This window comes from Prionailurus viverrinus, chromosome A2 (assembly GCF_022837055.1).
Source record: "Prionailurus viverrinus isolate Anna chromosome A2, UM_Priviv_1.0, whole genome shotgun sequence".
In the NCBI taxonomy this organism is placed as follows: Eukaryota; Metazoa; Chordata; class Mammalia; order Carnivora; family Felidae; genus Prionailurus; species Prionailurus viverrinus.
Window position 1 is genome coordinate 5,683,900 of NC_062562.1, and position 115,899 is coordinate 5,799,798.

Here is a 115,899-nt window from a genome sequence, read left to right on the forward strand (position 1 = left end):
GTATCAAATCAGCACATGTGCACCTTAAACTCACACAATGTTATAGGTCCATTGTAGCTCCGTAAAGCCGTAAAGCCCAGGAAAGGGAAGAACCACAAACCCGAAGGCTTCCAGGGTGTGGGGAGAAAGGGGAGGCTCACGGTGACTGAGACGGAGCAAAATGAGAGTCACCAACAGCCGCAGCGCCCAGGCCTTTCTCCCCCGGGTAGCGGGCCCCAGGCTGGGGCGCGGGTGTCATAGAGAACCCCCTTCCAGTTACTTGGGGAACTCGGCGGGGCTGTCCCTTCTGTGGGGGGAGGGGTGCATCTGCCTTTTCCCTCCCGGCCGCTTCCGAGGATTAGGTTTGGGCTTTAAAATCAGTCCAATTGGGGCTGAAACCCTGACCTCGCCTCTTGCCTAAATTCTGCAATCTTTGCCACTACAGAAGGCTCCCCCTTCCCTGATCTCCAAACACTTAAGGGCCACAGGCTCACTATATATATATATATATATATATATATATATATATATATATATATATTTTTTTTTTTTTTTAAGGTTATTTTTGAAGAGAGAAAGAATGTGAGTGGGGGAGGGGCAGAGAGAGGAGACAAAGGATCTGAAGTGGGCTCTTTGCTGACAGCAGAGAGCCCTATGTGGGGGGTTGAACTCACGAAGCTGTGAGATCATGACCTGAGCTGAAGTTGGACGCTTAACCGACTGAGCCACCAGGCACCCCGCAATATATTTCTATCGGACAGTATCATACTATAATTACTCTCATTTTACACAGAAGCAAATCAAGGCACAGAGAGGTTAAGTAACATGTCTGTTGTAACACAGCTAGTGAGTAGCTGAGTCAGATTTGAATCCGGAGCATGTGGCTGCAAAGTCAGGGCACTTAGCTACTGTCCTGGCCCCGACGTCCCTCATATATCAGTGGTGAAGTCTGTGGGAAAGGGAGTACCTGAGGGGCAGAGACCAGCCCCCACCCTCCGCCTCAAGGAAGGAACCCTTGCACCAAGATACCAAGACTGTCTGCCCTGGACAGAGAAAGGCTGAAGTCGAACAACACGTTTGGGCTTGTCTGTCTTTTACCCTACAGATTTCCATCCAGGGCGGATCTCGATCGTCCTCGTGTTGAGCCCCATAACACACCAAGAGGGAAACATTTGTGAGCACCCGGTGGAAGAAACAGTGAGGTATGGAACAAAACACAATTGCATTTGCGGATGATTGGGTTTAAAGCAAACAAAGCTCTCTCTCTCTTTCTCTCTCTGTGTGTGTCTCTCTCTGAGTGTGGCTGGCCCTGGGGATAGAGCCAAGGTCAGCACCCAGCTTCCCGGGACACCTGTCCCAAGCAGAAGGGTCCTCAGCTGGCCAGAGTCACTGAGACTCAGGACCTTTCCTGGGACCTCAACTACTAGCCTCCCCGGAAAAAAACTGGAAGAGAAATGTCAACTGTCTTTGCCTCTAGATACCTTCTGTTTAAAGCCACACTCACCTGTCACTAAAGCAAACTGACCTGCGGTTAGAGACAATCCACACCCAGACTCACCCACTCCAAACTGGCAGTACACACCCAGGCTCGGCCACTCTCGGGTCCTCACCCCTCACTGGCACGCTCCCTCAGGGACATGGGAGCTCATTCACATACCTCAACAGGATCTTCACGCAAACCCGCTGACCACCCTGCCCCACCCACCTAGAAACATACTGCCACTGTTATCTGCCTCTACAGCTGCATCCTCTCCCAGGAAACACACAATCAGAAACAGACCCGCAGGACTCTTCGTAAGTATTCAGGCTACCTCACAGACCACAGTCACCCCAGGTCTGTAACACAGTAAAGACCCAGGAAAAACGCCCACCGGATGTGTGGACCTTGTGTTCCTCTATTCAAAGAAACCAACTGTAAAGTCACAGGGCACAAAATCAATGTGCAGAAACCTGTTGCATTTCTACACACTATTAATGAAGCAACAGGAAGAGAAATTAAGAAAATGATCTCATTTACAGTTGCACCCAAAATAATAAGATACCTAGGAATGAACCTAACCAAGGAGGTGAAACTACCTGTATTCTGAAAACTATAAAACCCTGATGAAAGAAATGCAAGACAACATGAAGAAATGGAAAAAAAAAAAAAAACATTCCATGCTCATGGATTGGAAAAGCAAATATCGTTAAAATGTCTATACTACCCAAAGCAATCAACACATTTAATGCGATCCCTATCAAAATAACACCAGCATTCTTCACAGAGCTAGAACAAACAACCCCGAAACGTATATGGAACCACAAAAGGCCCCGTGTAGCCAAAGCAATCTTGAAAAACAAAGGCAAAACAGGAGGCATCACAATTCCGGACTTTAAGCTGTAATCATCAAGACAGTGTGGTATTGGCACAAAAACAAACACATAGATCAGTGGAACAGAATAGAGAACCCAGAAATGGACGCACAACTATATAGTCAATTAATCTTCAACAAAGCAGGAAAGAATATCCAGTGGAAAAAAGACAATCTCTTCAACAAATGGTGCTGGGAAAACCGGACAGCAACGTGCGGAAGAATGAAACTAGACAACTTTCTTTTTTTTTTTTTTTAATTTTTTTTCAACGTTTATTTATTTTTGGGACAGAGAGAGACAGAGCATGAACAGGGGAGGGGCAGAGAGAGAGGGAGACACAGAATCGGAAACAGGCTCCAGGCTCTGAGCCATCAGCCCAGAGCCTGACGCGGCGCTCGAACTCACGGACCGCGAGATCGTGACCTGGCTGAAGTCGGACGCTTAACCGACTGCGCCACCCAGGCGCCCCGAAACTAGACAACTTTCTTACACCATACACAAAAATAAACTCAAAATGGATGAAAGACCTAAATGTAAGACAAGAAACCATTAAAATCCTACAAGAGAGCATAGGCAGTAATGTCTCTGACATTGGCCATAACGACATTTTTCTAGATATATCTCTGGAGGCAAGGGAAACAAAAGCAAACACGAACTATTGGGACCTCATCAAAATAAAAACTTCTGCACAGCAAAGGAAACAATCAACAAAACTAAAAGGCAGCCTATGGAATGGAAGAAGACATTTGCAAATGGCATATCTGATAAAGAGCTAGTATCCAAAATATATAAAGAACTTATAAATCTCAACACCCCAAAAGCAAATAACTCAATTAAAAAAATGGTCAGGAAACATAAAGAGACACTTTTCCAAAAACGACATCCAGATGGCCAACTGATACATGAAAAAATGCTCAACTCACTCATCATCAGGGAAATGCAAATCAAAACTGTAATGAGATGTCACCTCACACCTGTCAGAGTGGCTAAAATGAACAAATCAGGACACTATAGATGCTGGAGAGGATGTGGAGAAATGGGAACCCTCTTGCACTGTTGGTGGGAATGCAAACTGGTGCAGCTGCTCTGGAAAGCAGTGTGGAGGTTCCTCAGAAAATTAAAAATAGACCTACCCTATGACCCAGCAATAGCACTGCTAGGAACTTACCCAACAAGTACAAAAACATTAATTCAAGGGGATACATGCACACGTATGTTTATAGCATCATTACTTACAATAGCAACCCAAGTGTCTATAGACTGATGAATGGATAAAGAAGATGTGGGGTGTGTGTGTGTGTGTGTGTGTGTGTGTTCTTCCATCCCACTGTTGCAGATGGCAAGGTTTTTTTTCTTTACTCAGCCATAAAAAAGAAAGAAATCTTACCATTTGCAACAACATGGCTGGACCTACAGAGTAGTGTGCTAAGTGAAACAGGTCAGAGAAGGACAAATAGCGTATGATTTCACTCATACGTAGAATTTAAGAACCAAACAAATGATCATGGTGTGGAAAAAAGAGGCAAACCAAGAAACTGACTCTTTTTTTTTTCTAATTTTTTTTTCAACGTTTATTTATTTTTGGGACAGAGAGAGACAGAGCATGAACGGGCGAGGGGCAGAGAGAGAGGGAGACACAGAAACGGAAACAGGCTCCAGGCTCCGAGCCATCAGCCCAGAGCCTGACGCGGGGCTCAAACTCATGGGCCGCGAGATCGTGACCTGGCTGAAGTCGGACGCTTAACCGACTACGCCACCCAGGCGCCCCAAGAAGCCGACTCTTAACTACAGAGTAACTGATGGTTACCAGAGGGCAGGTGGGTGGGGGATGGGTTAAATAGAGAATGAAGATTGGGGCACCTGGGTGGCTCAGTCAGTTAAGTGTCCAACTCTTCATTTCAGCTCAGGTCATGTCTTCGCAGTTTGTGAGTTCGAGCCCTGCATCAGGCTCTGCATTCACAGCATGGAGCCTGCTTGTGATTCTCTGTCTCCCTCTCTCTCTGCACCTCTTCTCTCTCTCTCTCTCTCTCTCTTTCAAAAAAAAAAGATAGGGGATGAGGATTAAGGAGTGCACTCGTGATGAGCACCGGGTGATGAATGGAAGTGTTGAATCACTAAATTGTGCACCTGAAACTAATATTTAAACTAGTATGTTAACTACAGGAGTCAAAATTTTAAAAAGAAACTGGTGTGGGGGGGGAACCTATCAGAGATGACCAGGACATTTGGGCGTGGACTGGGTGTAAGAGGACCTCAAGGAAGCATCGTCACTTTCATGAAGTGTGGTCACGCAAGAACCGCTGTGGGTGGGGCGGCCGCAAATCTCTCCTTCCATTAACAGGTGGAGGTTATTTTGCCACCCTTTGAATCTGGGCGTGGTCCTGCGACTTTTTTTTTTTTCAAAGTTTATTTATTTGTGTTTGAGAGTGAGAGAGAGAGCAAGTGGGGAGCTGGGCAGAGGAAGAGAGAAAGAGAATCCCAAGCAGGCTCCATGCTCGGTGGCCCAGAACCTGACGTGGGGCTCGATCCCACGATCCGCCGTGCTGGGGAAAGCCACACCAAGGGGACAGCACCGCTCTCACCCAGAAGAGAGAACCATCCTGAAGGTATGGCCCAGTCCAGCCTTTACACGACCGCAGATTCAGTCAACACAACGTGGACACATGGACTTCTCACTTCAGCCAAAGATGGTTGTCGTTTTAAGCTGCCACATTTTTAAAAAAAACATAGCAATAGATAGCAGTAATAATGCCAACAAGCAAAAGTAAACAGGTTCTCCTTGTGCACTGTTGCTGGGAATGCAAACTGGTGTAGCCACGATGCAAAACAGTGTGGGGGTCCCTCAAAAAAAATCGGACTACCCTATGAGCCAACAACTCCATTTCTGGGTATTTATCCAAAGGACACAAAAACACTAACTGGAAAAGATATCTGCACCCCCATGTTTATTGCAGCCTTATTTACAACAGCCAAGAGACAGAAGCAATCTAAGTGTCCACTGGTGGGTAAATGGATAAGGAAGACGTGGTATATATATATGCAATGGAATATTACTCAGCCATAAAAAAGAATGGCATCTTGCCATTTGCAACAACATGGATGGATCTAGAGGGTATAATGTGAAGTGAAATAAGTCAGACAAAGAAAGAGAAATACTGTATGATCTCATTTATACGTGGAATCCAAAAACAAGAGAAAACAAGCTCATAAGTACAGAAAACAGCCTGCTGGTTGCCAGAGGTAGGGGCTTGGGGGAGGGCAAAATGGGTAAAGCAGGTCAAAAGGTACAAACTTCCCCTTAACTAAATAAGTCCTGGGGACATAATTTCCAGCATGGTGGCTACAGTTAACAGTACTGTATTGTATATTTGAAAGGTGCTGAGACTAGATCTTAAAAGTTCTCATCACAGAAAAACGTGTGACTATGTTTCATTATGGATGTTACCTAGACTTCTTGGTGATCATTTTGCAATATATACAAATATTGAGTCATTATGTTGTACATGTGAAACTAAAATCATGGTGTATGTCAATTATATCTCAGTTTTAAAAATAAACAAGTTTTTGGGGCACCCGGGTGGCTCCGTCAGTTAAGCATCCGACTTCAGCTCAGGTCATGATCTCACGTTTTGTGAGTTCGAGCCCCATGTTGGGCTCTGTGCTGACAGCTCAGAGCCTGGAGCCTGCTTAGGATTCCATGTCTCCCTCTCTCTGCTCCTCCCCCGCTCACGTTCTGTCTCACTCTTTCAAAAATAAATACACATTAAAAAATTTTTTAATAAAACATAAATTCCGGGGCGCCTGGGTGGCTCAGTCGGTTGAGCTTCCGACTTCGGCTCAGGTCATGATCTCACGGTCTGTGAATTTGAGCCCCGCGTTGGGCTCTGTGCTGACAGCTCAGAGCCTGGAGCCTGCTTCAGATTCTGTGTCCCCTCTCTCTCTGACCCTCCCTCGTTCATGCTCTGTCTGTCTCTGTCTCAAAAATAAATAAACATTAAAAAAAATAAAAAATAAAACAAATTCTGAGAAAAAAATAAGAAAAAATAAACAAGTCTTCACTCTCAAATGTATGTGCAGACATTCAGTCCCCTTAATCAAAACATTTTTCCAACAGATCCTATATACAAGCACCCAAAGCTCCCTGAACATATACCCACAAACATGCAGCACCAGGAACTGATCCCCAAATTGAAAGACAGTAGCACCACTTACCAACTGACCTGCCCACAGATTTAACCACAAAGACATACAGAAGTGTACATATCGACACATACCAATTCATAGATACACCCCCACACACCCTTAGCTACCCATTGATACATCTAGACCTTAGTGAAGAAACAAATATACATAAATATACACCAAGAGTGTAGACAAGCAGGGGGTGTCCTGATGCCTCTCAAGCCCTAGCCAGGGACCATTCATTCATTCATTCATTCTTTCAACCAACACACATTGAATAGCCACACACTGTGTACCAGGCCCTGTTTTAAACATTTAAACATCACTGAAGGGTGCCTGGGTGGCTCAGTCTGTTAAGCATCTAATTTTGGCTCAGGTCATGATCTCATGATTCGTGAGTTCGAGTCTCACATTGGGTGAGCACAAGCCCCGCTTTGGGTGAGCATGAACCCTGCCTCAGGTGAGCCCCACTTCTCTCTCTCTCTCTGTCTCCCTCTGCCCCTCATGGAATTCTCTCTCTCTCCAGCCTCACTCACTTGCACCCTCTCTTTTTTTTTTTAATATATTTTTTTCAACGTTTATTTATTTTTGGGACAGAGAGAGACAGAGCATGAACGGGGGAGGGGCAGAGAGAGAGGGAGACACAGAATCAGAAGCAGGCTCCAGGCTCTGAGCCATCAGCCCAGAGCCTGACGCGGGGCTCGAACTCACGGACCGCGAGATCGTGACCTGGCTGAAGTCGGACACTTAACCGACTGCGCCACCCAGGCGCCCCACTTGCACCCTCTCTTTAAAGAAAATCAAATTAAATTGAAAAATAAACATCACTGAAGAAAACAAAGATTTCTCTCTTGGAAAATATATAAAAAGCCTGGAATATCTTGTACCAGAAAATAAGGAAGATGCTCAGAGATAAATAGGGTACCACAATAGGACAAAAAAAGCTCCCCCCACTGGCCAAGCCTGGGATAATTTGGGCATCTACATAAACAAATAACTCAATGAGGGAGGAGAAAGCTGCCCTTATAGCAGCATGTCAGTGAGTAAATGTAGAAGTAATGACAGAGCTAGAAAATCAACATTTTGCAACCATCACGGGAATAACTGATTCAGCAGGAATCACCAATGGATGCTGTGATGGTTAAGTGCACATGTCAATTTGACTGGGCTGCAGGGAGCACAAGCCTTTGGTCAAACATTATCCTGTAAGGGTGTTTTGGATGAGATTAACACTTGAAATGGTGGACTGAGTAAAGCAGATTGCTCTCCCTAATGTGGGTGTGCTGCATCCAATCAGTCAAAGGCCTGAATAGAACAAAAAGGCTGACACTCCCCCAACTAAGACAAAATTCCTCCTGCCTGACTACCTTTGGACTGGGACATTCCTGCCTTCAGCCTCAAGCTGAAACACTGGTTCTTCCTGGGTCTCAAGCCTGCTGGCTTTCGTACTGGAACTATACCCCAGAGTCTCCTGGTTCTTATGGTTCTCATGCTTTCAGGCTCAGACTGCAATCTACACCACTGATTCTTCTAGGTCTCCAGCTTGCCTACTCACCCTGCAGATCTTGGGGCTGGTCAGCTTCAATAATCACATAAGCGAATTACTTAAAATTAATTTCTCCCCCTGTCTCGATATATATGGATATGTTGATTCTGTTTTTCTGGAGAACTTTGATTAATACAGGTGCTAAAACCAGTGGGTAAAGGTTTAATGAGGTACATGACATGGTTTCGGAGAGTCTCCCCATAAATTACTCATGATTACAAAGAGGAAAATAGTAAATTGACAGTGGAGAAACTAGGCTGATATCACCTTAACCAGGAAGTCCAAATTAATATCACCAGGAATGGAATAAACCAACATCCCGTGCCTCCTGATATGATGCACTGAGGAGGACACAGCATTGCTTGTATGGTACCCACCAAAATGCATACCCTGAATCTCATCATGAAGAAACATTAGACCAACCTACATTGAGGAGCATTCTACAAAGCAAGTGTCCTGATCTCTCAAAAATGTCAATATCATGAAAGTCAAAGGCTGAACGCTATTCTAGATTAAAGGAGAATAAATTGGCATGACAATTGAATGAAATGCATGATCTTTCACTAGATCCTGAGCCAGAAAAAAAAAAAGCCATTATGGACATTATATCGCATTTCTGTGATAAACAGAAAGGTGACACTGTGGCTCGAGCAAGCCAGGATGACAGATGAAGGGAGATGGGGCTCAGGAGAGGGTGCACACGTCTGGTGGGCCAGGGAGGGGCTTTAGCCCTAAGCTCTGCTACTGAGTCTCCACTGAGCTCCATTCTCCTGTACCAAACTATACGCTTGACTTCTCCATTTGGAAGTCGTGAAAGAATTTCGATTTGAAATGGAACCTGAGGATAGAAAATAGAAAATTTCATGCAAACCTAAGGACTGAGAGACTGATTTCCGTAAATGCCAACTCTATGTGTAAAGTTTTCAGAGTTGAGCCCAATCTCTCTCCCCAACTGGAAAATTCCACTACGATGGTCCCTATACTACCTTGATAGTCCCCCAACCCTTTGAATAATGTCTTCCTTTCCATACTCTCAGGTCATTAAATGTTCATTCGTTCGTTTGTTTGTTTGTTTTTAACACTGGCAGAATGAATGAATAAATGAGCAATGCTTCAAAACTCAGTGTGCCAGCCATTAACTTTAGCTAGGGATGCTGAGCAGACCGGAGAGGTAGACTGATGGATGGAAGGAAGAAACACAAGCTCATAGTCAGCAATGAAAGGAGGTCCAGGAGGTGTAGGAAAATCACCCGGGGGTAGGAGGGGAGGATTCTGTGCCAAATCCCAGAGCAGCGCTGCTCGCTAGGAATATAATGCGAGCCACAAATGCAAGCCGTGTAGATGATTTTTCAATTCTCTATGGTTAAAGGACAAAATATTCTGACATTTGTTGAAATGGTGAGGAAGACTTAAGTCAAGACCATTGCAGTAGAGGAATCACAGCAAGGGAGGGAGACTGACATCAACTCAGCATAGAACAGAGCAAGTGGGGATTTACAGCCAAGGGGCAGGGTGAGGGGTCTGTGCATGGAACGTGACTAAAAACAGACATCAGAGCTGGGGATTCTCACTAAATTGACCCACTCTGCCACTAAAGGCAGGTCAAGGATTTGTACATCGAAGGATGAGGAAGCTGATAAGACGTGAAGGATGGGGGGATTCTCCATAAGCTGACTTAGCAGTGTTCTTGCTCAGACTGGGGTAGGCAGGCTTGATCAAGGACAGAGTGGACGCAGAAGGCCAAGGTCAAGGCCTTGATGAGAAGAGTCTGACAACAATTTGGTCAAGGAGAGAGTCTTTGTCACTGTTAGCTACGTTTTTTAAAAAGAAAAAGAAACAGAAGATGTTAATTCTTTTTTAAAAATTTTTTTGATGTTTTTTTTTATTTTTGAGAGAGAAAGAGAGAGAGAGAAAGAGAGAGAGAATGGGGGAGGGTCAGAGAGAGAGGGAGACACAGAATTTGAAGCAGCTCCAGGCTCCGAGCTGTCAGCACAGAGCCCAACAGGGGGCTCAAACCCACGAACCGTGAGATCATGACCTCAGCTGAACTCTGACCCTTAGCCGACTGAGCCACCCAGGCGCCCCTAGAAGATGTTAATTCTAATGCTGTATTGTATCAGATGCAATGCTCCCCAAACATTATCATTTTGCCTTATAAACAACATTAAAAAATATATCAGTGAGAAGTTTTACATTCCTTCATTCTATTTTTTTTTTTTTTTTTTTAACTAAGCCTTTGCTTTACGCTTCTGGTGCCTCTCAGTTTGGACCAGCAAGTGCGGAGTGGCCACTGGAAGCTGGAGGCTGCCGGGGCGGACCCTGCGGCTCTCGCCAGTGGACCCAAACCTCAGGGGCAGCCCAGAAAGAACACGAGGGCCATCGGGGGCGGGGGGGGGCGGGGGGAGCGAGGGGTACCAGGTGAGCTGGCAAGAGTGGGACCGGACCCCAGCAAGCCGAGAGCACTGGGTCACTGCCAGAAAGACAGGATCTTTCCACTCTGTTCTCTACTGGGTGTGAAGCAGCACCCACCCTAAGGACCAGATCTGTCCTTACCTCCTGCCAGGAGCTAGCACCTGCCGGCCGCAGACCTTCAGGCAGGAGGCGTCAGAAATCCCGTGACTCTGTGGTTCCTCTGCTTTCATTCCAGGTCTGTTCCATCACTCACCACCCGCTTCTCTTTCCTTCCAAATCCCTGACTTGCACCGGACGTTATCTATTTGCATCTTTGTTTACTCTCTGTTCCCCTGCCCCCCACCTCCATCGCTCCAGATTCATATCTGTTTTGTTGAGCCAGAAAGAGGCCGTTAACTTGGGTGCACTTCCTACGTGCCCTGACTCAGTTTACTCATCTGGAAGATGGAAATGAGTGTGGGTCCCATACTGCTCGGGGGTAGCATTAAATGAGCTAATGTCTTCCTGACATCCTTCCATGAATGGCCCAACCCTAATTAGCGCTTGATGAAGGGCAGCTGGGGTTGTGGTTCTTAACCCGACCCCTCCCCGACCCCACACACCCTAGACGGTCCAGAATGCCCCAGCTCTTCACCCACCACACTGACCTGGCCCCAGAGCGTTCCCTCTCTCTGTCCAAAAGGCTGTCAGACCATGTGACCCAGACTTAGGCCATTTCCCATCTCCCCAGAGCAAAGCCTTTTCCCTACTTCTGTGAAAGTGATACCGAGCATGAGCTGTTCCTTTTCTGTACTGTGGGTTTTCACCCGACACCTTTCTATAAATACTAATTCGAGGCACTGTTGATTTCCATTCTCAACCACCTGAATCCCCTGCATTGTGACACATTTGCCCCCTCTCCCAAAAGCCAGTCTGTTAGCACACCCTTCAAGGTCTTTAACATCCACCCACAAGTGGATGGCTTCTCACCACACACCTAGTCTCCTGCAATCACCTTTCTCCCGGATGAGGCAGTAGCCTCCGACCGGCCTCCCTGCCTTCCTCCCCTTCATCTTGCTGGTCTGTTTGTCACGCAGCAGCAGCCAGAAGGATGTTGCTAAAAATAAGAACAGAGCACGATCAGCCAAAGCACTATGGCCCTGCATTTATGTCAGAGAAAAAGCCAAAGTCCTGATGAGGACCTGTTGATATGTTCCCCCCACCCCGCCTCATGTCCCTCCCCTAATCCCTTCTCTCCACTTCAGTCAGCCACTCTGATCTCTGTGCTGTTTCAAACTCACACCTGCCTCAGGGCCCTTGCACTGTCTGTCCCACTGCCTGGAACATCCTTTCATTAAATATCTATATGGTCCCACTGTCCCCTCAGTCATTCATCTGCTCAGATGTCACTTCTTCAAGGACCACCCCTACCCCCATGCCACCCCCGTCACCCACTCCCTCTCTTCTCTTCTTTCCATAGCACTTAGTACCCTCAGACATGATACATATCCTCACTTGTTTCTTGGCCCCTTCTCCTCTGGAACATCAACTCCAAGAAGGCAAGGGTGATGTCCATTTTGCTCAACACTGCATCCCCATTGCAGTGCCTAGCACACAGTAAGTGCTCAATAAATGTTTATAGAATGAAAAAGGGCTTCTGTTCCAATCTTTGTCTCCTGTCCGGTCTCTCCCTTCACCTTGGATCGTCCGCCTCCCCTTAGCCATGCCCAAATGCTCTCCCCTACTCCTCTCTCCTTCCTTGAAAACACTTCCGCCTACCAAAGAGTGGTATGGACCCCCCGGACTTAAACCCCTAAGCTCCCCTCTATCACCTACTGGCTGCATTTCCATGGGCAAGTTGTCAAATCCTTCTGAGCCTTGTTTTCAACTACAAAACTACACAAATAGAAATTCTGGGCTGAGTTGCGGCAAGATGGCGGCTTAGGAGGACGCTGGGCTCACCGCACGTCCTGCTGATCACTTAGATTCCATCTACATCTGCCTAAATAACCCAGAAAACCGCCAGAGGATTAGCAGAACGGAGTCGCCGGAGCCAAACGCAGACGAGAAGCCCACGGAAGAGGGTAGGAAGGGCGGCGAGGCGGTGCGCGCTCCACGGACTGGCGGGAGGGAGCCGGGGCGGAGGGGCGGCTCGCCGGCCAAGCAGAACCCTCGAGTCTGGCTTGCAAAAGCGGAGGGGCCGGGCGGACTGTGTTCCGACAGCAAGCGCGACTTAGCGTCTGGGAGGTCATAAGTGAACAGCTCTGCTCGGAAAGCAGGAAGGCTGGAGGACAAAGGGAGGGAGAGCTGCTGAGCCCCCTGACGACAGAGCTCAGTTTGGTGGGGAACAAAGGCGCTCACCAGCGCCATCTCCCCCGCCCATCCCCCAGCCGAAATCCCAAAGGGAACCGGTTCCTGCCAGGGAACTTGCTCGCTCCGCGCAAACACCCAACTCTGCGCTTCTGCGGAGCCAAACCTCCGGCAGCGCATCTGACTCCCTCCCGCTGCCACAGGGCCCCTCCTGAAGTGGATCACCTAAGGAGAAGTGATCTAAGCCTGCCCCTCCTGCCCCCGAGCACCTTGCCTACCCACCCCAGCTAATACGCCAGATCCCCAGCATCACAAGCCTGGCAGGGTGCAAGTAGCCCAGACGAGCCACACCACCTCACAGTGAATCCCGCCCCTAGGAGAGGGGAAGAGAAGGCACACACCAGTCTGACTGTGGCCCCAGCGGTGGGCTGGGGGCAGACATCAGGTCTGACTGCGGCCCCGCCCACCAACTCCAGTTATACACCACAGCACAGGGGAAGTGCCCTGCAGGTCCTCACCACGCCAGGGACTATCCAAAATGACCAAGCGGAAGAACTCCCCTCAGAAGAATCTCCAGGAAATAACAACAGCTAATGAGCTGATCAAAAAGGATTTAAACAATATAACAGAAAGTGAATTTAGAATAATAGTCATAAAATTAATCGCTGGGCTTGAAAACAGTATACAGGACAGCAGAGAATCTCTTGCTACAGAGATCAAGGGACTAAGGAACAGTCACGAGGAGCTGAAAAACGCTTTAAACGAAATGCATAACAAAATGGAAACCACCACAGCTCGGCTTGAAGAGGCAGAGGAGAGAATAGGTGAACTAGAAGATAAAGTTATGGAAAAAGAGGAAGCTGAGAAAAAGAGAGATAAAAAAATCCAGGAGTATGAGGGGAAAATTAGAGAATTAAGTGATACACTAAAAAGAAATAATATACGCATAATTGGTATCCCAGAGGAGGAAGAGAGAGGGAAAGGTACTGAAGGGGTACTTGAAGAAATAATAGCTGAGAACTTCCCTGAACTGGGGAAGGAAAAAGTCATTGAAATCCAAGAGGCACAGAGAACTCCCTTCAGACGTAACTTGAATCGATCTTCTGCACGACATATCATAGTGAAACTGGCAAAATACAAGGATAAAGAGAAAATTCTGAAAGCAGCAAGGGGTAAACGTGCCCTCACATATAAAGGGAGACCTATAAGACTCGTGACTGATCTCTCTTTTGAAACTTGGCAGGCCAGAAAGAATTGGCACGAGATTTTCAGGGTGCTAGACAGAAAAAATATGCAGCCGAGAATCCTTTATCCAGCAAGTCTGTCATTTAGAATAGAAGGAGAGATAAAGGTCTTCCCAAACAAACAAAAACTGAAGGAATTTGTCACCACTAAACCAGCCCTACAAGAGATCCTAAGGGGGACCCTGTGAGACAAAGTCCCAGAGACATCACTATAAGCATAAAACATACAGACATCACAATGACTCTAAACCCGTATCTTTCTATAATAACACTGAATGTAAATGGATTAAATGCGCCAACTAAAAGACATAGGGTATCAGAATGGATAAAAAAACAAGACCCATCTATTTGCTGTCTACAAGAGACTCATTTTAGACCTGAGGACACCTTTAGATTGAGAGTGAGGGGATGGAGAACTATTTATCATGCGACTGGAAGCCAAAAGAAAGCTGGAGTAGCCATACTTATATCAGACAAACTAGACTTTAAATTAAAGGCTGTAACAAGAGATGAAGAAGGACATTATATAATAGTTACAGGGTCTATCCATCAGGAAGAGCTAACAATTATAAATGTCTATGCGCCGAATACCGGAGCCCCCAAATATATAAAACAATTACTCATAAACATAAGCAACCTTATTGATAAGAATGTGGTAATTGCAGGGGACTTTAATACACCACTTACAGAAATGGATAGATCATCTAGACACACGGTCAATAAAGAAACAAGGGCCCTGAATGAGACATTGGATCAGATGGACTTGACAGATATATTTAGAACTCTGCATCCCAAAGCAACAGAATATACTTTCTTCTCGAGTGCACATGGAACATTCTCCAAGATAGATCATATACTGGGTCACAAAACAGCCCTTCATAAGTTTACAAGAATTGAAATTATACCATGCTTACTTTCAGACCACAATGTTATGAAGCTTGAAATCAACCACAGAAAAAAGTCTGGAAAACCTCCAAAAGCATGGAGGTTAAAGAACACCCTACTAACGAATGAGTGGGTCAACCAGACAATTAGAGAAGAAATTAAAAAAATATATGGAAACAAACGAAAATGAAAATACAACAATCCAAACGCTTTGGGACGCAGCAAAGGCAGTCCTGAGAGGAAAATACATTGCAATCCAGGCCTATCTCAAGAAACAAGAAAAATCCCAAATACAAAATCTAACAGCACACCTAAAGGAACTAGAAGCAGAACAGCAAAGGCAGCCTAAGCCCAGCAGAAGAAGAGAAATAATAAAGATCAGAGCAGAAATAAACAATATAGAAACTAAAAAAACTGTAGAGCAGATCAACGAAACCAAGAGTTGGTTTTTTGAAAAAATAAACAAAATTGACAAACCTCTAGCCAGGCTTCTCAAAAAGAAAAGGGAGATGACCCAAATAGATAAAATCATGAATGAAAATGGAATTATTACAACCAGTCCCTCAGAGATACAAACAATTATCAGGGAATACTATGAAAACTTATATGCCAACAAATTGGACAACCTGGAAGAAATGGACAAATTCCTGAACACCCACACTCTTCCAAAACTCAATCAGGAGGAAATAGAAAGCTTGAATAGACCCATAACCAGCGAAGAAATTGAATCGGTTATCAAAAATCTCCCAACAAATAAGAGTCCAGGACCAGATGGCTTCCCAGGGGAGTTCTACCAGACGTTTAAAGCAGAGATAATACCTATCCTTCTCAAGCTATTCCAAGAAATAGAAAGGGAAGGAAAACTTCCAGACTCATTCTATGAAGCCAGTATTACTTTGATTCCTAAACCAGACAGAAACCCAGTAAAAAAAGAGAACTACAGGCCAATATCCCTGATGAATATGGATGCAAAAATTCTCAATAAGATACTAGCAAATCGAATTCAACGGCATATAAAAAGAATTATTCACCATGATCAAGTGGGATTCATTCCTGGGATGCAGGGCTGGTTCAACATTCGCAAATCAATCAACGTGATACATCACATTAACAAAAAAAGAGAGAAAAACCATATGATCCTGTCAATCGATGCAGAAAAGGCCTTCGACAAAATCCAGCACCCTTTCTTAATAAAAACCCTTGAGAAAGTCGGGATAGAAGGAACATACTTAAAGATCATAAAAGCCATTTATGAAAAGCCCACAGCTAACATCATCCTCAACGGGGAAAAACTGAAAGCTTTTTCCCTGAGATCAGGAACACGACAAGGATGCCCACTCTCACCGCTGCTGTTTAACATAGTGCTGGAAGTTCTAGCATCAGCAATCAGACAACAAAAGGAAATCAAAGGCATCAAAATTGGCAAAGATGAAGTCAAGCTTTCGCTTTTTGCAGATGACATGATATTATACATGGAAAATCCGATAGACTCCACCAAAAGTCTGCTAGAACTGATACAGGAATTCAGCAAAGTTGCAGGATACAAAATCAATGTACAGAAATCAGTTGCATTCTTATACACTAACAATGAAGCAACAGAAAGACAAATAAAGAAACTGATCCCATTCACAATTGCACCAAGAAGCATAAAATACCTAGGAATAAATCTAACCAAAGATGTAAAGGATCTGTATGCTGAAAACTATAGAAAGCTTATGAAGGAAATTGAAGAAGATTTAAAGAAATGGAAAGACATTCCCTGCTCATGGATTGGAAAAATAAATATTGTCAAAATGTCAATACTACCCAAAGCTATCTACACATTCAATGCAATCGCAATCAAAATTGCACCAGCATTCTTCTCGAAACTAGAACAAGCAATCCTCAAATTCATATGGAACCACAAAAGGCCCCGAATAGCCAAAGGAATTTTGAAGAAGAAGACCAAAGCAGGAGGCATCACAATCCCAGACTTTAGCCTCTACTACAAAGCTGTCATCATCAAGACAGCATGGTATTGGCACCAAAACAGACACATAGACCAATGGAATAGAATAGAAACCCCAGAACTAGACCCACAAACGTATGGCCAACTCATCTTTGACAAAGCAGGAAAGAACATCCAATGGAAAAAAGACAGCCTCTTTAACAAATGGTGCTGGGAGAACTGGACAGCAACATGCAGAAGGTTGAAACTAGACCACTTTCTCACACCATTCACAAAAATAAACTCAAAATGGATAAAGGACCTAAATGTGAGACAGGAAACCATCAAAACCTTAGAGGAGAAAGCAGGAAAAGACCTCTCTGACCTCAGCCGTAGCAATCTCTTACTCAACACATCCCCAAAGGCAAGGGAATTAAAAGCAAAAGTGAATTACTGGGACCTTATGAAGATCAAAAGCTTCTGCACAGCAAAGGAAACAACCAACAAAACTAAAAGGCAACCAACGGAATGGGAAAAGATATTCGCAAATGACATATCGGACAAAGGGCTAGTATCCAAAATCTATAAAGAGCTCACCAAACTCCACACCCAAAAAACAAATAACCCAGTGAAGAAATGGGCAGAAAACATGAATAGACACTTCTCTAAAGAAGACATCCGGATGGCCAACAGGCACATGAAAAGATGTTCAGCGTCGCTCCTTATCAGGGAAATACAAATCAAAACCACACTCAGGTATCACCTCACGCCAGTCAGAGTGGCCAAAATGAACAAATCAGGAGACTATAGATGCTGGAGAGGATGTGGAGAAACGGGAACCCTCTTGCACTGTTGGTGGGAATGCAAATTGGTGCAGCCGCTCTGGAAAGCAGTGTGGAGGTACCTCAGAAAATTAAAAATAGACCTACCCTATGACCCAGCAATAGCACTGCTAGGAATTTACCCAAGGGATACAGGAGCACTGATGCATAGGGCCACTTGTACCCCAATGTTCATAGCAGCACTCTCAACAATAGCCAAATTATGGAAAGAGCCTAAATGTCCATCAACTGATGAATGGATAAAGAAATTGTGGTTTATATACACAATGGAATATTACGTGGCAATGAGAAAGAATGAAATATGGCCTTTTGTAGCAACGTGGATGGAACTGGAGAGTGTGATGCTAAGTGAAATAAGCCATACAGAGAAAGACAGATACCATATGGTTTCACTCTTATGTGGATCCTGAGAAACTTAACAGGAACCCATGGGGGAGGGGAAGGAAAAAAAAAAAAAGAGGTTAGAGTGCGAGAGAGCCAAAGCATAAGAGACTGTTAAAAACTGAGAACAAACTGAGGGTTGATGGGGGGTGGGAGGGAGGAGAGGGTGGGTGATGGGTATTGAGGAGGGCACCTTTTGGGATGAGCACTGGGTGTTGTATGGAAACCAATTTGTCAATAAATTTCAGAAAAAAAGAAAAAAAAGAAAAGAAATTCTGATCCCAGGGGCGCCTGGGTGGCTCAGTCAGTTTAACATCCAACTTTGGCTCAGGTCATGATCTCGCGGTTTGTGAGTTCCAGCCCCGCGTTGGGCTCTGTGCTGACAGCTCAGAGCCTGGAGCCTGGTTCAGATTCTATGTCTCCTTCACTCTCTGCCCCTCCCCCACTCATGCTCGCGCGCTCTCTCTCTCTCTCTCTCTCTCTGTCAAAAATAAATAAACATTAAAAAAATTAAAATAAATAAAATATTGATGATAAATACAAATATTTTTAAGACACTGTGTAGCAATACAAACACCTCCTTAGGCCTGAGTCAAGCCCTAGGTCATCATTTGGAAACCTCTGATGTATATCAATGGTCTTGACCCCTCTGTGAGTTAAAAATCTGCTGAAGCTTTTTTTTTTTTTAAAGAAAAATACCAGCGTGGGGCGGCGTGCTGACACAGGATTGTGTTTTAAAGCTTCCAGAGCATTCAGATATGCAGTCGGTCTTGAGAGCCACTGATCTAAATATCTTGGTCCATTTGCTGCCTGTCTCTGTGCCACATTTTGTGACTAAGTGGGCACTTGATGAATGGGACAGAAATGCAGGGAAACAGGTAGCTCGCTTCTCTCTCTCTCTCTCTCTCTCTCTCTCTCTCTCTCTCTCTCTCTCAGTATCTTTCTGTGTCTCTGTCTCTATCTCTCCCCTTTTATACTTGTCACGCCTCCTATCTATCACCCGAAGGGAAAGACCACAAGCCCCTATTTGTGGTCGTCCCTTCTTCATTCTCGCTGACTCGTGAGCCCCGACACACCTAGAGGCCTGAAGGAGATAAATGACTTCTTGGCACGTCTTCCAAAGGCTTGAGCCGAGCAGTCCTGACACTCTTTAATCCTAACCAAACAGGATCGGTCACGAGGCTTGCAGAGCTGCAGGCAACCTCCTGCATAATTTCCTGCTGCCAGACCACAAAAGCAGCCCTGGGAAAAAACGATAGAACTGACACAAGTGGGGGGCCCCCCTCCCCCCTCCAACCCTTTGCACTGCAGGGAGCCTTCTCTTCCTTCCAAAATCTATGGGGAATAAAAAGGGCTAGAACAAATAGAAGCTTTACGATGGTAATTTTCTGGCTGTGAGCCAAGGGCTGTGTTCTCTCTCTCTCTCTCTCTCTCTCTCTCTCTCTCTCTCTCTCAGGCAGCAGAGAGCTGAGTCAGCGGGGGCTCCTTGAAGAGCAAACTTGGTTTTCAAGATTTCACCTCCTCAAAGACACACGAGATTTCCCTTCCTGACAGTGTTTCTCTCCATTTGTTTGATCTGACCTTTGAACTCTGAAATGGGGAGGTTGGGAGCTAGGGGTATGAGAAGCCCAGCCCAGTGCTGCCCCCCCCCCCCATCCCCTCTCCACCCAAGGCTCCCTGATAGAAACCACGTCAGGAGTGTGGAAAGGGCTTAGTACCGTCCTTTGCTCAGAAACCTGCCCACCGCCTGCCCACCCATCCAATAAAAGTGCCCCAAGTGTCTAATGTGCTCTAAATTCTATGCTAGAAGTTAAAGATGACAGGAGTCCCCCCTTATCCGGTGGGGGGGGGACGAAGGGGGGTGTGTGGGGGGTGGGAAAGACATGTCCCCAAACCCCCAGTGGATGCCTGACATCAAAATCACAGATAGAACCGAACCCTATATGTGTTGTGTGCTTTCCCGGATGCACGTACCGATGATAAAGTTTGATTTATCAATGAGGCCCGGGAAGAGATTAACAACATTAATAAAACAGAGCAATTCTAATATACTGTAATGAAAGTTATGGGAATGTGGTCTCTTTCTCAAACTATCTTATTGTGCTATATTCACCCTTCTTCCTGTGATGATGGGAGATGATAAAATGCATACTGATGAGATGCAGAGGTGGGGGGCGGGCGGGGGCAGGGGGCAGGCCACAACAGACACTGGCTTCCCGACCATTCCTCAGAAGGGGGATCATCTGCTTCCCCACCACGGTTGCCCACCAGGAACTCGGGAAGCAGAACCGCGGATAAGGGGGAAGCTCCTGTAGACGATTATTATTACTGTCATAACAACAAAAACAGCAAACCCCTTTGTGGTCCCTATTCTGTGTCACCTACATGTCCTAGCAGTTGTTTATTTAATCCTTCTTGAAGCTGTTTGGTTTTCCCCACTGGTGGAGGCTCAGGGAGGCCTCAAGTCATGCAGCAGAGCTAGGATCTGAACCTCAGCTGTGTGGCCTCAGACCAGCACTCTTTACCACCCTGCAGCTCACCACTGTCACTGAAGGTAGAGTCTAGTGCAGGAAACAGAATCATTAAGCAAACAAGGTAATTTCAGATATTTAAATGCTCTGAAGACTCTAAAACAGGGTATTTTCCTGTATTATTTTTCTGATAAGCTACACCAGCCTTGGGGAGAATGACAGAGAGCACTCAGGCAGAATGGGCAGCAAGTGCAAAGGCCCCGTGGCCCAAACTTCTCCAGATGTAGCTGCAGGAAGGAGCTGAGGGGCAGAAGAGCAGAATGGACCTGATTATAGGACACACATGGTGAGAAGTTAGCATTTTATCTGGAGGACAGGAGCCTGGGGGCATAACCTTGAGAGTGGGACGTGGTCTACAAGAATCCCAGGTGCCTTTCAGGCTCCAGTTGCCCTCACCCCAGGCCCTTTTCACTCTTGTTCCTGTAAGACCTAATTCCTGTGAATTCTTTTGCCATCCCCTGGATGACAAAAACAAGGCAAAGCGCCCCTCTCTCTGCTTCTGTGTTACATTCCTTTGACATTATATCCTGGATTTGTCTGTGTCAGGGCAAATACAAATTAAAAATAAGAGGCTTGGAGCAGTTAGGTGGTTCAGTCTGTTAAGCATCCAACTTTGGCTCAGGTCATGATCTCACGGTCCATGAGTTTGAGCCCTGCATTGGACACTGTGCTGACAGCTCAGAGCCTGGAGCCTGCTTCTAGTTCTGTGTCTCCTTCTCTCTCTGCCCCTCCCCTGCTCACTCTCTGTTTCTCTCTCAAAAATAAACAAAGCATTAAAAAAAAAAAAAAGCGGCTTAAGGGGCACCTGGGTGGCTCAGTCAGTTAAGTGTCTCACTTCAGTTCAGGTCATGATCTCACGGTCCATGAGTTTGAGCCCTGCGTCAGGCTCTGTGCTGACAGCTCAGAGCCTGGAGCCTGTTTCAGATTCTGTGTCTCCCTCCCTCTCTCTCTCTGACCCTCCCATACTCTCGCTCTGTCTCTTTCTCTCAAAAATAAACAAACATTAGGGGCACCTGGGTGGCTCAGTCGGTTGGGTGTCTGACTTCAGCTCAGGTCATGATCTCGCAGTTCACAGGTTCAAGCCCTGCACCGGGCTCTGTGCTGACAGCTTGGAGCCTGAAGCCTGCTTCGGATTCTTTGTCTCCCTCTCTCTCTACCCCTTCCCCGCTTATGCTCTCTTTCTCTCTCTCTCTCTCTCTCAAAAATAAATAAAAACATTTAAAAATTTTAAAAATAATAAACATTAAGAAGTTAAAAAAAAAAAATAAGTGGCTTAAATCTCCCTGTCTCCCAGTCTTTGTGGGAGGGTAGGGGACTAACTTCAGTGGGTACCCTGCTCCAAATTTCAAAATCATGTCCTGTCATTAAGATAGAAGTTTGGCCTTCTTGTGGATAGAGTCAGGGAGTGTAGATGGTCACCCCAATTACCAGAGTGAATCTCAGATGACCTAAGTGTAATAAATGGTGTTCCAAATCTTCTGGCTTGAGGACTAATTATCGTTTTTCTTGAAACCATCTGGGTATAGTTGCATGTTTTGGCTCTGTAGAAAGGTAGAGTTCCTTTCTGCCATGCGTTCAATCTCTGAGCTGATTGCCTGTTAAGTGCACCACATTCTGGTTTAATGCTTATGATTTAATGGGGTTTTTAAAATTATATTTCCCCAAAATCTGCATGTCACTTCCTACTTTTTTCTAAGCTATACAGCTGGCCAGGATGGCCCAATTTGTTATAATTTCATAGCAACGTAGTGGGCTCTGACATCAATGCTGTGTTCAAATCCTGTGCGGGTCTGGACGAGGCATTCAACTGCTCTGTGTCCATGTTTCCCCTTTGGTAAATCAGAGTATGATAACACCTGTTTCTGAAGGTCATTGGCAAGACTAACGGGCCAAAAGGCTTAGTTAGCACAAATCCCAGCACAAAGCAAACAGTTTTAGTTAATCATAATACCACCATGCTTTTAGGATTGCTTGTGCTTACTGGGTTAGCACCATTTCAAACTCCAGTATTAATAACAATGGAATGATGTGCACATTCTCAACAAAAGCTAACATTTAGTTTTGGCCAATATGGCAGACACCGGACTAATTCCTTTTTTTAAAAGCAATTCTGGTAGAATACACATGACATCAAATTTGTTACCTTAACCACGTTGGAGTGTCCAGTCCAATGGTGTTAAACACATTCATATAGTTGTACAAACACCACTACCACCCACATCCCTAGAACTTTTTTGTCATTCCAAACTGAAACTCTGCCCCCATTAAGTATTGACTCCCCATCCCCCCGGCCCAGCCCCTAGCTCCCAGCATCTACTTTCTGTCTCTATGAATGTTGCCCTTGTAGGGTCTTCATGTAAGTACATTCCTTTTTAAAATATTTTTAAGGGGCGCCTGAGTGGCTCGGTCGGTTAAGCGTCCAACTTCGGCTCAGGTCATGATCTCACAGTTGAGTTCGAGCCCCGTGTCGGGCTCTGGGCTGATGGCTCAGAGCCTGGAGCCTGTTTCAGATTCTGTGTCTCCCTCTCTCTCTGAGCCTCCCCCGTTCATGCTCTGTCTCTCTCTGTCTCAAAAATAAGTAAACGTTAAAAAAAATTAAAAAAAAATATTTTTAAAAATGTTTGTTTATTTTTGAGAGACAGAGACAGCAAGCAGGGAGGGGCAAAGAGAGAGGGAGACACAGAATCTGAAGCAGGCTCCAGGCTCCGAGCTGTCAACACAGAGCCCAACACGGGGCTTGAACCCACGAACCGTGAAATCACGACCTCAGCCATACGCTCAACCAACTGAGCCACCCAGGTGCCCCAGTACATTCCTATAGTACCTATAGTACAACCTGTCCTGTTGTCTGTCTTATCTCCCTGAGCACAGTGTCTTCAAGGTCCATCCATGTTGCAGCACATGTTAGAATTTCCCTCCTTTTTAAAAAAAAAAAAATTCAAGTGCAATTAACATACAGTGTTACATTAGTTTCAGGTGTACAATATAGTGATTCAACACTTCTATACATTCCCCAGCGATCATCACAGTAAGTTAAGTGCACTCTGAATCCCCATCACCTATTTCACTCATCCCCCCACCACACCTCTCCTCTGGCAACCACCTGTTTTGTCTCTGTATTTAAGGGTCTGGTTTTTTTTTTTTTTATTTTTTTAACATTTATTCATTTTTGAGACTGAGAGAGACAGAGCATGAGCGGGGGAGGGGCACAGAGAGACATACACACAGAATCCGAAGCAGGCTCCAGGCTCTGAGCTGTCAGCACAGGACCCAACGCAGGGCTCAAACTCATGGACTGTGAGATCATGGCCTGAGCGGAAGTTGGATGCCCAACCCACTGAGCCACCCAGGCGCCCCAGGTCTGTTTTGTTGTTGTTGTTGTTGTTGTTGTTGTTTGTCTCTTGCTTTCTTTGTTCATTTGTGTTGTTTCTTAAATTCTACATATGAGTGAAATCATATGGTATTTGTCTTTTCCTGACTGACTTATTTCACTTAGCATAATGCCCTCTAGCTCTGTCCATATCATCACACACAGCAAAGTTTCATTATTTGCATATCGTTGTCCAGTTTTCCCAGCACCATTGGCTGAAGAGATTGTCTTTTTCCCTTTATACATTCTTGCCTCCTTTTTCGTAGATTAATTGGCCATAAAAGCATAGGCTTATTTCTGGACTCTCTGTTCTGTTCCATTGATCTCTGTGTCTATTTTTATGCCAGGACCATACGGTCTTGATTACTACAGCTTTGTAACATTATAGCTTTGTAGTATTGTAGATTTAGTTCCTAAAGGGACCAGAAAAAGAAAAACAAACAAAACCCAGAGCCAATAGAAGGAAGGAAATATAAAGATTGGAAAAATAAATAAATGAAATAGAGACTAAAAAAACAATAGGACGGATCCGTGAAACCAGGAGCTGGTTCTTTCAAAAGATCAACAAAGTTGATAAATCTTTAGCCAGTCTCATTAAAAAAAATTTTGTAAATTAAAAAAAGAGAAAGAGAACTCAAAATCAAAAAGGAAAAAGGAAAAAATAACAACTGACACCACAGAAATATAAAAGATTGTAAGAGATTTTTTTTTTAATGTTTATTCTTTGAGAGAGAGACAGAGACAGGGCATGAGCAGGGGAGGGGCAGGGAGAGAGGGAGACACAGAATCTGAAGCAGGTTTCAGGCTCCCAGCTGTCGGCACAGAGCCCGACGTGGGGCTTGAACTCACAGGCCGCGAGATCATGACCTGAGCTGAAGTCAGACGCTTAACCAACTGAGCCACCCAGGTGCCCTGAGAATATATATACCTTTTTAATGTTTATTTATTCTTTGAGAGAGAGACAGAGTATGATAGGGGGAGGGGCAGAGAGGCACACACACACAGAAACTGAGGCAGGATCCAGGCTCTGAGCTGTCAGCACAGAGTCCAACAGGGGGCTCAACCTCACTAACCACTCACTAACCACTAACCACAACCTAAGCAGAAGTCAGATGCTTAACTGACTGAGCCATCCAGGTGCCCCAAGAATATTATGAAATATTATATGCCAACAAATTGGACAGCCTGGAAGAAATGGATACATTTCTAGAAACATATAACCTTCCAAAATGGAATCAGGAAGAAATAGAAAATTTTCACCGACCAATTACTAACAATGAAATTGAATCAGTAATCAAAAAACTCACAACAAACAAAAGTCCAGGACCCAATGCCTTCACAGATGAATTATACCAAACATTTAAAGAAGAGTTAATACCTATTTTCTCAAACTATTCCAAAAAAATAAAACAGGAAAGCAAGCTTCCAAATTCATTCTACAAGGCCAGCATTACCCTGATACCCAAACCAGAAAAAGACATTACAAAAAAAGAGACAACTATAGGCCAATCTCTCTGATGAACATAGATGCAAACATCCTCAACAAAATATTAGCAACTTGAATCCAATGATACATGAAAAAAATTATTCACCACGATCAAGTGGGATTTATTCCAGGGATGCAAGTGTGGTTCGATATTTGCAAATCAATCAACATGACACATCACATTAACAAGAGAAAAGATAAAAGCCATATGATCATCTCAATAGATGCAGAAAAAGCATTTGACAAAGTATATCCACTTGTGACAAAACGTTCAACAAATTAGGTTTAGGGGGCACATATCTCAACACAATAAAGTCCATATATGAAAAACCTACAGCTAACATACTCAACAGTAAAAAATTGGAAGAGATCATCCAGTCTCATGACTTTTATTTAACACAGTGCTGGAAGTCCAAGCCACAGCAATCAGGCAAGAAAAAGAAATAAAAGGTATCCAAATTGGTAAGGAAGAAGTAAAACTTTCACTGTCTGCAGAATCAGAACTGCAGGATCAGGGGTGTCTGGGTGGCTCAGTCCGTTACGCATCAGTCTTGATTTCGGCTTAGGTCATGATCTCACAGTTTCATGAGTTTGAGCCCCACGTTGGGCTCTGTGCTGATGTGTGGAACCTGCTTGGGATTCTCTCTCTCTCTCTCTCTCTCTCTCTCTCTCTCTCTCTTCTCTCTCTCTCTCCCCCCCGCCCCTTCTCTGATTATGCTGTCTCTGTCTCTGCCTCTCTCAAAATAAATAAATAAACTTAAAAAAGAAAGAACTGCAGGATCATATGGTAATTCTAGTTTTAATATTTTGAGGAACCACCATACCATTTTCCATAGTGGCCACCTTATTTTATATTCTCATCAGCACAAGGACTCCAGATTCTCCTTAGGAACACTTTTTTCTTTTATAATGTATATATTTATTTTTAGAGAAGTCATCTGAATGGATGTGAAGTAGAGGGCTAATTCTTTGTAAACCATGCCACCCCTCTCTGGACCTACTGTCCCAGAAACCGTGTTTTCATAAGCCCTCTAGGGTGGGGCGCCTGGGTGGCTCAGTAGGTTTGAGTGTCTGACTTTGGCTCAGGTCACGATCACACGGTTCATGAGTTTGAGCCCTGCATCGGGCTCTGTTTTGACAGCTCAGAGCCTGAAGCCTGCTTCGGATTCTATGTCTCCCTCTCTCTGTGACCCTCCCCCATTCACACTCTGTCTTTCTCTCTCTCTCAAAAATAAAATAAACATTAAAAAATAAAAAGCCCTCTGGTGGCTCTCATGCCCTCCAGTCTGAGAACCCCTGGAGTAAAGAGGGTCCTTCTCTCCCTCACTTCATCTCTCTCTCTGCAAATGTGGGTCCTGGGGGTGGTGGGTGGGCAGACTCCTTTGACTTAAATCTCACCCCCCAGGACTGGGACCCCTAGCACCTGCCTCTGGCTGGGCCAGTGAAAGAGGCTGTCTCCCAGCCAAGCCTTCTTCTAGGGCTCACCAGAAACCCCTCCTCCTTGGGGAAGGCTCCCCACCCACCCCACACTCAGCATACCTCTGCTCCTCCCCTGTTCACACTCTGTCTCTCTGTCTCCATCTCTGTCTCTGTCTCTCTCCCAAAAATAAATAAACATTAAAAAAAATTTAAAAAGTAAAAAGCTGAAGGCAGAGGTTGGAGGGAGACTTCCAGAAACCAGAGAATGCCGAAGATTGCCTGCCAACGACCCAAAGCTAGAAGCCCTAGAACAGCTTCTCCCTCTGAGGCCCTTAAGAAGGAACCAGCTTTGCCAACACCTTGATCTCAGGCTTCTGGCCTCCAGAACTATGAGACAGTAAGTTTCTGTGGTTTCAACTGCCTAAACTGTGGCACTTTGCTATGACGGCCCCAGAAAACTCTGACAACTTCCAAAACGCTTATCTTTCCGACTGCCCTTGTTGTGAGGGTCATGGGCTGGCTGTGTCCTCAGAGCCTGCAAAGGTGCACAGCAGGGACTCAGCAGGCAAATGTCCATCGAGTAACTGGGTGACCTGGCCCCGCCTCTCCTGCTGTGTGGTTCTGGGCAAATTCTGACCTCCTTAAACCTCAGTTTTCTCCTCATTAGAATGGGGTCATCAGATAAACCGAATCTCTAAGCTCCATGTGTGATCATAAATCCTACGGGCTGTTTCTCCTCAAGCCTCAAGCCCCAAGCCCCCTCTCCACCCATGCATGCCCTTTCCCCTTCACAATAGTACTGCTTCTACTCACTGACCTTTCACCATGCCAGATATTGTCTCCATGACCCCATTGAGTCCTCCTAACATGCCCTACTGTGCTGTTCTCACCATCATGTCTGTTTTACAGATGGAAAAACTGAGTCCCAGACGGGCTAAGTCAAGTGGCTTCAGGAATCACAGCCAGTGAATGGTGAAGGTGGGTTCAATGCCCAACCCAAGCCTTCGGTCACCATGCTTCCTACCTCCAGCCAGACTAAACTAGGTTACGAGATGAATATTTATGAAGGGCCTACTATGTGCAGGCAACATTCCAGGCACTGGGGGCAAATCAGGGAACACAACAGTGTCAAGGCCCTCATGGGGCTCACAGGCTAGAGGGGGAGATAGACAAACAAGTAAATAAGTAATGGTGGAATACAATGACAGGTACAGAGCAGGAGAGTAAGGGGAGAAAGGGAGGGAGAGTGGTCTCTTGGTGAGGTGTTTGGAAACATGAGAGAGGAAGAGGTTGGGCAGAGACCAGACAGCAAAGGGAGACCAGAGCCGCTGACACTCAGGGCCGCCTGAGAATGAGCCCCAGGCCCTTCTGCACCCATGTCCCCTCTTTCCCAGAGGATCAGGATCAGGAGAGGCCCTTACCTGTGGGCAGCAGGGATCTGAGTGCCAGCAGTACCAGGAGCCAATGCTGGCCTCCAGGGGGGCCCTGCCATGGGCCAGCCATTCAAGGCATCAGGAAAGCGTGGGGGCCACTCCTTGTCCTTGGTGCAGCCTCCAAGCCAAGCCCACTGACATGACCAGTACCCCTACTCTGGGGCCCAGCGGCCAGGTGGCTGAGCTCCTGCAGGTATCATATGCCCAGCTGGCCTAATCCCTCTGAGTCTGGGTGGGGCTGGGAAGGGCCCCTTCGTCTGTTCCCAGGCCCCGATTGGCTCCCTGGGCCCTTGGTTCAGCCTGTGTGGTTCCCAGGAAGACAGGGACCCATGGGCAAGGGAGGCAGGGGGAGGTCACAGGCTCGCGTCGGGGGTCAGAAAAGGCTGCCCCAGGCAGTGACTCCCTGGTGCAGTCCCCATACCCAACATCATGACTTTCAGGGGCCACAGGAACTTCTGCCTTTCAGCCTCCTCCTCCAATAACAAAATATTTTTTTTTAATTATATCTTTCAACTACTTTGGTATAAAGGTAAATGTCATTTGCAGTATCTTTTTCTCCCTTCTGATTTTTTTATGTTTATTTATTTTTGACACAGAGAGAGAGAGAGAGAGAGAGAGACAGAGCATGAGCGGGGGAGGGGCAGAGAGAGAAGGAGACACAGAATCTGAAGCAGGCTCCAGGCTCTGCGCTGTCGGCACAGAGCCCGACGCGGGGCTTGAACTCACCGACTGCGAGATCATGACCTGAGCCGAAGTCAGATGCTCAACTGACTGAGCCACCCAGGCACCCCTCCCTTCTGATTTTACAAGATGAAAACATTTTTGTGAGCCATTGAAGGTATTGTGGGTCCCAGGCACTGTGGGTTCCAGCCCTAAAGAATGAGTCAGCTCTCATGAGCGATCCTATTAAATCTAGCATTTTCCAAACCTGTGTAACTGAAGACCCCGTTTTAAGAACAGAGAGGTTGAGTTACTTGCCAAAGTCACACAGCTGCTTTGAACGCAGGCTGGTGGGTGCCAGAGAACGTGCACTTCATCGCAGTCCTGTGTCCTCCTTTCCTGCCAGAACAGAATAGAAGGTGTAGAGGGCCTGGGTTATCTCAGGCAGCTCGATCTTTTGTAAACCTCAGCCTCCCCACCAATAAAATGGGGGTACTAGCAGGTACCCACCTCCTAGGGCTGCCGTGAAGCTCTGTCTGAAACGTGCAGACTAACTCGTGCTGCTAAGCCAGCCAGCGAGGGTCAGGGCTAGAATGGGCACAGGGATCAGAGAGTCTCCTGACAGCTGGGCTCTGCAGAATTCTCACCTGGAGCCTGATCAGGAAGGGCCAGTACACCGGGCAGAAGACTTGTATTTTGTTCCAAAGGCTCTGGACAGGTGCTGAGGACTTTTGAACAGAGCAGTAGCAGGGTGAGGTTAGAAAAAGCCCCTTATGGTCTTATGAAGGAAGGTTTGGAAAAGGAAATCCAGTGAGGGGCTGCTGGAGTTAAGTCCGGGAAGTGTCATTTGAATCACAGTGGGGGGGACAGAGGGCAGGGAACAGAGCTAGGTGGGTGAGACAGAGAGGGCCTGGCGGGGGGGTGGAGGGGGTGGGGGGGTGATGGATGAGGTGGTCAGAGGGGAGGAGGAGGAGTTCAGGATGGGGGTTCTGTTGGGCCAATGGCTGGTGGTATCCCCCTCCTGGGGGAGGAGACAGTGATTCATCGAAGCAGGAGGGCTGCAGAGGGGAACTTTAGACAGGGTGATCTGGGATGGCAGCTGAGGATATGATATATACAGAGAAAGATGCAAACGCATAAAACCTGGGGGAGAGCATTGCTGGGAGCAGGAAGTGCAAAGGCCCTGTGGTGGAAATATGCCTGAGGCCAGTGTGGCTGCAGAACATGGAGTCAGAGGGAGATACACACAACCTGGTGGCATGGGAGCAAGATCTAAGGGGGACGGGGCTCTGCCACATTGTTCATCTCAGCACCTAGCAATACACAATGTGGTTGCTGAGTGAATAAATACATGGAGGGATGGACGGAAATATTCAGTGAAAATGGAGTTGACATGGGGGGTGAGGGGGTTGGTCAGGGAGGACCACCCAGAGGAGGCACTTGATTCCTTTGGATTACAAATTGCCTACCAGGTTCCTTTTTTCAAATGCAGCCCCCTGGGGTTCGCGGCAACCAGTATCCCTCAACATGGGTAAGTTTTGCAGCCAAACCAGACCCAGACCCAGAGCCCAGAAGATCTTGGCTCCTGGGTCCTCCAGTTCCCTCTCCCCACCTGGGGAATGCAGGAACCCTGCCCAGAAGTGGCTTTAGTAACTGAGCTGCCCCATTGTCCTTAAGCTCCTTTGTCTCCTCCCATGTGACCAGGGAAATGCCGAGGAGGGCAGGGGAGGGGGTCTGACCCTGCTCAGCTCCTCAAGATATAAATGGATCCGGGTCTGGGTCCAGCAGAACCGGGACCCCAGGGTCAGGCTAAGAGAGAACGGATTCTCCAGGTTTGGGTCTGTGTCCCCAGATGCTGATATGTTTGCCACACACACACACCGGCCCCCAGGTAAGCCCAGTGGTTAAGAGTGAAGGTTCTGGAGGTAATGCCAGAGTTCAAATCCTGACTTGGCTCCTTGATACCTGTGTGACCTTGGGTGAGTTACTCAACTTCTCTGAGCCTACCAATAAGGATGAGAAAGATAGCGCCTCATAGGGAAGCTATGTAAAACAGTTAGGACTGGCCTGTACATAGCAGGCCTGTTCTGTGAGTGTGTTTCAGTAAATATAAGCAGGAGTAAGTGAGAAACCTTGAACTCTGCCCTTCCTGCCCTTATTCCTAGGAATATAATTTGATTCTTATCGCACCAAGGGAAGGCAGGGCTTAGTGCGAGCTCATTTTGCACATAAGGAAACTGATGCTCAGAGCTCATAGGCACATGGCCAGTGAATGCTGGTGCCTCAGAGGGCCAGGCCGGGTGCCCAGAGAATTTGGTATATGACGCTCACTCTGGAGAGCTGCTCTAGTGACAGCAAAGTGGGGTGCAGTGTCCAGGGCCATGCTCAGGGCTGTGGACTGGGGCAGGAAGGCCTGGGTTCCAATCCTGCTGTGTGACTTTGGGCAAGTCACTTAACCCCTCTGAGCCCCAATTTCCTATCTGCAAAGTAAAGATCATTCCTACCACAGAAGTCAAGAGTTTGATGAACTAAGGTGCCCTATTTCGCCTAGAGCAATGGATCTCAATTGTGTGAGTTTGTGTGTGTGAGTTTGTGTGTGTGTGCACATGCATGTGCAATTTTGGGTAATTTCTGGAAACATCTGGCAATGTCTGGAGGGGATACCTGGCAGTGCCTGGAGACACTTCTGGTTGTCACAACTGGAGGAGAAGGTGTTACTGGCATCTCATGGGTACGGTAGCCATACCTTGAAAAATAAAAAGAAACAGATAAAATTAATTTTAAGTCCTTGAGTTTTATTGGCAACTCATGGGTATGGTAGCCATACCTTGAAAAATAAAAAGAAGCAGATAAAATTAATTTTATCTTTAAGTCCTTGAGTTTTATTGAACTCAATGAAAAATATTACTGTTTCAACTATAATCAACATAAATTATTGAGATATTTTACTTTTTTTTCACACTCAGTTCTTCAAAATCCAGTGGTATTTTACATGTATAGGACACCTCAATTCCCATATAAGTTTTCATCAAAATTACTTGATCTGTATTTAAGCTTCATGAAATTTACAGCTAAAAAAGCAGATGCCGATACCCGACTTGTTTCCAAATGTACTTCGAGGTTTTCCAATCACTGAATTGAGAGTCTCGGTTTTCAAATTTAAGTTAAAATTAAACAAAATTATAAGTTCAGTTCTGCAGCCTAGTAGTCGCATTTCAAGGGTGCAGAGGCCGCACGCAGCTAGTCAGCTGAGCTCTGATCCACCCGGTGGAAGATTCTGGAAGCAGCAAATATGAAGACAGGTAGATCGTGGTGGGCTAACCAGAATAATTTCCAGGGTGCATTGTTAAAGAAACAACAAATGCTTAAAAATAAAAAAAATAATAATAAAAATAGAATTAAAAGAGGGAGAGGAAACCCACATGTTTGATAAGAATCTACTGGAATAAGGGGCACCTGGGTGGCTCAGTTGGTTAAGCGTCCGACTTCGGTTCAGGTCATGATCTCATGGTCCGTGGGTTCGAGCCCCACATTGGGCTCTGGGCTGACAGCTCAGAGCCTGGAGCCTGTTTCAGATTCTGTGTCTCCCTCTCTCTGACCCTCCCCCGTTCATGCTCTGTCTCTCTCTGTCTCAAAAATAAATAAATGTTAAAAAAATTAAAATTAAAAAAAAAAAGAATCCACTGGAATAAAACAAAGTGAACATCATCCACTGACCTTTATGTATATGTCTGTGAATAGAAAACATCCAGGAAGATCCACAACAAAGTGTTGTGGCCACCCCAGTACATGATGAAGGGAAGGCTTTCACTTCTTCCTAAACATGCCTCAGTATTGTCTGGATGTTTCTCAGCAAGCATGCACTACTTTGGTAAATTAATTCATCCTTTCAACCAATATTTATCAAACATCTGCTATAAGCTGGTGTTCTGGAGACAGCTTGTCCCAGCTCACAAGAGCTATTATCGAATTGTCAGTTTTGTGAGTGAAGATTTTAATTAATTTTGTATTATTATATTATTTTATTTTTGAGAGAGAGAGGCGCAAGTGAGCAAGCTGCAGAGAGAGAGAGAGAGAGAGAGAGAGAGAGAGAGAGAGAGGGAGAGTCCCATGAGCGGCAGAGAGAGAAAGAGAGAAAAACCGTGCTCACCTAAAGCAGGGCTTGAACTCACAAACCGTGAGATCATGACCTGAGCCAAAGTCAGATGCTTAACCAACTGAGCCACCCAGGCGTCTTATTTTTTGATTTTTTGAGAGGGGGTGGAGAGGCAGAATGAGAGAGAGAGAGGGAGAGAATCCTACGCAGGCTCCATGCCCACTGCAGAGCCCAACGCTGGGCATGATCCCACCATGGTGAGATCATGACCTGAGCTGAAAGCAAGAGTCAGATGCTTCACCAACGGAGCCACACAGGTGTCCCTGTGAGTGAAGTTTTTAAATATAGACATCATTAAAAAATAAATTATAGGGGCGCCTGGGTGGCGCAGTCGGTTAAGCGTCCGACTTCAGCCAGGTCACGATCTCGCGGTCCGTGAGTTCGAGCCCCGCGTCAGGCTCTGGGCTGATGGCTTGGAGCCTGGAGCCTGTTTCCGATTCTGTGTCTCCCTCTCTCTCTGCCCCTCGCCCGTTCATGCTCTGTCTCTCTCTGTCCCAAAAATAAATAAACATTGAAAAAAAAATTAAAAATAAATAAATAAATAAATTATATAGGGGCGCCTGGGTGGCTCAGTCGGTTAAGCGTCCGACTTCAGCTCAGGTCACGATCTCACACTCCGTGAGTTCGAGCCCCGCGTCGGGCTCCGGGCTGATGGCTCAGAGCCTGGAGCCTGCTTCCAGTTCTGTGTCTCCCTCTCTCTCTGCCCCTCCCCCGTTCATGCTCTGTCTCTCTCTGTCCCAAAAATAAATAAATGTTAAAAAAAATAAATTAAAAAAAACCCACAAAAGTAATAAATACTCAAAACTCATCACTTCCCACATTTTGCCACTGTATGTTGTTATTACATGTTGCTGTTACATGACCCGATGTTAAGTCTATATTGGACCTTTATGGTGCGAATTCCATGCTCCTGTATAGCCGTTTCCACCCCCACATTCAGTGGTGTCACAATGGTCATGCGAAATCAGCCAGGGACGGTAATATTTAAACCACGGGAACTAGAAATCAGGATCCCTCCCCAATGCCCCAAGAACTAGCTGTTAAGCCTTTACCAGCACCCCTGGCCTGGGTCCAGCTCTCCCTGCTGGTGTTACAGGAGGAAGCAAGACAGCGTTCCTGTCCTCCTGAGGCTTACACTTCGCAGAGAGCAAAACCAACAAGCACCTATGCACCTATGTTCTAAAGCTAAATTAACATATTTAGAAATTTCTAAGTCACCTGTCTTGTAGACTCTATTGGCATTTTTACCTGCTTCCCAGACAAAGCCAGTGCCATTTCTGGCCTCCACGTGCACCATCGCCCGAAATGCCCTTTCCGTGTGCCCGCCCCTCCCTGTTTCAGCTGGCTAACCCAGCTCAGGGGACAATCTTTCCAGAAAGCCTTCTCTGCCTCCTCTCCCCCGTGACCCCCCATCGCATTCAGGCTGGGCTGAGGGACCCCTACTGCACAGGCCATGGGCACCGCTCCCAACAGGGCCCTGTTTATCCCTAGCACGTTCTCCAGGACCTCATGGGTGCTCTATAAAGGAAAGAATGAGGCCTGTCTCACACACCACACTTTTCATTTGCTCAGGCCCAGACAGACATTACCAATTAGTCTTGCTGGATTTTATTCCCACAAGAGGAGAAAATTCATTAACCACATGGTGTTTGCTGGAGACTTTAGGCTCCCAAGGCTTTTCAGGAAGGGGGTCCGCTCTAGAATCTTCGCCCTCATCCCCAAAGCCCACAAACCACAACTTCCTGCTGCCCTTAAGGTGTCCCCTAACTTCCTGCTTCCAGGCATCTGTTAGATTCACCACTGGTCTCGGTGGAAATCAGCCTGAGGCCAAATAAGGGAATAACCACAGATTTTCTGAATCGCCCTCCCCAAACCTGTGCATCTTTAAGGACATAAGCAGCAACATGTACCCCTAGAAAACTGACAGAGGGGGTTCATCAGTAATAATAATGATAATTGAGTACTTTTGGTCGCCATATGCTGCCCTAAACCCTCCACATCCCTTGTCGTGTTTAATCATCTAATACTCTAGCGAGGCAGAACAGATTATCACCATTTCCCCATTTTATAGAGGGAAAACCAAAGCATACAGACGTAAGGACTTTGGCCAAGGTGACCCAGCTAGCAAGGAGCAGTTCTGAGATTTGAGTTCAGGCAGCTGAAGCCCAGAGTCTGCCCTGAACCACTGAAATGTCACAAGTTCTACGGACGTGCATTTCTCCAGGGAGGAAGCTCCTGGCTGCTGCTGTCTGATTCTCAGTAGGGTCTGGGACACTCTCCGCAACACCCCCCCCCCCACACTGTCCCACTGTCCTTCCCTCCCAAAGCCTGGGGAGGGGGCTGCACACCTTACTGCTGATCAGCTAAGCAGCACCATGCACGTTGTGTCCTAGGGAACCCCACTCTGTTCTAAAGGAAAAGCTTCTTCCCTTTCCTGCACCTTTTGTCCCTGGAGGACATTCCTTAGGTTTGCCAAAACCTTTTTTTTTTCTTTTTAATTAATTTATTTAAGGGGTGGGTGTCTGGGGGGCTGTCAGGTAAGCGTCCGACTTCAGCTCAGGTCATGATCTCACGGTTCGTGCGTTTAAGCCTCGCATCAGGCTCTGTGCTGACAGCTCAGAGCCTAGAGCCTACTTCGGATTCTGTGTCTCCCTCTCTCTCTGCCCCTCCCCTGCTCATGCTCTGTCTCTCAAAAATAAATAAACGTTAAAAATTTGTTTAAAATTTATTTAAATTCAAGTTAGTTAACATACAGTGATTCATCGCTTACATAGGACACCCAGGGCTCATCCCAACAAGCGCCCTCCTAATGCCCATCATCCATTTAGCCCATCCCCCCACCCACCTCCCCTCCAGCAACGCTCAGTTTGTTCTCTAACCCTCTCCTGATAGTTGAAACCTATTCATGGACTTTGAGGAAGCCTCAGCCCCTTCCCTGACCCCAAGGTAGCAAGTGAAAGCCTGTCAACGGTGAATACTGACTGTTCTTTAGGTGTGTGGGGCACTGGGGACAGAAACCAGCAGGACAGACTGTGGGATCCCTCCCTCAATGATGTCAGGCTTACCAGGGAAATCTGATCTCATTCAACTTGTTCAACAAATCCGGTGTTAATGACACCTGAGACCTGCATTCTGCTGGGGAGGGGGTTTCCATAGGGAAGGAGGCCTTTACAGCTCAGGCTTTGAAGAGGGTGGGGGCGGGGGAGTGGTGAGCTGTTTCCAACTCCCTGCGGGGAGCTCGGGTCAGGGAGGGGGCACGGTACCAGATTCACTTTCTAAAGCATAGGTCTTCCAGCTTTCACTCCACCCCCACCCAGCTGGCTCTGACCCCAGGGTGGAACCTCCACTGACCCATTATTTAACTGTGTTAACATGGTCCAATCTCTATACGCAGTGATTCCTAGAATGGGCCAGCCTGCTGTCACCTCAGGGCCTTTGAGCTGGCTGTCCCTGTGCCCATCCAAATGGGCCCACCCTTCACCTTTGCAATGAGTAATTGAATGCCACCTTCTCAGTGAGGCCTTCCCTAACTACTTAGTTTAAACTAGAGTCCTGTGGGGGCACCTGGGTGGTTCAGTCGGTTTAGCTTCTGTCAGACTTCAGCTCAGGTCGTGACCTCATGCTTTGGTTCATGAGTTTGAGTCCTGCAGCAGGTTCTGTGCTCACAGCTCAGAACCTGGAGCCTGCTCCTGATTCTGTGTCTCCCTCTCTGTGTCCCTCCCCCACTCACACTCCCTTTCTCTTCCCAAAATAAATAAACATTAAAAAAAGTTTTTTGGGGGGCACCTGGGTGGCTCAGTGTTTGAGCATCCGACTTTGGCTCAGGTCACAATCTCATGGTCCGTGAGTTCGAGCCCCACATTGGGCCCTGTGCTGACAGCTCAGAGCCTGGAGCCTGCTTCGGATTCTGTGTCTCCCTCTCTCTCTGCCCCTCCCCTGCTTAGTCTCTGTCTCTGTCTCTCTCTCTCAAAAATAAATGAACATTAAAAATTTTTTTTAAAGAAAAAAATGTTTTGTAACTCTGTGAGCTGACAGATGTTAACTAGACTGATCGTAGGGATCATTTTGCAATATCTACAAACATTGTAACATGTGGTACACCTAAACTGATATAATGTTGTAAGTCAATTATATCTCAATAGAAAAAATAATGAAAAACCCTCCAATCCTGTCTGTGTGAAACTCGTACACAAAAGCTGGTAGCAGCATTATTCATAACAGCCAAAAAGTGGAAACAACTGATGAATGCATAAACAAAATGTAGTATCTCTACCCATACATCCAATATGAGGGAATATTACTTGGCCACCTAAAGGAATAAAGTATTGATCTATGCTCCGACACTGATGAGCCTTGAAAACTACGCTCGGTGACAGGAGTCAGTCACATAGACCACACACTCTACATTCCGGTATGCAAAATGTCCAGAATCAGCAAAGCTGTTGAGACGAAAAATAGATTAGTGGTTGTTTAGGGCTGGGGGTTAAGGAGTAGGGGTGAAATGGGGTATGAGGACTGCGATTAAGTACGATGGTTCTTTTGGGGTGATGAAAATGTTTAAAAAAATGTTTAATGTTTATATATCTTTGAGAGAGAGAGCGGGGGAGGGGCGGTGGGGGGGACAGAAGATGGAAAGTGAGCTGAGCTGTCAGCACAGAGCCTGACGCGGAGCTGGAAATCATGAACCGCGAGATCATGACCTGAGCTGGAGTCAGACGTTTAACCGACCAAGCCACCCAGGCACCCCCCACCCACCTTTAAAAAAAAGTTTTTTTTTTAATGTTTTAAAATTGATTGTGAACCTTGAAAACCACTGAATTACATACTTTGTTTTTTTCATTTTCACCATTGAAATGGGTAAATGTATGATATATGAATTATATCTTAATAAAGCTGTTAAAAAGAAAACTATAATATACCCCTCCACCCTTACCCATATTCTGCTCTTCAAATAAATGTGATCTCCCATCTTCCTTGATGTGCTTATTAATTCTATTCATGGACTCTGACACTAGAATGCTAGCTCCTGAAGGGCAGAGATTGGCAGGCCACCAATTAATCCCTTGTATCCCCAGGCCTGAGACTTGCTAGGGACGTCACAGGCACCCAAGGGATATCTGCGAAGGGAATGTTGAGCGTCCTAAACTTCCAACTGTTCTGTCAATATTGTCTCTCTGCCTACCCCTTGGCCTTCTTCTCTAATCCCGCCTTGATTCTGCCCCTCAGGTAAAGTAGACCTACATCCCACCTGTCCCAAGTCTGCCTTTGAACTTGGGGCTCCATACACACATGCTGTGTTTCTTGTCTTATTTTTTATCACCGTTGCGGTACCTTTCTCTCTCTCTCCCCCCACCACCTCTGTCTTTCTCTCCCTGCCTCAGAAAGAACAAAGGCCTGTGGACCTTCCCCCTCCCTTTTGGGCCCCAGACAGCCTCACTCCTGGGTGGGGTGGGAAAAGAGAGCAAAGATTCAGTGAGTCCTGGGGGTGGGATGGATGGGGAATTTGAAACAACTAAGGCCACTCTCCTAATGCGCCCTGACTTGGGATGCCTTCAGGAAGCCGCGGGTTTGTGGCTTCCCTGTGGTGACGGGGCTGAGGTGGGGTCAGGAACCAGGATTAGCAGGAGGTCTGTGCCTGGTACAGAGAGGCTCCCTGTAAAATTCAGTTCTTGCCCAGGTGGGAGGATGAGGCATCCCAGCTGGGTGTCTCTGCTGCCCCCGTGTGTCTTACATTGGAACTGCATGATTTCAGTGTCCAGATGGGGGCAACACCCACCTTTGAGAAGTTCATCAACATCCCATGAACTGGACTGTGGGCAGATCGCCTGGAAAGGCAGCAGCTGGGAGGACGTTGGTGGGTCAGGCAGCCTCTAAGATGGCTAGGGTCCCAAAGACTCCTGCCCCATGGCATTCACGCCTGTGTAATACCCTCTCCTCAAACGTGGGCTGGACGCACAACTTACTTCCAACACATGCAATACAGCAAAAATGAGAAGAAGTCATTCTACATTAGGTTATAGAGACCGTGACTTCCATCTTGTTTGTATTGTACTCCTTCTTACTCATCCTCCCTCATCCTTGCTCCCTCCACCCCTCCCTCTCTCCTTCCCTATTGCTTCTCCCTGCTGCTCCCTCCTTCTCTCTTCCACTCTTTCTCTGTCTCTCCCTCCTTCCCTCTCCCCTTCCCTCGGTTTCCTCTCTCCTTCTCTGTCTCTCTGCCTGTCTCTCTCTCCCTCTCAGTCTCTTTCTGTCTCCCTTTCAGTCTCTCCCTCTCTGTTTCTCTCTCTCTCTCTCACTCCACTATGGAGAGATCCAAATGTCCAGGAACTGCTGTCTTTGATCAGTGAGGAATGGAGATCCGCTCAGAGTGACGGTGGAACCAGATCCCCTGATCCAGTCAAGACAGGACAGGACCACAGTCCCCACTGACATTGTGGCTACTACCCTATCAGAGACCCTGAGCCAAGTCACTGAGCTAAGCCACTCCCAATTTCCTGACCCACAGAAATCACAGGATAATAACTGTTGGTTGTTTGAAGCCAAGTTATATGATGCTTGTAGGATTTTGTTCCTGAAAATCTAATTTGTTTAGACAAATCTAGATACATTTTTAAAACATAAACATCTCCTTAAAACTAAATACCAACTTGTTCCTGACTTTGTGTGTCCAGTTCCCCTCTTCTGACACACTATTCCCACCTTCTTCATAGGAATACATTCTTCTTGGCCTGATTCAGGTCTAAGCTCAGAAGTCATCTTCACAGAGACAGAATGCCCTCAGAAATGCCCATATTAAAATACCCCCCTCATCTGTCTCTGTCACATACCCTCCATTATACCTCTGAAGTCCTTCTCGCCATTGGTAATTATCTGGCACATTGATTATTTCTTTATTATTTTCTCTGCTTAAATGGGAATGGTTGCTTTGTTTTCTAGTGTTTAATTTTATTTAAAAAATCATTTCAGTAAAATTAACTTTTGTTCTGGTGCACGGTTCTTGGAATTTCATCCCATGTATAGATTTGTGGGGTCTGGGGAAATAGAACACTATTTAAAGTTTTTCATACCCTCAAAGCCATTGCTCTGATATCAGGATACAGAACAGTTCCACTCCTTAAAAATCTCCTTTGTACTAAACCTTGCAGTCATAGGAAATGGCTTTTTTTTTTTTTTTCTGTCTTGCTTACTGCTCTATTGCCTGTGCTTAGAATAACAGCTGGTACAAAGGCCACTTGGTAAATATTTGTTGAATGAATTAATTAAACACATGTTGGTGCCAGGAAATGTTGGAAGTTGATATTGTCAGGACTACCAGGATAAATCTCTCCTGGAGGTGAGGCCTTAACTTTTTAACATAAAACAAGACAGAGGTAGTTTGGCTGACAGTACCTTAAGACGTTTTTATTGGCACCAGGCATTCCCCTTTGCATCCGTTCTCCCAACCATCACTGTAACCACTTGCATGAATATGGCAGGAGGAGGGAGGGGATCTACAAGGAGACAGAGCTGTGGTTCAGCCATCACCTAGTTTTTGGTTATTCCAGAAAATCCCTGACCAGAATGATGGGTTGCCCAATGCAAACTCCAATATCCTTAAGTTCTGAGTTTTCTTCACCACAGTATTCCCTTTCAGAAAGCATCATCTTTCCAGCCTACAACAGGGCCAGGTCTGGTGGTCTGTTTGTTCAACAGAGAAAGTCTAATGTAATTCTCTTGGAAGGAAAGTAACATAAGCAAACTAGATGTGTGATTATTCAAAGTCATTCCACTTAAGATAACGTCAGCTCTTTAGCACCACTTGAAAAATGTTGGCCCCGTTCACTGCTCAGTCAGCCCAGAAATAGAGCCCAAAGTCACTGCTCGTTCCATTTTTGTTGTAATCTCCGTATAAAGACTAGAACTACTTCACAATAGACGTAAATGAGACATATTGCTTTCATAGGGGCTATAGAATGGGGAAATGAGATAGCGCAAAGGAACATGATAACGAGATACAAGGAAAACTTGAAACCTAGCTCTCACTTCTGTTGTAAGCAGTGTTACCACTCATATGCATTCCGCAGGCATATATATGGTGATGGAGATATGCCTTAGCTTCCTTCTGGCTTAGACATTCATGATTCAATTGATTGGCATTTTTCTCTTTGAAAGACTTATACCATTCCTCATCTCCTTAATGCATGGTCTGAATTTTTTCCCTTGTGACTTGTACAACTTTTATCTAGCTCATGCCATCTTTTTCCTCCAGAAGACAGAATAGGAGTGAAGGGCAGGGGGGGCATGATTCATTCACATGCTTCCTGACTTTGGTCCCTGGAAGTCAATTAACTGCCTGGTTCTCTGGAAAAAGCAAAACTCTTGAGTTGGTCCCAAAGTCCTCGATCTGGCATGACCCAAGTCATTCACCGTAACTGGTTTTTCAGTTCAAAAACGTATCTTTCTCTCTTTCTCTTGCTCTCTGATCTTTTCACATACTTGGGTTTTTTTTTCTTTTTCTGATACTCTTTCTCCTCATATTTGCCTGAAAAACATCATCTTATCCTTTGAGGTGCAGAATCATCTCTCCTAGGAAACCTTCCCTGATTCCCCCTTCCAGACTCTGTTGGGTGTTCCTACTCTGTCCTATCCTTGCCCTCATGTGCATATTTCATTCTATTATAGTTAGTGCCCAGTATCTTCTCCCACATGCAACTATAAACTCCACCACTCCATGGCTAGTCCAGAATACATACTTAAATATCTGTGGAGAGCTAACTTGATTTTGAATCAGGACAAATCCAATTTGGTAGGGCTAGACTGATCTTCCTGGGAAGGCAACATCAGACATATCCAAAAGGACTCTTACTGGTCCCAGTAATTGAGAACATTGTAATAGGGCCATCTTGAGATTTCCTTTTAAAGTTCTGCAATTCAAAATCCAAAGTGGCTGTTCTCCCAAACTGTGCAATTCCATACTTGTGCCCAAGACCCTAGATGTTGAGATCCTACTTCCTGGAAGTTTCCAGGTGTCCTTGTGGTCAGGAAGATGAGGTGATCTTTCTGTTGACAAGCTTCCTCAGGGCTCCCTTCAGATCTCTGTTCCTCAAGCTATAGATAAAGGGGTTCAGCATGGGGGTGACTGTAGTGTACATCACAGCAGAGGCTTTCTCCTTCACAGCTGTGCGGACAGAGGAGGGACACAGATAGACCCCGATGGTGGTCCCATAGAAGAGAGCAACCACAGAGAGGTGGGAGCTGCAGGTGGAAAAGGCTTTCTTCCTGCCCCCTGCAGAAGGGACTTTCATGATGGCCACAATGATGCGAGCATAGGAGGCCAGGATGCAGATAAAAGGTGTAGCTATCACCAGCCCAGCCACAATGAGCACAAAGATCTTGTTCACAGACGTGTCAGTGCAAGAAAGCCTGAGAAGGGGAGTGAGGTCACAGAAGAAGTGAGGTAGCTCATTGTTCCCACAGAAAACCAGACGAGCCATCAGGAGAATATGAGTGAGGGAGATGAAGCAGGAAAACACCCATGGGCCACCTGCCAGCAGGCCACAGAGGCGTGGGCTCATGATGGCGGTATAGTGTAAGGGGTGACATATAGCCACAAACCTGTCATAAGCCATCACAGCAATCAGGACACTGTCCATGATGCCAAAGAAATGGAAAAAGTACATCTGGGTCAGGCAGCAGGCATAGGAGATTGACTTGCTCCTGATTTGGATGTTCACCAGCATCTTGGGGACTGTGTTGGTGGCCAGGCAGAAATCAACCAAAGACAGGTTAGCTAAGAAGAAGTACATGGGGGTGTGGATGTGGGAGTCTGAGCTGATGGCCAGGATGATGAGCAGGTTCCCCAGTACTGTGACCACATACATGCAGAGGAACAAAGCAAAGAGGAGTGTCTCCTGCTCTGGAGTTTCTGAAAGCCCCAGGAGGATGAATTCTAATGCGCTGGTTCGGTTCCTTGGTTCCATGGGTATCATTTCTCTGGAGGTGTTGAAAGGAGAAGTTACATGCATACTACAGAAATGATTCTGGAAGATCACGTGAGATTACAACCAATTTCCCATCCAGACTATGTATAACATGTTACATCTTGAACTGTTGATGAAGAGTTTACGGCAACTCATATGTCAAGGTTTGGTAGTAGGACCCTCCCAAGGATATTCCCATTTCAGAGAAAGATTAAGAGTATACCATACATGAAAACTTACTGAAAAAACTACTAAGGGATTTACTTCAGGATAAAACAAATTGAATTAAAAATAAGCAATATCCAGGAAGCAATGAACAGCCAAGCAATTTGTTTATATGCAGAAAAAATAAAATGTTGAATTTTAAGATAATAATAAGGGATGCCTGGGTGGCTCAGTCAGTTAAGCGTCCAACCTCAGCTCAGGTCATGATCTCGTGGTTTGTGGGTTCGAGCCCCGTGTCAGGCTCTGTGCTGACAGCTCAGAACCTGGAGCCTGTTTCAGATTGTGTGTGTGTGTGTGTGTGTGTGTGTGTGTGTCTCTCTCTGCCCCTCTCCTGCTTGTGCTCTGTCTCTCTCTCTCAAAAATAAATAAATAAACTAAAAAATATTTAAAATCATAATAAGAGGAAGGAGGAGGAGGAGGAGGAGGAGGAAGAGAAGAAAAAAGGAAGAAGAAAATGTATGAAAAAGATGGAGTAAGATATTAGGTAACGATTATACATACTCAAGAGGAAGAATTAAAATAACAGTTGAAAGGTCCTTGTATTGAGTTGCAGGAAAAGAGAAATATTGAGTATTTTGGACTTTCTACATGATTTAAGTTTCGGTGTAACCACTAAAATAATGGATACAGAATTTATAATTTGTAAGTTATAGTAGGGAAACAACAGAATTGAAGAGATTTTGATCAAACTACTTTAAGTCAGGAAAGGAAATATAAAGAAGTAAAAAAAATCACAAAATATATAAGTAATTACAAGTGTTAAATGACTGTGTGTGTGTGTGTGTGTGTGTGTGTGTGTGTGTATAAAATCCTGAGTGCTTTTTAAAAAAAAATTCAAGGGGCACCTGGGTGGCGCAGTCGGTTAAGCGTCCGACCTCAGCCAGGTCACGATCTCGCGGTCTGTGAGTTCGAGCCCCGCGTCAGGCCCTGGGCTGATGGCTCAGAGCCTGGAGCCTGTTTCCGATTCTGTGTCTCCCTCTCTCTCTGCCCCTCCCCCGTTCATGCTCTGTCTCTCTCTGTCCCAAAAATAAATAAACGTTAAAAAAATTTTTTTTTTAAAATTCAAGTCAGTTAACGTACAGTATAGTGTTGGTTTCAGGAGTAGAACCTAGTGACTGATCACTTATGTATAACAGCCAGTGCTCATCCCAACAGGTACCCTCCTTAATGCCCATCACCCACTTAGCCCATCCCCCTCAAACTCCCCTTCAGCAACACTCAGTTCATTCTCTATATTCAAGAAGCTCCTATGGTTTGCCTCCCTCTGTTTTTATCTTTGTTTATTTTTCATTCCCTTCCCCTATGTTCATCTGTTTTGTGTTTTAAACTCACATACATCATATGATATTTGTCTTTCTCTGACTGACTTATTTCACTTAGCATAATACATTCAAGTTCCAGCCACATTGTGGCAAATGGCAAGATTTCATTCTTTTTGATCACCGAGTAATATTTCATTGTATATGTATGCCACTGTGTATACATATCTTCTTTATCCATTCATCAGTCAACGCATAAATGTTTAAATGGCTTTAACTAATCTTTAAAAACAGAAAATCTCAAGTTGGACAAAGGAACAAAATTCTATTATCTCATGTGTACAAGAGATATACCTAAACTGTAATGACACAGAAAGTTTGGCTATAAAGGAATAATACAAGTATATGAAGAAATACTAACCCAAATGAAGATGAGTAGTTTACTGATAAGATGTACTTAAGGCAAAGACATTAAAAGAGATAAAGTCATTATATAATAATAAAAGGAACAATTCACCAGAAAAGGAAAAAAAAACCCCAAATAACTCCTAATATACACTTAATAGCATAGACTTACAATATATAAAGAAAAAAGCTAACAGAAATGTAAGGAAAAAATAATAAATCATATCATATTAAGATATTTTGTCATATCTTTTTTAGTAATTGATAGACTAGGGGGTAAAATTTTGGTAAAGGTATAGAAAATTTGAACAATGCAATTAACCAGCTTGATTTGAGCACTATATTAAATTATTAGAGAATCCACATTTTCAAGGACATATATCTGTAAAAACTAGGCCATAAAGCAAATCTTAATAGCAGAGAATACATATGAAACAGAGCCTGTTCAATTATCATAATGTAATAAAGTTAGAAATCACTAATAAAAGATAATCAACTTCTTCCTACATGTTTGGAAATATTAAAAGCACATTTTAAAATAATGTATGCATCAAAGAAGACATCACCATTGAAACCAGTAATATTTATAGTTTTTTTAAAAAACCTAACTATTGGGGCGCCTGGGTGGCGCAGTCGGTTAAGCGTCCGACTTCAGCCAGGTCACGATCTCGCGGTCCGTGAGTTCGAGCCCCGCGTCAGGCTCTGGGCTGATGGCTCAGAGCCTGGAGCCTGTTTCGGATTCTGTGTCTCCCTCTCTCTCGGCCCCTCCCCCATTCATGCTCTGTCTCTCTCTGTCGCAAAAATAAATAAACGTTGAAAAAAAATTAAAAAAAAAACAACTAACTATCTACATCCATATAAATATAGATACACACAATGGAATATTACACAGCCTTTTAAAAGGATGAGATCTTGCCATTTGCAACAATATGGGTGGACCTAGGGTGTATCATGCTAAGTGAAATAAGTCAAACAAAGACAAATGCCATATGATTTCAGTCATGTGTGAAATCTTAAAAAAGACAAATGAACAGGGGCGCCTGGGTGGTTCAGTCAGTTGAGTGTCCGACTTTGGCTCAGGTCATGATCTCACAGTTCGTGGGTTCAAACCCCACATCGGGCTCTGTGCTGACAGCTCAGACCCTTGGAGCCTGCTTTGGATTCTGTGTCTCCTTCTAGCTCTCTCTGCCCCTCTCACTCTCTCTCTCTCTCTCTCTCTCTCAAAAATAAATAAATGTAATTTTTAAAAATTAAAAAAAGACATATGAACAAACAAAAAGCAAAATCAGAACTCTAAACACAGAGAACAAACTGATGGTTGCCAGAGGGAAGGGTGGGGGGAATCAGCAAAATGGGTGAATGGGAGCAGGAGATATTAGCTTCCAGTTATGGAATGAATTGAATCACAGGAATAAAAGGCACAGCATAGGGAATACAGTCAATGATGTAACAGCATCGTATGGTGACAGATGGTGGCTACACCAGTGGTGAGAATAACATAATGTCTAGAGAAGTTGAATCCCTATGTTGTGTACCTGACACTAACATAACACTGCGTATCAACTATACTAAAAAAACCTACCTCATCAAAGGAGATGCAGCTAAACCAGTACGTAGAGGTAAATTCATGTTCTTAAAAGCATAATGTAGAAAAGAAAGCTTGAAACTTTAAAACTATTGAAAGTCATAAGAAAAGACTTACACACCTGGACAGATTACATGATCATATGTGCTCAGTTCATAATCCTGTATCCCTTTAATGACCATTTTCTGGGTGATGTCAGAATGGTTTTCTATCCCCCACAAAGAACACCAAGTCTGACGATTACCCATCAACGAGAGTATGTGTGTATGAGTTCGGGGTCCAGTGAGGAAGTTCCAGCACACAACTGGAGCAAAATCAACCTGAGGTTTGGCACTTTGAAGGGGGTAAGAAGGACAGCTTCACTTCAGCAACATCACACATCCCTCAAGGCAGCACAGCTCAGTGCCAAGGAAATACCCTCAGCCCTTGATTTTTCCCATGGGGGAAAGTGAGAGTGTGTGAGTGAATGTCTGAGCACCCCCAGGTGTACAGGATGCTGACAAAGGGACCCACCTTTTTCCCACCCCATACAGAAAACTGAGGTGAGCTTCATGACTGATGGAAGGGAGAGGCTGGGAGCAGAGCAGGGAGGGCTTGGAATGCATTGAAGGGACACAGATCCTGCTAATGATTCCACAGATTCCATCAGGAAGCCAGCCCACACACCGCTGGGAATGCCTCTCACCTGTTGACCCTCCCAAGTCTCCAGCAGGTACTCCCAGTGCTATGTGTGCCTCACCCAGGAACACCAACCAAGCCATAGCTCCTCCCTGTGCATGTATGCCTCCAAGGGCAGCAAGTGTGGGCACCTGCAGAGGGCTAGTGGGCAAGTGTAGAAAACCAGTCCAACTCTGAGGAACTGAGAGAGAGCACACAAACTTGGGCATTTCAGGGCACCGCTCTAAGGAAAATAAAATGAAGGCTGTCAGCCCCTGGCCTGGCTTTTCAGAATCAAGAGAAGGCAAACAATCTTAAGAATGTCCCCTCCACCCAGTGTAGGAAACAAGAAGTGTGAAGCAGGTGTATTTATTGAAAAGGTCTAAGAATCCGTTGAAGAGCCTAAGAATCCCTGGGAGGGTTAAAAGAGAGATTTTTCTCCCAAAGCCAGTCTTTAAAGAATGGAGGAGGTAACTGCTTCTTCAGATGTGAAAAGCATCAATGCATGATTTCAGGGAACATTAAAAATCAACAAAACATGACACAACCAAAGGTACACAATAATTTTCTAGTAAGTGACCCCAAAGAAATGTAGATCTATGATCTACCTGATAAAGAATTAAAAATAGATGTCTTAAGGAAGCTCAATGAGCTATAGAAAGATAATTCAATAAAATCAGGAAAAAAAATCATGCATATGATCTTATATATAGAAATTCCTAAAAAACCACACACACACATACACACACACACACACACACACACACACACACACACACTGTTGGAACTAATAAATGAGTCAGTAAAGTTGCAGGATATGAAATAAATACACAAAAATTAGTTGCATTTCTATCTGCAACTATCTGAACTATCTGAAAAAGAAATAATTAAAACAATCCCATTTACAATAGCATCCAAAACAAGTAAAACACTTAGGAATAAATTTAACCAAAAAGGTGGAAGATCTATATACCAAAAACTATAAAGCACTGATGAAGGAAATTGGAGAAGACACAAATACATGGAAAGATATCCTGTGTTCACCAATTGTAATAATTAATATTGTGAAATTGTTCATTCTACTCAAAGTGAGCTACAGATTCAATACAATCACTATCAAAATTCCAGTGGCATTTTTCACAGAAATAAAGGACACAATCCTAAAGTTTGTATGCAACCACAAAAGAACCCCCGCCTGCAAAAAAAAACAAAGCAATCCTGAGAAAGAACAAAGCTGGAGGCATCACATTTCCTGACTTCAACTATATTACAAAGCTCTAGTAATCGAAACAGTATGGTACCAGCATAAAAACAGACATAGAGATCAGTGGAATAGAATAAAGAGCCAGAAATGAATCCATGCACAGACAGTGAACTGATCTTTTACGAGGGTGCCTAGAACACACAATGGAGAAACGATGGTCTCTTCAATAAATGGTGTTGTGGGAACTGAATATTCACATGCAAAAGAATGAAAGCAGACTCCTATCTTACACCACTCACAAAAAATAACTCAAAATGCACTAAAAATATAAATATAAGATCTGAATCCATAAAACTCCTAGAAGAGAACCACAGGAGAAAGCTCCTTGATATTGGTTTTAGCAATGTTTTTTTTTTTTTAATAAATGACACCAAAAGCACAGAAAACAAAAGCAAAAATCAACAGGCAAGACTATAGCAAAAAGAAACAATCAACCAAAGGAAAAGCCAACCTATGGAATGGGGGAAAATATCTGCAAACCATATATTTGATGGAGGATATATCCAAAATATGTAAGGAACTTACACCACTCAATAGCAAAAATACAAATAATCTGATTAAAATAGGCAAAGAAACTGAATAGACATTTCCCTAAAGAAGAGATACAAATGTCCGACAGGTACATGAAAAGGTGTTCAATTTCAGGGAAACACAAATAAAAATCACAATTAGATATCACCTCACACCTTTTAGATGGCTTTTACCAAAAAGACAATATATAATAACTGTTGGTGATGATATGGAGTAAAGGGATTCCTTGTACACTTTTTGTAGAAGGATACATTGGTGTGGCCACTTTGGAAAAGAGTGTGGAGGTTCCTCAAAACATTAAGATAGAGGGGCACCTGGGTGGCTTAGTTGGTTGACTTTGGCTCAGATTATGATCTCATGGTTCATGAGTTTGAGCCCCGCTTTGGGCTTGCTGCTGTCAGCGCAGAGCCCGCTTTGGATCCTCTGTCCCCCTCTGTCTTTCTCCTCCCCCACTTGCACTCTGTCTCTCAAAAATAAATAAAACATCAAAAAAATTAAGACAGAACTATCATATGATCCAGCAATCCCTCTTCTGGGTATGTATCTGAAGGAAACCAAATCAGTATCTCAAATGGATATCTGCTCTCCCAAGTTCATCGTAGCATTATTCACAATAGCCAAGATGTGGAAACAACCTAAGTGTCCATCAATGGGGACTGAATAGAGAAGCTGTAGGATATATATAAAATTCAGCCACAAGAACAAAGGAAATCTTGTCATTTGTGACAACATGGATGAACCCAGAGGACTTTATGCTAGGTGGAAATGTTCCGGCCAGAGACAGACAAATATTGTACGATCTCACTTATATGGGGAATTTTTTAAAAAGTCAAACTCATAGAAACAGCCAGTAGAGTGGTGGTTAGTTCCCAGGGGCTTGGGGAACTGGGGAGCTACTGGTCAAATGATATAAGCTTACAGGCAGAAGATGAGTAAGATTTGGGGATCTAATGTGCACCAATACCATATTATATACTTGAAATTTGCTGAGGGGGTAGATCTTAAGTGTTCTCACTTTGGCTCTCTTTTCCTTAACAGTTTTGGTCCCACCATCCTTTGGAGATTCTGCTAAACTATAGCCCTTCCCCCACCCCCCACCCCTGAAAATATATACCTTGACACATACTATTTCAGGGTTTTCATAAAACGTCCTCAGCTCCAAGTTAGGATCCAAGTTTTCAAAACTTTCTTTGTAGAGGGTCTGCTAGTTTTCAGATGTGATTCTCAGACTTACAACTCCAGGCTTCCAACACCCAGACCTGAGTTGCTGCCTGCCAACTCATCTGGAAAATTTGCATGAATGTAGAGTGGAATGATGGGAAGCATGCAGATAATTGGATCCAGATGGACTAGAATTAAAACCCTGGCTTCTAAACCAAGTGACTAGTAACTTCTCTAAACTTCTTTTTCTGTATCTTTATACACTTTGGAGAAATAATACCCACCTCTGAGTTTTCTTAGAAGCTGAAGCGAGGTAGCCCATGAAAAGTGACCAAAGCAGCGCTCAGCATCACAGTATGGTCTCAGTCAACATCAGGCAGCGTCACCTGATATGTAAAGGAAGGACTTTGAAAAGAGAAACACCTAGATGGTTCCTGGGCTCACCACCTGGTAGCTAAGTGACCTTGAGTGAATTGCCTAACCACTAAAACCTCACTGTCTTTGTCAAAAGGGAATGATGGTAATGGTCAAGGATTAAATGAGACATGCACATAAAATTATCTACAGTGTCTGACACAGAATAGAATAGTTATAATAAGCAGTGATATCCCTTTCTTTTTCATCCTGCATGGCAAGTTCATTAGATAAAAAATAAAGTCTATTTTCTGCTAGAGCCTCTCTTTCTGTGAATGAAATCACCGTCCTTCTAGACAACTGTGACCGAAACTGACTCTTCCTCCCTCATTGCTTCCACTGCCAAAGCCAATTCATCAATGAGCCACCACATCTTCCAGAAGTTGAACGTTCCATTCTTCTAGTCGTTTTCCATCTACCTCCTCCTCCTGCCATTACTTGAGAGTAAATCAGGGCTTCCATTAGTTCTGGGTTGCCTTAATCCAAGTTCTGGTTCTTAGTTAGTCCTTATGCATCCATTCTCCATCTTCCAAGCCATCCTGAAGTCACTGCCAGATAAATTCTCATGAAGTATACCTCTGACCATATCACTTTTATTCACTTTCCCATTCATTCACTCATTTATTCTACCAATTCCATCAACAATTATTGATTGGGCTGAGTGGTGGGACAAAGACGTGAAAAGACACAGACCTTGCCCTCCTAAGACATGAGAGCAGAGACTGTATGTCTGTTTATTTTTGCACCCAGCATCTTATCCGAGATATAGGAGGCATAAACACAATTGCTCAATATGTGCATGATTAAATAATAATTTTCTTTTATTTTGAGTGCCTCCAATAATGCCAGACCCTGCTCTTAAGTTCTTTGCCAATTTGCTACTCACAACAACCCACTGAGGCGTGTTCTGTTTCACATATAAGGAAATGGAGATACAAGGAGATTAAGAAAATCAAATGTGTCTCAAAGACAGCAGGTCGCAGAGCTAAACCAGCAGTCTGAATCTAGAGCCTATACTCTTGATCTCTGTATTTCAAGAATCTGAAGTGAATGGATAAATTCACAGTTTAATAAAGGAAACAGACTCGAGAGGCACTTACCAAATTATGCGGAAATGGACATAATAGAAAATTGCCCTGAGAATTATAAAAGTACTCAGGAAATGCAGGTCAATCAGGCAGTGATCCCTGGAAATTCTGGCATCTACACAAAAGACTACGAACCACTGTCGTCCACGGAACAAAATCCAAATGTTTACCTTCACATGAAAGAAATCTGATTCTCTGGCAAACCTGTATGTTCTGCTGTATTTACTACTGCCCTCCTAAAATTATGTTTTATACCAGATTGGAGGAGGGAGGGTAACCAATATGCAAATCCCCCTCACCACCCCTCCTTCCCCGTCATTTCCTGTCTCTATGTTTCCTCAGATTTCATATTACCTAATGAATCCCTAGTATGTGCCAAGCACTATAGTAGACATACTACATATATGACATGTTGTCCTAACAACAAACTGTGAGAAAGGGATTATGCTCCCCTTTTTACAAATGAGATGATTGAGGCCCAGCATGGAGAATTCTGTGAGGCTCCCACAGTTATTAAATGAGCTTGGTTCCAGTGCGTGTCCACCTGAGTCCAAAACTCACAGCCCTTCTGAGCCATGCTGCCCTTCAGCATTCTCTCTTTCTGGCTTTCCCTGGCCCCTGTACCATCCTCCACCAAATTCTCACTCACTTATTCTGCCACTTGCTGTTTTTCCACAACTCTTGGGAAAAGTTTAAGTCTCTGGAACTGGAAGTCTCACATGTTCCCTAATCATCTTAATGAAGTTCCACTCAAGAAAGCACACAACTCGTATCCCACATGGAGCCCCAGAGCTTGGTGTCCAGGGTTTCTCAGTTGGGAAAGATTAGGGATTTCCAATGATTTCAGAAGCTCAGTGATGGAAATAACTCAAACTTACGCCAACAGAGCCTGGTGGAAACACTTTCTTCTTTGAGATACTCAACTGGGCTCGGGAAAGCAGGTCCACATACTAAGATTATGCTTCATGCTTGTTGCAGGAGAAGGGAGACTCCTTATACTTAAAGTCTCCAGTTCAAAGAATTGTCTGCCTAAAGAAACAGTTATCATTGAGCTATTGAATTTGAAAACCTCAAGAGTTTCAATGACTATTTTTTTTTAATTAACCCAAAGAACATGAATTAAAGTTTCAATTTAGTTTTCAATAGGGGTTTAATGCCTTTTTGAATTACTGGTTTAACCTAAATTTTGAAAAAAATGTGATGTATTAATATGCATACTATAAAAAAGTTTGAAATATTATATTTCTTAAATATGGGGAGAACATTAATCACATTTAGCAAACATTTTTTCATTCAAACCTGTATATTAAAATAAGTGAAATGATTAATTTGAATCACGGTCAAGTTCATGATTCACATTTTGGGATAGATTCTTTTCTTAACGCAGTACCTAACTTTTGATAACCTTTCAAAATTAATATTTGATCATATAAGTTATGTCAAATACAGATGATCCTTTAAAGGTCGCACTGTCCATCTATGTAGCAAGAGTTCCAAAGTATTTTTGGGAAGTTTGATAACTTTTATATCTGAAGTGTGCTTAACCAGAAAAGTGAAAATGTTAATGGACAAAAAGGTATTTTTAAAACTTCAAAGTGATAAATGATTTTTAATAAAATTAACCTCAAACTAATAAACTTAAAATCTATAAGCAAATCAAAATAAAGTATTAGTTTAACAGCAAAAACTAGATATTTATTTGTTAGAAGCTGCCTCTCTTCATTGGGGATTTTTAACTATAAAATTTCCAGCAGATGTGAGCTTTAAAGGCCCTTAATACTTGAAATTGTTAGATGCTTGATGAGTAAATTACACTTGCCTCTAGAATTATAAAAATCTGAGCTTTATAAAATGCATCTATTCCTGAAGGTAATTTCTCTGATGATCAAACTGTAAAATTTCATACAGTACTAATATCTCACTGGAGTGTATATAAGTTTCTGAGTAATATTTTTAAATAAAATTTATAGATTCATTAAAAAAAGATAATGCTACAAATCATGGGCTTTGGAAAGGGCTTGCTTAGCATCACAGCCAGACTACACTGAGCAGATGCATGGGTAGCCACTGGATTCAGGCTTCTAACCTAGGTGCTATCTAGAGCCCGGTAGAATCACTCACTCTCTGAGGACACAGTGTCTGTCCTCTCTTTCTACTGTGTACATTCTCTCCAAGGGCTCTCAAGCTCTTGCTCGCTCTTGCGTGCGCTCTCTCTCTCTCTCTCTCTCTTTCTCTCTCTCTCTTGCTCTCTGTCACTCTCTCCTCTTACCCTCCAAGACCACTTACTGGACTATCTTTTCTCTTCTTGACATGATCACTGAGGCATGAGTCAAACTTGGCTCAGTTTCCTCCCTGGTGACAGTCAATAGAGATCCTGGTTCTGTTGCCCAAAGAGGACCAGATCCCGGAGACAGAGGATGTCTCACAGAGGCACAGGTAGGTATCCACCTGGCCCAAAGAAGACAAGCTAGGGTGGGGATGAATTGTAAGAACAGAGGGAATATTTACAATTTCTGGGCCAATGAGAAGTCAATTCCCAAGGCTCCTTGTTAGACAAATTGTCCAATTTCACATCTGTTCCCTGAATACCTCAGTTTCCTGTGGGGGCTGGGATATGGAAGTAGGACGCCTGTATTGACTATTTCAGGTCTTTAGGAGGCAAATGGGTGCAAGTTGTAGGTTTCCCAATGGCTCTTCACCCTCTCCTTGGGGATCTCTCCAAGGTCAAGGGCTTCCCCTAGAGGAGGTGTCCACTCTTCTTTGAAGCCAGTGTTCCTCATCAGCTCAAGAACCAAGAAACACCTCCACACATTCACCCAGTGATGTCACACCAAGAAACAAAGACTACCTCCAGCCCCACTTACTCCCAAGAGGGCACCTGTCTGTAAAGACACCGTGGCTGCCTTCCAGTTCTGCTAAGGGGGCAAGTGGAATCTCACCTAATGGACACATGCCAAGAGAGAGGCTGGCTGCATGGGTCTGCAGCCAGACCCTTGCTCTGAATATTGGTCCCAGGGTGGCATCTGTGGGAGTCTCTACCTTTGCGTTTTTAGGAATTCAGTTTTAGGAGGTCACTGCCAGAAATCTCAGGTCATATGTCCGCTCAATAAACACCCACTGAACCGATTGATACATTAAGTGCCAGTTTTTAAAAACCTTTAGTTATGGAAATCAGCCAACCATAGGCAAAAGTAGAGAACATAATACTAGGCTGAGTCATATGAATTGCCGACATTCCACTATTTTTGACCAAGAAGATGGGCAATTTTTCTCATGGATCAGCTTAATGTGATGAAACCACGTGTATTTGTCACTCAGTTTTAATGATTATTGATTCAGAGTCTTGTTCACCTGTATTCTACTTTGAGCTCTTAACCAGAATTATATCAGAGCAAATTCTATATATCATATGATTTCAGTATGTCTCTTTAAAAAAACCCTTCTTTTATTTATTTAAAATTTTTTTAATATTTATTTTTGAGAGAGAGAGAGAGCACGCGCCTGCAGGGGAGTGGCAAAGAGAAAGGGAGACACAGAATCTGAAGCAGGCTCCAGGCTCTGAGCTGTCAGCACAGAGCCCGATGCGGGGCTCGAACTCACAGACCATGAGATCACGACCTGAGCTGAAGTCAGAAGCTTAACCAACTGAGTCACACAGGCACCCCCAAAAAACCTTCTTTTTAAAATCTTTTCTTTTTAACCTTTTTTAATGTTTATTTATTTTTGAGAGAGAGAGAGAGAGAGAGAGAGAGAGAGAGAGAGAGACAGTGCGAGCGTAGGAAGGCAGAGAGAGAGGGAGACACAGAATCTGAAGCAGGCTGCAGCCTCTGAGCTGTCAGCACGGATCCCGACGACGTGGGGCTCGAACCCACAAACCATGAGATCATGACCTGAGCTGAAGTCGGATGCCCAACCAACTGAGCCACCCAGGTGCTCCAAAAAAACCTTCTTTTTAAAAGAATAAACACAATACCATTATTTTACTTTAAAATATTAATAATATATATCCTCAAATATTCAAATTACCCAAATTGCCTCATAGCTTTTTATGATGTTTTTCACATTAGAATGCCAAAATACCTATATGTTCCAATTAATTGATTGCTGTCGAGGGGCGCCTGATGGCTCAGTCGGTTAAGCGTTTGACTCAGGGCTCAGGTCATGATCTCACCTTTCATGAGTTTGAGCCCTGCATCAGGCTCTGTGCTGACAGCTCGGAGCCTGGAGCCTGCTTCAGATTCTGTGTCTCCCTCTCTCTCTGCCCCTCCCTTGCCCACATTCTGTCTCCCTCTGTGTCTCAGAAATAAATAAAACATTTAAAAAATTTTTTTAATTGATTGCTGCTTAAAGTCCCTTTTAAGTTCTAGGATTTCTTTCCCTCTTGTTTATGCCCTCTTGGAATTTATCTGTTGAAGTGGTCTAGATTTTACTGGTTGATTTGTATGGTATGGTCTCAAATATGCCTCGCAATGGTTGTAATTATAAATTTATGTTTAGATGTATACACTTGAATCAAAATCAGGCTCGATATTGGGGAAGAAGGATACTCCACAGGTGGTTGCTACACTTTCCTCAGAAGGCATATATTTTTTTCCAACTTTATTAAGATATAATTGACAAATAAAATTGTTTTGTGATATATTTCAAGCATACAAAGTCATGGTTTTACATACACATACATTGTGAAAGGATCCCCACAATCAAGTTAATTAATGTATCCATCACCTCACAGGTTTACTTTTTTTTTTTAGTGAGAACAATTCTACTACCTTAGCAAATTTCAATGGTGTGGTACAGTATTATTAACTACAGTCACCATGGTATACATTATATCTCCAGATGTTATTCATCTTATAACTGAAAATTTTTTATCTTTTTACCAACCTGATCCCAATTTCCCCCCACCCCCTGGCCACTGGAGACTACTATTCTACCCTGTGTTTCTATGAATTCAAATTTTAGAAAATTTCACATACAAACGATACCATGCAATGTTTGTCTTTCTCTGACTGGCTCATTTCACTTAGCATAATTCCTTCCATTCATTCGTATTTTTGCAAACAATACGAGTTGTTGCAGGATTTCCTTCATTTTTTTTTTTTGCTGTTTTTTTAAAAAAGTAATTTATTGTCAAGTTAGCTAACATACACTGTATACGGTATAGTTTTGGCTTCAGGAATAGATTCGCATGATTCATCACTTACATGTAACACGCAATGCTCATCCTAACAAGTGCCCTCTTTAATACCAATCACCCATTTTCCCTGCCCCCCAGCCACCCACCAGTCTGTTCTCTGTGTTTAAGAGTCTCTTATGGGTTTGCCTCCCTCTCTGTTTGTAACTCACTTTTCCTTCCCTTCCCCCACGGTCTTCTGTGAAGTTTCTCAAATTCCACATATGAGTGAAAACATATGATATCTGTCTTTTTCTGACTTAGTTCACTTAGTATAAGGATTTCCTTCATTTTTAAGGCTGAATAATATTCCATTGTACATATACACACCATATTTTCCTCATTCATTCGTCAATGGGCAACTTAGGTTGTTTCCTTATCTTGACTAGTGTGAATAATGCTGCAGTGAACATGGGCATAGAGGTATTTCCTCAAGTTGATTTCATTTCCTTTGGACATATACCCAGAAGTGAGATGGCTGGATCATACCGTAGTTCCATTTTTTTATTTCTTGAAGCTTTGCACTGTTTTTCATAGTGGCCGCACCAGTTTATATCCCTACAAACAGTGTAATGCTGGACGAGGCACATATTTTCCATTGTCTCTCTTTTTGTGAAATCTGCAGTCATTGAGATTCATTGTCTAAACACAATATTTGATGAAAGATTGCAAATAAATGTCTACCAGACATTCATTTATGAGCTGGAATACTACAAAAATAAACTTCCCCCTCCTTAAGTCTCTGGTCAGTCTGAGGTACTATTTGTAGAGGAGTGTTGGTAAAAAAAAAAAAAAAATGCTTGAATCTTAATATTATTTCCATCTATTTATTGATTTTCAAAACAATTTCTTGGCTCTCTAACATTTTCCACAGGTGACAATGAGTGTGGGTTTTTTTTTTCAATCATTATTTGAATCCCTGTATTTTTAACATTTTTTTTAAATTTTTTTTCAACGTTTTTTATTTATTTTTGGGACAGAGAGAGACAGAGCATGAACGGGGGAGGGGCAGAGAGAGAGGGAGACATGGAATCGGAAACAGGCTCCAGGCTCCAAGCCATCAGCCCAGAGCCCAACGCGCGGCTTGAACTCACGGACCGGGAGATCGTGACCTGAGCTGAAGTCGGACGCTTAACAGACTGCGCCACCCAGGCGCCCCTTTAACATTTTTTTTTAACACCAAAATTTATTCTCTCATAGTTTCGGAGGCCAGAAGTCCAAAATCAAGGTTTGGGCAGGCTTAGCTCCCTCTGGAAACCGAGAAAGAATCCATTTTCTGCTTCTATCCTAGCTTCTTCTGGCAGCTGGAGACCCTTGGCATTCCTTGGCGTGGGACTGTATAAACCCAAGATGTGCATTCGTCCTCACATGACCTTCTGCTCTGTGTGCCTCAAAGCTATCCCTTCCTTATATAAGGATGCCAGTTTTTGGATTTAGTGCCAATCCTAAAATGGTTTCACCTTAAAATCCTTACCTTTACTTCACCTGAAAAAAAGTCTTAATCTTCATAAGGTCACAGTCTGAGGTTCTGGGTGGACATGAATTTCGGGGAAGGGAGGTGGACAGTATTCCACTCACTAAAGTCACCTTATAAATTGCCTCTAAAATATGATTTCGCTTCCCCTGTTCTTTTTTTCCCTGATGCTATTGCCATTAGACGTGGTTGATAAGAGTCAACTTTCAAAATAGCCTTTATTTCTCTTGAACATCCTTTAAAATGTATTTTTTAAATGCATCCATGCTTCTTTCTTTTACCAAAGCAAGAATGTTAATTGCAGGAAACTTGGAAAACACGGGAAGGCACGAAAGAGAAAGTAAAATCACTCATATTCTCACTGCTTAAAGGAAAAGATTTTATCTCTCTCTCTTTACTACTTTAACCATTTTTAACCTTTTTAGTGTTTATTTTTCTAATTTTTTTAACATTTATTTATTTTTGAGACAGAGAGAGACAGAGCATGAACGGGGGGAGGGCCAGAGAGAGAGGGAGACACAGAATCTGAAGCAGGCTCCAGGCTCTGAGCTGTCAGCACAGAGCCTGATGTGGGGCTCGAACTCATGAACTGTGAGATCAGAACCTGAGCCGAAGTTGGATACTTAACTGACTGAGCCACCCAGGTGCCCGTCCACTTTAACCATTTTTAACTGTACAGTTCAGTGGCATTAAGCACATTCACATTTGTGAATCCCTACCATCCATCTCCAGAACTTTTCATCTTCCCAAACTAAAACCCTGTCTCCTTAAAGGCTAACTCCCCATCCCCTCTCCCTCCAGCCACTGGGAGTACCATTTCGCTGTCTCTATGAATCTGACTCCTCTTTGCACCTCATATAAGTGGAATCACACAGTATTTGGATTTTTGTGTATGGCTTATTTCACTTGGCATAATGTCTTCAAGATTCATCCATGTTGTAGCAGCAACGGACACTTGGGTTGCTTCCACACATGTAGTTATGGTGAATAATGCTGCTATGAACATAGATGTATTTGAGTCTTTGCTTTCAATTTCTGGGGGCATATACCCAAAAGTGGAATGTTGGATCATATGATAATTCTAGGTTTCATTTTTTGAGGAAATGCCTTACTATCTTCCATAACATCTACACCATTTTATATTTCTAACCAGCAAAGGTTCCAGTTTATCCATATACTTGCCAAAACTTTTTTTTCTGTTTGTTTTGTTTGTTTTTATAATAGTCATCCGAATAAGTGTGAAGTGGTATCTCATTGGGGTTGATTTGCACTTTCCTAATGAATAATGATACTGAATAGTTTTTCATGTGCTTATTGGCCATTTGTATATCGTCTTTAGAAAAATGTCTATTTAAACCCTTTCCCATTTTTTTAAACATTTATTTATTATTGAGAGACAGAGAAACACAGAGAGTGAGCAGGGAAGGGGCAGAGAGAGGGGGAGACACAGAATCCGAAGCAGGCTCCCGGCTCTGAGCTGTCAGCACAGAACCCAATGTGGGGCTCTAACTCACACACTGTGAGATCATGACTGGAGCTGAAGTCGGATGCTTAACTGACTGGGCCACCCAGACGCCCAACCCTTTCCCATTTTTAATTGCATTGTTTGGTTCTGTTGTTGATGATGTGGAGTTCTTTATATATCTTAGATACTAATCCCTTATCAGATACATGGTTTGCAAACATTTTTGTCATTCCATGAGTGGCCTTTTCATTCTGTTGATAGTGTCATTTGATGTGCAGAAGTTTTTTAAAAATTTTTTCTATATACAAATTTTATATTTATTGCATGTTACCAAACCCATAATTTAACCACTGGCAACCACATTTACATATGGGAACACACATGTACATGATTTCAGTAAAAGAGTAAAACAGAACAATGCTTCATGGGGTGATTTCACACTGTGTCTAAAGTGTCTAACCCCGAATCAGGTCTCCCACAATCCCTTTCTGAGTTAGAGTTGATCTAAGAGACATTACCATAAGGTTTGGAAGTTTCAGGTGGAGCAGGAGACCACAGTGACCCCAGATCTACCAGTGGGAACAAGGCAGCAGCTCCCACTAGCTTTCCCTTGTGGTACCTTTGGGGCATACAGACCACTCGGAAAGCTCCAAAAGTTTTTAAATTTTGATGAAGGACAATTTATCTGGATTTTCTCTTGTTGTCTGTGACGTTGATGCCATAAGTAAGAAATCATTGCAAAATCCAACGTCCTAAGGTTTCCCTTCTATGTTTTCTTCCAAAATATTCTATAGCTATAGCTCTTAGGTTTGAGTCTTTGATCCATTTTAAGTTAATTTTTGTATATGGTGGAAGGTAGGGGCCCAACATTTGGGGTCAGTTTTTTTGCATGTGGATTCTGGTTTCCCAACACCATTTGTTGAAAAGATAGTCCCTTACCCCACTGAACTGTCTTGCCACCTTCATCAAAAATCATTTGACCATATATGCAAGGGTTTATTTCTGGGCCCTCTCTTCTATTCCATTAATTTCTATGTCTGTATTTATGCTAGCACCATACTATTTTGATTACTGTGCTTTGTAGTAATTTTTAGGACCATGAAGTGTGAGGCCTCTGAGTGTGTTCCTGTTTCAAGAGTAATTTGGCTATTTAGAGTCTTTGAAATCTGTATGAACTTTATGGTAGATTTTTCTATTTCTGCATAAAATGTTGCTGAAATTTGCATAGGGATTTTATGGCATAGTGAATCTGTCACTTGCTTTAGGTAGTACTGACATCTTAACAATATTAAGTCTTCCAATCTGTGAACACAGAAGCTTTTCTTATTTATCTGTGTCTTCTTCAGTTTCTTTCAACAATGTTTTGTAGTTTTCAGTATACAAATTGTTTGCCCCTTGGTTAAGTTTATTCCTAAGCATTACGTTGTATCCTTTTTTGATGCTATTGTAAATGGGATTATTTTCTTGATTTCCTTTGCAGATGGTTGATTGTTGGTGTGTGGATACACACTGATTTATGTGTGCTGATTCTATATCCTTTGTACAACTTTGTATAGCTTTGATGAATTTATTAGCTCTAGTGTGTTTAGCTTTACTGAATTCATTAGTGTGTGTGTGTGTGTGTGTGTGTGTGTGTGTGTGTGTGACATCTTTGGGGTTTTCTACATATAAGATCATACCATCTGTGAACAGAAATCATTTTATTTTTTCCTTTCCATTTTGGATGTCTTTTATTTATTTTTCCTGCCTAATTGCTCTGGCTAAGACTTCTCATATTATGTTGAAAAGAAGTGATAAGATCAGGCATTCTTGTTTTATTCCTGATCTTAGAAGAAAAGCTTTTAGTCTTTCACCGTTGAGTATGGTGTCAGCTATATTTGTTGGTTTTTTTCTTTTATTTTTTTTTAATGTCTGACCTTTATTGTATTGAGGTAGTTTCCTTCCATTCTTAGTTTCTTGGGTATTTATAGCACAAAAGGCTGTTAAATTTCATCAAGTGATTTCTCTTCAACAATTGAAATAATCATGTGTTTCTCCCCCTTCACTCTATTGATGTGCTATATACATTGACTGATTTTTCTTGTGTTGGACTATTCTTGCATTCCAGGAATCAATCTCACTTGGTCATGATGTACAATTCTGTCACTATGTTGGGGTTTGTTAGTATTTTGTTGAGGATTCTTGCATTAATATTCATAAAGGATGTTGGTCTGTAATTTTATTTTCTTACAGTGTCTTTGCCTGGCTTCGATACCAGGGCAATGCTGGCCTCACAGAACGAGGTTGGAAGTGTTCCTCCTCTTTCTGGAAGAGTTTGAATAGTACTGGTGCAAATTCTTCTTTAAAAGTTTGGACCACTGAAGCCATCTGGTCCCAAGCTTTTCTTTCTAGGGAGATTTTGGATTACCAATTCAATCTTCTTATTAAGTTTTTTTTCTTCCAAGATTTTATTAAAACTCAAGTTAATTAATGTATAGTGTAGTATTTGTTTCAGGAGCAGAACTGAGTGATTTATCACTTACATATAACACCCAGTGCTCATCACAAGTGTCCTCCTTAATGCCATCACCCATTTAGCCCACCTCCCAACACCCCTCCAGCATCCCTCAGTTTGTTCTTTATATTTAAGAATCTCTTATGGGCTGCCTCCCTCTCTGTTTTCATCTTATTTTATTTTTCCTCCCCTTACCCTATGTTCAACAGTTTTCTTTCTTAAATTCCACATATAAGTGAAATCTGACTTTCTCTGACTGACTTATTTCCCTTAGCATAATACATTCTAGTTCCATCCATGTCTTTGCAAATGCCAAGATTTCTTTCTTTTGATAGCTGAGTAGTGTTCCATCTTATATATATCCCCTCCATACCTTCTTTATCTATTCACCAGTCAATGGACATTTTGGCTCTTTCCATAATTTGGCTATTATTGATAGTGCTACTATAAACATTGGGGTACATGTGCCCCTTCAAATCAGTATTTTAGAAGAACAAATATTGTCAAAATGTCTACGCTACCCAAAGCAATCTACACATTCAATGCAATCCCTATCAAAGTAACAGCAACATTTTTCACAGAGCTAGAACAAATAATTCTAAAATTTGTATGAAACAAGAAGAAACCCTGAATAGCCAAAGTAATGTTGAAAAAGAAAAACAAAGTGGAATGTATCATAATTCTGGACTTCAAGCTGTATTGCAAAGCTGTAATCATCAAGACAGTATGGTACTGGCACAAAAAAAAAAAAAACCACATAGATCAATAGAACAGAATAGAGAACCCAGAAACGGGGTCCAGAAATGGACCCACAACTATATGGTCAACTAATCTTCAACAAAGCATGAAAGAAAATCCAATGGAAAAGAGACAGCTTCTTCAACAAATGGTGCTGGGGAAACTGGACAGCGACATGCAGAAGAATGAAACTATACCACCTTCTTACACCATATACAAAAATTCAAAATGGATGAAAGACCTAATGTAAGAAAAGAAACCATCAAAACCCTAGAGGAAAAAACAGGCAGCAGCCTCTTTGACCTCAGCTGAAGCAACTTCTTACTAGACATGTCTCTGGAAGCAAGGGAAACAAAAGGAAAAATGAACTACTGGGACTTCATCAAGATAGAAAACTTCTGCACAGCAAAGGAAACAATCAACAAAACTAAAAGGCAACCAATGGAATGGTAGAAGATATTTGCAAATGACATATCAGATGAAGGGCTAATATCCAAAATCTATAAAGAACTTATCAAACTCAACACTCAAAATAAGTAATCCAGTGAAGGAATGGGCAGAAGACATGAACAGACATTTCTCCAAAGACACATAAACCGCTAACAGACACATGAAAAGTGTTTAACATCACTTATCATTAGGGAAATACAAATCAAAACCACAATGAGATATCACTTCACACCTGTCAGAATGACTAAAATTAGCAACACAGGAAACAAAAGATGTTGGTGAGGGTGCAGAGAAAAGGGAACCCTCTTACACTGTTGACAGGAATGCAAACTGGTGCAGCCACTCTGGAAAACAGTGTGGAGGCTCCTCAGAAACTTAGAGATAGAGCTACCCTATGACCGGGCAATTGCACTACTAGATATTTGCCCAGAGGATGCAATCTCCTTTTAAAAAAAAATTTGGGGGGTGCCTGGGTGGCTCAGTCAGTTGATGTCCAACTCCTGATTTCAGCTCAGGTCATGATCTCACAGTTTGTGAGTTCAAACCCCACATTGGGCTCTGTGCTGACAGCATGAAGCCTGCTTGGGATCTTTTCTCCCTCTATCTCTCTGCCCCTCCCCCTGCTCTTTCTCAAAAATAAATAATAAAAATAAAATAAAAAATAAAAAATAAATTTTTAATGTTTATTTTTGAGAGAGAGAGAGAGAGAGAGAGAAGAACACAAGTGGGGGAGGGGCAGAGAGAAAGATGGAAACAAGAATCTGAAGCAGCCTCCTGGCTCCGAGCTGTCAGCACAGAGCTTGAAATGGGGCTTAAACCCATGAACCGCAGAATCATGATCTGAGCTGAGGTCAGACGCTTAAGGGACTGAGTCACCCAGAAGACCCTAAAATTTTTTTTTAAATTTATTTAAATCCAAGTTAGTTAACATATAGTGTAGTATTGGTTTCAGGAGTAAAATTTAGTGATTCATCACTTACATATAAACATCCACTGCTCATCCCAAAAATGTCCTCCTTCATGCTCCCGCCCATTAGCCCATCCCCCCAACAATTCTCCTCCAGCAACCCTCAGTTTGTTCTCTGTATTTAAGACTCTCTTATGGCTTGGTGCCCTCTCTCTTTTTGTCTTATTTTTCCTTCCCTCCTCCTAATTTCTTAAATTCCACATATGAGTGAAATCATATGATATTTGTCATTCTCTGACTGACCTATGTCACTTAGCATAATACCCTCTAGTTCCATCCACGTTGTTGCAATGACAAGATTTCATTCTTTTTGATCACTGAGTAATATTCCATCATGTATATGTATATACACATACACACTCATACGCACATACATACATACATACATGCACACATACCACATCTTTATCCATTTATCAGCTGATGGACATTTGGGCTCTTTCCATAATTTGACTATTGTTGATAGTGCTGCTATAAACATTGGGGTATATGTGCCCCTTTGAATCAGCATTTTTTTATGTCTTAACGTAAAACAATTGAAGACAGTTTAGCTAACAAAACCTTAAGAGATTTTTATTGGCCAATGAATCTTTCACTCCATAGAAGGGGAGGGGGTCAAATCCGTGCTTTAGCTCAAGCCATATCTTTCTGTATCAGAGAGAAATATTCACAAATATTCTGAGTCCCAGGTTGTAATAGTCTTCCAAGTTTGCAAATTCCAGCTCTCTCCCAGCCAACACTGTGATTACTTCCATGCATGTGGCAAGAGAATGGAAGGAAACTTAGGAAGGGAGAGGCTGTGGATCAACTTTCACCTGTGTTTTTAGTTATCCAAAACATTCCATGACCAGATGCATGGGTACTCCATTGCAAACTCCAAAATTTTTAAATTCTGTATTTTATCCATTAGGACATTCCCCCACTAAATGGATTTTTCTACCTGTGCTCTCACTAATAGTTGCCATAAAAGTACCAGGTCTGGTATCTGTTTGTTCAACTGAGAAACTCTAATTTAATTTTCATGGAAGGAAGTGCCAAAGGCAAATTGGATGTGTGATCTTTCAAAGCCATTCGGCTTAAGATGATGTCAGCTCCTTAGCACCATTTGAAAATTTCTGGCCCCTGAAAAGGCACCACTCATTTCACTTCAGTTGTAAATCTCCATATGAGTATTAGCACTACTACCCAATAATTAAAAAAAATGAAATGTATTACCTTCATAGGGGCTTTGGAATGACTAAATGAAACAAAGAAAAGAAACATAGTACGGTGTATGGCACAAGATAAACTCATAGTGAATAGCTCTCACTTCTGTTGTAAGCAGTGTTACTACTCCTAAGCATTCCACAGGCATATATGATGATGGAGATATGCCTTAGCTTCCTTTTGGCTTAGACATTCATGATTCAATTGATTGGCATTTTTCTCTTTGAAAGACTTATACTATTCCTCATCCCCTTAATGCGTGGCCTGAATTTTTTCCCTTGTGACTTGTGCGACTTTTATCTAGGTCATGCCATCTTGTTTCTCCAGAAGATAGAATAGGAGTGAAGTTGGGGGGGGGGGGGCATGATTCATTCACATGCTCCCTGACTTTGGTCCCTGGAAGTCAATTAACTGCCTGGTTCTCTGGAAAAAGCAAAACTCTTGAGTTGGTCCCAAAGTCCTCGATCTGGCATGACCCAAGTCATTCACCATAACTGGATATTTCACTTTCACTTTCTCTTGCTCTCTCGTCTTTTCACATACTGTTTTTTTTTTTTTTCCTGATACTCTTTCTCCTCATATTTGCCTGAAAAAACATCATCTTATCCTTTGAGGTGAAGGATCATTTCTTTTAGGAAACCTTCCCTGATCCCCCTTCCAGACTCTGTTGGGTGTTCCTACTCTGTCCTATCCTTGCCCTCATGTGCATATTTCGTTCTATTATAGTTAGTGTCCAGTGTCATCTCCCACATGCAGCTATAAACTCCACACTATAGGAATCTTGTGTCTCCTCACCACTCCCTGGATAGCACCTATATCAAGTTGAGAATATGAACTCAATAAATATTTGTGGAAAGCTAACTGGATTTTGAATCAGAACAAATCCAATCTGGTAGGGCTAGACTGATCTTGACACATCCTTACTTGTCCCAGTAATTGAGAACATAGAGTAATAGGGCCATCTTGAGATTTCCTTCGAAACTTCTACAACTCAAACTCCAAAGTGGCTGTTTTCCCAAACCGTGCAATTCTATACTTGTGCCCAAGACCCCAGATGTTGAGATCCTACTTCCTGGAAGTTTCCAGGTGTCCTTGTGGTCAGGAAGATGAAATGATCTTTCTGTTGGCAAGCTTCCTCAGGGCCCCCTTCAGATCTCTGTTCCTCAAGCTATAGATAAAGGGGTTCAGCATGGGGGTGACTGTAGTGTACATCACAGCAGAGGCTTTCTCCTTCACAGCTGTGCGGACAGAGGAGGGACACAGATAGACCCCGATGGTGGTCCCATAAAGGAGAGCAACCACAGAGAGGTGGGAGCTGCAGGTGGAAAAGGCTTTCTTCCTGCCCCCTGCAGAAGGGACTTTCATGATGGCCACAATGATGCGAGCATAGGAGGCCAGGATGCAGATAAAAGGTGTGGCTATCACCAGCCCAGCCACAATGAGCACAAAGATCTTGTTCACAGACGTGTCAGTGCAAGAAAGCCTGAGAAGGGGAGTGAGGTCACAGAAGTAGTGAGGTAGCTCATTGTTCCCACAGAAAACCAGACGAGCCATCAGGAGAATATGAGTGAGGGATATAAAGTAGGAAAACACCCATGGGCTACCGGCCAGCAGGCCACAGAGGCGTGGGCTCATAATGGTGGTATAGTGTAAGGGGTGACATATAGCCACAAACCTGTCATAAGCCATCACAGCAATCAGGACACTGTCAACGATGCCAAAGAAATGGAAAAAGTACATCTGGGTCAGGCAGCAGGCATAGGAGATTGACTTGCTCCTGATTTGGATGTTCACCAGCATCTTGGGGACTGTGTTGGTGGCCAGACCAAAATCAACCAAAGACAGGTTAGCTAAGAAGAAGTACATGGGGGTGTGGAGGTGGGAGTCTGAGCTGATTGCCAGGATGATTGAAAGGTTTCCCATGGCCATGACCACATACATGCAGAGGAACAGAGAGAAGAGGAGGGTCTCCTGCTCTGGAGTTTCTGAAAGCCCCAGGAGGATGAATTCTAATGCGCTGGTTCGGTTCCTTGGTTCCATGGGTATCATTCCTCTGAAAGTATTGAAAGGGGGCAGTTACATGAATGCCATGGAGATGAGTCCAGAAGTTTAGATGAGCTTATAACCAATTGCTTATCTGTGTTATTTACAATACTAGCTTATATATATTTTGCACCTTGAACAATTGATACATTGCAACAACACAGGTTTGAAGACTCCGTTCAAAGGACCTTGACTGGGGTATTGCCACTTCAGATACAGACTGGGAGAGGACAGCATGCATGGGTTTTTGCTGAAAGAATTACTCAAGAATATGCATCAGGCTAAAATAAATGGAATCCACAGAGTAAGTGATGTCCAAGAAGCAATGGTTTACTAAGAAATTGGTATATGCGTAGGAAAAGTTTAAACAAAACACTGAGTCTGTAAAGTAATAATTGTAAAATGTTTGTAATCAAGGTGAATTAAAATATTAAGCAACAATAACAGAGCATATAATAGAGGTAATTAGAATGAAAAATTACAATGTTCTTGTATTGCTTTGCAGGAGAATAGAAATATCGAGTATTTTGGACCTTCTTTGTCAAACACATATGATAAAAGATTTTATGAAACCACTAAAATAAAGAACATAGAGTATGTAACTTCTAACTTGGTATGATGGATACATTGGAAATAAAGAGATTTTCATCATACCACCTGGAACAGGAAGGGTGTTTTGAAGTTTATTTATATTGTCTCACAAGAGTAGATACTTAAACTTTAATAAATTTTGTTAAAATGTCAGTAGTCTAAAATTGATCATTGTGATCTTACTTACACTATGGAAATCACCAAATGCTATCAGAGTGTGACAGTTGGCCCATTATAAAGTCAGAAGGAACTCATTCCACAAGACTGCCCTCATTCTGACACTAACTGCATGTTTAGGGGCTCCCTAACAACCCACAATTTCATAATTTACTAGAAAGACACACATGGCACAAAAACAGACACATAGACCAATGGAATAGAATAGAAACTCCAGAACTAGACCCACAAACGTATGGCCAACTCATCTTTGACAAAGCAGGAAAGAACATACAATGAAAAAAGACAGTCTCTTTAACAAATGGTGCTGGGAGAACTGGACAGCAACATGCAGAAGGTTGAAACTAGACCACTTTCTCACACCATTCACAAAAATAAACTCAAAATGGATAAAGGACCTAAATGTGAGACAGGAAACCATCAAAACCTTAGAGGAGAAAGCAGGAAAAGACCTCTCTGACCTCAGCCGTAGCAATCTCTTACTCGACACATCCCCAAAGGCAAGGGAATTAAAAGCAAAAGTGAATTACTGGGACCTTATGAAGATAAAAAGCTTCTGCACAGCAGAGGAAACAACCAACAAAACTAAAAGGCAACCAACGGAATGGGAGAAGATATTCGCAAATGACATGTCGGACAAAGGGCTAGTATCCAAAATCTATAAAGAGCTCACCAAACTCCACACCCGAAAAACAAATAACCCAGTGAAGAAATGGGCAGAAAACATGAATAGACACTTCTCTAAAGAAGACATCCGGATGGCCAACAGGCACATGAAAAGATGTTCAGCGTCGCTCCTTATCAGGGAAATACAAATCAAAACCACACTCAGGTATCACCTCACGCCAGTCAGAGTGGCCAAAATGAACAAATCAGGAGACTATAGATGCTGGAGAGGATGTGGAGAAATGGGAACCCTCTTGCACTGTTGGTGGGAATGCAAATTGGTGCAGCCGCTCTGGAAAGCAGTATGGAGGTTCCTCAGAAAATTAAAAATAGACCTACCCTATGACCCAGCAATAGCACTGCTAGGAATTTATCCAAGGGATACAGGAGCACTGATGCATAGGGCCACTTGTACCCAATGTTCATAGCAGCACTCTCAACAATAGCCAAATTATGGAAAGAGCCTAAATGTCCATCAACTGATGAATGGATAAAGAAATTGTGGTTTATATACACAATGGAGTACTACGTGGCAATGAGAAAAAATGAAATATGGCCTTTTGTAGCAACGTGGATGGAACTGGAGAGTGTGATGCTAAGTGAAATAAGCCATACAGAGAAAGACAGATACCATATGGTTTCACTCTTATGTGGATCCTGAGAAACTTAACAGGAACCCATGGGGGAGGGGAAGGAAAAAAAAAAAAAGAGGTTAGAGTGGAAGAGAGCCAAAGCATAAGAGACTCTTAAAAACTGAGAACAAACTGAGGGTTGATGGGGGGTGGGAGGGAGGAGAGGGTGGGTGATGGGTATTGAGGAGGGCACCTTTTGGGATGAGCACTGGGTGTTGTATGGAAACCAATTTGTCAATAAATTTCATATAAAAAAATAAAAAATAATAAAAAAAAAGACACACAGCTGTTATATTCATGGTTACAATTATTATCCTCCCAGTTAGAGTTTATTACAGCTGCCAATCGTATTCTAATAACTTTGTATGGTGACAGATGGTAACTGCATTATTGTGGTAAGCACTGAATAATGTATAGAATTGTTGAATCACTATGTTGTACACTTGAAATCAATGTACCATGGCATGTCAACTATCCTTCAATTAAAAAGTAGTTTGTTACAGCTAAGGGGTGCAGATTAAAATCAACCAATAAAAGCAGCACACAGGGAAGAGCCCAGTAAAATACCAAATATTGAGACTCCGTTGTCAACTATCACCAGAGTCAAGATGGCATCGCTTTTAATACACACAGAATATTGCCAACCAGGGAAGCTCTCCTTAACTTTAGTGTTCGGAATTTTTATGGAGACTCCATCACGTGGGAACAAATGACTGTCCTCGTCCCTCATATCAGTCTCTAAGCTCCAGTCCTCTGAAGATTGGCTGATACCATGTGACCCAAATCCCCTCCTGAAATCGTGTTATTACTACCTATTGTGGCCATTTCCTCCCTCAGACTATCTGGTAGGGCCAATCCCCACCTCAAATCACAACAAATGCGACTCAAGATCTCCAGACAAACCAAGACTCTCTTACAAGGCATGACATTCAAAGGGCTTAGAGAATACATCCCAGAAATTTTTTGAGCAGGGATAAATTCTTTATCACACAGGCAAACACTGCTGTCCTTGGCTAAGGCTGTCTTATAGCAAAATGATGATATGCCTAACATTTCTTGCTATCAGTATGGATAGGGATAAATTTGAAGAAATAACTAATCCACCCTATAAAGCCATTACATCCATTGTTGTATTTTTGTCGCTTGATCTACCTCTATTTATACATTATGATAAGCTTGTGAATTATTTAGCATAGAAAGTAATTGATGATTACTAAAATCGGCTCTTCCTCAGACCATTTTCCATTAGTATTCATAATGAGGGGGATTTTAACTCAATTTCCCAATACGTGAAGCCATCAATATCAGTATTATATTCTTACTAACGGTGTTAATGTTATAATATATTGCAGGATATTAGAAGATACAAACTGAAAAATACAAGTCAAAGACACTGGGAACATTACCAGAGTTGCACTCAGTCACTAACAATGAGTCCAGTCCATTCTCATATCGTATAACCAAAATGTCACCCAGAGCAATGCCATTCAGACTGGCAGCCTTCCATCTGACTTGGTCAGGTTCCAAAAGGAGGGGTGACCTCAGCATCTTCTATAACTGAGCTAAGAAACAATATCATCCTTTGCTCAGAGCCTGCGTCAAGGCACCAGTAGAATATTGGGTTTCCCTAACTGCCTAGTCTATGTATCCCTCTACCCTCAATAACTGTTCCTCCTTTTTCCCATTTATCACTTCCTTTCACCCAACCTTGCACACCTTTGTTCTGTCAGTCTGCTGGTCCACATGGTGGGCAGAAATATTCGACCTGGTGCTTCCCCCTCAGTCTGCCCCTACTTGTATGGAATGAAGTTATACAGGTATAGAGCTAGTGGCTGTCTCGACTACCCCAATTTTCCTAGATGGGGTGAAGGCAAAAATCTAAGTTGTCAGGCTCTTGGGAATTCTGACATAAAGATTTAAAAGTAGAGTTAGAGTTCCTTGATGAGGGATTCTCCTCATACCCAGCATGCACAGAGTAGCACCAGTCCTGGAACCATTGCATCAAGCAGGAAAAATAAAGTTGATGTAAGGAAGATGCATAGCCACAACACCATCCTGCCCCGAACTTACTGACCCAGATCCCCTAGATAAGTGCAGGGGTTTATCTGGTGAAGGTATTCCTGGGCACCCTCAGGTTCAGTGTGGCATCACGCTTGTAAAGGTATGTAAGCCAATGCATCATGCCTTTATATCTCTCCTGTTTTAGACAACACTGTTTCAAATGTTCATTGCAATGCTCCCCCAAACTACTACTCTGAGGATGAAAGTGTGCTCCTTGATCGGATGTGACTAAGTGGTCCACAGTGATACAGTGTCTTCTGATTCAGCCCTTTCATAGTATCTTGAGCATTTTTATCTGCCACTGGGTATGAAAAGCCCAGTGCAGAGTAAGTGTCCTATCAACAGCCATCTGGAGCCTCAGTCACCAAATCCGTCTGATTCGCCAGCTGTGTATGCAGACTTTCCTTTGTCCTATATTCAAACTTGGACCAGAGTCAGGATCTGCCCCAATATTGTCCTTCAACTACATTTTAGCTATTACAGATAATAGTAACTAAGTGATTGCCTGGAAACTGGCTAATTTCTTGTTAGCTTATATTTCCTAATGCATTCAGTGAGCCAATCCTCAGGATTTAGATCCATCATTTTTAAATGCTATTGATAACTTTTACCTCTAATAACTGATTATAGCACAGCTTCTGTTCCACACACAGGGTGACCCTGAGGCCATCCAAGAGTCAAAGTGGAAGGATGAATGTTTTTCAGTGAGTTTGGGTCATTCTAGTGAATTCCGCTCTGACACTGACTGTGGGGAGTTGGCACACTACAAAATTAAAGAGAACACAGTCCACAAGATCATTCCCATGTCTGACACCAACTGCAAGTTTCAAGGGGGTCCCCAAGCCCCCTGTGGTTCAATAATTTGCTAGAAAGACTCATAGATCTCACTGAAAGCTTTTATAGTCGTGGTCACAGTCATTACAGCTAAAGGATATTTATTTTTGTCTTTGCATGAGAGAGAGACAGAGCATGAGCGGGGAAGGGGCAGAGAGAGAGAGAGAGAGAGAGAGAGAGAAGGAGAGAGAGAGAGGGAGGGAGGGAGGGAGGGAGAGAGAGACGCAGAATCCAAAGCAGGCTCCAGGCTCTGAGCTGTCAGCACAGAGCCTGATGCCAGACCCACAACTGTGAGATCATGACTTGAGTCGAAGTTGGATACTTAACCGACTGAGCCACCCAAACGCCCCACAGCTAAAGGATATTTTTAAATCATCCCAGGTTGACTAAAATCAGCCAAGAAGCACAAGGGACCAAAATGGCAACACAGAAGACCCAGCCTTTCTGCCCCTCTGCAAAGATCAACAATTAGCCAGCTGTTGAATAAAAACAAGCTCTGGGAGAACTCTAGAATCCACTCAAGGAGTTTTCGCAACACAGTGGAACACAAAACCGGAGATCAATCACAGGAGAGAAGAAGAAAGACAGCATCTTTTTGCCTGCACTATCTTATCCCCCAAGTTAGCAGTGGTAAGCATCAAGAGGGACATTCCCAGCTGGAGAGAGATCCCCTTACCAGTAAAGAAGGAGTCGGGCGAGCAGCCAGCTTCTCCAGCCTTCTGGAGCACCGCGTAAAGGACTTGCTTCGTTTTTACCCTCCCCAAACCCTACAAAGCTGAAATGTATAGAGACAGCTGAAAACAAGGAAGAAAAGCAGCCCCACAGTATAAGTGACTACAATTCCCAGTGATCTGCTCTGCAGATTTAACTCAGCAGATTTTACCCCCGAAGAAGGAATCAATGGTAAATAAGCACAGCAGCCAGGACTACCCGAAGATTTCACCAGCTTTCACCCCACAGGGATTTCCATTCATGGAAGCCAGCTGCCTGGGTCCCTCCTTGCCCGGGCAAGAGCCCAGAAACCTCACCTGCAGTCAGCTCAGGCCTCTGCAGCTGCACAAGTGCAAGATGCCAGACTAGACTCTCCTGCTGACCCTCACAACCATGTGCGTGCTTGGGACTAGCCACCCCAGCTGTGTACCTACAAGCTCTTGGCCTGCTACCCCTTATTGGCCTCCGTGTATGCAGCCATGGGAAAGCATGCCAATAGCCAGGGCCTCCACAAGCTGCCAGCGAGTCCATAGCTGGCCTCAGCCCTTGCTGCTACTCTGCCCCCCCCCCACTACATGTGTGTCTGCAACCAGCCCCTGCCATATATAGGCACCTGCCCCTGGTCCCCACAGCCAAGTGTGTGCACCTCACTGGCTCCAGCCACCCCTGCTGCCTGCTGAGTTCCCTAGCCGAAGGATCTGAAGGCACTGCTGAGGACCCCAAGAGCCCTTGCAGCCACTGTGGACCTCCCTGCAGCACTCACCAAGGACCAGCCACCACACAGATGTCAATGCTGTGGGTCCCAGCAGTCCGGGCTGAAAAGACAACACCACCTCCCTGTCCAAGCCACCACAAGCCCCTGCACTTAGCGCCCCACACGGCTAGACCCCGGGTCACCGCATGCTCCAGCATACCCCCGCCCACAAGTGAAACTGTTCTCTTACTGAAGTCAGTCCATGAAGTCTGGAAGAAGTGTTTATTTCTTCAAAGGTTCAGACACCCATGCAAATCTATACTTCTCACTTTATTTACTACTGCCCTCCTAAAATTATGTTTTACAGCAGATTTGGGGGACAGTAGGTCAATCCCTTTATTAAAATCCCATCCTTCCCTGCTATTTCTGTCTCCATGCTTCTTCACATTTCAAATCATTTAATAAGTTCCTAATATGTGCCAAGCACTAGGATAGATACTTACATATATGACATATCATCCTAGTGACAAACAATGGGGAAGGGGTTATGATCCCTTTTTACAGGTGTGATCATTGAGGCCCAAAGAGGAGAAAGGAGGTGTAGCTCCTACAGCTCCTAAAGGTGAGCTTTGCTCTGCTGTATGTCTTCCTGAGTCCAAAGCTCACAGCCTTTCCACTGAGGCACATTGTCCTTTTATATTCTCTCTTCCTGGAGTTCCCTGGCCCCCTGACCATCCTCCACCAGATTTCACTGCTACAGAGCCCACATGTCAAAGGTAGTTTCTTACTCTGTGTTTTGACATCAGATCAGAGGCTATGCCACTCTGTGGCACTGACAACATCCTACCTCATGGTATCATAATTTGGCTAAAAGACTCAGGTATTTTTTTAACACCAAAAGGAGCTAGTGAGTACCCTATAGATTAAGTTACTAACTGAATCAGTGTGCTCATCTCACATTCTTCTGTCCTGCACACCTAGGCTATCACCCACTTACTCTGTCCCTCCTTGTCTGTCCAAAGCTCTTGGGAAAACTTTAAGTCTCAGGAACTGGGAGACTCATGTGCTCCCTTCATCTTCTTGGTTAGGCTCTACTCAAGTAGGCCTAAATCCTACCCTAGATGAATCCCCGGACTTGTTTCTAGGGCCTCTCAGCCTGAAAACATCAAGAAATCCAAGGGCCTCAAGGACTCAGTGGTGGGAATAATACAAATGTCTTAGAGGGAATGCCTCTGTTCTTCAAGGTGCTCAAGTGGGCTTGGAAAATCAGGTTCAGATACTAGGAACTGTGTTATAAATCACTGGTTTTGGAAAGAGATTGGTGGCATCATAGCTGCATGAGGTTGAGCTAGGTAGATAGGTGTGGTTATGAATTCTGGGCTGGGAAATGAGTGAACTCAGCCACGTAAAATCTCCCAGTGTTTCTGGAAACACAAAGGCTGCCACCTACTCACTTTGCCAGCATTCATCAAGGTTCTCTCTCTTGCTCTCTCTCTCCTTGTCCTCCAAGCCCACTTACTGGGATATCTTTCCTCTTCTTGACATTATCACTGAGGCAAACTTGGCTCAGTTTCCTCCCTGGTGACGGTCAATAGAGATCCTGGTTCTGTTGCCCAAAGAGGACCAGATCCCGGAGACAAAGAGGATGCCTCACAGAGGCACAGGTAGGTATCCACCTGGCCCAAAGAAGACAAGCTAGGGTGGGGATGAATTGTAAGAACAGAGGGAATATTTACAATTTCTGAGCCAATGAGAAGTCAATTCCCAAGGCTCCTTGTTAGACAAATAGTCCAATTTCACGTCTGTTTCCTGTGGGGGTTGGGATATGGAAGTAGGACGCCTGTATTGACGATTTCAGGTCTTTAGGAGGCAAATGGGTGCAAGTTGTAGGTTTCCCAATGGCTCTTCACCCTCTCCTTGGGGATCTCTCCAAGGTCAAGGGCTTCCCCTGGAGGAGGTGTCCACTCTTCTTTGAAGCCAGTGTTCCTCATCAGCTCAAGAACCAAGAAACACCTCCACACATTCACCCAGTGATGTCACACCAAGAAACAAAGACTACCTCCAGCCCCACTTACCCCCAAGAGGGCAGCTGTCTGTAAAGACACCGTGGCTGCCTTCCAGTTCTGCTAAGGGGGCAAGTGGAATCTCACCTAATGGACACACGCCAAGAGAGAGGCTGGCTGCATGGGTCTGCAGCCAGATCCTTGCTCTGAATATTGGTCCCAGGGTGGCATCTGTGGGAGTCTCTATCTTTGTGTATTTAGGAATTCAGTTTTAGGAGGTCACTGCCAGAAATCTCAGGTCATATGCCCACTCAATAAACACCCACGGAACCGATTGATACATTAAGTGCCAGTTTTTAAAAACCTTTAATTATGGAAATCAGCCAACCATAGACAAAAGTAGAGAACATAATACTAGGCTGAGTCATATGAAATTGCCAACATTCCACTATTTTTGACCAGCAAAACTGGCTTTTTTTTTTTCAACGTTTATTTATTTTTGGGACAGAGGGAGACAGAGCATGAATGGGGGAGGGGCAGAGAGAGAGAGGGAGACACAGAATCGGAAACAGGCTCCAGGCTCTGAGCCATCAGCCCAGAGCCTGATGCGGGGCTCGAACTCATGGAGCCCGAGATCGTGACCTGGCTGAAGTCGGACGCTTAACCAACTGCGCCACCCAGGCGCCCCAAAACTGGCTTTTTTTACATGCTTGCTACTGGAGTTCTCAAGCAGGCAGTCTTACCTGGGTTGCCAGATGGACAGGGGTCCAGTGCTTGGATACATGGGGACCAACCTGGATTCACAGACTTGGGCTTAGGACCTGAGTCCATATGACTGGGCTTGGATCCTGGGTTCATGGAGACCAAACAGGCATCAGAGACTACTGAAGTGGCTTTGGTGTTTGGGTTTGTGGTACCTGGTCTGGGAGTCCAGGGGCCAACCTGGCACCAGGGAAGACCAGAGTTTGAGTCCATGGGAGCCAATCTGGAGCCTAAGGCCACAAGGATCAGCCAGGTGCTAGGGCCAGTTGGGAGTCTGGGGCTGATCTGGTCCTGGGGCAAGGTTGGAAGCTGAGTCTGTGGGTACCTACCTGGAGTCTGGGGCCACAGAGGCCAGTCCACTGCCATAGTGTGTCAGGAGCCTGGGTCCATGGGAGCTGGTCTGGATTCTAGGTCCACAGGGGCAGGCCTGGTGTTGGGGCAAGCCAGGGACCTGGGGTCACACGATTCAGCTTGGCCATAGAGTGAGCCAGGAATCTGGGTCTATAATAGCTGACCTGGCACTAGTCTGGCCAGGAGCTTCAGTGCCTGGGAACCTGCCTAGAGCCTTGGTCTGCCAGAGTGCTGGGGTGCTCCAGGAATCTCAGCTTATGGAAACTGGTTCAGATTCTAGGTCCACAGGGGCTGACCTGGCACTGAGGTGGGCCAGGAGCCTGGATCCGTGAGAGTTACCCTGGTGCTGGTGTACATGGTGAAAGAGGGTGCTCACTTCTCTCTCCCTGCACCCCAGGAAGCTGTCTCTATCCATCTGTGTTGCCTGGTCTTGGGAGAGGGTTGCTGAGGCAATGTGAAACTGGTTTTCCCCATCTGCTTCAATGCATCTTCTCTTATTTCTGTGCTGTAATCCCTCACCTGAATCTTAGATCTCCTGAAGGTATTTTCCTGTGTGCTCCATTGTTTTGAAGGATGTTTCTGGGAACAGATGATCACCAGTGACCCTTATGCTGAATCTTGCTGACATCATTCTTCCCCCATGTGGACTTTTAAAGTGCGATGTAACCATGAATCTTGAAGCTGTTGTCAACTGTTGACTCTTCAAAACACCACCTGAAAATGCTGTAAAACAAGCTGCTGAGCTTATTAGATCTACCATAGCAAAGGAAAACACCACCTTGAGAGGATCTCAATACTGTCCGAGAGGGGTAAATCAAGGAAGGATCTTTGTAGGGTCTTAGGCTGGGTGGGTGATTTCAAGTTGGGGTCTTGTAAGGCAAGGGACTGGTTAGGATTGGGCAGTTTATAACACAGTAGTTTTGCATGACGGTCACAACACAGAGTGGAAGTGAATCTTAACGAGCCTAGTATTAGTCTTGATAAGGAAGTTATTTCAGTTGGTTTGTAGTCTTAACTTCAAGGGACTAAGTCATTTTTTGCATGCCTGCAGTATGCTGTTTCCAGTCCTATGTATTCTAACTGGATGTTACAGAAATCTGCTCTCAGATTTACCATCTGGTAATCACATTTGTAAACGAGGAGGTTCAACTCCCTTGCTGGGCATTTCTGTTTGACTTTCTTCCTTTGGGTCTGATTATAATATGACCACTCCTAAAGACTAGACCACTAGAGAATTTTTTTAAATGTCTTCTGATATTTTTTAAATGATGTGATGTCAAATTTTTCTCCTTGACATGAGCTCACAAGTGGCCTCTGGTTGTGGTCTTTCTCTGTCCTCTTTCTTTCTTGGCCAGCTGTTCATGATGATCTTGGAGGGCCGTAGAGGACAGGTCCCTTCAGCTCTCAGCCACACAAATTAAAATGAGCCTTGATGTGAAACTCAGTGGGGAGGCTGTCTCCCACTACAGCTTATGGTTAGCCTGTGATCCTGTCGATTTGAGTCTTATTGCAAAATCTGTGAGAGAGATTCTCAACTTAGGCTGTGGTTTGGGATCCTTGGAGAATTTTAAAATTCTGACCTCTAGAGATTTTTAACATAATTGCTCTAGTAGAAGTCTCATTCACTGGAATTTTCAAAAGCACTATGAGAGGTTGGAAAGTACAGCCAGGCCTGAGAGCTGCAGCCTGGAGCAATTGAGACAGAAAAGACATGCATGTATGCATGTGGATTAATGTAAAAAGGGGTGTCCTAGAGTGATTTCCTTTTTTATGAATGCAGACTGGCACACATGGAGCCTGGAAATGGATAGATTATTCATACTTTCAGCTATGGCTATGTCCTCTTTGAATGAACTAAGACTTTGATCAGACAAAGGCTTCCGATCTGATTCAGCATGAATGCATTAAGCCTTGTCTCTTCTGTGTTTCCAAAAGGGAACTCAGGTTAAATCCCAGTAAGGCATATAGTTCTAGTTAATAGTATTGCTCTAAGGTCTGTTTCCTTGTTTGGGTAATTTACGAAGATTATGAAAGATTATGTCACCATCAAGGGGAGCTCTGGGAAATGTACACTGAAATGCTCTTGGTGCTGTTTTTGCAACTTTTATGTGAGTCGAAAAATAGTTCAAAATAAAAAGTGACAAAAAAGCATTAGCAGGATGGAAACTCTGTCTCTCATGAGATTAAAAAATCAAACAAAATTTTTGGTTTTATGGGAATTTATTATGGTTGACTGACTTGGTGTTTCTTATTGGCATTCAGAAAGGGGAAGTCGATTTGATCCTTCTTGCCCAGGGCTTTGATCTTATCTATCTATCTATCTATCTATCTATCTATGGGGGGGGGGGGAGAGAGAGAGAGAGAGAGAGAGAGAGAGAGAGAGAGAAATGGATATAGATAGATACAGATATAGGTATAATTTTCTTTTCCTTAGAAGAAAATGGTATCCCATTAGACACACAATTATGAGTCAGATTTTACTGTGGAGAATTGTGTACAAATACACAGAAGGAGTTTGTTCTGTGCTGAGACAACACCTACTATGTGACTACAGGTGCACGAAGGCATGTGGAATGAGATGAGTAAGGGTGGGCACCCTCTGATGGTAAGCTCTGGAACATGATCAGTACGTGGGTGACTCTTGCCTATTTACAAGGGGGAACCCCGGTCCCTGAGAGCCCCAGTGGATAAGAATTCTACACCTCGAATAGGAGTTTACCTGAGTGTCAGCCTTGGGTAGACATTATGACCTCAGTGGAGTGCCATATTGAAATTGTCAGCTAGGCCTCAGTAATGATGTTTCTATTATTTAAATATGAATGTCATTCCTGAATGTATATCTCCCTAGTGAATTAAGGTAGAAAGAAGCAAAGATAGTGGTTTTGAATCAGGATGATTTTGTGCTCCAGCAGATATCTGGCAATGTTTTGGTTGTCACAATTGAGAACAGTGCTCCTGCCATCTGGCAAGTAGAAGCCAGGGATGTTACTTAGCATCTGTTAACACACAAGGACAGCCCAGTAGTGTATGTACATATAATGGATTATTACTACATCATAAAAAGGAATGGGGTTCTGGCACATGATACAATGTGGATGAACCCTGAAACTTGAAATCAACCAAAGAAAAAACTTGGAAAGATAACATGCTTGGAGACTAAAGAACATCCTACTAAAGAATGAATGGTCTAACCAAGAAATTAAAGAGCAAATTTAAAAATATGTGGAGGCCAATGAAAATGATAACACCACAGCCCAAAACCCCTGGGGTGCAGCAAAGGTGGTCAAGAGAATAAAATAAAGAACCCAGAAATGGACCCACAAACGTATGGCCAACTAATCTTTGACAAAACAGGAAAGAATATCCAATGGAATAAAGACAGTCTCTTCAGCAAATGGTGCTGGGAAAACTGGACAGCGACATGCAAAAGAATGAACCTGGGCCACTTTCTTACACCATACACAAAAATAAACTAAAAATGGATGAAAGACCTAAATGTAAGACAGGAAGCCATCAAAATGCTCAAGGAGAAAGCAGGCAAAAACCTCTTTGACCTTGGCCGTAGGAACTTCTTATTCAACACGTCTCCAGAGGCAAGGGAAACAAAAGTAAAAATGAACTATGAGGACCTCATCAAAATAAAAACTTCTGCACAGTGAAGGAAACAATCAGCAAAACTAAAAGGCAACCGATGGAATGGGAGAAGATATTTGCAAACGATATCAGATAAAGGGTTATTATCCAAAATCTATAGAGAACTTCTCAAACTCCACACCTAAAAAAATGAGTAATTCAGTGAAGAAATGGGCAAAAGACATGAAGAGACAGTTCTCCAAAGACGACATCGAGATGGCCAACCAACACATGAAAAAATACTCAACATGACTCATCATCAGGGAAATAGAAATCAAAACCACAATGAGATACCACCTCAAACCTGTCAGAATGGCTAAATTAACAACTCAGGAAACAACAGATGCTGGCGAGGATGCGGACAGAAAGGATTTCTTTTGCACTGGTGGTGGGAATGCAAACTGGTGCAACCACTCTGGAAAACAGTATGGGGTCTCCTCAAAAAATTAAAAATAGAACTACCCCACGACCCAGCCATTGCACTACTAGGTATTTATCCAAGGGATACAGGTATGTTGTTTCAAAGGGGCACATGCACCCCAATGTTTATAGCAGCACTATCAACAATAACCAAAGGATGGAAAGAGTCCAAATATCCATCGATGGATGAATGGATAAATAAGATGTGGTATACACACACACACACACACACACACACACACACACACACACACACATACACACACACACACACACACAATGAAGTAGTACTCAGCAATCAAAAAGAATGATATCTTGCCAGTTCCAACTACGTGGATGGAACTAGAGTGTATTATGCTAAGTGAAATTAGTTAGAGAAAGACAAGTATCATATGACTTCACTCATATGAAGACTTTAAGATACAACACAGATAAACATAAGGGAAAGGAAGCAAAAATAATATAAAAACAGGGAGGGGGACAAAACATAAAAGACTCTTAAATATAGAGAAGAAACAGAGGGTTGCTGCAGGAGTTGTGGGAGGGGGGGATGGTCTAACTGGGTAAGGGGCATTAAGGAATCTGCTCCGGAAATCATGGTTGCACCATATGCTAACTAACTTGGATGTAAATTAAACAATAAATAAGTTTAGAAAAAATAAAATGAAATGGGTTACAGGGGAAAAAAAACAATAAAAAAGCTTGTTCCTTTCAAAAAAAAAAGAAAGAAAAAAGAAGAAAATACATTAGCCACAAGCATTTCTGACACTTGCAACGGCATGACTCATGACATAAACATCTGCTCTGGAGATCAACACGATGCTCTGGGAAGAACCTTCATCAGTTTTGGTCAACGGCGTTGACACAGAGGTGACTGAGGGCCATGAAGCTCTGTGGGTTGGTGATGTTGGCAACATTTGCAACGGATTCTGCTACAGATTGCAGGAAGGATTTGAAGGGCGGAAGTTAATTTGTCAAATCCTTCCTGTCAAATAGCATTAATTCAACAAAACTTGACCGAGCAATGTGTTTAAAATATTAATTTTGCATTAAGGGTACAGAATTCTGTACTTCTTTATTTTCTTTTAGACATGTTAAATTCACTAATTGAAGAAAAGTATGTAATTATTAACAAGAAGCACCATTTTCACCTATTAAATTAGGGCTAAAATCTTACTCATTCTAACTAGAGTATGAATGAAACAACATATTATTGTTTTGCCAGTGACCTTGAGATTTCTAATAACTCTATTATAAAAGAAAAAAAAGGATGGAATCTCACCATTTGCTATGACATGGTGGAGCTGGAAAGTATAATGTTAAGTGAGAAAAGTCAGTCAGAGAAAGACAAATACCATATGATTTCACCCATATGTGGAATTTAAGAAACAAAACAAATGAGCAAAGGGACTAAAAAAGAGAGAGAGGCAAACCAAGAAACAGACTCTTAACTATAGAGAACAAACTGAGGGATGGGTTAAATAGGTGATGGGCATTAAAGAGGGCACTTGTGATGAGCTTTTTATTTTCTTTAAAAAAATTTTTTTAATGTTTATTTATTTCTGAGAGACAGAGAGATAGAGCACGAGCAGGTGAGGAGCAGAGAGAGAGGGGACACAGAATCCAAAGCAGGCTCCAGGCTCCGAGCGGTCAGCACAGAGCCTGACGTGGGGCTTGAACTTATGGACGACGAGATCATGACCCGAGCTGAAGTCGGATGCTCAACTGACTGAGCCACCCAGGCGTCCCTTGATGAGCTTTTTCTTTTTTTTTTTTTTTTTTTTAATTTTTTTTTTCAACGTTTATTTATTTTTGGGACAGAGAGAGACAGAGCATGAACGGGGGAGGGTCAGAGAGAGGGAGACACAGAATCTGAAACAGGCTCCAGGCTCTGAGCTGTCAGCACAGAGCCCGACACGGGGCTCAAACTCACGGACTGCAAGATCGTGACCTGGCTGAAGTCGGACGCTCAACCGACTGCGCCACCCAGGCGCCCCCTGATGAGCTTTTTCTTAGGTGCACAGCTGGGATTCAAAACTTGAAGTCTTTTTTTCTTTTAACATTTATTTATTTTTGAGAGAAAGAGACAGAGCATGAGGGGGAGAGGGATGGAGAGAGAGACACACACAGAATCCGAAGCAGGCTCCAGGCTCTGAGCTGTCAGCACAGAGCCTGACACGGGGCTCGAACCCACAAACCGTGAGATCATGACCTGAGCTGAAGTCAAATGCTCAACCAACTGAGCCACCCAGGCACCCCAAAACTTGAAGTCTTAAAGGACCCAACACCACCCGGACCCACCCCCTCCTCTGGAGTAGAGCATCTCCACGCTGTGTCTGAAGTCCTTTATTCCTGAAAAACAGTCCCATGCCTGCTCAGTGTGCGGAATCTATGGTGTAGCACGGCTAAAAGCAGCAAAGGTTATATTTTCTCTGGGTGTGCCTCTGTCCCCTGCTGATGAAAACCCTTTTGTTGGCACCTGCAGGGTCTTTTGTCCTTGGGGAGGCAATATACCCTCTTCCAAAAGCACTCCAGGAAGGGGAATGTTCTCTCTCAATGTGCCCCAGAGATCCCTACATTATGCACTCTGGGACCAGCTCTCTCCTCCCCAGGAGGGCGTGCCACAGCTCTCCTCATGATAAAGTTGAGCACTTCCAAAACAGTGTTTGAACTCGAAACACTATTTGCCAAAACAAAAAACAAACAAACCCCTCAACACTCAGTACTTCTCTCTCCCCCCAATCCGTGGTCCAGAGAGGTTTTCCTCTGCTGCGACCCTGATGCCATACTCTCTTAACCCTTCTCTCTTTCTTTCCATTCTGTCTCTCCACGAAAAGGACTCTGTCCCCTTCCTAGCACTGCCATTTTTCTCTCCCCCAATTCACATCCACTCACCTTGCACCTGTTACACTGTCTCCCTCCAGCTGTGGAGATCCTTCTGCCAGTCTGCAGATCAATTTTCTGGGTGCCCCAAATGATCTGACTCAATACAGCTGTGTTTGAGACTAGGAAAGCCCAGGGTTCCCCTAGTTCTCTGCCATCTTTTTTTATTTTTTTTAATTTTTTTTTAACGTTTTTATTTATTTTTGGGACAGAGAGAGACAGAGCATGAACGGGGGAGGGGCAGAGAGAGAGGGAGACACAGAATCGGAAGCAGGCTCCAGGCTCTGAGCCATCAGCCCAGAGCCTGACGCGGGGCTCGAACTCCCGGACCGCGAGATCGTGACCTGGCTGAAGTCGGACGCTTAACTGACTGCGCCACCCAGGCGCCCCAGTTCTCTGCCATCTTAACTCGTCTCCTAAATAAAAACTTAAAATTTTTTTTTAATTTTTTAAAACATTTATTCATTTTTGAGAGAGACAGAGCATGAGCAGGGGACAGGCAGAGAGAGAGGGAGACAAGTCGACGCTTAACCGACTGAGACACCAGGTACCCCCAAAAATGTTTATTTATTTTGAGAAAGAGAGAGAGAGAGAGAGAATATGAGTGGGGTGGGGGCAAAGAGAGAGGGAGAAAGAGAATCCCAAACAGGATCTGCACTGTCAGCACAGAACCCCATGCAGGGCTCAATCTCACAAACTGTGAGGTCATTACCTGAGCCGAAGTCAAGAGTAGGACACTTAACCAACTGAACCATACAGGTGCCCCAATAAAAACTTTTTTTTTTTAATTTTTTTTTCAACGTTTATTTATTTTTGGGACAGAGAGAGACAGAGCATGAACGGGGGAGGGGCAGAGAGAGAGGGAGACACAGAATCGGAAACAGGCTCCAGGCTCTGAGCCATCAGCCCAGAGCCTGACGCGGGGCTCGAACTCACGGACCGCGAGATCGTGACCTGGCTGAAGTCGGACGCTTAACCGACTGCGCCACCCAGGCGCCCCCCAATAAAAACTTTTTTAATGATTTATTTACTTATTCATTTAAATGTTTGTTTGTTTGTTTATTTATTTATTTATTTATTTATTTAGAGAACTAAATTTGGGGAGGGGCAGAGAAAGAGGGGGACAGAGGATCTGAAGCAGGCTCTGTGCTGACAGCAGAGAGCCCGACATGGGGCTCGAACTCATGAACTGCTAGATCATGACCTGAGCTGAAGTCAGATGCCTAACTGAGCCACCCAGGTGCCCCCAAAACTTTTTTTTAAATTTTTTTTAATGTTCATTTATTTTTGAGACAGAGAGAGACAGAGCATGAACAGGGGAGGGTCAGAGAAAGAGGGAGACACAGAATCCGAAACAGGCTCCAGACTCTGAGCACAGGCTCTGAGCCTCAGCACAGAGCCCGACGCGAGGCTCGAACCCACAGACCGTGAGATCATGACCTGAGCCGAAGTCGGACGCTCAACCGACTGAGCCACCCAGGCGCTCGCCACCACCCCCCCCGCAAAACTTTTTAAAAGAGTAGCAGAGTGAAAAAAAAATAAGTGTCATAGTTTCAACTCATGATCCATGAATGTGAAGGAAAATGTACACTGAAACCATAGTGATGAAATTGGAAATGGTGTTTATGAAATTCTCAGGTTTTGTCTATATTGATCATAGTCAGAATTGTTAGAGAATACAGGTCAAAATGTGCAGTATGAAATATACAGAATGAAAATGAATGCTCAGGAAACATTCCATGACTCTTAGACAAAATCATCACTGCTCGTTTGCATTTTTACATGGCTTAGCTGTATTTATAAATATATATTTTATACCCACATATAAAACTATGTTTTCACACTTAGAATCTGTCTTTCTGATGTCACTAATTACATAGAGATGCCTTTGCCTATTTCTAAAACCTGAAGATTGGAGTCCAATTAGAGAAGGACGTGTGTCTACACATGAATGTATGTGAAATGGGGGTGAACATTGAGCAGGTGGAGAGAACAGCATGGTGTGTACCTGGCCCCATGTGATCAGGGGTTAGACATCATGAATTACTTTCTTCTCCTGTGTTGGTCTTTAAGGATTTGCACAGCCTGGTGAGAATAATGATACTAAAAATATTTGTCTAATGAGGAGCTTTGGATATTGATTCCCCAGGGATATAGAGAGAGTCTGTGACAACATCCTTCAACAGCCCTAGCCTAGTCAAGAAGAAGCACACCTGAGGCTCCATCCAGTAATGATCTTTCTTGACCACAAGCCCATTGCCTCGCTTGGTCTCTCTGCCTTTCCAGAAGACAGATCTTCTGGTCTTCAATATTCAGGTGATATGTGAGATATGCTTCCACACTGATGCCAGCCAGGTAACTTAGAGTCCCTTAGTTAGTGCTTCTGTAAGGAGGGCAGGTATTTTACTACAGATTCATCCAGGGGAAGCAATGAGGGGTGTGCATGCATGAAGTGATGGGAACGGAGTGTTGGTGTCCAATGGCACTCCAGCCTTCTTGCTGACAAGTTCTCATCTATGTTTGCAGCGATACTCACCCTGTTCTCAGTCTGCTGGTCTCCTAATCTCCCTAGAAAATGGCAGCATCCGTTATTCTCCTGAGCAGAAATCTGTCCCTTCTCAAACAAGATGACTGTTATGAAGCTTTCTGGAATTTACTTGAATTTTTGTGGTAGTCATGACGAAGGGTTTTGGTCAGCTTTTCCTTTTATTTGCATTCCTGGTTCTCGATACACCATTCCACAGAAGAGTCTTATTATCCCCGTAGCTTGCTTGAGGACGGTGGGGAGAAAGTGGAGACAGAGAGGTCTAGCTGGCTGCTTTCTTAATATACCTCTTTCACTTTATAAAATTACCAATTATTTTAAAGAAGAACAACAGAGATAGTACAATACATTTTAAAACACCCTCAAATGCACTCCAGAATCAACAAATGTTGACATTTTGCTATACAAAGTTCATGTCTTTTTAATGACATAATATGCTTACAGAAGCCATTTCTTTTGTATTCTCAGTTCTTGTTACTCCCGTCTCAGAGACAACATCATCTTGAATATGGTGGACATGGCTTTATATTGTACATGTCTTCATAAACATATACAGGATAAAAGACATTAACCATATTACCTATCAGTTAGGGAATGGAGAAATAAATCATAACATAACAATACAGTGGATTACTCTCTGGCAATTAAAATTAATAAAGTGAGGTTAAATGTTTTAATAATAAAGAAGATAAATTATATAAGAATGCCAAATGTAAATGACATGTACTATATGGTTTTGTTTATATAAACTTTCAAAATTGAAAATAATGTAGTTGTTTATGTTACCATATTAACAATAATACAAATTATAGTAAAAAAAATGCCAGGGAATAATGTATATGAAGTTCATGTAGTGACTCCCCTGGGGAAAGAAAAGAATCAATATTGTTCAACTACATGATGTGGGGGCTTCACATATTTATAATATTGTAATATTTATTGCGATAAAAACACTTAGATTGAAGATGGTGATGTGTATGAATTTTATATTGTTGATTGGTGGGTACCATCCTTCATTTATCTCTGTGGGTCTTTTTTTCACTTGAATAATCCATAATAAAAACAAAAACCATTAAGTTTATGTTTATTATGGATTATTCCTTATGACAGTACAAAATAAATTAAATTTTTTCTAATGATGTATACTTTGTCACTTGAAAATGTTTCTCTTATAGGTTTTCATTATTTATACTAATTTGTATATCTAATACATTTTATCATGTTATTTTAATTGCTATATATTTCATCATATGTTCATCTGAAATAAATATTGATATGGTTGATGATTCCTTCATTCTTTTTCTACACGATAAGTGTTCCCAGCTCATAATCTTTTCCCTGAAATTTGCAGTTATGATGCTAGGGTTCTTCCTTTCTGTTGTCTTTCCTCAACTGGCCCCACCCCACTGCTTCCTTGTGAGGACTGAAATATACAAGGTGCCGTTGTTCGTGGAAGGAAAAAACACACACGCACAATAGGAAATATTAGCATGAGGGTCCCATACACTGAGTACTGTGTCAGATGTGTCTCTATTCATTTCCATCACTGCAACTTCCCCATGAGGTTTTGTGATCGTTCCCATCATACAAATGAGGACACTAGACTTTTCATACAGGTGAACAATTCTCCCTACCCCCAATCAAGTACTGATCGGAATTAAATTCAGTGTTTAAGTCTAAGTAATGCACCAAATGATAAAGGTTGTCATGGCTACTTCCATCTTGACCACTGCTTTACAGAAGCAATTTTGTTAAGGATGCCCAATTATCTTGTAAGTACCATATAAGTCTGTCTGTCTTAGCTTATAATTCTCTGTCTTCCAAAGACCAATAATTGTTGCTATTTTCACCTATTTGTTTTTAATTTTTTAAGCTTTATTTATTTTTGAGAGAGAGAGAGAGCAGGAGTGGGGGAGGAGCAGAGAGAGAGAGGGAGACACAGAATCCGAAGCAAGCTCCAGGCTTTGAGCTGTCAGCACAGAGCCCAACGCGGGGCTCGAACCCACAAACTGCGAGATGACCTGAGCTGAAGTCGGATGCCTAACCAACTGAGCCACCCAGGTGCCCCTATTTTCACCCATTTTTTTAGAAGCCTATGCTTTTTCTCTCATTTAGCTGTTGTTTGTTTGTTTTTTTGTTTGTTTTTTTAATGATATGCCTGCCCCCATCACCTAGGGAAAAAGTCTCCTTGGGATAAGGTAGAGAATGCACTGATATTTGCCCAGCTTCTCCTAGAATTAATTGCTAGTGCAGGTGAGTAGTGTTTTCATGGGGATTATCAGCTTCAAGTTTACAGGCAACATTTTCTTTTTTTTTAAATTTTTTAAATGTTTATTTATCTTTGAGAGAGACAGAAAGACAGAGACAGAGTGTGAGCAGGAGTAGGGGCAGAAAGAGAGAGGGACACAGAATCTGAAGCAGGCTCCAGTCTCTGAGCTGTCAGCACAGAGCCCAACGCAGGGCTCAAACTCACGGACCGCGAGATCATGACCTGAGCTGAAGTCAGACGCTTAACCGACTGAGCCACCCAGACACCCATATAGGCAACATTTTCTAATCTTTGCTGAGGTACAGAGCAGATACTGGGATGGATGTCGTGCACCTACTATACCATACTTCATGAGTAGGGGTGGACATGTGCTGTAGACAAGGGAAAAGATTTGGGGCATTGTTCAAGATGACTACATTAAGATTTTAAAGGAAGTTTTATGAAATCTGGGTATTGGTTTAGGAATGCTAATTCTGTATTATCCAGAGGCATTACCAATAATTGGTCTAGACAGTCAGCTGAGCTGTCAAACCACTTAACATCTTATCTTTTCCAGGCATTGTGTACTTCACCCCACCTAAGTTTTCCTATAGATAAATGGAGTGATGGTACGATGTAACTCATCTGTAATTTGACAAACCCTTCAGTTGATTCTGAGGCATTCCAAGGTTTGGACACCAAACTCTTAACAGAGATTGGATAACTTTATTCTCATCTTTCTGTTTGTTTGAGATGAGGAATATTTCTGAAGGAAGTGCCATAGTTTATTCTTTGTTTCAGTCTTAGCACTAGGCACAATGTGTGAAAAAGAGTTGGTGATCAATAAAAATCAAAGCAAAACTTTGAGTGGAGCAAAGAAAAGTAAGAGATGATGATGAAGGGAGAGATTAGCAGATTTGAACGATTTGAATATTCTCTTGGGTTCACCATATACATAAAGATTTCTTTTTGTTTAAGCATTGGCTCTCCAACTTCAGTGTATATCAAATTTATCTGGAGGGTTTGTTAAAACTTAGATTGCTGGTCCTTACTTCAGAGTTTATCAGCAGTATATCTGGAGTGATACCAAGAATTTGCATTTCTAACTATTTCCCAGATGATGCTACTGTTGCTCATCCAGGGACTATTCACTTTATATTTTTAACCCATCTTTTCCATTTCCATTAGATTCTTCAAAATGGAACCCAGAAATCACACAGGTGTTTCAGAATTTCTTCTCCTGGGATTGACAGACGATCCAGAACTGCAGCCCTTCCTATTCTGCCTGTTCTTGTCTATGTACCTGGTCACTATCCTGGGAAATCTGCTCATCATCCTGGCCATCAGCTCTGACTCCCACCTCCACACCCCCATGTACTTCTTCCTCTCCAACCTGTCCTTTACTGACATCTGTTTAAGCACAACCACGATCCCAAAGATGTTGGTGAACATCCAGGCACAGAATCAGAGCATCACGTATAGAGGCTGTCTCACCCAGGTTGGATTTGTCCTGGCTTTTGGTGGTTTTGAAAATTTTCTCCTTGCAGCAATGGCCTATGATCGCTATGTGGCCATTTGTCACCCCTTGAGGTACACCGTTATCATGAACCCCCAACTCTGTGTTCTGCTGATTCTACTCTCACTGTTCTTTAGCGTCGTGGTTGCCTTGCTCCATAGTCTGATGGTGCTACGGTTATCCTTCTGCAAGGACTTGGAAATCCCTCACTTCTTCTGTGAACTTGCTCAGGTCATCAAACTCGCATGTTCTGATACCCTCATCAATAACATCCTGATATATTTTGTAGCTAGCCTATTTGGTGGTATTCCTCTCTCCGGAATCATTTTCTCTTATACTCAAATTGTTTCCTCTGTTTTGAGAGTGCCATCAGCAGGGGGAAAGCTCAAAGCTTTTTCCACCTGTGGGTCTCACTTGTCAGTTGTTTCTTTGTTCTATGGAACAGTTGTTGGAGTGTACATTAGTTCTGTAGTTACTGACTCTTCCAAGAAGACTGCAGTAGCTTCAGTGATGTATGTTGTGGTTCCTCAAATGATGAACCCCTTTATCTATAGCCTGCGGAACAGAGACATGAAGGGAGCCTTGAGAAAACTCATCAATGGGATGCCTTCTTTGCTGTGATTGTGCCATATGTTTTGGACTTGGGTTTCTAGAAGGAGGCAAAGGGATAGGAATCCTGGATGAGCCATAATTCTTGATTCTTCCATCACCGAATTCTTCTAAGCTAGCCAGGCAACAGATTGCTCAAGCTAATTTTAACTTGGGGTTGAAACATACTTTGCTTTTTTTGATTAGTCTTATGATGTTTGACACATGATTTCAATTCTCTAAATTCAGCTTCTTTGCTTGGGTTTTATGCAGAAGCAGAGCCTGAGGCAAGGGTTCTAGTTATAGTGGTTTTTTGGGTTTGGTTTCTTTTGTTTTGTTTTGTTTTTTTTGTTTTGTTTTGTTTTGGATCGCTGTCAGAAAGAATACTGAAGAAAGTATATAGGACAGGGAAACTATTGAAGCAAGACTGTGGTCATATCTAGAGACTAGCTTCCACCTGATTTCAGTGTAGGGCCATGGCAATTGCACTTAGGAGTTATACCTATAATACAGTAGGGGAATTGACCTTTTATACACCTATTTAGTAATTAATTTGTTGACTGTAAACTGTATGTTTGTGAGGAAATTCATCACCTACCATATTTCATTGTATTATCTATGAAAATTGTGTGATTACATTATCTCAGTGGTTTGAGATGATTGTGAGATATTCAAACTTTATCAGTGATGAAATCTTCAGTTGCAATAAGAAAAAGAATCCCTAACTCTAATATTACCAACAATATAGAGAGCTATCTTTCATTACAGGCACTTAGAGGCAGGGAATGTACAGGAACAGGGTAGTAGAGATTCATTCAGTCCTCCATGGGTTCTATTGACCTAGGATTGGTTCTCCTCAGGGTCATGAGGTAGTGGCACCAGATGGAGATGTCATATTTGGGCATGATTCTCAGAGAAAGAACTCTGACTGTCCTTTCTTGAGTCAGATGATTATAGAATTTTCCACAGAGTCAACTAGAACCACAACTGCAACAGGTTGTATGGTGGTCCTCAAAAGAATTTGTCCATGTCTTAGTCCTCTAACGTATTAACATTTTGTGATAAAAGAGTGAATTGTACTTATTTGGAGTCTTTGTATATTAGCTTATTCCCCTATTTTCTGGGTAGCCCTAAATAGAATCACATGTGTCCTTATAAGATAAACAGAAATGGAAATGACCCAGAAAAATAGAGGAGGCAATGCAACCATGGTGACAGAAATTGGATTTATGCAGCCAGTATTTAATTTCCAGTATTTGGTCATTTTCTCCCAGCTCTACTGAGATATAATTATATATAACATTGTGTAAAATTAAGGTATACAATGTGCAGATTTTATACCATTGCATGGGTAAAACCTCCATCTTGGCACTTAATTACCATTTCTCTAGTTGTGAGAATATTTAAGATTCTACTCTCTTATCAATATTTAAGTATATAATACACTGCTATTAGCTATAATTATCATGATCTATACTAGATCCCCAGAATCTGTTAATTTTATAACTGAAGTTTTATATCCTTTGACCAACATCTATTTTCCCCACTTTCCAGCCCCTGGTGGCTCTGTTTCTGTGAGTTTAACTCTTTTAGATTTTCCACATATAACATCATACAGTATTTGTCTTTCTCTGTTTGACTCATTTTATTCAGAATAATGTCCTCAAGGTTCATCCAAGTTGTCACAAAAGACAGGATTTCCTACTTTTTCATGGCTGAATAATATTTTGCTGTATATATACTATGTTTTCTTTACCCATTCATCTGCTGACACTTAGGTTGTTTTCATAACTTGGCCATTGTGAATAATGCTGCAGTGAACATGCTAGAGCAGATATCACTACAAGATCCTGATTTTCATTCCTTTGGATCTATACCAAGAAGTGGAGTTGCTGGATCATATGGTAGCTTTATTTTTAACTTTTTGAGGAAACTCCATGCTGTTTTCCATTGTAGCTGTAGCAATTTGCATCCCACCAACAGTGTACAAGGGTTCCCTTTTCTCCACACCTTTGCCAACATGTCATCTCTTCTCTTTTTTTTTAAGAAATTACTTATTTTAAGTTCACCCATTTCTGGGTGCCTGGGTGGCGCAGTCGGTTAAGCGTCCGACTTCAGCCAGGTCGCGATCTCGCGGTCCGTGAGTTCGAGCCCCGCATCGGGCTCTGGGCTGATGGCTCAGAGCCTGGAGCCTGTTTCCGATTCTGCGTCTCCCTCTCTCTGCCCCTCCCCCGTTCATGCTCTGTCTCTCTCTGTCCCAAAAATAAATAAACGTTGAAAAAAAATTAAAAAAAAAAAGTTCACCCATTTATTTTGAGAGAGACAGAGAGACAGAGAGACAGAGAGAGAGAGAGAGAGAGCGCACATGTGCAAACAGAGGAGGGGCAGAGTGAAAGGGAAAGAGAGAGAATCCCAAGCAGTCTTTGCACGTCAGTGGGGAACCCCAGGCATAGCTTGAACTCATGAACCATGAGCTGAAATCAAGAGTCAGATGTTTAACCAACTGAGCCATGCAGGTGCCCCAAGGGATGACATTCAAATGCCACCTTGTCTCATGTTGGTTTTAAATACTAGAGCAAGAACTCTATTGATTTAAAAATGAAGTTATAGGGGCGCCTGGGTGGCGCAGTCGGTTAAGCGTCCGACTTCAGCCAGGTCACGATCTCGCGGTCCGTGAGTTCGAGCCCCACGTCAGGCTCTGGGCTGATGGCTCAGAGCCTGGAGCCTGTTTCCGATTCTGTGTCTCCCTCTCTCTCTGCCCCTCCCCCGTTCATGCTCTGTCTCTCTCTGTCCCAAAAATAAATAAAAAACGTTGAAAAATTTAAAAAAAAAGAAGTTATATAGAAAAGTTAACATGTGATAAAAATAAATTGATAAGTGCATGAATATATTAAATTCATTAAATAATGGAAAGTTTGTAATTAAGTATTAACATGAAGCAGGATCTTTACCTATTAAATTATGGCTGAAATCACACTCATTTCACGGAGAATATAGATGAACCAGCATACTATTGCCTTCTCCATGACATCGTAATTTCCCATAACTCTATTTTTAAAAAGTGTCATAATTTCAACCCATGATCCACTGATGTGAAAAAAATGTACACTGAAACCATCGTGATGAAATTGAAAATGTTGTTTATGAAATTCTAAAGTCTTGTCTATATTGATCACAGTCAGAATTGTTTACAGATTATAGACTAAAATCTGCCGTATGAAATATACAGAATGAAAATTAATGTTCAAGAAACATTCAATGACTCTTGGAAAAAATCATCACTGTTTGCATTTTTATGTAGCTTATCTGTATTTATAAATATATATTTTTATACCCACATATATAAACTGTGTTTTCACACTTAGAGTTAGAATCTGGTTTGCTGATATCACTAATTAGATAGAGATGCCCTTGCTTATATCTAAAGACAGGAATCCAAGGGTGCCTGGGTGGCTCAGTTGGTTGAGCATCCGACTTCAGCTCAGGTCATCATCTCATGGCTCCTGAGTTCAAGCCCCACATCATGCTCTGTGCTGACAGCTCAGAGCTTGGATCCTGCTTCAGATTCTGTCTCCATCTTTCTCTCTGCCCCTACCCCGCTTGTGCTCTCTCTCTCATATAAAATAAACATAAAAAAATTTAAAGACAGGAATCCAATTAGAGAAGGATGGTGTGTCCACACATGCAAAGTATGTGAAATGGGGGTGAGCATGAACAGATGGAGAGAACTGCATTGTGTGTGTGTGTGTGTGTGTGTGTGTGTGTGTGTGTGACCTCACGGGGTCAGGGATCAACTATCCTGAATTCTTTTCTTCTACAGTTTTAGCCTTTAAGGATCTACACTGTCCTGGGATCCAAATAACAATAAAAGTGTTTGTCTAATGAGGAGCTTTGGATATTGAACCCTCAGGGATGCAGAGACTGCAAATAGTCTGTCTATGACCAACTCACTCAACAGCCCTGCCCAGTCAGGAAGCAACACGTGAGGCATCTCCCAGCAATGATCCCACTTGCCTAGGAATGCGGGGCTTCACTCGATCGTTCTGCCCTTATCAGAGACAGACCTTCTGTTTCCATCATTCAAATCCAGAGAAGATGTCAAATGTCATCCAGCAATGATGTCAGGCAGGTAACAGAGAGTCCCTTAGACAATGCTTTGGACATGAGGGAAGGTGTTTACTAGAGTTGTAACCCTGCATAGCCATGAGGAAAGTCCATGCCTAAGATGACCAGTACTAAATCCCCAATGGGACTCCTGCTTGAATATCATCATCTTGACATGTTATTTTGTACCTCCTCAACAATGCTAATGAGGCTCTTATTCTGCTAGCTTTCTATTCCGTCTATTTAATGGCAGGAACCATTTTGCTCGTGAGCTTAAATCCTCCCCTTCACAAACATGATGACTATTATGAAATTCTCTGACACTTACTTGTATCCTTTGGTGGTGGAAGGGAGAGATATCAGCTTCATTTTAACTCCCATACATTATACAGAAGAATCTTGGTGTTATATTTGTAGCCTGGTTGTGAAGACCTAGAAAAAAGAAGTGTAGACTCAGACAGACAGACCAAGCTACCTCCTTCAACTGCACATTCCTTTTTATAAAAATAACATATATTTTAAATTATAAGAATGGCATAGATATTATAACAATAAATTTAACATGCTACCATTAACCCATTTCCAGAATTAACACACATTAGCATTCTACTATATCATCTCATGTCTATTTTTTTAATTAACAAAATAATGTAAATGCAGAAGGCATTCTTTTCTTGTACCCCCCCCCTTATTTCCCCCTCACAGAGGAAACACCAGTGTAATGGTGTCCCCCAAGCATGCTTTCATGTTGTATGTGTGTATATGTACATGATATGTGTGTATATATTTATGGTATTTTATATGAATAATTTTATCTCTTGTTGGTTTTCATTTCTTATATTGATTCACAGATCCAATTTCTTTTAATATTTAATTTATTTTAATTGCTTTATGTCCATGCCAAATAAACATTGATATATTGATATTCCCCCTTTTCCCCTGTAATATGATCAAGATTCTCAAAGGGAGTTTCAGCACGTAAACCCATTCCTGACATTTGCAATTATCACACTAAGGATGTTTTCTTACTTTTCTTTTTCCTCAACTTGCCCCAACCCATCCTAGGAGTGAAACATGCCAGATGCTATTGTTTATGACAGAAAAAAAAATCACAATAGGGAATGTCACTATGAGGGTCTCATTAGCTAAACACTGCGCAGACTGATTTAAGCCTATTCATTTTTTATCATCACAACAACTCCATAAAGTATTCTGATAGTTCCTAATATACACACAAGAATACCAAGATTCTAATACAGTTAAAACCTTTTCCCTATTCACAAAGCAAGTACTGGAGCCTGGATTAAGTTCAGAGTGTGTGGATCTAAGTATTATACCAAGTGATTGATCCTCTGATGGCCACTGTGTCCCACAAGAAAAGACAACCGCTATTGCACAGGGACATGCTTCTTAGGATGCCTGGTGCCAGTGTCATAAGTCTGTCTTCCAAAGACAAATTGCTATTATTTTTATCTGTCTGTGCATTTCATCCTTTCTCCCATTTAGCTTGGGCTATTTGTTGTTGTTGTTGTTGTTGTTGTTGTTGTTTGTGATCATATGTCACCTACTGTATTAAGGGAAGAAGATCCCTAAAGATGAGACTGATTTTGTAATTTTATTCTTATATTTCTGATTGTTTGAAGGTGTGGAATAATTCTAAAGGAATAATGCCATGTCTTCTCTATTTCATTCTTGACTTGACACAATGTGTTAGACACTCATTGCTCATTAGAATTTTGGCTGATTAACTGAATGGAGGGAAGAAGATGAGGGAAAGAAGAAGGATGCAGGGAGAAATACACAGAGGGAAAGATTCAAATATCCATTTAGGTTCACAATATAGATAAACGTTTTTCTAGAACAGCAGTTCTCAGACTTTATCATATGTCAGAATCATTGGAGACCTTGTTAAAGTAGACTGCTGATCACCCACCCTGGAGCTTTTCCTCAATAAGTCTGGAGTCCAAAAATTGCAATTTTCAACAAATTCCCAGGTACTGCTGCTCTTGGGCCAGTGGCCATACATTTTATTCTCTTGTCACCCAATATTTTATATCAACAACATGGCACCCAGAAACCAAACGGATGTATCAGAGTTTCTTCTTCTGGGATTGACCGAGGATCCAGAACTGCAGCCCATACTCTTCTGCCTATTCCTGCTCATGTACCTGGTCACAATCTTGGGAAACCTGGTCGTTATCCTGGCTGTCATCTCTGACTCCCACCTCCACACACCCATGTACTTCTTCCTCTCCAACCTGTCCTTTACTGACATCTGTTTAAGCACAACCATGATCCCAAAGATGCTGGTGAACATCCAGGCACAGAATCGGCACATAAGTTACACAGGCTGCATCACGCAGATCTGCTTTGTCTTGGTTTTTCTTGGTTTTGAAAATTTTCTCCTTGCAGCAATGGCCTATGACCGCTATGTTGCCATTTGTCACCCACTGAGGTACACGGTCATCATGAACCCCTGCCTCTGTGGATTGTTAATTCTACTCCCCTTGTATGTTAGCATCATGGATGCCCTCGTCCACAGTATGATGGTGTTGCAATTGTCCTTCTGCATTGACTTGGAAATCCCCCACTTTTTCTGTGAACTTGCACAGGTCATCAAGCTTGCATGTTCTGATTCCTTCATCAATACCCTCTTGGCTAATTTTATGGCTAGTACACTGAGTGGTATTTCTCTCTTTGGGATCATTTTTTCTTATACTAAAATTCTATCTTCACTTTTAAGAATGCCATCAGCTGGCAGAAATTATAAAGCCTTTTCCACCTGTGGGTCTCATCTCTTAGTTGTTTCCTTGTTCTATGGGACAGGATTAGGGGTGTACATTAGTTCTGCAGTTACTGACTCTTCCAGAAAGACTTCAGTAGCTTCAGTGATGTACACTGTGGTTCCTCAATTGATGAACCCCTTTATTTATAGCCTGCGTAACAGGGATGTGAAGGAAGCCTTGAGAAGAATCATCAGGTAGGATAACTTTTATTTAATGATTCTGTCATCATATTTGGGTCAGATTTTTAGAATGAGTCAAAGTAAAAGGTATTCTGGTGTTTCAGATCTATCACCAAGATCATCTAAAATGACTAGATAACATGATGGCCACATCAACTTGGGCTTCATATCTGATTTTGTGATGTTTGACAAGTGATTTCAAGTGTCTAAATTCAGTTCTTTGGGTCATGTTCCATAGAGGGAGAACCTGAATCCTGGGATCTTGTTATAGTGATTTTGGGGGACAGCATGTTCAGAATAAGGTGGGAGAAGATGGATAGGGCAGGCAAAAGGTATATGCAACGTCATGGTTACAGGTACAGACTAGCTTCCACCTTATCCCACAGCTAGGACCGTGAGAATCTTCCCCCAGACAGGCATACACCATGAGGCAAGAAAGCTGGCCTTTCTTACTCCCACGCAGTAATCACTGAGAGTTGTCTCTATCAAACTCTATCTCTCTGGAGCAACATAAGAATCCACCAAACTCAGTTTTATCATCTGTAGCATCAGTGAAATCTGATTATCTCAGTGGTTTTAGGCAGTTGTGAGATATGTGAACTTGAAACTGAAAGTCTTTGGTTCTTATAATAAAAAGAACAATTTCTTTAATATTCTCAAACAAGAAAGTTAGCTATCTTTTTTCTTCTTTTAAAAATTTTTTTTAAATTTTTTTTTCAACGTTTATTTATTTTGGGGACAGAGAGAGACAGAGCATGAACAGGGGAGGGGCAGAGAGAGAGGGAGACACAGAATCCTAAGCCAGCTCCAGTCTCTGAGCTATTAGTGCAGAGCCCGATGTGGGGCTCAAACTCACAAACTGTGTGATCATGACCTGAGCCGAAGTCGGACGCTTAACTGACTGAGCCACCCAGGCATGCCTCTTCTTCTTCTTTTTTTTTAAGTTTACTGTTTATTTTGAGAGAGGGAGAGAACATGAGCATGAAGAGAAGGGCAGAAAGAGAGGGAGAGAGAATCCCAAGCAGGCTCCACGCTGTCAGCACAGAGCCCCATTTGGGACTTGATCTCACAAATCATGAGATTATGACCTGAACCGAGATCAAGAACCAGAGTATTAACCAAGTGAGCCACTCAGGTTCTCCATGAGCTATTTTTCATACAGGGACTTCAGAGATAGGGAATGTACATGGATGGGAGAGTAGGAATTTATTTAGCTTTAGGTGAAGTGGCTTCATTCAAGATCAGATGGTGGCAGCAGACACAGGTGTCATATTCAGCTTGATGCCCAGGGACAGAAAACTGTCTTTCCCTGAGCCATTTGATAATTGGTCTTTCCATGGCATCATTCAAAAGATATCCCCTTAAGTCTCATCGCTGAGAAGAGAATCATATGCTCCTTCTTAATCTAATTACTGGTGTGGGAGAAATTATTAAAATCAAAGCCTTAGACTGACTGAGGTTAATTCTTGTTGGGCAATCAACTGTCATAACTATTACAAGCACCTAATACGATGCCTGACATACTGGGGAACTCAACAGCATCTAAGTGGTATCATAGTTTTTCATATCTATATTCATAAGTTTAATAATCCTTTTGAACTCACATCTTTTTGCCACCTGTTTCTACATTTATATTTGTTTATCTTTACTGCAGCTTTTCTGGTCTGAGCAATATAATCATTAATTATTGAGTAGGTAGGATAATGGGTGTTCATCTTTTTTTCTGACACTCTATTTGCTTTGATTCCTTCTCATTTATTTATTTTTTAAAAAGCCTGCTTATTTTGAGAGAGAGGGAGGGGAAGGGGCAGAGAGGGAGAGAGAGAATCCCAAGCAGGCTCTGCACTGTCAGTGTAGAACCCAACACGACGCTCCATCTCATGAACCTTAAGATCATAACCGGAGCCGAAATCAAGAGTCAGACACTTAACCCACTGAGCCACCCAGGTGCCCCTCTTTGATGTATTAAGAATGTACCTTAAAAAAATAAAAGAATTATCTGTGTTTTAATTTATTTCTTTAGTTACCTCTCCATGCAGTATTTCTCACTCATCTCAGGAGGGGTCCACACAGAAATATATGACTGAGTAAAATTGATGGAATGACTGAAGTCTTAAAGAGTTGGCTGCTAAATTAGGGCTTTTATGCAAAACATTATCATGTGTTATTATGAAGAAAACAGTGTTTCTGCAGAGAAGACGTTGAGTGTAAAATAAGACAGGAGAAAAGAAGTTGGTAGCATTAGGGGCCATCACTTTTTCCACAAGTACAAAAATGTGGAGCCATCAGACAGAAGTATCTTTATGGATGTATTAGGGGAGAAGGACAGAGGTCTCCCAGGATAACCAAAGGAGTGCCATTCCTTGAGGAGGTATTGTGTCAGCACCACAGCTGGGGGACAGCTCCCTGCCTGCTGCCCTGGTGAGTCTTCTAATGCAGAACTCTCTCCATTGACACCCACAGAACACCTGCACAGATGGGTGGCCTGAGGCACTTGTCCACACTGCAGATTTCTGATCTGCCTCTGAGAACTACTGACTTTGTATCACTGGAGAGACATCAAAAGGATGAGTTTGTAAATAAGTACTTTGTAAATTTCTGATACACTCCAAAGTCTGAGAAACATGACATAAATATTAAAAGAACATGGAAGAATATATTTGTATTTCAGAATACGAAAGACCTTACTTCAATTTTAATCGTTAAAACATCGTAGATGAAGTGGCATATAAAATACATCTATAGTTCTTAAATGGTAATATGATGAAAACATAATACCCATTACTAGGTTAAAGCATAGAATATACTTGAAGAGGGGCGCCTGGGTGGCTCAGTTGGTTAAGCATCTGACTTTGGCTCAGGTCATGATCTCGTGGTCCGTGAGTTAGAGCCCTGCGTCGGGCTCTGTGCTGACAGCTCAGAGCCTGGAACCTGCCTCAGATTCTGTGTTTCCCTCTCTCTCTGACCCTCCCCCATTCATGCTCTGTCTCTCTCTGTCTCAAAAATAAATAAACGTTAAAAAAATGTTTTTAAAAAGAAAAAGAATATACTCGAAGAGTTTCCAAGTCACATCACCTTTCCCATCCCAGAGGTAACCACTATTCTGAATTCTATATGCACCATTTCTTTAATGTTTTAGTCCATTGAATTCTATGAATTGCCTGTATTTTGTCATGTTTCCTCTACACACAGACATATTCATAGGATTCAACTGCGTCTTTCTATCACCCTGTATATATCCCTATACCATTTGTTAACTATATTCTAAAATAAATTTGCCTCTTTTTGAACTTATTAAAAGTTTAGTCTTTAAGTTTGAATTCTGTGTCTTATTTTTTGCATCATTTTGCCATTGGGTTTCAAACCTTTTGTGGAGTATAGCACTAATTTATTCACTTTCTATATCATATAATTTGACATTGTGAAGGATGATATCACAAAATAGTAGCCCATTCCTACATGGATGGAACATTTGGTAGCTTGTTTTCCACTATTATGAATACCACAGTTTGAATAATCTCATACGTATCTCCTGGCAAAAACGAGGGAAAGTTTTATACTAGGAACCAAGTTATTGGATATAAGGGCCTATTCTCCTTTGGGTGGTTCAAACAAGTTTTTCAAAGTGGTTGAGTCAGTTTTAATTCTCATATGATGTTTCTTGAGATCCACATCACTTCCCAACACGACTCTAACAATCTAGTGGTTGTAAAACATTATCTCAATAATTTAGATTTCTCTTGTTCTGAGAGAGAGTATCTTGTCACTTATTATGGGCCATTTATTTTTCCTCTTCTGTGAAATATCTATTTATAGTATTTCTATTGAGCTACCTATTTTTTCTTATTAGTTCATAGGAGTTTTTATTTAATTGAGATGGTAAATTGTTCTTAGTTACATACATTGAAAATTTCTTTCAAAAACTTTGTACTTTATTTTGTAAATAAGTTGCAATGTGTTTTGGATGAACATAAATGCTTAGTTTTACTACTGTTGAATTTGTCAATGTTTTCTTGAGTGGTTTGTTCTCAATAGTCTTGTTTCTATAACCCATACTTACCTCAAAATAAAGGATTTATAGCTTTGGCTTGTACATTTGAGGCATGAACCCACCTGGAGTTTGACCTTGACTATGATGTGATATCAGTAGCTAAATTCATTTTATGTCCCTGTACCTTTTAATTAGTTCATTCATTCACTGTAATCCCACTTCTTCAATAAAAAAAAGTTGCCTGTTCATATCTGGGCTCTTGCTTCTGATCACTTGTCTCTGTCAATGTCTTAATAATTGTCTCATAACATGGGGTGCCTGAGTGGCTGAGTCGGTTAATGTCCGACTCTTGATCTCAGCTCAGGTCTTGATCTAGGTTGTGAGTTCCAGCCTCACTTTGGGCTTTGTGTTGGGCATGAAGCCTACTCAAAAAAAAAATTGTATCCTAATAGCTAAAATAAAATTTCTTGTCCCCGACAAATAAACAGTCCCCAAATCTTACGATTACATCCTCAGAGCCATATGGCATCACAGATTGACTGCTACTCTGATAATTTGCAATTTAGTGCAACAATATGGATAGCCAAGAACCACAATTTTAACCCATGGTCCTTGATGTGAAAAAAAAAGTGTATTTAAGCCATTAATATTGAATTGGGAAAAGTTGGTAATGAAATTTTATGAAGAGAACAAATGTCTGTTACACTTGAGTACATAGACTATATCAGCAACTGCTAAATATAATATACACAGGTGAAATCAGCATTCAATGAGCCATACATAACATTAGCCCTTAGTGTTTGCATTTTTAGGGCATATTTCCTACATTATCACATGTATTAGTCCAGGTAATATTTATCTATCCATGGAAGGAAATTATATGTTTTTAACTCAAATGTAGTATGTGTAAGTCTTCTTGAGATTGTTATTAAAACAGGGTTGAATTTAAATATACCTTTAGGGGTTCCTGGGTGGCTCAGTCAGTTAAGCATCTGATCTTTGTTTCAGTTCAGGTCATGATCTCATGGTTTGTGAAACAGAGCCCTGTGTCAGGCTGTCCCCAGCATAGAGCCTGCTTGGGATTCTCTCTCCCTCTTTCTGCCCCTCCCCCACCTTTCAAAGTAAATAAATAAACATGAAAAAAACAAATAAACAGACCTTTAAAAAAGACTAGAATCTAATAACAGAAGGAAGATGTGTTTGGGTGTGTAGGTGACTTGAAATGGATGTGAGCCAAGAACTGTGGAGGAAGAAGATAGCATATGTTTGACCACTCAGAGTGAGAGCATCAGACAAAACAGAGTTCATCTCTGAGCCTCAATCCTCCAGGATTTGTGCTGCCCTGTGATCACATGAGAGTAAAAGAGTTTGGCTAATGAGGAGCTTTGGATATTGAACCCCCAAAGGAGAAAGAGACTGCAAATAGTCTGCCTGTGACCACCCCACTCAACAGCCACACCCACCTGGGGCTAGTCTCAGGGTCCATTATTTCTGCACGGGAGTCCAGTGCTTCACTATCTTTCTGTGCTCAATGAGAACAGGGCTTTCGTTTTTCATCTTCACACCCAAGGAAGAACTGAATGTTATTCCTTACTGTTGACACCCAGGTAATCTCAAGTCCCCTACTTTATGTTTTACAATAAGGACAGTTCTTTGTTTACAGGTCCATTTGGCGATTTTGAGATGAGAACACGCAGAAGATAAGGAGAATTGGGCCACCTCTGAGGTGCCTCCCTAATGGTCCATCAATCTTCCCCCCCACCTGTTTGATTGCACCTTTGCACCAATGCTTGACCATCTCTCATCCTGCTAATCACCTACTCCGATCCTAAAGTCCTGGTACTTTTTCCATTCTCAAGAGCAATCTACTTTTGCTCAATTTTGAATACAATTCTAGAATTCTCTAACATTTTTAAAAATTTCTTCGGCATAGTACAGAGATGTATGGCCAGCCTCTCCTTTCCTTTCCACTCCTGGCTCATGATACTCCTTTCTAGAAGAGATATTTGGTTTTGACACTGTTTTCTGGTTGTAAGTATTCTGAGAAAGAGGAGGTAGAGAATGAGGCAGATCCCAAAACTACACCACAGCCTACCTGTTTCTTTTTAGTAATCTATGAAATATTTAAAAGACAAAAGAGCATAGAATAATAAAACAAATAAGCATGTACCCATGCTTCGAGATTTAGTAAGACTTGATTACTTTGCCACCAGAGTTCTTTTAAGTTTTTATTTAAATTCCAGTTAGTTAACATACAGTGTAATATTCGTTTCAGGTGTACAATTTAGTGATTCAACACTTTCATACCACACCTGGTGCTCATCACAAGGACACTCCTTTATCCCCACCCCCTATTTCACTCACCACCACCCCCACCTCCCCTCTTGTAATCATCAGTTTGTTCACCATCAGTTTGTTCACCATAGTTAAGAGTCTGTTTCTTATTCTCTCTCTCTTTTTCTCTTATTTTTTTTCCTTTGCCCATTTGTTTTGTTTCTTAAATTCCACATGAATAAAATCATATGGCATTTGTCTTTTTCTGACTGACTTATTTCACTTAGCATAATACACTCTAGCTCCATCCATGTTGTTGCAAGTGGCAAACTTCATTCTTTTCTTATGTCTGAGTAAAATATTCCATTGTAGGCATATACACCACCTCTTCTTTCTCCATTCATCAATTGATGGATATTTGAGCTGCTTCCATATTTTGGCTATTGTAGATAATGCTGCTATAAACAAAGGGAGTGTGTGTTCCTTTGAATTAGTGTTATTGTATTCTTTTGGTAAATACCCAGTAGCTCCATTGCTGTATCATACGGTAGTTCTATTTTAAATTTTGAGGAACATCCATACTATTTTTCACACAGAGTTATTTTCTTGGATAACAAAATAACATGGAACAAACAAGTGTTTATCAGAGGGATGTGGCAGGGGGTTGGGGGCACTGTGTGAAATAGGTGAGGAAGATTAAGAGTACATTTATCGTGATGAGCACGGAGTAATGTGTAGAATTGTTGAATCACTAAATTGTACACCTGAAACTAATACAACACTGTATGTTAACTATACTGGAATAAAAACAAAAAAAAAAAACTTTAAAAGGTAACAAAATAACATAAATAAAGACAGCATACCCTTTCTGTTCCCCTCCATTCCCAGAGGCAACCACAGTCTTGAATTTGGTTGTTCTCCACATGTTATTTAAATTGTTTACACATTGTGTGTGTGTGTGTGTGGGGGGGGGTGTATAAAAGGCAACAATAAAATGCTTCTCAGTTGGAAAAAAGTTAAATTGTGATGTAATAAGACATTAGAATAAAGTAAGATAGTTAAAGTTAATAAACCAGAGAAAAAAGTACCAAGACCTTAAATGTATTATTTTTAAAAGCAAACTGTAGTGGTGCCGGGGTGGCTCAGTTGGTTGAGCATCTGACTCTTGATTTTGGCTGAGGTTGTGATTTCAGGGTCATGGAACTAAGCCCCGCATCAGGCTCTGTGCTGAGCAGGGAGACTTCTTGGGGGTTCTTTCTCTCTCTCTCTCTCTCTCTCCCTCTCTGCCTCTCTCCCACTCATGCACATGTGCTCTCTTGCTCTAAAATAAAATTTTAAAAACTTCCTAAAAAATAAACAAAAATCAAACGCAATATGTCAGGTTTAAAATGCAAAACAAAAGCTTATGTATTTTTATTCAAATATTAAAACCACAAGGGAATAATGAATTCTAAGTTCAATATGGTGATTCCCTTGGGCAAGGAAAAGTTATTGAGGACATGGGAAAATAAATATGTATTAATTTAATTCTTAAAAATATTTACTAAAATATGGAAATACATTTTAATTTAATGGTCCTTAGTGGTGGATACCCAGGACTTTGTTTTCTCTATACTTTTTGTATACTTGAAATGTTTTATAATAAGAAATTAAAGTTTTAAGATCAGTGTTATTTAAAACACTTAAATTGTATCATGATATAGGTCTTGTTAGGAAAATTACTTTCTCTTTGGAGTTTTTATTATTTGTGTTGCTACATCTGGGTCTAATGTATTCATTTTATTTGCTATACATTTTATCATGTCTATGAGAAATGAGCATTAACTATTGATGTCCATTCAGATTGTTCACCTCTGTTTCCCTACGTAAGCAATTACTCCACAAAGAGATTCAACACATCCATTTTTCCCTGAATTTTATGGTTGTCATGCTAAAGATATCCTTTGTTTCTCCTCTCTTCCTACACTTTGTCCCACCTATCACTTCCCTTTTATAATGAGTCATGTCAAGTGGTACACTTGTGTCTGTGACAGAACCAAATCACAATAGGAAGTATTAAAAGTGTCTCAAATATCAAACACTGTGCTTGGTGATTTGGTCTACTCATTACTAATTCTTGCAACATTCCCATAAGGTTTTACAGTGTCTCACATTATCCAAATGAGACCAAGTCTTCTCACACAGTTGAAAAAACAAAATGCCCTTCTTTACGAAGCAAGTACTGGAGACAGAATTAAACTTAAATGTGTCTGAATTGAAATACTGATGGATGCTCTCAGTTGCTTGTTTTTATGACTTCATGCTAAGGGCTCATATTTTCTCATTGGTGAAACAGAGATTACCTAGGGCCATTCAGTTCTAAACATTAGTATGTTAATGGACTGTTCACAGAAGAAAATTTTTTAGACTTTTTCTAAAACTTTGGTTCATAAGAGTATCTAGCAGGTCCATTGATGCACCCAGGACATAGCCAATTATGTCTTGTCTGTTTGAGGTAATCCAATAACATCATTCTCAGGAACTCACTGTAATACAGGAAATAGGAGTGTCATTGAGTTCTTCCTGATACATAAACTAAGGATTCCTTTGGAAACGACTGGTCAATGCTGCCTGACCCAGACCTTGATGGGGCCTAAAAGACATAGAAAGACGATGATCTAAATTTCTATCATTGATTTTCAACATTTCTTTCCTTAAAATTATCTGTTTTACAATAGAGACAGAGTTGTTGTTTGTCAAAAAGCAACAGAAAATCAATTAAACTGCTGAGTAGGAAGGGATTAATTATTTCTATAAACTACCATAAAAAGAGGGAATGTTTTCACTCTTATGTGGATCCTGAGAAACTTAACAGAAGACCATAGGGGAGGGGAAGAAAAAAAAAGAGGTTAGAGAGAGAGGGAGCCAAAACATAAGAGACTCTTAAAACTGAGAACAGACTGAGGGTTGATGGGGGGTGGGAGGGAGTGGAGGGTGGGTGATAGGTATTGAGGAGGGCACCTGTTGGGATGAGCACTGGGTGTTGTATGGAAACGAATTTGACAACAAATTTCATATTTAAACAAAAAAAAAGAGGGAAATGAGGGGTGCCTGGGTGGTCCATAAACTACCATAAAAAGAGGAAAACGAAAGAAGGCACTGATCTCAAGAAGGTACCTTGGAAAAGAAAACAGTCAAAGTTGATTTAGAAGTAATTGCTTATTAATGAAGATAATGATCACACTTGTTATTCTAAAATTTGAATTTGTTTATAGTCTTTTCCCATTGTTTTGCATGTAAAAATGTGACTGGCAATTAAGGAGTGTACATGTATTTATTTCATATGCTGTTGCTGTGTGTGTGTGTGTGTGTGTGTGTGTGTGTGTGTGTGTGTGTCCCTGTCCCTGGTGGGGGAAGGTAAGTCATTCCTAAAACTAAGCTCCCATTTATATTGATTAAACTTTTTAAGTCCCACCAGCAAGGGGTTTGAGGTATCCAGATATACCTTTCTTGATTTCCTTTTCCCCTCTTAGGGCTAACTTGACAATCTGCTTCCTCTTCTCACTACTGCAGCAATACTCCTGTCAAACATCCTGACCATTAGTGCCCGTAGATTTTACCTTTCTCATCCCAGGATTCTGCTTTTAACATACTAACAGATTGTTGTTTTTGCTTTTTTTCTCTCTCTCTTTCAAGGCCCCCGTGCATTTCTTCCTTCATCCAATTCCTCAGTTTGGGGGGAAAAAACAGAGATGTGTTATGTATCACCTTATAAGAATGGGTTTTTTTTTAACATTTTTAACGTTTGTTTGTTTGTTTGTTTGTTTGTTTATTTTGAGAGACAGAAAGCACACAGGCAATGCAGGGGAGGCTCTGAGAGAGAGGGAAAGAGAATCCCAAGCAGGCTCTGCATTGTCAGAGCAGAGCCTGACTTGGAGCTCGATCCTGAAAACCATGAGATCATGACCTGAGCTGAGATCAAGAGTTGGATATTTGGAGCGCCTGGGCAGCTCAGTTGGTTAGATGTCTGAGTCTTGATTTCAGCTCAGGTCACGATCTCACAGTTTGTGAATTTGAGCCCCGCGTTGGGCTCTGCACTGACAGCAAGGAGCCTGCTTGGGATTCTCTTTCTCTCCTCTCTCTATCTGTCCCTCCGCTGCTCTCGCTCTCTCTTGCTCTCTCAAAATAAATAAACTTAAAAAAAAAAAAAAGAGTCAGACACTTAACTGAATGAGCTACCCAGGCACCCTGCGAGTGTTTAAATACTCTAATGTTAGGAGAAAAGTGAATTCTATTAAAATAATAACCATAACAGCTTAAAGCACCAGGAAAGCACTTGCAGTCTTATGCCGGTGGAAACTTCCAAAAGGCAAGCGATGAAGTCTGATCAATGCTTTAGGACACCTAAATCTGCACTAGTCAGAGATTGCATCACATGGTGTTATGAGTTCAGCTCCAAAGTCTGGAAGCCTGAGTTCAATTCGATTCATGTCCGGATTTTCTAAAATAAGGCATCACTGGGGTGCCTGGGTGGTTCAGTCAGTTGAGCATCTGACTTCAGCTGAGGTCATGATCTCACATTTTGTGAGTTCAAGCCCCACAGCAGGCTCTCTGCTGTCAGCACAGAGCCTGCTTCAGATCCTCTGTCCTCCTGTCTCTTTGCTCCTTCCCCACTCGTTCTCTCTAAATAAACAAACTTTAAAATAAAGCATCCTTGTTATGTGTCCTCTCTGTTATGTGTTGTCTCACCTGTATTTTTCCCATCAGACTTATCAAGAACATGGAACCAGAAAACCAAACAGGTGTAACAGAATTCCTCCTCCTGGGTCTCTCAGAAAATCCAGAATGGCAGCCTCTTCTCTTTGGGCTATTCCTGACCATGTATCTGACCACTGCGCTTGGGAACCTACTCATCATCCTGACTATCAGTTCTGACTCCCATCTCCATACACCCATGTACTTCTTCCTCTCCCACCTGGCCTTCACTGACATCTGTTTCAGCACCACCACCATCCCCAAGATGCTTGTGAACATCCAAAGACAGAGCAAATCTATCAGTTACACAGGCTGCCTCACCCAGGTCTGCTTCGTCCTGTTTTTTGCAGGCTTGGAAAACTTTCTCCTTGCAGCAATGGCTTATGACCGGTATGTGGCCATCTGCCATCCACTGAGGTACACAGTCATCATGAACCCCCACCTCTGTGGCCTGCTGATTCTACTCTCCCTGAGCATCAGCATTGCAGATGCCCTACTCCACAGTCTGATGGTGCTGCGACTCTCCTTCTGCGCAGACCTGGGAATTGCTCATTTCTTCTGTGAACTTGCTCAGGTCATCAAGCTCGCCTGTTCTGATACCCTCATCAATAACATCCTGGTGTATTTAGTGACTAGCATTTTGGGTGGTATTCCTTTCCTTGGGATTATTTTCTCTTATACTCAAATTGTCTCTTCCATTCTGAGAATGCCATCAGCTGGGGGGAAACATAAAGCCTTTTCCACTTGTGGGTCTCATCTCTCCGTGGTTTCCTTGTTCTATGGGACAGCTTTTGGGGTGTACATTAGTTCCGCAGTTACTCATTCTTCCAAGGATACTGCAGTAGCCTCCGTGATGTATACCGTGGTCCCTCAAATGTTGAACCCTTTTATCTATAGCCTGAGGAACAAGGACATGAAGGGAGCCTTGAGGAAACTGATCTGAGAAACATCTCCTTTTTTATTATTGTGTTACCACCTGTCTTGGTCTTGGGCTTCTAGGGTGAGCCAAAGTGCAGGAATATTGGGAGAGTCAGATTGTCTGACCCTTCCTTGATTAAGTTCTTAAGTTTCAGTGGTTAAATACCATAAGAGTAGCTCAAGTTAGTTTGAAAAACAACTTTTGTTTTCTTTAACTTTGGTATCTTTGAAAATTTATGCGGACACTCTGAGCTTGATTTTTTTTTTTTTGGAACCATCAAAGCAGATGGTAATAATTCCATTACATTCCATTGTATATCAAATCATTATGTGCACCTTAAACATATAATTTTAAAAGGAGGTAGAGAGAAAAGCACAGATTTCTTAGTCTCTCAGCGTGAGATAATCAGCCTATGTGAATTTAGGAAAGAGAAGGAATTTGGCAAATTAAGGTCTCCTTTCCTTTACCAATTATCCTGATAATCTTATATAACAAGAACTCCAATGGTGCCAGCTTCCTGCTAACCAATTTGTTTAAATATTCTTTTTTTTTTAATTTTTTAACATTTATTTATTTTTGAGACAGAGCATGAACGGGGGAGGGGCAGAGAGAGAGGGAGACACAGAATCAGAAACAGGCTCCAGGCTCTGAGCCATCAGCCCAGAGCCCGACGCGGGGCTTGAGCCCATGGACCGCGAGATCGTGACCTGGCTGAAGTCGGACGCTTAACCAACTGCGCCACCCAGGCGCCCCAATTTGTTTAAATATTCTGAGTCCTACAAGCTAAAGGCTTTTGTTGAATGACACCATCCTTCCCCTGCAAAAGCACATTGTCATAAGTAAATTGTCCAATGCTTCTGTCCTCAATAAATCTTCACATGTGTGCAGGTTTCATTGGTTCTGCTTTTCAGTCTGTGCCAGAACCACACCATTTTAGTTACTGTATCTCCATAATTAATCTTGATAGACGTGAAAGCAATTACTCTACTTTGTTCTTCTCTCTCATCAAGTATTCTTTATCCACTGCTCTTTCATATAAATTTTAAAATCAGTCCCTCAATGCAAACTGGTGCAGCCACTCTGGAAAACAGTGTGGAGGTTCCTCAGAAAATTAAAAATAGACCTACCCTATGACCCAGCAATAGCACTGCTAGGAATTTACCCAAGGGATACAGGAGTACTGATGCATAGGGGCACTTGGACCCCAATGTTTATAGCAGCACTCTCAACAATAGCCAAATTATGGAAAGAGCCTAAATGTCCATCAACTGATGAATGGATAAAGAAATTGTGGTTTATGTACACAATGGAGTACTACGTGGCAATGAGAAAGAATGAAACATGGCCCTTTGTAGCAACGTGGATGGAACTGGAGAGTATGTTGCTAAGTGAAATAAGCCATACAGAGAAAGACAGATACCATATGGTTTCACTCTTACGTGGATCCTGAGAAACTTAACAGGAATCCATGGGGGAGGGGAAGGGAAAAAAAAAGAGGTTAGAGTGGGAGAGAGCCAAAGCATAAGAGACTGTTAAAAACTGAGAACAAACTGAGGGTTGATGGGGGTGGGAGGGAGGGGAGGGTGGGTGATGGGTATTGAGGAGGGCACCTTTTGGGATGAGCACTGGGTGTTGTATGGAAACCAATGTGACAATAAATTTCATATATTGAAAAAAAATAAAAATAAAAAAATAAATAAATCAGATTATCTGTATTTTTGCCATTCAGTTGTATAAGTTCCTTATATAGTGGGGATATCAACCCCTTATTGGATACGAGCTTTGCAGATTTTCTTGGATTCCATAAGTTGCCTTTTCATTTTGTTGATTGTTTCCTTTCCTGTGTAGAGTCTTTTAAGTCTGATATAGTCTGACATGTTTGTTTTTGCTTTGTTGCCTTTGCTTTTGGTGTCAAGTCCAAAAAATCATCATCAAGACCAACGTCAGTGAGATTATCCTCCACATTTTCTCCTAAGAGATTTACAGTTTCAGATCTTCCATGTAAGTTTTTGATCCATTCTGAATTGACTTTTGTGAGTGGTGTAAGATTGGGACCCAGTTTCATTCTTTAATCCTCATTACCCAGAAGAGTTAGTATCCACTCACCTGTTTACATAAATCAGCAGAACTGCTTGGCTCCAGCCCACCTACCAATTATGGTTTTTTTTGTTTGTTTATTTGTGGTACGTGGGAAACTTTATCATTTTTTGACCTCAGCTAAGTCTTTGTATTTCCCTATTATTCATGTGTTTCAAGTTAATTAGTGTTAATATGGGGAAAAGTGATATTACAAGGCCATCTTGTCATAACTTTATTTTCAAAAATTATATTTTAAAATATAAAGAAAATTCCTTTAGAGGGTGTTAAAATGTGAAATAAATTGGTGAATACATGAAAATACTGAAGTCCTTAAAGAAAAATATTTTTGAGTATTAACATGGAATATCATCTATACCTATTAAGTCACAGATGAAATCTCTGGGTAATGGACAAATTGTACATTACCGCCTTTCAGTGAGGTTGTACTTTACCACAACACAATTAAAAATGAAGAACCAGAGGCCCCTGGGTGGCTCAGTCCGTTAAGCATCCAACTTTGGCTCAGGTCATGATCTCACAGTTTGTGGGTTCGACCCCCACATTGGGCTCTGTGCTGACAGCTCAGAGCCTGGAGCCTGCTTCGAATTCTGTGTCTCCCTCTCTCTCTCTGCCCCTCCCCTGCTCATGCTCTGTCTCTCTCTGTCTCTCAAAAATAAACAAACTTAAAAAAAATGAAGAACCATAATTCAATCCAAAATCTCCCAGTGTGAAGAATAATATACATTGAACTCATTTGTGGAATTGGAACCAGTGATTATGAAAGTTTAAAAGGAGAGGATGAAGCCTATCTACGTTGATCGCAGCTACAAGGATCACAAAGGATAGATGAGAAGCTGCCATGTAAAATACGGAGAAAAGGAAAAAAGGTACAGGAAACATGCAGTGACTCTAGAGGTGAAATATGCCTAGGAGTTTGAATTTTACAATATCTTAACTATAATCACAAATATTGTATTTATACCCAGTACATAAACAATATTTGCACACTTAAAATTGGAATCAGGTTTCAATACATCATTAATCACATAGTGATGCCTCTCTTTGTAACTGTAAAAAAAGAAACCTAGAATTCATTAGAAAAGGATTCTGTGTATATGTGCACAAGGTATTTCAAATGAGGGTGAGCATGAGCAGGTAGAGAAAATAGAGGGCATACACCTGGCCTAATAGGGTCAAGGATTAGCCATCATGCATTCCTCTATTCTATGGTCTTGGTCTTTAAGGATTTTCATAGCCCAGGGATCAGAATGACATTAAAAGTATTGTCTAATGAGGAGCTTTGGATATTGATCCCCAGAGATACAACACTGTAAAGTGCCAGCCTGTGACAGCTTCTTTCAACAGCCCTTGCCTAGTCAGGAAGAAGCACACCTGAGGTTCCATCCAGGAATGATCTTTCTTGACCACAAGCCCATTGCCTTACTTGGTCTCTCTGCCTTTCCAGAAGACAGATCTTCAATCTTTGTATCTCAGTGACACTCATACATCATTCCACATTGATGTCAGCCAGGTAAATGAAAGTCCCTTAGTTAATGCTTCTGTAAGGAGGACAGGTATTTTACTAGATTCATCCAGAAGAAGCAATGAGGGGTGTGCATGCATGGAATGATGGGAACGAGTGTCCAATGGCACTCCAGCTTGACTTCCTGTTGACTAGTTCCCATCTATCTTTGTACCGATCACTCACCCAATTCTCAGTCTGCTGGTCTCCGAAACTCTCTTAAAAACGACAGAACAATAAAAAATAACTGAACCTGTTTCCCTCCTGAGTGGAAATCTCCCCCCCTTTTTTAATGTAAAAGGACATTTGACATGTGAAGCAAATCATGATATACTTTCAAGTGGATAAAGTAAATTACAAAGCAGCATGGGTAGGGGTGCCTGGGTAGCTCAGTCGGTTAAGCGTCCTACTTCAGCTCAGGTCATGATCTCGCAATTTGTGAGCTCGAGCCCCGCGTCAGGCTCTGTGCTGACAACTCAGAGCCTGGAGCCTGCTTCGGATTCTGTGTCTCCCCCTCTCTCTACCCCTTCCTTGCTCATGCTTTGTGTCTGTCTCTCAATAATAAGTCATTGTTAAAAAAAATTAAAAAAAAAACAACAAAGCAGCATGTGTAATATTAATGTAAAGAAAAGTCACCTGTAGGTATAAGCTTACAAGTAACTTTTGTTGTCCTTTTGTGGTTTCTTTTTTTTTTTTAATTTCTTTTTTTTTTAATTTTTATTAGATTTCTTGTTAACATATACTGTAATATTGGTTTTGGGAGTAGAATTTAGTGATTCATCACTTACACATAACACACAGTGTTCATCACAGCAAATGCCCTCCTTAATACCCATCACCTATTTATCCCATCTCCCCCCCCCCCACCTCCCCTCCAGCAACCCTCTGTTCTCAGCATGTGCACCTTCAAATGAATATTTTTGTATCTTTTGGGTAAATACCTAGTAGTGCAATTAGCGTGTTATAGGGTAGGTCTGTTTTTAACTTTCTGAGGAACCTCTATACTGTTTTCCACAATGGCTGTACCAGTTTGCAGTCCCACCAGCAATGTAAGAAGTTCCTCTTTCTCTACATCCCCACCAACACTTGTTTCCTGTGTTGTTGATTTTAGCCATTTTGACATGTATGAGGTGGTATCTCATTGTGGTTTTGATTTGTATTTACCTGATGAGCATCTTTTCATGTTTCTGTTAGCCATCTGGATGTCTTCTTTGGGAAAATGTCTGTTCATGTCTTCTGCCCATTTCTTCACTGGGTTATTTGTTTTTTGAGTTTAAGGTTGGTAAGTTCTTTTATAGATTTTGGATACTAACATTTTATCAGATGTGTCATTTGCAAATACCTTCTTCCATTCCATTGGCTACCTTTTAGTTTTATTGATTGTTTCCTTTGCTGTGCAAGAAGCCTTTTATCTTGATAAAGTCCCAATAGTTCATTTTTGCTTTTGTTTCCCTTGCCTGCAGAGACGAGTCTAGTACGAAGTTGCCACCAAGGTCAAAGAGGTTGCTGCCTATGTTCTTCTCTAGGATTTTGATGGTTTAGAAATCTGCTCTTTTTAACACAAGATGACTATTATAAATTCTCTGACATTTACTTGAATTCTTGTGGTGGTTGTAGGGAACGGGTTTGGTCAGCTTTTCCTTTTATTTGCCTTCTTGGTTCTTGATATACCATTGCATAGAAGGGTGTATTATCCCTGTAGCTTCCTTGAGGACACAAAGGAGAGACAAGATACAAAGATATAGCTGGCTACCTTCCTAATACACATATTTCTCTGTAAAATTACCAATCATTTTATATAACTACAGCAGAGATATACAATAAAAAACATATGATCACCCTTCAACTCATTCCAGAATTAGTAAACATTTAAATGTTGACTTTCTGCTGTATTGGCTTCAGGTCATTTTTATAAAGTTATACACACACACACACACACACACACACACACACACACATGCAAAAAGAAAGCACCTCTTTCTATACACCTCCTTTTCATTTTTTTTAATGTTTATTTTTGAGGGAGAGAGACCTAGCATGAGTGGGGGAGGGGCAGAGAGAAAGGGAGACACAGAACCAAAACAGGCTCCAGGCTCTGAGCTGTCAGCACAGAGCCCGATGTGGGTCTCGAACTTGGGAACCACAAGATCATGACCTAGGTTGACAGACGCTCAACCGACTGAGCCACCCAGGCGTCCCTACCCAGTTCTTCTTTGTTCCCCTTCTCAGAGACAATACAATCTTGAATATGATGTCATCCCCCCATGCATGGCTTTATATTGCACATGTTTTCATAAACAGGTATAGGATAAAAGGCATTAATATCATATCTATCTGATAGGGA

General features: G+C 42.5%; 5 protein-coding genes across 5 annotated transcripts; 3 read left to right on the forward strand and 2 right to left on the reverse strand.

Moving 5' to 3' along the window:
• Positions 1-42,111: 42,111 nt before the first annotated feature.
• LOC125149986 (olfactory receptor 24) lies at positions 42,112-43,062 on the reverse strand. Its single transcript, XM_047829231.1, has one exon. It carries the CDS (start codon positions 43,060-43,062, stop codon positions 42,112-42,114), a length of 951 nt encoding a protein of 316 aa, XP_047685187.1.
• A 23,645-nt stretch (positions 43,063-66,707) lies between these two features.
• Positions 66,708-67,658, reverse strand: LOC125149992 (olfactory receptor 24-like). The gene has a single exon (XM_047829243.1). It carries the CDS (start codon positions 67,656-67,658, stop codon positions 66,708-66,710), a length of 951 nt encoding a protein of 316 aa, XP_047685199.1.
• Positions 67,659-90,061: 22,403 nt separating this feature from the next.
• On the forward strand, positions 90,062-91,000 carry LOC125150005 (olfactory receptor 7G2-like). Its single transcript, XM_047829267.1, has one exon. The coding sequence runs from the start codon at positions 90,062-90,064 to the stop codon at positions 90,998-91,000; it is 939 nt and encodes a 312-aa protein (XP_047685223.1).
• A 6,128-nt stretch (positions 91,001-97,128) lies between these two features.
• Positions 97,129-98,055, forward strand: LOC125150069 (olfactory receptor 7G2-like). The gene has a single exon (XM_047829410.1). It carries the CDS (start codon positions 97,135-97,137, stop codon positions 98,053-98,055), a length of 921 nt encoding a protein of 306 aa, XP_047685366.1. The 5' UTR covers positions 97,129-97,134.
• Positions 98,056-109,015: 10,960 nt separating this feature from the next.
• LOC125149978 (putative gustatory receptor clone PTE03) lies at positions 109,016-109,978 on the forward strand. The gene has a single exon (XM_047829217.1). The coding sequence runs from the start codon at positions 109,016-109,018 to the stop codon at positions 109,976-109,978; it is 963 nt and encodes a 320-aa protein (XP_047685173.1).
• The last annotated feature ends 5,921 nt before the right edge of the window (positions 109,979-115,899 follow it).

Bases quoted from the DNA above. Each gene is read 5' to 3' on its own strand.
- LOC125149992 (XM_047829243.1), bottom strand. From the start codon at position 67,658: ATGATACCCATGGAACCAAGGAACCGAACCAGCGCATTAGAATTCATC.
- LOC125150069 (XM_047829410.1), top strand. From the start codon at position 97,135: ATGGCACCCAGAAACCAAACGGATGTATCAGAGTTTCTTCTTCTGGGA.
- LOC125150005 (XM_047829267.1), top strand. From the start codon at position 90,062: ATGGAACCCAGAAATCACACAGGTGTTTCAGAATTTCTTCTCCTGGGA.
- LOC125149978 (XM_047829217.1), top strand. From the start codon at position 109,016: ATGTGTTGTCTCACCTGTATTTTTCCCATCAGACTTATCAAGAACATG.
- LOC125149986 (XM_047829231.1), bottom strand. From the start codon at position 43,062: ATGATACCCATGGAACCAAGGAACCGAACCAGCGCATTAGAATTCATC.